Here is a 142,492-nt window from a genome sequence, read left to right on the forward strand (position 1 = left end):
GCTCTATTTATAATAACTCTATTGGCTAAAAGAAATAGTGAATTCCTAAGTGTGATATCTTAATACGAGTGAAAATCTTGGAATTAAACATACCTTAAACTAAAGTTGATATATGAATATATTGTAAATGTATAGAAAAGGCTACGAGGAATATTTCTATCATAAGATTTATTTTAAAAGAATAGTCCTGAAATAACTGAGCAAAGGGGTAAAAACTGTGTAGGGCGTAGCCAGAGCTACACATACAAATGGGAGGAGCTAAGAGGTTTACTTGTGAATTCAAAGCATACCATTATCTAAACTTGTAGCCTTACTGAAATTTATATTGATATTTTTAATAGCTAATTGATCGTTCTTTGTCTTGTTTTCATGCGATAAGAAATAGTAATTAGAAAACTGATGCCAAGCTTAGTCTGTAAAAACATTAATTTTCTCTCTCATAACAACTATATTAGCCACTCCATATCATCTGTTTTCGGTTTTAAAATTTAGTTTTTTAATTAATGTGCAGGGGTTTTCTAAAAGCATTTCATCTTTTAGGATCTGTCAGTTTTGTTCCTGGCTAATTGTGCTTCACAAGCACACAAGCACTGCACATATTTGGACCATTATATATTAATTATGCCTATTGTTACTGTTCTACTAATTCGGGAATAGTTATATATAGTGAAGTTAAATATTTCCATGACAGCCAATCTTACAACTTATCAGGCTAAACTAACACGGCAGTCATAAAGAACAAAATATGCTGAATAGGACTTATAAGAGCTGAATAATATCAGACTTATGTGATGTCAAGCTTTGAAAGTATGAAGTTTGTGTAATTTCATCACAAAAAACAAAAACAAAAACAACAAAAACAACAAAAACAAAAACAAAAAAAACAAAAAACAAAAACAAAACAAAAACAAAACAAAAACAAAACAAAAAAAAAAAAAAAAGAAGCAAAAAACGAATGGTTCCCTAGATACGTTATAGGATCTGCCTAATATATATATATATATATATATATATTTTTAAACAAGGCATTTTGACAATTTTTGTGCTGCATGATAATTATTTCAGCTAAACCTTTTTTAAAATTATTATTATTTTATTCAAGGAAGTACTTATAGATTCACCCACGAAATTGTGTTCAATCAGTTCAAAGTCTCCGACTTTGATGTTATCTGTACTGATAACAGATGGCTGTTATGGATTATTACTTTAAGCAGGAAAACTGCATTGGCACAAAGTTCGCCGATTGAAAGACTCATAATTATTGTCAATGATTGGATGTGTGTATGTATTGCTACGTAAACAATCTAGAGCTGATTGCGGTACAGGGTCTGTAAATGGCAGTGGTGCGATACCATATGTCTGAAAAGAGTAGAAGTAATTCAGAGGGACCACTCATAGATTTTCGATGATTAAAAGCAATGTTTTCTTTCCAGAATGATTACGGTTTCTTTGATCGATGTCTTCTGGATGGATATCGACTTCTCTTTAGAGGGAAGATATTTCAACTTTAGACACTTAAATTTTGCTCAATTATTGTTAGTGATCTTTGTTTTATTGTAAAGGGAAGAAAAGTTCGAGAGGTAGGTATCAGTGATAATATCCCACTATTTGCGTGTTAATTGAACTATCATCATATCCATTATTTTTCCCCTGCAATCACATAAATAATTATTTACACTATTTATAAAGGATGAATGTTTTCATTTGGAGATTATTTGAGTTGTTACCTAGTGAACTATCTTAAGGCTTATTTAAGATTTACTTCAATCATCTTTGAAGGCAAAAGAAAATATGAGTAGAATCACAAGTCTTATTATAATATCTAAAGACAATTTTATTCCATTTTATTCCATTGCTTTTTATTTTTAGTCCTTGCTTTGTGGATCACGCCGTGCTTTTCGCTGTCTGTATGAATATAAATAACCAAATAATTAGGTACTGTTCAAAGTAATAATTAGGTAGCATTAAGTATGGATTTTAAGCCTTCACGTTACGTGAAAATTTGTACGATATTTTTCACTTAACTGTAGTAGCCGAACAAGCAAGATATATAGCTTGAAATTTCCCTTGTCCTCATGCCACATCGTCAGAAATAATTTGATATCATAAAGTCGTAAAAGAGAAGAAAAATTCTTCTTTCAGAGAACCATTGCATTCAGAAAACAGACGTCGATACCAAAAACTGAGTGCTATTTTCGCCGTCAATCAGCGGTCGTAGGATCACAAAATTGACGGCCGAAGTAAACTGGTACCTAACCTCGAACTCGGTCTCAAACTCGAACTTGAGTCATAGAAAATCTTACAAAATTTGTAATTCCGAATTTTTTTGGTTTTTTTCCCCTCTAATGTTGGGTATCAAAAAGGGCTTTGTTTTAGACATTAAGACAGGTACGTTACAAATGATACTTATTCATTTGTCCCACGATTGAGGGTCGTTTGTAGAGGACCGCGACGTTTCGACTTCAAACTGCTAAAAAAACTTTTTAAAAAAGTTATCATCATATTTTATTTATCAAAACTGTTTTGATTGGCAAAATACTATGACAGTTTCTATATATCTTCTTATATCTCTTCAAAACGAACGATGCTCCCCATTTTTATAATTTCATATAATTAAAGAAATGCTAAAAAGAAAGAAAAAAAAGGGAAGAAAAAATAAAAATAAAAAATAGAAAAACTAGAAAAAAGAGCGACACTAGCTAGCCTGAGTTTTTTTTGCGAGAAGTAGATTGTCTTTCCAGCGTTTGTTAGTTCAATACCTCTTATAAAAAAAGACCTTTGAAACACCTTATTAGCTTACAAATACATTTTAATATATATTTTCTAATCATTTTTATTTTCATTTTCCATTGTAGTTGCTTTGTTATTTGTTTTCACCACTTGATGCGGACTGGTCAAGTAGCTCAAGATAGGTGCCTGTATAATATTGGCTAGTCACAGGTTTGCATGGTGACCCCCTCTTTATTATTGTTATTTAAACTTACCTATTTTGTGTATTTATTTTGTTTTATCCAACGTCAAAATTTTAGAAAAATGACATTTGAATTATGATACGGTACATCATTATATACTAGGTACAATGTGCAAATGCATATGGTTATCTACTTTGAGTTTAGCCATCAGCTAGATTGCCTGAGAGTTCATCTTTTTTCCGGAAAAAAAAGCACAAAAACAGACGGAGAGCAGCTGTTTAAAAGAAGCCATATTGTACTGACAGAATAGATTGATAGTTCCCATTTTTCTGAAACCTCTAGAAAATTATGGGATATCATCTCTAATATTATTTTCAGAAAACCCTAGTGATAGACAACTTGAAAACAATATCAGGCATCATATCCTATAATTTTTGATATAATTTTGATATACTTGTATATATGCACAAATGGTCAAAGTTTATGCAAACCGCAGTATATATATATATATATATATATATACTATGACATGTTTGCGATATACATATATATATATATATATTAAGTAATTGACCGTATACACGTCCGACGGAACGGCGAAAACTTTGATTATCGCTCGGCCATCCAGCCAGCTTGCCTACTCTTGCCTTCGCATGTAAAAAACTGCTTCAATCGATAGGAATATAACAAAAAATTGTATTTCGAGAGCCAGGATATTAAGATAAAAGATGACGTAAACACATAAAGCCTCTACAGCCACATATCAGCCAGGGTCCAAATTAATTAAGTTTGAAGGTTGGTATAAAATATTAAAAAAAAACATCCTGGAGAGCAAATGGTAAGACCTTTCTCTTACTTTCTAAAAACACATCCGGACGCCAACCATTTTCATTGATTACATGAATCTTTTTTTTTTTTTGGTAGGATGTGCATTTTTGTTAAATAAGTTGCAGTAAAACTGTTACGAAGAATGCCTCTAACATGGCAAAATGTGTTGATCCTATTTCCATATTTGATAAGTTATGTTATTGTTTAGACTGGCCCAATGAAAGCCCAGTTTGGCTCTGCTTGTGACGTCAACATACGATGTTTCATGGTTTTCAATCGTAGTTAAGGAAATGATTTGTGGAAGCCTTCGGGACAAATGAAATATTTTCCCCACTCTTATGTGAAAATTTCTTTAAAGAAACATTAAAGTTCAAAGGCGAAAAGAGAGGACATTTGGGAAAGACATTTATACCAAGGTAAAAATACATACATTGAATTAAACTTTCTATTTATGATTTGTGGTTCACTGAGGAGAGATTTGTCATGAAAAAGAAGGCTTATAATTAAAAAATCGCTGTGTAGGTAGTCGTCTGATATCCTCATTAGATTGACTGATTAGAAAACTTTATTGCGCCTTAAAGGAACAAGTTCAAAAAGTAAAACGGTATATTGGAGTCAAACCAATCAGAACTCAAAATTGAAGTAATTGAAATCACTGGCAAGCGGCTTCGTTACTGATAAACAAGTCCATGTTTACGAGTTTTGATTCATGAAATCCTTAGCAACTGCATTTATTTTTCTTGATAATTCCTCTTCTTTTCAACGCTCTTTGATTTGCCAAGCTTGCTATGAAGTTCATTGGCAGCTCTCATATCAGGTAGTGATTAACTGAACCGAAGATCGCCTGTCTTCAGGCGACAACGACTTTGACTTGACAGAACATCGGATACAGGTCGTTCCACTAATTTTCTCCTCCTTTTTTATTTGATTCAAGCTAAGAGAAAAAGCGAAACTAGTTTCTATAGTTTGGATAGTCAAAACTAACTAACTCAGAAACATATCAGGTTTGAAAGAAGCAAAAGGAATCAAAAATGATACTGAGTTTCACTTAAAATATGGCATCAATGGTAGAACGCATTGGTGACAATCGTCATTAGCAAATTGGAGTTTTAAATAAATGAATATGCCATGTCTTTTCAGTGAAATAATTCTGCCAACTAATGTCGAGAAGTGAAATCAATAATTTAGTTGTCTGGAGCTTATTATATCATATTATATATTATTACTGAATCACACAGCATTATGTCAATCAAAAGTCATTCAAAACTAGTTATGGCTATGGCTCGCAAAAATGAATTAAATCAAAAATTCGAACAAATCGTTTTATCGTCTGCTTGCCTAAGAATCCACTGCAAACAGCTTATGAACCTTTTAAAAGATTACGTTTCCTACTCTGCATTAGAAAGAATAATTTGCCCAACCATTCAACTACTAAGACCTTCAATTATGCTGTTTTGTTTGAGTATTTTCTTTCTTTCATTCTTTCTTGCTCCTTTTTTTCGTGTTTCCTTCATTTCTATTTTTATATTAAACATAGTAGATCTGCTCCACTGCGCTTTTATTTTCTATGTTTAAATGGTGTAAGATTTCTGGCGCCGACCATACACTTAAAACTAAACCACTAGAGACTAGCTTCATATTGGCAATGAATGTGATATCATTCCTCAATACTGCTCTTCTTGAAAAAGCTTTTTTGAATAAAGGCTAAATGTTTTTAGTATATTTCAAGTGGATTTCAATATACTTTCAAACACACGATAAGAAAAGTGTGTTCTCTGATTGACCTGCGTCTTTCTATCTTGAAATGTTCTTCTTCGTTAATGCTCAAAACATCTCCCGGCGCAGTAACTCAGCAAACGAAAATAGGAAGTTACTCCACAAATGTAAAACTCAGATCTAGTCTTTTTAATTTTAATTCATGTCGAGAGAGACACTGGTTAAAGCTTAATGATTATAATGATTTCGTACAAAGAACTTGTAGCTAGCTATTTTTTGATTTAGTACTTTTCCAACTGGTTTCGTTAGGTGACATGGATCTTACATATATTTGCTTTCCACTTCTCCGTTATATGCAAACTACTGGAACGTATAAGTCTATTTTTATCTTGCGTTATCTCTTTTCCCCAAATCTCGAAACGTCACGACAAAAGCATAGATAAAGCAAAACCGTTTTAGATACCGGTTGTCACTTAGCGGCAAAGTAAAATTTTACAAACAGTGAAAGTGATGGGATTATTTGGTCTATTATCCCTGTGAATAAGCAAATGCCGTGTATTAATCCCAATGCACTTGATTTTCTTCGTTCTTGATTGGGCCGTATATATGGTAGAGCCCGCTTGAATTATAGAGTAATTTAAAGCCGGGGGAAGGGGGCGGGGGGCGAGGGGGGGGGGGGGGGGGGGGGGTGGAATTTCATATTCAACAGGGAAAAGTGGGTATGATCCCGCTTTTTCCCAAAATATTATATGTACGAAGTTAAGTTATTTAAATTCTAAACTTTAGGTCTGCGTAATCTTATTTATACTAACACGTACTCAAATCCGATGCTATAAAGAGAAGTACTTATTATTAAACACCAAGTCGTACTCCATTTCCCACGTTCCTTCTGGTCCTTTTGGCATCCTAGCTCCATTCAGCAGCAGCCACTGATCGATTCAAGTGTAACGCAAACTAATTGCTCCTGGTGAGTCTGTCTTTTTGTTGTTGTTGTCGCCGGATATTGTCGTATTTTTTAATGTCACGTACAAGGTAGCTAACAGACTGAGTTCCCAATTCATGCTGTTAGCTTCCACAGATCCGAGAATCATTTTCTAAAAAGAAATATATTGTACGTCCTTAAACTATGAAATAGTTTTCATTTGAATAATTGAAATTTCGTGTGAAAACAACACGAAACGTGCAAATTAACTTATTTAGACTGGCATGGTAATCAGTATTATAAAGATAAAAGCAGGTATCTTTTATACATTTAATTGAAGAATGTTTCATTTTGGGACAGTTTATTGATTGGTTACCCCCAGAAAGCGACTAAGCAATATGGGCTATGGGTTAGTGGTGAATAAAAGAAACAAAACCAAAACATTAAAAGAAAACATTAAAAAATACGACAATATCCGGCGACAACAACAACAAAAAGACACAACTCACCAGGAGCACTTAGTTTGCGGTACACTTGAATCGACCAATGAATATCGAAAAAAAACCAATATTATTCTTTAAGTACTTTTAATTAACAAATAGTACGGCTCGTGATTTCTATAACTTTTTTCGTGTCCTACAGTTCAGGAGTGTTTTATCAGAGAACAGAACATCGCTAAGCCTGATCTATTCGCTTTATATAATAGACTTTCACGAGAAAAATAGCGTATTTCAATTAAAAAAAAAGTTTGTTTACAAAAAGAGCGCGTGTCTGTCGTCAAACTTACGTAAACAAATTTGATCTATGCGATGATTGGCTAAAAACGCGACCTATGGCTATCTGATTGGTCCAGTTTTGAAAGGTAATGACAGCTAAGTACAGGCTGGCATACAACTGCCGGTTTATCGTATTTGTTCAACAAGAAAGGAGAATTGCTTGCAAATTTTATCTAAAAAGCCAAAGAAAACAAGCATTGCTGGAAAAAATGAACAATGCTAATGAGTTTGAAAAACGTTTTCAAAGTTCAGATCATTAAATGGACATTTAACCTGTACAAACACTCAAGAAAACCAGCTTCACTTTGAATGCACAAGGAGACGAGAGACTAAAAAATATCTTTATAATAAAAGTGGTCATCCAAGCCACTTGAAGGTCTAACCATTTGCAGATGTGATTACAAAGGCAGTTATTTTATTTTTCTGATAGTTATTTTAAGACCCTGAGCTATAAGTGAAAACTTTGTGCCACTAGTAGTAGTATTTTGTACTCGAAGTTTCGGGCTATTGGAAAACAAATTATGGTAATACAAAATTACCGGTAACTGTGCTTAAAATTCTTGGCGATGCTCGTTTGTAAACTAAGCTTAAGTTTCTTACCATAGATTTGTTCATTCGTGTTAGACTATGAAATATGTTTAAAATCATTTTTTTGACTTCTCTAACACCATCAAGGGTCAAGCAAAAAGATTCTAGTTTAGGCGAAATAAGGTCATATTGCAATAGTCACAGCACAAGCGAAAGAAAGCTGTACTCGTCGAAATGTAGTACCAATCAAATGTACTTCCAAACGACATATTTTCCTTTTTAGAGGGAAAACATATTTTTTAATAAAAAATAGATAAATATTTTAAATTTAAAATGTCAAAATGCTTTAAATTGAAAAACCGAATTCCTATGACGTCATTTCTTTGTTTAATTTTGTATAGAAAACATGATTTTGACGTCATATCTATGTTTCTATACTCTGATAAAACATAGCTCTTCAGCCAATCAGAGCGCGCGTTCGTGAAATCTATTATAAAAATAAATATATATAAAAATAAATATATATAAAAATAAATATATATAAAAATAAATATATATAAAAATAAATATATATAAAAATATATATATATATAAATAAATATATATATAAATAAATAAATACATAAACAAATAAATATATATAAATAAATAAATATATAAATAAATAAATATATAAATATATTTACTAACTAACTAAAGTAATATAAATCATATATCCTATACATATACATATACATATATATCTATATCTAATAACATATCATATAATCAATCAAATATATATATATATATATATGAATATATATATATATATAGATAAATATATACACTCGATTGCAGAAACGTTGTAGTATACATTTATACATATATCTAATTTATTCAGTATATTTAATGATATGCAAAACAGAAAAATCGCTTTATTTATTGTTTCTTTCATTCAATGACTGTCAAAATATTTTTTTCTTGTCTATTAGATCGTACAGATTATAAATCAGTTGGTTTTAAGCGTTAAAAATGGTTATTTTGCATTATGCATCTCATTAGATATTTGTATAAATATATACTACAACGTCTCTGCAATAGAGTGCATATAATAAATACGTATATATATATACAGCCATTTGCAAAAATTATGGCCGTTTCAAATATAAATACAAGTATATCGAATGTATATCAGACAGGGCGGGATATCTTTCTTGATATTTTTTTCAGAAAGCCCTAGTAATAGACAACTCGAAGGAAAAAAAAGGATATCCCATAATTTTTGATATGCTTTTGATATACTTGTTTATCATATAATTATCCATAAAATACCTATATTTTTCCTTTTCGCAAAACATATTTTTACATGTTATTTTAACATGTGAAAATATCGCTACCATGCGTATTTTTAAAAGCTATTAGTTTATAAATAAATTTTTTTATAACAATAAAAAGATTATTAAGATGATTTTAAAAATTTATAATAAACAGAATGTTACATGGACGCTTGGAGATACAAAATTGATCTTCTCTTGTTGATATCTTTTCAACACTCGAAGATAAATTTCGTATCTCCGCGCGCACATGTAATATCCTCTATATGTATATTGAAAGCGGCCATAATTTTTGCAAATGGCTGTATGTAAATATATATGTATTTTCTTTTTATAAATCACTCAACAATTTCAATTAAATTCCAAATTATACTCTGTAGATTCACAATTGAGCTGCTACTGCAACATTCGCGTAAGGCTAAGACCGCCAACATCAAAACAAAAATGGCCGATTTTCGTTTTGCTATTTTTAATGAGAACAAATATTGCAAAATCCAAAGGAAAAAAGCAAAAATTACAATACAAACAAAAGTACCAAAAAATTGATAAAAGTGCTTTACAGCTGGGATGGAGAACGTCAGAAGCAAAATGTTGAAGAGTAAAAGCCAGAAAGTTTAAAAGCAATGATGGCAAGCCTTGATTGCTATTTGAGAGAGAAAACTTATTCATATTCTATCATTAAGAATTCGAAAGCCAGTTCAATCAGTCCAAACAAGTTCTTCAGGAAAAGGCTAATTTACTACGTGAACCAGGCAAATGAAAAAGCACAAATGCAGCCAACGCAGTATCCGTAACAGAAGAAGAACAGCTATGGGAGAGAGGAAAACTTGGTTCAATCAATCCAAGAGCACTTTCCCAGACAATGTGATGGATTCTCACCCAGCATTTTGGTCTCAGAGGACGTCAAGAGCACCACTCTATGACTGTTGAAAATTGTAAAATATGTAAAGACACCGAGATGTAGAGTACATAATTTTCAATCAAAAATCCGACTAATACAGAGCCACGAGTAGTACTGCCAAAAATGTTTGCCACTGGAGGCCCAATTTGCGCACCCCGTTGCCCCTGTTTAAAGAGTATTTGAGTCGGCGTCCATGCCACTTGACCTCCGTGAAACTGGTCCATTTTACTTGGCTGTTATTGAAAACCCTAGTCAACTCACGGACTCCCTTTCGGTCCGCTACGAAGGGCTATGGTTGCGGACCGAAAGGGAGTCCGGGCCTGGACCATGAAACCCCAAACACCAGTTTGGTACAAAAAGCAAAGGCTTAGTAACATAGTTCAGATGATGAAGTCAATCATAGAAAATACTCCAGTCGCCACCCAAGGAAAAAGATTGACAAACCATTCAGCCAGGAAAACCGTTGACAAGTTAAAAGCTGCAAATGTAGAAAGGCAAACCATCATTCAGGTCACTGGCCATGCAAGCGAGCAGTCACTCCAAGATTACGATAAAGGAAACGAGCAAGAACTTACAAAGATTTCTATCCTAACATTGTAACGACCAATAACAAATTCCCGTAAAGGCACACAGTCAAGTCAGTCAATGTTCTTTTCATCCGAATGCGATACAAGATACAAGGTACGACTTCAACAGAATGACAGACAAGTCCTGCACAGAATGTAAACAATTTTCACCAGTAAAATGTCACTCGTAACGCGCTTCTAGGCTGACAAAGCATTCGCCACAGTTAATGGCGGTCCATCAAGCCCACAGCATGTCACCTACAAGGTTCAGCTCCGAGACCCGTGCTGTTCTCTGTCTTCTGTAACGATCTTTCAACTATTGCCACTCAGGACGATAAGCTATACATGTATGCAGATGATACTATTATGCTTACTACTGGTCCAACATCTGACATTGCCATTGCCAAGATGAGCTCTGTATTACAACGGAGGTCTCGCTGGTGCACAGAGAACAGACGCACAAGATGTTTGGGATTATAGTTGGATGATAAGTTGTCTTGGTCTGCGCACATAAATGATCTTACCAAATAATTTGTACAGAAGGTCAACCTACTTAAGTTACTGAGGTTTCTACCTCAGCCCGTGAGACAGGACATTTACTATAAGGTTATTCTACCAGCTGTTACGCATGGCCAACTCATCCCGGCAACTCATCTGGAGATCCTACAACAAGACGCTCATGGAGTGCCTACAGAAGAGCCATTATCGTGCAACTCGCATTATCCATGACTTGCAATGGGATACACCAAGAACCCAAGTCACGAGTCAGCTGCACTGGAAGCTACTCACATACTTCTACAAGATCAAACTTGGTATGTTTGTACACATGTGCATACTTGAGGAATATTCACACCATAACCTACACCGACTGTTTACCAGGCGAAATACAGGATATAATCTACTAAGTTCCAAAATCATCAAGCTACCTCGCCATTGCACCAACTACGGCAAGTAGTCAATAAGAGTTCAAGGCTCCAAACTAATGAAACCAGCTTCCAGATAGGACACGAACTGTTGTAAGCAAATTCACATTCAAAAAGGAACTGAAACGTACCCTATGTGCTATCCAGAATGAAATAATATGATTCTTATGCTTTGGGATCCTCACGAATACCCTACATTTCATATTCCAGCTGTGTTAACAGGGTGGCTGGTCCTTGTAGTGTAGTGGCTAACACATCGGACTAGAATAACGAAGACGTGGGTTCGAATCCTGCCAAGGGCATTTGATATTTTTCTCTTATTCTTTCTACTGCATTATATACACACCGAACGCATAATTTATCACTACTATACTATGATTCTTATGTATATATGTATATATGTAAATGATAACGTTCATAATATTGTAAATAATATTTTCAATTATTCATTTCCATGTTTTAAATCAACTTATAATCTTAATTTGTCTTTTATTTATCTCCTGAAAAAACTGTAACATGTATAATATATATCACTTCAACCATAATCAATGACAAACGACCACATCAACAGAACTGTAATATCAATATCGTGTCTAAATGAATATCACTATTATGGTGAACTTTATTGATAAAATCTCACTAAATGTATCAACATCATTGCGGGCTTAGCCTAGGCAATGTGAACAAAGTATACTACATAGTATTTATAGAGGATATTACATGGGCGCGCGGAGATACGAATTTTATCTTCGAGTGTTCAATGGATATCTCACGAGTGAGCGCAACTAACGAGTGAGATATCTAAATTGAACACGAGAAGATAAAATTCGTATCTCCAAGCGGCCATGTAATGTTCTGTTTATTATATAGATATCGATGAAACTTAAATAAAACAAAAGCTCAAAAATTCTTTATTAAAGTTGCAAGCCGACTCAACAGCCATATCTTCACGTGTGAAAGATATGGTATCTTCCACTGGTGAAAGATATCAAGTTTTCGACAAAAAAAAAATTATAAACATAATTATAAAAACAATAAATGAAAATGAAAATTTGCAATAATATATAAAATGGGCATGATACAAAAACAGAAGAAAAAACAAACAAACAAACAAACAAAAGAAAAACAAAAAAAACAAAAACAAAACAAAAACAAACAAAAAACAAAAAGCAAAAAAAAACAAACAAACAAACAAACAATCAAGCAAACAAACAACAACAACAAACAATTAAAGCTAAAATATACCAAAAGTTATCAATTGAGTATATAGTACATGAAGCTAAGATCATTTTTGAGTTCTTCAAGACTAGAATGAGTCTCTCTTAGAACTACAAACACATGAAACGTTTAACAATTTCACAATTCTGTGAAATAGTCCGTTTCTGAGAGCGTTCTATCGTTAGGCTAGCTACTTGTTGTCCAAATAACGCATTCAGTTCTTTGCTTAGATTTTCGTAGTGAGTGCCTAAGAAGTCAAAAACTACAGTTACTTGTCTAACTTTATATCCTGGATAAAAGTTCTTTATTCCTAGTTTCAGGCCGAAGTCCTTTTTTTGCTTGAATTGGGTCTTTTCTGTGATTGTTCCTGAAGTGGGGAGTCAGGATGGTGTGGTGGTAAAACGCTCGCCTATCACCTCTGAGGTCCGTTGTTCGAATCCCAGTCACCCCATGTGAGCTGAGTTGGTTGGTTCGTTCTCTTTCTGACTCCGAGAGTTTTTCCGGTTTTTCCGCCCTCCTCTCAAATCAACCCTAATTAATTCAAACTGGTTAGAGCTGTGCTCCGGGGTCGTACATGGACACTCAGTAGCGGCTGCCAGAGGCAACTTCACATGCTTTCAGTTCGACCCCGTTGAAATGCGCCACTGCTGTACTTGCGGTGGTGATAAGTGATGACAAGTTTGTTTTTTGTTTTTTTTTGCATACGGTTCCTTCTACCAAAATCCATTCCTTGTTTTTCTTGTCATTAACACTAATGTCAAGTATGTTTGCTCCGTCTTTTGGGGCTTTCTCTATGTGCCATGGGATATCCCATAGGATCTTAACATCGACATTTTCTTGACTAGGCTGTGGTGTAGATTGCTTGTACCATGGTAAAAAGTGATTAGATCGTTCATGTCCATATTTGTTAAGTAATGCGTGGTAAATTGGTCGTAACATTCTGTCGTGTCTTTGTTTGTATAACGTTTGTGCTAACTTGGAACAGCTTCCGAGGACGTGTGAAACAGTTTCCTGGTTCCTCGAGCAGATTCGAAAAGTTGGGTTGCCTATGAGTTCTTGTAGTTTGTGCATTCTGTACGTTTTTGTGTTTAACAGTTGACTAATTAGAGTGTCTACCATTATTATTATTATTCCTTTATTGCACAGCAAAATAAGAATATTACAACTCTTTTGCTGGTATACATTAACCTTCAGCTTGAGATTCTACCGGGCTTCTGAGAGCTGAAGTACTCTTCTTAAGATGTGTGCCGTGCCTAAAAGTACAGCTTTCTGTAGGTCTAAGAAGCTTATACTATCAAGTTCTAGTCTCTGAACATGATCCTTAAATTGTTTTGATATTGTTCCGAGCGATCCAATGACTATGGGAACTACCATGGTCTTCATCCTCCACAATCTTTCTATTTCTATTCTTAGGTCTTGGTACTTGTCAATCTTTTCCATTTCCTTTTGATCAATTCTATGGTCCATAGGCTCTGAGATGTCAATCAGTTTCGCCTTCTTCTTGCTCTTATCTACGACTATGATGTCCGGTCTTCTTGCTTCAATCTTCTTATCCGTGTAAACATTAAAATCCCATAGGATCTTGACCTTTTCGTTTTCCACTACTTCTAGCTCTGATTCGTGATCCCACCAATTATCTGCAGTGCACTGTATTTGGTCTTTCCTACATAGGTGCCAATGTATTGTTCTTGCCACTTTGTCATGACTGTCTTTGTACTCTCTCCCTGCCATACTTTGCATCCAGCTACAAGGTGGTCCACAGTTTCCGTATTATTATCATTATCATCATCATCATCATCATCATCATCATCATCATTATTATTATTATTATTATTATTATTATTATTATTATCATGTACATAACTGTGATATTGACATTGACACTGTCCAAGAAGCCATTAAGTCTTCTACTTAGATAACATCAGAAAAAATCTGTTAACATTTGATCAGCTACTATTTCAACTCACGCCCCATCATGTGAGCCTATAAAAATTATGTCTCAAAAACACGGTTTTTGGATCTTTTCTAAAATAATTGACTATCTAGGCAAAAAACAGAAGTGGATTCAGTTAATTTAACTATTCACAGACTGTATTATATGGTTTAGATTTCTGATCTGTTGACTTTGTTTTTTCAATTAGAGTTTGCGTATCAAATTGGTGAAATTTAGACATTTAATAGGAATGGAAAATGTCTAATGTAATACCTTTGTTTAAAAACGATGATCGTCAAATTAAAAATAATTACCGCCCTTTTTCTCTTCTTCCATCACTTTCTAAGATTTTAGAAAAGATCGTTTTTAAATATTTATACAAATTTCTTGATGATAAATGTTTCTTTTATCCTTTGCAATCGGGTTTTCGTCTGGGGGACTCTACAGTGAATCAACTGATTATATCGTTCATTCTATATGAAGCACTTGAAAATGGGAAAGAAGTTCGTATGGTGTTTTTGGATATTAGCAAGGCTTTTGATCGTGTCTGACACAAAGGTCTTATCTACAAACTTGAGGCTATTGGTATAAGAGATCCTCTTCTTAAGTGGTTTCGAAGTTATCTTGCTGATCGATATCAGCGACTTGTTATCGATGGTCAGTGCTCTGACTGGATAAATATTACTGCTGGCGTGCCACAAGCTCGGTTTTAGGACCGTTACTTTTTCTAATTTATATTAACGATATCTCAGATTCTTTGGAATCTAGATGTTTCCTGTATGCAGATGACACTTTACTTTTGGAAATAGTGGACAATCCCTCACTTTCGGCAGTGAAATTCTGGTCTGATCATTGGCAAGTGACAATGAATCCTAAAAAAACTAAATAGATTTTCTTTTCTGTTAAGAAGATCAAAACTTCTCATCTTGATCTGCATTTATCGGGAAAATTTATTGATGAGGTAGTTAACCACTAGTTAATCAACTGTAGTAGCTTTGGAGCGAGTGTATTTCTATGTCCATTATAACATGCATAGACTATTAAGGCTTATTTTAAGGCTTATTATATTATTAATAATAATGGGGTTCTTATATAGCGCATTATCACATTGTCTCAATGCGCTTTACATTGCAGTGGAGGACTTTACAGGCTGCATATTAAGGCGCTACTAGCAGCCGTGCAGCTTACAATCATGAGTGATTTATTAGAACGTTAGTGTTATACCTCCGAATTGGAATAGGCTGTTGAACCGGGAGACAATCCCCTATACTCTTACACGAATAATTCAACAGGTTCTTTTATGTCCCCCACTTACTTTAGGTTAGGAAGGGTTGGGAGACAGGGCCTACGCTCTTAAGTCCTTGTCCGAGATTATTATTATTATTATTATTATTATTATTATTATTATAGTACATTCAACAAAATTACTCGACTATGATTGGTCGAGAGGAGTACAATTATAGCGTTAATTGTACTCCGTAGGAGTACCGAATTAAGTCGCTATGGCAACACGGCCAAAACAATGTCAAAACAATTATTTTCTATCATTTTGTACTTAAAAAACATAAATATAATTTTAAAGCTGTAAGAACTAATCTTTTTTATGCATTTCAGTTGCGCGATGGACTGAAAATCGGCCGTCAAATAGACGGCGTCGCTTCACATTTTTTACTGAAATTTTGTTGAGTGAACTATAAACAAAAAATCGCACGATCTTCTCGTACAATTTGGAATTAATAGACACTCGTAATGTATTGAAAGTTCTTTAATTGCACTCGCCTAAAGGCTCGTGCAATTACAAGAACTTTCAAAACATTACTCGTGTCTGTTAATTTCCAAATTATACTCGAGATCGTGCGATTTCCTATACTTATTATTATTATTATTATTATTATTATTATTATTATTATACTATGTACTATTATTATTATACAAAGAAATAGTTGTGATTAAAACATATCAAAGCATATATTTAATCATGAGAGATGAGGCGGTAAGTCGTGTGGGATGGGCTCGGAAATCATACAAAAACATGCGTAATAGGTAAATTACGAGCCTTGTATGAAACGACTGAAGAAGAGGGCCAATGCATGGGCCTTTCATAACTTCAAGTCGCGTTAAAAATGAGCCAGCTTAACTAGAAACCGTGGTTAGCTGTTTAGAACTGCATTGGGCCTCGTCTTTTCTCTCATGTACTATTTTTTCGTGGGATTCTACCAGCTCACTAGATACACCGTGCTTACGCGACTTGAAGTTGTGAAAGGCCCATTGGCCCTCTTCTCTCGTCGTTTCATACAAGGATCGTAATTTACCCTAATATGCATGTTGTCATATATTTGATCGATGTCTGTATCCCGGCTGTATACAAATCGCGGCCAAGTCAGTGCGCATAACTGAAGAGTACGTCTCTCGTCGATGCAATTTTGTTGAGTGTATCATAAACAAACAGTCGCACGATCTTCTCGTACAATTCGGAATTTATGGATCATCTATAATCGTGATGTTTTGAAGTGTTCTCAAATGGACTCGCATCAGAAGGCTTGTCCAATTTTGAAAACTTTCAAAACATTACTCTTACCTATGAATTTCTAATTCTACTCGAGACCTTGAGATCTCCTACACTAATTTTCTTTGTTTCTCTTAATTTTTTTTGTTTTTGTTTTTTGTTTTTGTTTTTGTTATTGCAAAGTTATTGAGATTCAGTGCAAATATATATTAAATTCATTCAGCTTCATTTGTGTACTTAAACTGTACAATTCTTTAATACATCTAACTCGATTTTCTTAATCTCTAGTTAACATGAACAACAGCTCACTCGATATTATGAAAGGTGGCGCATGGCATTTAGAATTCTCTTTTGCTGAATTACTTGGCTGGATGTCATCATGCAGCATCGTGGCATTCATCGCTGTTGTTGGAAACTCGTTGGTTATTGCTGCCTTTGTAAGGGCTGTGAACCTACACTCCAGACTCAACTATTTCGTGGTTGGATTAGCAGCAGCAGATATCCTTGTAGGAGTTACTTCAATCCCAATGTGGAACTATATTCTGTACTTGACATGGAGGGGACTGGGAATATCGGTTTTGGTAACTCGTCTGTATGAAACTTTGGATGTATTTGCAGCAGTCAATTCCATTCTACATCTGATGGCGGTGAGTTCTGAGAGGCTCTACGCAACCATTAGACCATACTCCTGGAACAACAAGATGCACTCCAAGAAGATTTACTTTTGTTTTTTGGTGGTCATCTGGACCCTTTCCTCCGTCATCGCTGCATTGTTTGCAGTCCCGTTCAATAGCGCTGTTAATGAACTTCGATTCCACTTGATGAACACACTCTTCTTTTTGCCACTCGTCATCATTTGCGTTGCATACATTGGAATCTGGTTTGGAGTCAAAAGGAGAACCCATCTACGTCCAGGACATGGCAGTGAAAAATCAATCAGACTTACCCTCACTGTCTTGATTGTGATTGGTCTTTTTTTAGTTGCTTGGTTACCATTTTTTATTGTGAGGTTCATCCTGGAGGACTGCCAAAGTTACTGTGTATCATGGCGCTTGTTCTTTTTCACTAAATTTCTACACTTTAGTAATTCTGGAATTAACCCTGTAATTTATGGATTGAGGATTCCGGAATATCGAAAATTTCTGTCACAAGTCGTGCATTTGAAGTACTTGAATTTCCTTGCAAGTGCATTATTTGATCACACAAATGATTTCAGAAGACAAAGCTCTAGACTTGATACAGCTATACATGGCCCATCTAGAAGCAATTCCAAACTGATAAAGACATCGGGAGTTTAATCGAACACTGAAAGCCGTTATGCATAAGACTGCAAGCATTCTGATAAAAGTAAAAAAACTACTAACCTATTGTCTACCTTTCAGTATATTTAAAGGTAAAAAATAACTATTGATTTCCTCTCAATTCATAGTGTATTTTTTTGAGCTCAAGTTTAGCTCACTACACACTCACCCTTCCACCGGCCAGCTCACTGCAGCAAAGTGGAGAAGTCTCGTAGTTGAGAAGTCAATTAGTTCAGTTAATTCGAGTTGCTCAATCCGACGAACAGGTCATCACAGCAGTCCAGCAAAACACCACGATGGTTACTGGAACCAAGCAAAGCCACTGATGCATTCTTTGGGCTCAGTTTACAAAAAATATACGGTTGAAAATGTTTAGATTGTGATGCAGCCAAGCCCCAACAAATATTGCAAATTTGGCTTCTCCTCGGTCACTGAAAAACTTTTTTGTGAATTAAAAAGATTAAGACTTCATTTATCAACTACTTCCCTTGCATGAATTTTCCGAAAAAAGTTTTAAAAATTAAGTTTACAATACAAATTAAGCTTTTGCTCCGAACACGAGACTTGACTGATTCAAATTTAGCTCGAAAAGTATCATGCTTTCATCTTAGGGGAATCTATGATTAGATCAGATCGAAATAAAAACGGTTTTTATCGTGTAAAAATCATGTATCATGTTATAAAAGACATCGATTGTTGGGAGAGCACTCTGGTAAAAAGAGTTACGCAACTCTTACGCTACCATCGTGCTCTCCCAACTATCCGCGTGCACCATAAATAGATTTACTCACTGCTAGAGCATTTCGTTAAAAAAAATTGATTTTTTAAAATAAACAAATATTTTTTTCACGGTTTTGTTGTGTTATTAAAGAAATGACCAATGCTTAGTTGTGCGTATATCCAGTTCTGGATGCAGTTGGGAGGCTGCTTAAGCACTCAAGAAGCTAGAGTTGCACTGAGCTACGCCTCTTGCGACTCTTACGTTTCTTTCTTGCTTAACAGCCTCCCAAGTGCTTCCAGAACTGGATAAACGCTTGCTAAGCAAGGACCATTCCTTAATTTCTAAAAAAAAAGTAGTTTTGTTTGCATCCGACCGACAAATCAATATCTCTAAAATTTTATTAGGTTCTATTGATAATTTATTTTCATTTTGAATAAAATATAAAAAAGAATATACACCAATTATTCGCCATTATTGAGTTTTTCCAGCTAGTATAATTACATAAATTAAGCTTCTATTTGAGTTGTCCAGGGACATGTCCTCATAAGACTTATACTTGTTTTACTCAAGTAAGATTAATCAAATTACATTAATTAATTAAAACATTTAATTTCATAATTAAAACATATATTTCTTATTAGCCTTTTATAAGTAATGCTCCTTTGTTTGGGAAGGGTTAGCGAACTTTTACTAACGTTTACTAACAAATATTCCCTAATAGTTCATTGTATTATGCACTTAATGTCTATTCTTGAGGGAAACAATTCTATTTTCCGGCCTAAGAGTGTCCATGTTTCCCGAGGCGAAGCCAAGGAAACATCGAGACTCGAGGGAAATCAAAACTAAAATATATAATTTCCCCCGCAATAAATTGTACTTTGTCAACGCTGCTACTATTTTAGCCAACCAGGATCGAGCTACCAGATTTACAGATAGTAGGTTAACAGTGTTTGCCCAAAGAATGGGAGAGGAATATAGGTTCGATTGAGCAGACGTCCGAGGGAGGGAAGCTTTTTGACCGATACGAAAAACGGCTGCTAAGCTGACTACTTCTTTAGTGATCCCGCATTTAATATTTATCATATTTTATAATTTTGCATGTTTGGAAAAGTTCCATATTGTGGTATCTTTTCTTGATCTCTAATTACATTTGCATCGCTCTTAGCGCATTTCGAACTTGGTATGCAAGACGCAACATCCAACAAAATCTTTTTGAAATAGCTGTATATCAAATCCTGTGCTTGCTTTTCAGCGATTTGACTCTTACACCTCATACGGTACATGCACGTATTTGACTTCGTTTTATTTCTTCTTTTTTTTAAACTTCTATAACTAACCCAATCCTTCTGCTAATATTAAGTGAAGGCTAGTTTGTACCCTCTGCGTTCTAAAATCTACCACTGTGCATAACAAAAGAGTTTTTTTTTCAATGGTTAGTGTATACTTAAGGATTGTTATTACACAGGTGTGGATGGCTTTCTTGTTGAATTGCGAGTAGAGTCTCTACGAGTGAGACTGAATGTTCTCGACCGCCCATTTGAACGGGATTCCCTTCTGAGAAGACTTGTGAAAGTTTTCTTAAAACCAGGGATTTTAAGTGAATAGATAATAGGATTTATTGCTGAGTTGGAATAGTGTAAGAGCTTAGAAAACTGAACCACCTCATATGGGACTCCTTTACCTTTAGCTGGGTCATAGAAAAACAGAACGTTCATTGTAAAAAACGGTAGCCAAGTTACAATGAACACCACTATAACTATAAGTACAGTAATAGCAATCATAACTTCGCGGTCTTGCCGTCTTTTTTTACGTTGGAATCCATAACCTCCTCGCCTCTTGGCTTTTCGCCATATGCCCATGTAAGCTACACATATCACCAGGAATGAAACAACATAACATATCCACATTAATGTAAAAAAGGCTTTCTTTAGCCCAAGATTAGTCTTGCCAAAGGCTTGTGTCATGGCTAAGATTCCAGAGAACAGCCAAAAGGACACTAGAACTAATACATAGACCAACTTAGATGAGTTCCTGTGGCTAACTGGGTATAAAATGGCATAACATCTTTCAAGGCTTATTAACATCAGTTGAAAAATCGAAGCAAAGGAAGAAAAAATATCCACTGCGTCAAAGACTTTGGCAAGACCCTCTGGTATTGAAGCATTCCTTGTGTAGTGCCAGAATAAGCTGATGAAGAGAGGGACCGCAAACATCCCAATAAGTAGATCAGCTGTTGCAAGGCCTACGACAAAAAAATTCGTACGTGTGTGCAGCCCGGCGTTCCGTGCAAATGCAGTGATGACCATTGAATTGCCAAAGACAGCCATAACAGCCACAGTGCCGTATGCTGCACTCCAAGCTAAAACAGGTAATGCTGATAATGTGGTACTGTTTATCGTTTGCGCACTTGAATCAGGCGTTGTGTGGTTGGTCTGAGTGGAATTATTCATACCTGCAGAAAACCAGGAAAAGCATTTTTAGTCGTTTGTTTGATTATTTGAATTCCTTGTTAAAGAACTTTGAGTATCTGTCCGTCTGATAGTTAGTTGCTTGGTTGGTCGGCTATCGTATTTCTTTGTTTGGTCGTTAGTCAAGCCATTCTTGTTTTGGATTGGTTTGTTTGTTTGGCGGTTTCGTTGATATTTTAATCGATTGTTTGCTTGTTTTCTTGGTTTGGCAATTGGTGGGTTGGTGGGTTGGTGGGTTGGTGGGTTGGTGGGTTGGTGGGTTGGTGGGTTGGTGGGTTGGTGGGTTGGTGGGTTGGTGGGTTGGTGGGTTGGTGGGTTGGTGGGTTGGTGGGTTGGTGGGTTGGTGGGTTGGTGGGTTGGTGGGTTGGTGGGTTGGTGGGTTGGTGGGTTGGTGGGTTGGTGGGTTGGTAGGTTGGTGGGTTGGTTTTAGGAATTGTTTTCTTGTCTTGCATCAACTATTGTGTCACGCTTATTACCAAGTTAAAAAGTAAGTTAATTATCTTTTTTATATTATACATGAATAATTCCAAAAATTGTTTTTCTTTGTCCTTTAAAAGAATCTTGAGTGAAAACGTTCATTTAATTGATTGTCCCTTTAATTTCTACTTTCAAAGCCATTGTTTGGTCATAAACCACGTCGTGACTTACAAAAAGCAATAAAGATAAGGCTTTTGATATCAATATTTTCAATTTGTTTTTAAATCATTCGAAGGAAACTAGCTGATTCCTTCAAAAGCAACTAGCCAATCGATGCGAAGTTAACATGCACAACTTGTTAGCGTTAGCCCGAAATAGCGCCGGGCCCCACTGCTGGCTTGACCGTAATAGGATACTGTTTATATTTTTCTGTCCATAGAAAATCAGATCATATGTGGAACAAGTCTTGAATAAATTTGAATATGAGATAAAACGTATAGTTTAAAGATTTGATGACAAACATAAATATCTCTCAAACCTTCTAGGCTTTAGATTTTTCTCAACGTATCTAGTTTATTTATCTAATTTTCATTTGCAATAAACACTGGAAATGAAGTAAAAGCTGCTAGTTGATGGCAGAAAATGTCGTTTGATGACATTTACCGTTTGTCGAGATTATCTCTATTTTTCAAATTTCTGTTTTGCTTTTGTTTTTCCCTTGAATTACTTGGATAGGAATTTAAAATGGAATCTTTTATGTTTACGATTGTCATTTTATACATCAATCTAAAGTAAGACGAGGGGCACTCTGCAACATACAAAAATGTTAATTAAAAGCTCCATATGTTGATGTGAAAATCATAAAACTTACGATAAAATTTCCAAAAAACAGAATTTTGCTTGTACATTTGACTCCGAAATATTCTGAATGCTATAAATTACTCTTTGAAAGCCAAAAGCATAAAAATGACAGAAAAAATAACCTCAAAACAGTATTGTGCTCACTTGATCTTTCAAGCAGCTGCGAGCTGCTTGTTTGCCAAAAACTAATGAAAAATATAACCTAACCAATAGCTGTCCTCTGCTGAACTTTAGATGAGATGAGTATTTTCACTGAAATCCGTAATGACTATTTCAAGTGTATTCAAAAATATATAAAAGGTTGATAATTGGAAATTATGTTAATAATTTTATAAATTATATATATATATAAGATGTTTTGGCCTCAACTTGAACACTCTAGTCACTTACAGAATATGTAATTATACGAACGGCAAATATGTGCGTCAAACGAAAAACATAACATATAAAGAAAAAACTAGATGACTTCGTAAAGAAGAAGTTGTGTAACCATGTTCGGCCATTATTAAATGAAAAAAAACTCGGCTTTACGCAAAAACTGTGGGTTGTATTTGGTTCTCGATTGAAGGCGTGCGATTATTTGCACTGCTGAGAACAAGGTGTCAGTTTTTCTGTCATCTTAACATTTATGATATAAATAAATAAGAGTCAATCGAGCACTTCAATATTAAATATTCGGTGAAATATAAAATGAATATTCTGTAAAATTCAAATGCTGCACAGATCTTGCTAAACGTTAAATATTTGATATCAGGGATATGTACTGTTTAATAAACGAGCAGGAGTGTTTTATCGGGTATGAGGCTTTTAAAGATCATTTAAGGAACTCATTAATAATTCATGAAGGAAACACAATAGAAATCATGACCATGAAGGAGGTTTTATATCTGATATAGATTCGTCTTCATTTGCATAAACTTTAACTTGGATTTTCTCTATCAAACTTGGTTCATTTCGTAAAGAATTCGGTACAGTATGAGAACATACATCAGGAGTTTTTTAAGCCGTTTAATAAACTCGCAGATCGTGTTTTATCGGGTCTAAAACCACTCGGCTACGCCTCGTGTTTTAGACCCGATAAAACACTCCTGCTCGTTTATTAAACAGTACTTAGTCCGGTCTGACATTCGAATTCACTTAGGTAGCAAGGAACTGATACATACTATTATGCTTCGCTTGATCCAAAACGCGAAGTCTTTTTGACGGCACCCGATAACACACTAGCTATTTTTAAATGTTTGATATCTCTATATTCGAGCTTTTGATAAAAAAATGATTCTTACCATTACTGTCTCGCTTTATAGTCAGTCAGGGCCAGCGTGAATTTTACTCACTACAGCATAATAGTGGACTTCAGTATTTCTGTTATTAGAATGGTCATAGGCAAACAATCTTAAAGTAAGCATGAGGAGTCGTGTTCTTTAATTACACTATTTTAGACCAATAAGAATGCATTTCGAAAAACTTGCGTCTCATCGAAATTAAATTTGCTATTTATTAAAGTAAAGAATGATTGAAATGAGCGCATTTTTGAGGCAGAAATCCTTTAGCTTAAAGCCGGCAAAGTTGCCGAATATCTGTACGCCCCCCATCTGCAACTGACTATGATGCAAAGCCGTTTAGCTGCAATCTTTTGGTATGAACAAATAATTTCTTTCTCGCCACTAAACAATCACGATATTTTAGTCAATCTTGTCCAATAAATGCTTATTCTTCAATCTTTGATAGTTTCGTATATGTTTTAAAATCCCTATTCATTCATTCCTATTTTTAGTGCCAGTATATTGAGGGAGGTTGGTTTAAATTGACTTACATTACACCAATGTCAAAGTCCCCTGGGGTGCATCGAGTAGTAGTAATAAAATAATGATATTAGATATTTGAAAAGCGCCATTTCTGTGAGTTCAATATGGCACTTGTACAATTAAAAAAATAAACAAATAAATAAATAAAACGATAAAAAAATGTGTCGATGTCTATTTAAACACCGACGTCCTAACCTACATGGAGTAAAATATAACGAATTTATGAGGATATTGCGATTGTCGATTCTTAGCGAGCGAAAGTATTAAGTAAACTTCAGTTGTAACGTTTTGCTAATTTGAAGACTCGTTACAGACATAGCCAAGAACTACTTCATGACACACAGTCTCTTTCATCATTACTAGATGTTCTTCTTATCTTTCTTTCTTTCTTTCTTTCTTTCTAGCTTTCTTTCTTTGTATCTAGTGGGTTAAAATCTAGGATTTATCTTATATTAATGTGTCTTATCTTCCGTGGGTAAACATTTAGGTCTTTTACTCACAGAACGTACCCTTTGTATGCGCTATTGCACCGATTCTTTTTCATTCAACGGGAGAATGGGTGGGCAAAACGATGTTATCTTGGAAATCAACTTTACCCGCACTCCTGTTTTGGAAGTTTTGCGCTACACTAATAAAATGTTTGGTGGCTAAAGAAATCGGTTTGACATACTGTGTCATTCAATACCCACAGCGTCATGGAATACGTAAACCTGTCTAATTATGTATATAAGTGAGTACCCCCACCCATCCCCTCCCATGAACAAAGCATATTTTCCTTCCACAAGTCTCCCGGTAGATCATTATTATAGATCAACTGAGAAATATAGTATATTCCACGGGAAGGTTTAGACCCGCGGACAACTTCTATCCAATTCTTTTTTTTTTTTTTTTTTTTTTTTTTTTTTTTTTGGCGTAGTAAACATTGGCGTCTATTTCTGCTTTTTTTGAGACTTTAAATCATCGGCAATTAAAAAAAACCCAAATTATCAATTATTCTGGGCAAAACATACAGTCAAGCTATTAATTTAGGGAAGCCGCATTACCATAACTTTCTAAACTATTCAGTAATTGTTAGATATAATTAAAATCTTTTAAAAGCCTACCTTTAAATTGTAGATTAGTTTGAAGTTATAGAGAAAAAAATCACAACATCATAGTTCAATAATATTATATTAGTAAAACACAAGCTGCTACACAAATGACACCAATAGAGTCATTCATATATATCTCGGTAATGTGCACTATTTCATAAGAAGTTCAATGTCGGAAAGTACAATAATGATGATTGCCCCAAGATTGGATTTATTTCGCTACTTCACACACGCCTGAATAACATCCGAAACACGACTACATCAGCAACCATTCATTCGCTCATGCTTTTTATTTTCTTACATTTTTTAACGAGCCCAATCTCAATTCTTGGTTCATGGCTCGACTACTCCCTGATTGCAATCGGCAAACGCTTTATTTTGAAATCTGGAACAATTGAAGGAAACACTTTCGTAATGCCCTATCGCCATCTGTTATCATTTTGTCGGTTCTTGTTTCAAAACCTTGTGTGTGGTAATGTGTTTATGATACTCTAGGAGTTCCGATTTAAACTGCGAATAAGGAAGCGAATTCTGCGAATTGATCCGTCTTTGCCGGATGATAGATATAGTGATATAGGCGGATTTTTGGGAACCAAGGGGATATACACATTATACCGTATGTGTCCCTGCTCTATTAAAAAAAAAATGTAACAGCATAGCAAACTAGCTTACGCAGGCTCCGGTCTCTTTCTTTCTTTCTTTCTTTCTTTCTTTCTTTCTTTCTTTCTTTCTTTCTTTCTTTCTTCTTTCTTTCTTTCTTTCTTTCTTTCTTTTACTTTTTTAGCAATATCCATATTAACAGTCATTTGTCATGCTTTTTTTCAATGATACAAAATAATTATTACAACTTACAATTCAAGTCAACAGTAAAGATGTTACGAAAAGGATAAAATAAAATGGAAATGAACTTTCTATCTCAGGTGATTTATAATTTGGCATTTTGTGTCAATCGCTGTTCCAGCCAGTTTGTAGCATACTAGTTTTTAAAAAAGTAATACTTGATCTTACATGTTGTGGCATTATTATTGTGGCAAAACTGATACTTCAGGTTATGGAACTGGTTTTCTTTGAAATGTGACACTATTGCTTTTACTATAAACAAAAACTCTTTTTCTGTGTTTGCTAGAGACACAAACAAACCCTCCTATCCAGTTACAGCACAAACGCAATAAAAAAGCACAAAAGCACTGATATTTGTATATATATACACCTAACTAAAACATTCTGCAACTTTACATATATATATATATCTTTAGTTTTTCTATTGTTTCGTCTCTCGAGAATAAAAGACATATATATATATATATATATATCTGAAGTTACAGAATTTTTTTGGTTAGGTGTATATATGTATATACACTCGATTGCAGAAACGTTGTAGTATACATTAATATATTTATACGAATATCTAATGAGATGCATAATGCACTGAAATAACCATTTTCAACGCTTAAAACCAACTGATTTATATTCCGTACGATCTAATAGACAAGACAATATTTTGACAGTTATTGTATGAAAGAATAAAGCGATTTTTCTGTTTTGCATATCACTAAATATACAAACAAACAGACACTTGCGCAGTTTGCGTGACAAATTCACGCAAAACTTTTAGCAAAACTTTTGGGCCATACTTTTAGTAGGCCTTTTTAGTATTGAGAGTATTGATAGTACTTTCATTTTTTCAATTTCCTTATCGGAAATCGAAGCAAAACGATTGCCGGCAGATGCCATTTTGTTGCCGACTCAATATTCCGAGATTCAGAGGGGAATATCGTACAATATTCACCTCCAATTAACCAATGAGCGCGTGCATTCTTAGGAAGTACACAAGTTGGTATCTGCTATATACCAACTTGTGTACTTATACGTATATATATACAGCCATTTGCAAAAATTATGGCCGTTTCAAAATACATGCAAGTATATCAAAAGTATATCAGACACGACGGGATATCTTTCTTGATACTTTTTTCAGAAAGCCCTAGTGATAGACAACTCGAAACAAATATCAGGGAAGATATCCCATAATTTTTGATATGCTTTTGATATACTTGTATATATATTGGAAGCGGCCATAATTTTTGCAAATGGCTGTATATATATATATATACACTTGATTGCAAAAAGGCTGTAGTATACATTTATAAATATATCTAATGAGATGCAAGATATCAAATGAGATGCAGAACGTATATATCAGAGACGTTAAAAAGACAAGTTAAAACTTGAAGTTTAATTCACAAAATGTAGTGGTTAAGCAATCGTATTAAGCATGTTTTACGTTCTGCATCTCATTTGACAAAAAAGTCTGAGCTATTAAAAAAAAGAAAAAAACAAAAAAAGAAAGAAAGAAAAATTAGACATATAATCAAATCGGGCGTTCTAAGGAACATTAATTCCGATCTTGGATACGAAACTGAATTATATTGTGAACATATTAGATAATTCTTATTTGATAAAAAGTTGCTCGTGAATCTGTACGACGTGCATGAAATGTCTGACCGAGAAACGGAACTCAATGTTTTGTTTACACACTCAGGCCAGGATTTTGTAGTGTGTCTTTCCTGCTAATGAATTGAGTTTCGAGTTCCATGGAGTTTTATGTTACATTAACACCAACCAGAGTAAAGGATATATTTTTCAAAATTCAGTACATCTTACCGTGCTATGTTAAGCTAGATATAGACCAGGCCATTAACTATGATTAAAGAAAAAAGAAAGAAAAAAATAGCTCGTGTGTCACTCACCTTTCAAATTCAAGAAAATGCTTCAGTGATGACCCAGATTTGCGATAAAAGTTTTGCCAGAACTACAGTTAATCGAAACTTTTAAAATGCATTAACGATATAAAGGATAGAGCTTGCTGGATATAGCCTGTTCGTAGGACTTATTGTAATTAGTTCAGTGAGGAGTTTGAGGTGGAATTTGGCCCAATAGCAAACATCGAATTGGCCTGATTACGAATCAGCTGTCGCACGTCTTGCGAGCAAAAAAGGTATTTCGTGAATAAATTATTCAAATGAATCAAGTACTCATTTTCGACAATTTATAAATATGAAAATCTGAAAGAAACTATGTCAAAAAGCAAGGCAAAAACAGTAAATATGAAAAAAAACACATGATGATTATGATTTAAATTTAAATGATAATATCCGACACACAACAAGTTGCAGAATGTATCCAAAACACCGAAGATCAAATGTCTAATAGTCAGAATTTCCGCATATAAACGTTTGACTATTTCATGAATGGCAAAAGGAAAAATATCAACATTCACCTCCAAAATCAACAAACAAATACTCGAAGGCATAATTAATATTAACTTCAAAAAATATTAAATAATTTTAAATGTTGCAAAGAGTGGGGTACGTAGAATATATTACATCAAAAATAGAAGAAAAAATATTATTTAGACAAGAGGTTGTTTTTTGATATAGATAGAATTACTGAACAGATTTTCGATTAAGAACATTAAGAATGCCGAATAAATCCTTTTCATTTAGTTTCCTTGCACCTTGCTATTCATATATTCTTACACATAATTGAATTATTCTTTTTTTTTTAAGTTGAGTTGTTTATACGAATAGAGCAAGCTGCCTAAACGGAAGAAATCTGGACAATCAAGGAAATGAGAGATATTTAATCTTACTAATCGTAGCAATATTCAAATATATTATCAAATGTTATTAGAAAAATCAATGTAAAAACTGTCACTGACAATACATTAATGAAACCCAAAAACTTGAACATGAAATACACTAGACAGTTCACTTTTGCAAATGTATTATTATACATGAGTTAGAAGATGCGTGATAAACTACTAGTGCAAGTTCTGTATGAAAAAAGTTGAAATTTAGCGTGGGTGTCGGCAATCTTGTTTAATGATAGCAAATCAGATATAGGCTAATAGCTTGTTAATGTATTTAACGACCCTACTGCGCATGTCTTGAACGAAACGGATATCATTGATTCTTACATGTTTGCTCACGTTCGCTTTTCTTTTGTTTTAGATATTATGTCAGGAAACACAATAATTTCACTTTAATTTAAACTCGATGCCAGAGTGTTCAAACTAAACTACGTCTTATTTTGAGTGTTACACTACAACCCCGCCGGCCCAAAAAAGAAATTAGTTCGTTCGAGAGATTTCTCATAATCTTTTTTACATCTCCTCAGCAGGCAACTCTCACTTTATGCAAGCAGCCGTAAACAGGTTTCGGGCTTGGGGTTCCTATGCAGTATAAAATAAATTATCCGGCGAATAAAGTGAAGGAGGATGAAAGTTGTCTGTAGAAGAGGCCAATTAATGAGCCGGGGAATATTCCGCCTTTATAGGGAGGAGGTGGACTAACGATGCTGAGAATTTTAGTATGTATGGTAAAAATTCAGAAGTGGGTATTCCTCGTTATCAATTGTTTTAGGGTTTGAAATCATATGTCACACGGGTAAAATGCCTAAATATTCATGGATTTACAATATTTTGCATTGCTGGAAAAAGAATCAACGATTTTTTGCAACCTTATAAACCTTATTCCTACAGACTTTACTGCTGATTGCTGAGGCAATCGGAGTTATTTCTTTACGGAAATAAAAACTATCATAATAAGCAACGCCATCAGAAAGATTAATCAGAAAATGTATGTATTTCTTGGAAATAAAATTAAAATCTCACAGAGCCGGATCCAGAAGTTTTAGAAAGGGGTTGGTGACTATTACAAAGGTATAACAGGAATGCGAGTAAAAGAGGTGTTGTTTACTGAAGATAATACTGAGAAATTTGAGCAAAATCGGGTGATTAGCCACCCCCTTCACCGCCCCTAGATCAGTCCCTAGTCTCATTGTTATAGCAGAAGTTCCAGAAAATTACCTAATATTTGTAATAAAAATTAGTAGTGACGGATATATTTGTATATGTTCACTCAACTAAGGACTTACAAGCCTCGTTCTGGTGTTTGCCACATTTAAATTATCATAACGTCTAATGGAATTTTATGTTTTTACCTCAAACGTTCAAGCTTTGTTGAACATTCTAATCTATAATTTTAATAATTATTATTTACAGTTAATATTCGACTCTCGTTTAATAAGCAAGACTTTTGTTGTGGAGAGAATCATATGTCCATCGGAAAAAGAAAGTACGAATAAGAGATCACTGTAAATAATAAGTGCTGCTACATCAGACCGCTTGCAAAAGTCGACATCTGATCCATGCCGCCGTTGCTGAGTTATCATCCTCGGCAAAATAGCGGATCTTGACAAAGTTAGTTACTGCATTTGAATAATCATGATTCTTTCGCTACTTTTTGATTACAAATACAACATAAACACCACCAAAGTGGGGACAAGATTTCAGTCATTACATAAGGCTTGAAGACATCTCGACGTATACGGCTTAGTTTTGGAAATCTTTTCATTCCAATTGGTTGACGAAAGGCCTAATTAGTGGTATTATAATTAGTCAGGCTCTTCTTTACACTTCCGAGGTTTTACATTTCTATCTATGGGTTCCTGTTGTCTGTCTCTTGTTACTGTTGCAGAAGTCAAGACTTTTTCTAATACTCCACTTTCGAGTTCTCTGTTGCATGCTAAGCAGTGTTAAGGGTTCTCGATTTTGAAAAATATTCACGCGTTCCATTGAAGGTCCGTGAAATTTCAAAGTGTTCGTATTCACGGTTAAATCGTACCCCAGGGGGGGGGGGGGGTACTCCCCTATATTTGCTATACGGGTATGTGCCGCCCTATAGGGTATGGTTTTTCAGCTTTTGGGTCTGGGATAGGGTATCATTTTTTGACATTTTGTCTGGGATAGGGTATCATTTTAGTCTGGGATAGGGTTAACGATTTGGTCGTTTTTGTCTGGCGAATAGGCTACGCTTTCTGCCAACCAAAAACAATAAAAATGTTAGTAAATATTGATTGCAATCGATTGTAAAACCGTATTTTCCATCTTTTAGTCTGGGATAGGGTGACGTGCCATGACCGTGATACTTTATAGGATTTTGATTGGCTGATTTTTTTTCACGCGCGCAATATGATTGGTCTAAAAGTGACGTGATCTTGGCGTGACCTTGTCGTCCGCGCCGTGTTTACGCCGTGTTCCGGGTATTTTATTGGATGGAGAGTAAATTCAAGTGCAATGTGATTGGTCTGGTGTATCCCTTGCTGTGTTACGACCGTCACGGTCGTACCGTGAATTTTTCACAGTCATACGAAAACTGCACTAGCACGTGCCACCTACATCTGCTGGCCCGCATCTCCTGGCCCCACACGCATCTGGTGGTCCCTTGACCATATATAACTCGGGAACGAAGCAAGCTATGGTAACGAAAGTTGGTAGCATTGGTGAGACTTGTGTTGTCCATCATCAGACCACGTGACATGGCGTGACGTCACATATCACGTGACTTACGAACAAAAGATTTTCGCCGATTTTTGCGAAAACTCATTACAATGAATGCTATGGTAACGAAACTTGGTACGATGGGTGAGTCTTGTGTTGTCAGTCATCAGACCACGTGACATGACTTGACGTCACATATCAAGTGGGTTTTAATGCCGATTATTGCCATATTAGTTTTGACTGACGAACAATTACATGTTATCATTTCAAGCTATTTCATCAAATGAAATAACATTTATTTTATTTAACAAAATTAATATTCGCTTGCACATACCTCTGGTGTCCCCATCCTATCTACATCTGGTGGACCAGCATCTCCTGGCCCATGCACACGCATCTGGTGGCCCCTTGGCCATAACGCCTTAACGAGGTATGCTATGGTAACGAAACTTGGTAGCATTGATGAGACTTGTGCTGTCAATCATCTGACATAGCGACATGGCGTGACGTCACATGTCACGTGACTACCGAACCAAACATTTCCTCCGATTTTTGCGAATACTTATTATAATGAATCCCACGGTAACGAAACTTGTTGCATTTGGTGAAACTTGTGTTGCCAGTTATCTGACCACGTGACGTGACGTGACGTCACATATCACCTGACTTGCGAATCATACCGTTTTCGCCGACCTTCCTCGCGCCAATAGTCATTACATTGCGTCTTATGGTAAATAAGCTTTGCAGAAAGGATGACTCGTGTTGTCAATCATCTGACCACGTCACATGACTGACGTCACATATCACATGACTTACAATACAACACAATAACTTTATCAGGTTCCCAATATGGGATCATACCTAATTTACAATTACATTATAACTAATTATAATGATACATGAACAAAGAAAAAATATATAAATATAATAAGATATATAATGAAAATGAGAAATCTAATCAAAGACTAAGTACTAAGGACTAGGAGTGTAACGAACTATTGTATGTAATCATGTCATTAAACGAAGGAATATTCAGTACTTTAAAGAACCTTGAACCGACTGTTGGCATTCGTTGACAGCTTGGAAAGAGAGGGTGAATAGAACAAAATCATCAGCCAAGTAAAAGAAGATTGCAAACGGCTACCAGATGAAATGGGATGGGGAGCCGGATAGCTGGTGGAGCCGCCGGTAGTTGATTCCGATTGTACTAAGAGATTTCAAGGAAAATGTTCTCGCAAGAAGTGAAGCACCAGAAGATTTGACGACAGTTTAGTGAATAAATAGTCGAAATCAAAATTACTGAAATGGTTCCAGTCAAAAACATATTGGGTAGTTTTTACGATGCTAATTGCGATCAATCAGGCTTTGATCATGACCATTCAAACATAACCTTTCGGTCCGTCTCAAACCTGCAGTTTTATATTAAGGGACGTTTAATTTTATAAACACTTAAATTTCATTTACTGAAATCAATGAATATTCCATTTTATTGAATTTTATTAAATCTATAGCGGTATTAATAAATATTATCGATATTCTTCAGTCTAAATATATGTGTTATGAAAAAAAGAACTTCTTTCTTTAATCTCATTTTATTAAGATCACCAATCTTTCTAAATAAAAGTGAATAAAGTAAGCACCAATAAAACAATAATTTACTCTAGCTCGTTATGAGTATGACAGTAGTTTTGTTCTTCTAAGTCACGTGGTATGTGGAATGCCTTGTCACGTATTCAGATGATTGACAACACAAGTCTCACCAATGCTACCAAGTTTCGTTCGTTACCATGGTTGCTTCGTTCAGGCGTTATGGCCAAGGGGCCACCAGATGCGTGTGCATGGGTCAACGAGATGTGGACCAGCATACGTAGGTAGGATGGGATCACCAGAGGTATGTGGAAGCGAGTCCGGTTAACATAAGTTCTATGAATACTTCATGATTATATACCAAAATTGGCGATAATGTTTGGTTGTTAAGCCTCGTGGTATGTGACGTCACGCCATGTCACGTGGTCAGATGACTCCATCACATGGTTTAACCATTTCAGACCAGGTTTTGTTACCAAAGCATTTATTGTAATGAGTATTCGCAAAAATCGGCGAAAATGTTTGGTCCATAAGTCACGTGATATGTGAAGTCAAGTCATGTCGCGATGTCAGATGATTGACAACACAAGTCTCACCAATGCTACCAAGTTTCGTTACCACAGCAGGCCTCGTTGAGGCGTTATGGCCAAGGGGCCACCAGATGCGTGTGCATGGGTCCACGAGATGTGGGTCCACCAGATGTAGGTAGGATGGGGTCACCAGAGGTATGTGGAAGCGAATTTCGTTAAAATAAGTATCACTGGAAAAAATTGTCCATACATTTGGAATATTTGCTCTTTTCGGTCTCTTTCCTCTCTTTCCAAAGCAAAAGGTTGTGCTTTAAAAGAAATAAGTCTATAGCATTCATAATTAATTTGAAGTTGTTATTTTTTGGGACTATGACGTCACGTGCAAACGAAGAATAGTATGAACTTAAAAAATCGAAAATACGGTTCTAAATTTTAACAAATTCCTATGAATTATATACCAAAATGTTCAGGAAAGCGCGGGGCGTACGATTCCACTTCTGTTTTTTTGACAAGTTCTGTTTATTTCAAAGAGAGACGATATTATAGCCCGACCCCGTTTATGTCACACATTTTCTCTTGTAAAATACAACCAATACATTCAACTCAAAAAGTACGGTGTTTTTTTTTTGCAATAGAATTCAATCTAAACCATATAATACAGGTTTTTTTGCTATTTTTTGTTTGTTAGTGTTACATCGCATAGTTCCTTATATTTTTTCATGTTATAACTTTTACTTTTCGTTTTCGAGGGCCATAAGTTAGATAACTGAGAGGTTTATTATGTTACCTCGAAAAAAATAAAAAAAATAAAAATAAAAGAATAAAAGAAAGAAATAAAGTTTAAAAAAAGGTTGGTCTTCCTGTGCCTAGATCCAGCCCACAACGTCCAATGCAAGAAAACATGGCCGCCGGTTTGATGCATTGAATATGGGTAGATGGATGAACGTAAGGTTAATACTTCATAAGTACAACTCATACTTATTATATGGGATGTGTGGTTTGATATTTACCACCCAGCTAGCTATGGTATATACCCACAAAACTGGTGGAGATGCAAGAGGTATGTGATTTTATCTCAGCAACGTAACTTATCACTTGTCATGTTGAAACTCTTAACCCTGATAATTTTATTTCAGTAAAACCCGAAGATCTTTTCAAAAAGGGAGAATACATAGAAAAACTTGAAGGCTTTCTTGAAAATTTTTCAAAGGTACCTCTTAATTATAAGTTGTTGCTATTGAAAATTCCTCTTAATGTGGAAGAAAGTGTGGGGGGCATCAATAAATTTCAAAAAATTGTCATCATCAGTTTTCGTAAGAGCAGGATCTTGACATTCCCAATGAAAGATGAATTCACATTGATTCTTGCTTTTTCATAACTTTAATTTATAATTCCTTGTTCTGAAAGTTTATAATTATTCCAATTTTAAGTATAGGATCACAAAAAATCTGAGAAAACTATTTAAAACACAGGTATTTGGACTCAAGCAGTAATAGGGGAAGTACAGTAAGAGAGTGAAAGCATTTTAGTGTGCAAACAAAATTGTTATGGGATACATACTGATGAGTATGAAGTACAAAGGTTCGGAGGAAAGAGAGGAGCATAATTTATGTATAGTTCTTGCTGCCTCCCTTTTATGAATTAAATTAATTGTTGTTTCTTATCATAACCAGATGGGAAGGAAAGACCCTTTTGAACCAAGTGAGGATGAAATAAACAAGGAAAGATCAAGGAATCCCAAAAATTAATCTAGTATTGGTTAGAAGTAATACAAAAAAGCCAACATCAGATATTTGACAGAATATTTTATATATGAAAAATCAGTAATGTGCACTTAACATCCGTCTAAAAAACTTGCAATGTGGATGCGTGACAAAGTATAATAACAGCCCATTTCTAAGTGTATCATAGCCAGGCTACATTTATAAAAGCACTGGCCCTAAATATACAGTAAGAGCATTTTTGAGACGTTTTTTTCTGAACCTTTTGTTTATAAAATGGTATATCAATTTGTATTCTTCAGTTGGCTTTCAAAGACAACACTTCCCGAGAATGGCTTTTACATTTTGTACAACCAAGAGTATATTCACATGTAGCCTTGCAATGATGCACTTGATCAAGGCAGTCTGAGAAATGGATCTGTAGTGAGGGATATTGGTGATAATGCAAATTTTGCTGGAAACCCTATTCAAAGAAATCAGAGCTTGAATTAGTGCTATAATTATAAAAAAATTCATACATAAAATACTAGTTTCTTATTGGTTGATTGGGCATTGATTCTTTTCTTAATAATTACTTGCAGAGCGCACACATATTCATTGGACACAAACAGAAAATGTTTACTGTGTGTTTGATTGAAATGCAAAACTTTATAGAATTTGTACTTGCTTAACTCAAAATTATTTTTTCTCATTTTGTACAACAGAAATGTATATTTTTTTGTAATGTATTATTAATAGGAAATTAAATATCTCATTAGTTCTCAAAAAATTAATGAAAAATACCACTTGCATTTGATGAAAGTTGCTTAATGCAACTAGTGTTATACACTTGTGGTGTAAATCCACTGTCATGAAAATTATTCATGTGATAATATTTTTTTATTAATTCTTCTCAAACAGTTATTACCGATACAAATACCATAAAATCCTGGTTATACTAGTAAGACCTTGGCTTAAAATAATCCGTATGGTTTTTTTTTGATGGGTCAATAAGAGGGTATGCTCTTAATTTATGTGGGGAGGGGAATTTATAACTAGAAGGAAAAAGAGTTTGGGGTGAGAGGAAAATGGCAATGTCTATTTCTTTATTTTACTTTTCCTGCCAATATTTTATATGTAATCAATGCCGTAAAAGTGAGATTTGGACTTATGAGTTGAAGGATTATGAATGGAAGGATATTTGCCTTAGCAGATTCACTGGTTTATAATGACCAGTATTTTACAGTTCGGGCCAAGTTTTACTAATGTAAGCAAACCATAATTTTAGATTTGAAAATGAAAAAAATTTCCCTTGGAACAAAAAAAACAGGATTAGGCTGCATTAGTGGTAGCATTACTTCGGTACATGCAGGAGAATCTTGATATGCAAGGTCGAAATCAATATTTCGCTTACTTTTCCAGATTTAGTAAAAAAAATAAAATAATAGGAAAGGAGAAGTGCACGGGAAAAAATCGTTTTTTTGAAAGTTAGCAAATGCCACAGGAAGCCCGCTAACTTGCTTGACGAGTGTTCCAAACAGCGTTTCTATAGCAACATTATCACTCTCGAATGCGTTCCAAACAGTTTATTGGTTTTCTTGTTATATGGCTTTTTGATATCCCCCGTACGGCGCTTACCAAATCTTTCGATTTTTATAAACACATCATGGAAACTATTGGAAAATATAAGCTTGAGTTAGAGGATCAAAAAGAAAACGTCTTTGTCACACAACTGAGGTAAGATCACAGAAACTGTTCATTTGGGATGAAGTTTGTGAGCTTGTTCGTTTATTGACTCGATTTGAAGTAGCTGAAATATTACTTGTCCAAGAGATCTCTTATTAAGCTTTAATGTTTTGCTCGTTATCTTGAATATTATTTCTTTACAGAGAAGAGGATGAAGAAGATATCAAAGTTCGAAAATTTCCCATCGTTGAAGAGGTATATAATATTTTACGTGTTGTCCATTCGTGTATCGAACATCGTTTTTTTAATAGAGTCGTTCTGTTGAGTTACTATGATAAATGAAAACAGTTGAGTAGTGAAGTGATTTTATCCTTTCCATTTTCATGTTGGCAATATCAACTTTTTTGAGTCAAGCGATAATCGTTGTTCTTAATAGCTTTTGACGGCATTATTGCGCCAGCATTCGACTGGTTATTTTAATTCAACTATGTGCCGTTTATTTTGTAATTAAACTCTGTCGTTCAAACTTACTTCTTTGATATTTACAAATCTCTTAGAGTGACAATGAATTTTCAGTTTTGTCTTATATATCTCTCTCGGCATCCATTTTTGCTCTTTTTATGCGAGATAGACGGATTTTCCTTGCATATTATGAAACATATTTACTTATAATTATACTAATGTACAAGTGAAAAATTGTTTAAAAAAATGATTTTATACACTATACCGCTGCTTTAGCTCCATTGCTGTAAACTTCTATCGATTCCCTTTGTATCTATTTATGATACTTTCTATACACATGTATATTTTGTGCTTTGGAGAGTATGGTCTGTATTGTAACAATTATGTGTGTTTAATTTAGACATCTGGCAGGTTACTTGACACTGGTCTCAACACCTTCCAATCAACCTTACTCCTCAAAAAACAAGTTGAAGTTGAAAAAGTCCATGAAGACCTGGAGATAAAAAGAAGGCAGTTTGCTGACCGTATGGCTGCTTGTCAAATTAAGGAAGAGGAACTAAAGAAAAAACAACTACAGGTTTATATTACTTAACTTTATTTATTTAATTTGAAACATATTTCACACCCTTTAAAAATTTGATCCACTTACAGTACTACCATTATGGTTGAATTTTGACCCTTAAAAGTTTGATGTCTCATTCCCTGACTAGCATTTTAACAACCTTCAATTAGAGCAAATTAGAATTTAGCTTGATTACTTAATTAGGTTTTAGAACTCAATGAAAATACCTCTCCAATTAGCAAATTCGGAATTTAAACCCACAAACACTACAGAAGTGGGAGGCAAAAGCACAAACAGGATGTCACTATTGATATAATTTTCTGTTAGTGCATATACAGTAAAATTCCCAATTACATGCACAAATTTGTGCGATTTTACTGTTGCAACAAAAGGGGATTTTGGTGGATGTTAGAGGGATTTTATTTAACCTGTGAAAGGAAAATGACTATTTAGTTAGTACTTGTTGATAAGGCAAACAAAAGAAAACAATAGGTTTAGAGTCTACTACTACTTATTGTACATACTATGTATTTTTTCAAGGGTAAAATCACTGTAGTAAAGTATTTCCATTCAATTCACTGCATTGTGATGCCTTTAAAAAAATTTGTTTTCTAAATATGTTAAAGTTGTTTGATATGAAAATAATAAAAAATCAATCCATGACTAAAAGTTTATAATTGTAACGGTGCTTTCTCACAAGCTGCAAATCATTGTATAATTTTGTGCTGTAAAATAAAAGTGATTGAAACACTTTTATTGCTGCAACAATTATTTTTATTTAATAGATAAGAGAAAGAGTTGGAAAGTTTGAGAAGTTCATCAAAGAAAATGAGGCAAAAAGAAGGAGGGCAATACAGAAGTATCAAACAGAGCTGAAGCTTAAAGAACAAAAAGCAAGCGAGCAAGACATACTTTCTAATGAACTAGAAATTCTGAAGGCAAAGTATGTTATTGAATTATTATTTTATTTTATTATTTTGGTAAAACAAATTATATACAGCACTGTAATATGTAATTGATGTGATGCATGATCATTACCACCATGATTGTCATCATGATAATTTGATATGTGATTACAGTCAAATTAAGAAAACTTTCACCTAAAATATATGTCTGGATCATTAATTATGGTCTTCTGACCAATCACATTTGAGTCTTAATTAAAAATGAATTAATTCTCACGTACGATTGGTCAGAACATGATACTTACAGTATGTACCATTCCAGACATATTTTAGGTGTTTATGGTTTTCTTAGTTTAACTGTAAACCTGACTTGAATTTCTGACCAAATTTTGCTATAATTATAAGTCACAGTCACAACTTCTGATTAAACTAAGGAATATGGATCTTTGAAAATGGGGCTGCAGAGATAGGGGAGGGGGATGTAGCCCACCCCCCCCCCCCCCCACCCAATTTTTTCCTTTTCCAATACTAGTCTCCTATTTTGCAGTCTTTGTCCCCAATTTCTAGGTTGGTCTGCAGTCCTTGTTGAAGCTAATATATTCCAATTTATTTATTGAAACCACACATCATTTTTTTTCTAAATGTACATCAATAATTTGCATGCCACTGCAGTCTGTATACTCTCAAAAAAGTTTTTACATATTGCTCAATTGGACTTGTTTTTCATTTTTTTTAGGCAATTTTTTTATGCAATAATATTGTGGTTGATTAAAATTGCCTCAACTCTTTGATAGAAAAGCAAGATTGGAGAGAAAAATGGCCAAGTATTCTGTCTATGAAAAATTTCTCCTGAAAGTCCTTGATGTTGTTCCAGAGGGTAAGTCACAACATTTATATAATGTCTTGCTTAGTGAGTATAATTAGACGCATAACTGCGTGAACTCAGGCTTTCTTAGAGTGCGTCTGAATTAGCAATTTTTGTGAGACTTTCAAAAATTTAATTAATTTTGTCTTTTCATCTGCCTATTTAAAGATAGATTATCAAGTAATCTTTTGCCATTGTCAACAATACTAGACAATGCGTTTGACCTCCAATAACTGCATGATTTCATTATAGAATAGCAAAGTGAATAAATAACCACAGTACAACTTAAATTAAACTTTGTGGTTCTGCTTACGTAGTTCTGTTTTGCACGAACGCATTAATCGACAGCAGCTGGACGAATGGTTTTCTGCATACTTTGAATGTTCCGTCTATATACCACGTCTTTGCCTTTGACAAGTAAGTAAGTTGCTTGTCAGAAGCAAAGACAAGGTGCCGACGACCACTGGCTTTGATGTCACCCAGTAAGAAACCCTCGGGGATGTGCGGTTCCTCTTCCAGAATGAATGACAGGTCTTGTGGTTCATCTGGCCGCAATTTCTGCCGGAATAGGTTTGCTGCTAGTGCCATCTGTTTTGGTTTCGGAAGGGCAGGGCAGGGCAGGTCACCTAGGTCCTCTAGATATATAGATGTAGACCTAAACAAATAAAAAAAAGACAACGATTAATTATCATTAATTGGCAGTTTTTATCTTGAATTTTTAAATTCATTTGTTATGATATTAACCTTATTAAACTACTCACTTCTTTGTCCAGATTATTTAGAAACAAGTGACTCAATGATAATGGGAATAATGATGAGATTTAAGACACTTAGTGCAACTAATCAGACATTGGTTCAAATGTTAACAGACAGAGCTGATGAGGTATAGTAGGATTGAGATTCCTGTAATATTCTGTATGTTATTATTACATTGAAATGATTCCCTTTGCATCAAGTTTGTTTAAAGGGAAGCACGGCTGGCGTAGCAGTGTGAGCGCTTGCCTCTCATCAATGCAACCCGAGTTCGAGTCTCCCTGGGTTTGGTGTCGTATCTGAGTAGATAGTTGTTTGTTGGTTCTCTCCTGTGCTTTGAGGGTTTTCCGGCTTCTCCAGTTTTCCTCCCTCCACAAAAATCAACTCCTAAATTCCAATTCGATCACTGAATGAGGGCCACAGTTTTGTTAGCCACTGGCTATTAAGTGCTACCCTCGTGAAAAAAAAAGGATGTAAAAGTTGAACTCACAGCAATAAGCATTTGCAATGGACATTATTAATAATTACTATATTACAACCATTTGAATAGAATCTGCAGCAATAGCTGTAAAAACATGCTAAGTTGAACTAAAATGTGTCTAGTGTGTTAGCTTCAGTGTGTGAATTTCAGACACTACTAGGAGGCCCAGAGGAGGAGTGACAACACGACTTCTCTGTCTCCTTTATTCAAGGTTTCCCATATGCTTTTAGCTATATGGGGGATGGGTTACTTTTAATCATGGCATGGACTAAATGGTTGGCCACTAATATTTGTTTATTGATAGTTCTGATTTTTCCGGCCAACTCCCATCATCCCCAGCACCCCCCACACCTGTAGTTTATGACCACTCCCTAAGTGTCCAACATTTAACATGTCCCTGTTACCAGTAAGCTGTAGTATGAGACGAATAACCTGAATATGATAATGTTGCAAATAATAACAGTAGGCTGTGGTACCTGTGAAAGTATCATGCAGTGTACAAAAATAAAACAGATCCCTGTAACTATACTAGCCCAGCTGCAAGTTAAAACAAGTATATGATAACAGACTGTACTTTTGTTGTTATTTTTTCAATTTGCAGATAGAGAGTTCTCAACAAAAACTATCAGACATGAACCAATCACACACACAGAATCTTGTGGTAAGAAAAAAAGTTTTGTCGTTTCTTGTTTCAGGCCACCTGACTTATCTCCTCTCTAGAAGAACAATTTTTGTTCGCTCATTATTTAACAATTATTTGTCAAAGGCGAAGTGATTATCGGTGGAATATTTACAGGTTAATATCACCATTCAGCCTGAGGGGAATAATTGTTTTGGTATCATTTTAGATTTGAATATCATTTTAGATTTGAATATCATTTTAGATTTGAATATCATTTTAGATTTGAATATTTTTTTTAGTATTACTTCCGATCTGGAAAACTTTGGAAAAATTCATGATCACTGCTTCAGCGTTGATTGTCGTCTCAGAATCACCGGTCGTTCGACCAATCACATCTCAAGAAGCTCTGTATTGAAGTCTAGATTAATATCAAAACTAAATAATCTATCCTTTTTTGTATTGATTAAATAAATTGTACCTTTGCCTTTAGTTGATGAACAGTGAACTAGCTTGCCTCCAAGAGAAGCTTGAAGATACGATGCAGAAAAATGTTGAGCTAGAGCAACATCTTGTAAATCGAAAGGCAATCATCAGACAGCAGGTGCAGTAACTCAGTTGAAGAAAAAAAAGAAGAAGAAATTTAGGAGTGCTTACGAACACTGCCATTGTGAACCGCACTTCTTGTCACACGTCTTCACTAATGACTTCTAATATTAATGTTTTGTTATCGTGCTTTATGGGAATGCCCAATGATGACAATTATAATGGAGCTCACAGAAGCATGAAAACAGTTCTAATTCTTAGTTTTGCTGGCTCCACAGAGTGAAATCCTAGGAAGAATTAAACTGGCCATCGATAATTTAGCAGAAAAATGCCAAAAAATTGTACTCGTTCCCGTAGAAGATCAAGATTTTGATACCAAGCTTAGAATAATACAGGTAAAACACTGACATGTTTTTGATGATATCAGTGATGCACAACAATTATAGGTAATAGGACTACATACTATCCAATTTGGAAATAATTGGATGAGAAAATTCCGAGGACTGACAAAATTGGAAGAGGCCGATAGGCCGAGTCCACTTTGGCAGTCAGGAATTTTTTGGAATTATGCAGTTATTTCCAAATTGGACAGACATGTAGTCCTATTGCAGATTAATTATAGCATCCCTGAATGTGAATGTAAACGATCCAAATTAATCTTTAATTTGGACAGGAAAGTAAATTTGAAAATAATACAATAGTTGCTTATATGGGATTATAGAGTGATGATACAATTAAGTATAATAAGACAACGATCTGGAGGAAAGGTTGGAAAGAGTTTTCTTAACGGGTTTCTTAATCGTCCAACTAACCTAACCTTAGATTAGGCCTAATGTTTCCCAGTTTCAGACCACGTTTTATTCTCTTGAGGATATTTTTTTAAGTTGTATCCTTATTCAGGTTGTCTTGTCATATGTAACCATTATAAACAAAGAGATAATACTGTAGAATGGTACGTGGACTGAAATAAAATGGGAACGTATTTACGGATCTTTGATTTACACCTTCGCTCCTATCTCCACCAAAAAAAAAAAAAAAAAAAAAATTCAACATCTTCAATTCTATTTTATTTATTAAAAGCCGCTGCATAATAACAAAAAGAGACTATGAAACGTGTCAGCAGGAGCTTTCAGTTTTTTTAGTTTGCGAGCGCTGCTTCACTGACGTGGCTTTCAGTGACAACGTGAGGTCCCATAGCAGCAGGGGGGGGGACTCGCGATCGATGCCAAAGATATACGGGTTTAACTCGCGGATTTAGGAAGACGGGTACAGCAGATTTACGGGTATTTTGGTATCGCAAACGGAGGTTAAAATATTCCTTAGATATACATGGCCACCATCAACGACATTCAAAACAAAACTGTGCGCAGGCTCGGAAATCAGGTGATGGATAACTCAGACGCTGACTTTGTCTTCGCTACATTTATGGAGGGAAAGACAGACAAAACTATGAATCACAAAATGGCTGAAAAGATAATCAACAGAATGCCGGCCGGTGACTACCGTTTGGAGTTGACATTCGTAAAGTACTTAGACGGTGAGTGGATAATAGAAAAGGGTCGTAATCCTATCAGAGCGTCTGGTAAGCAGAACCTGTTCGTTTTGAATAAGCACACACGACAGGGAGCACTTGAGGGAATAGACATGCTCTTCTACGAGGTCGCTTACCCGGTTACCGTGGTCATCTACGGTGCATACGAAATTAAGAAGCCGGACGTTAAGAAGCTTAAACCAATGCGACATCCTGGTAACTGCGTTGGGAAGCTGGTTAGGGAGTTTTTCGAGGATTCCTCTCGGGGTGGTAAGCTTACGCCAAAAAGAAGAGAAGCCATCAGGAAATGGGAGCATTCTACTCGTAAAACTGGAGGAACCATCGAAAACATCAAGAAGTTGGAAACCACGTTAGGAAGGCGAATCCATGTGAAAGATATCACCGACGGCTTTATTTACCCAGGAACGCATAAATACGAAGGCAAAGGTGCTCCCATAGTCATTTACCAACACAACGCGCACGCGTGGAGGGAGTTGAGGTTCCCAAGAAAGAAGGAGACAAAGGTCTATAAGAATTCCCCATTGACAGAATTAGTTCATGAGAATTCTATTTGGTTAATGGATTCAGAAGGATGTCAATTCATGACGCAAGATGGTACTTTATACCGACCAGAAGTGGAACATCAACGCATTAAAAGCGCCTGCGAAACCCTTGGTGAGGACTTTTCAGACGAAGTGCTCAGCTCTCGCAGCTTGGACTTCTTAGCCGCGAAGAAAAGGAACGGCTGGAAACCTACCCCAAAAGAGTTCAAAGATATCTCCAAAGCTTGCGTAGAACACGGTCACGGCGGTCTTTGGAATATGGAGTACAACGAAGACGAGTACGTGTCGTTGGATATGAAACACTGTTACCCCGCCAGTTTCAAAGGCCTTGGGGATTGTAAGGAGTATTATGACCGTTACGGACATCCAGACTCCCAATTCTTTAGGGTGTCACTACCGGGTTACTACGACGCCCCAGCAACGGGGTTCATCAGACTGACCACCTGGGAGTTAGCAAAAGACTTACATCCCATAATTTACGCGTGGTATGGGAAGCACCTGCAGGAGAAAGAATGGATACCCATACCCCTACTGAAGTTCCTCGAAGAGCGCAAGCTTTTAAAATACACAGCGCATGAAGCCATACTCTGCCATAGCGCCTTTACACAATGGCTTCCAGAGCACAACCCCACAGCGCGTGTGGTCATAGGTAAATTCACACAGGGCGCAAAAGAAGGCGAAAAACACATGCAGCGACGCTTAATAACAGACGCCGGTGAGCTAAGCTTCCTCATAAAACGTGCACATGACCAAGGAACAATGGTATCCGTAGAGAAATGGGACTACTTCATAGAAGGTCAAAAAGAACAGAAATGGAATGCGCTGTGTTATTACCAAGACCATCGACCACAGTATTACCATCTGCGTGCCAGCATGCTAGCATATGCGCACATCAATCTCTTAGCAATGCTGCTACGGTTTGACAAAGAGGACATCCCACGCGTAGCCACGGATTCCTTGTATGTAAAGCCAGAAGTGTTAGAGAAGATGAAGGAATTCTACACTGCCGATGAACTCGCAGAAAGTGGCCAATGGCGCGTCAAAGACGAGGAGATAAAAGCATGGAGAGGCCGTGTAGAATATCACGGAGAACATCTTTACGGTAGCGTGGAACCAACCGGGGAGCCTCTACCTTCAGTTGCCGACCCAATCTCTTACCAACGCTTCTCTTACCTTTACGGTACGGGAGGCAGCGGTAAGACGACGCGCGTACTGCAGTTATTCCCAAAAGTAAAGGTGCTAACGCCAACGCACCGTCTGGAAAGAGAATTAACGGAGATGGGTTACGACGCTCAAACGTACCACAGCTTCTTCCGCTGGAATGGTCAAAAGTGGGTACCAGAAGCCATCCACGACATACCCCCGGTGATACTTTGGGATGAGATTTGCACCGTTCCTTTAGAAATCCTGCAGGAATTTGTAGAATTCCTCCGTGGAAAGTGTCAAGTGATATTCGCCGGAGATCCTTGCCAGCCTCCTCCAATAACCGGAGAGATGCCCCATAAATGGTTAAAAGAAATGGTAGACCACTCCGAAGAAATTAACACCGACTACCGCAGTAAGGATCAAATAAGAAACCTGAAAGCAGAACTTCGGGGCCTTAGTGACGCGGAACAAAACAAGATACTACGCAAGAGGGTACGAGCGAAGAAATACGAGGACTTCCTTCACACATGGCATCCAAAGGATTTGGTGCTAAGCAGCAAACGCGCATCACAGTCTCGCATACAGAAAGACTTGCTAAATATACACCGAGAGCGCTTCCCTACACATCCCGTACCTGTTTCTTACAAACCCCACGATACCCGAATGCAAAAAAGAGATGTCTGGGTACCTGGTACCGACATCCAACTACAAAATGCTGTAACACATGATAAAGCCTGGGTACCCATAGAAAAGGTGGAAAGAATTACCTCCCACCCAGACTGGCGCTTAGGTTACTGCATGACAGTCCACAGCGCGCAGGGGCTTACCATAAAAGAAACCTTATGGATCATAGACCAGCGGCTGTGTTGGAGCAACCTTATCTACACCGCTGTAAGCCGTGTGGAGTACGCAAAACAGTTAAAAAGAGCCTGGGGGCCACAAATGCGTTACGACCGCACCCCAGAAGACATAGCAAAGGAGAACATTGCTAAGAAACTCCTTCGCTACAAGCGGCACGACGAAGAAAAGAGCAAAGATCCCCGCTATGCGGGGATAAAGTTTGACCTATGCGTGGACGACGTCTATAAGAAAGGGGCAAGGTGTGCCAAGTGTAACATACCGCTACTATGGAGGTTTGACCCAAATGACGATCAGCAGTTCTCCGTGGATCGTATAAATAACAAACGCGGGCATTGCAGAGGCAACGTAAGACTGACATGCCTAGAGTGCAATCGGGCGCGTGGAGCAGCACTACTCTGAGTCTTTGGGAACTATGAGCAGCTCTTCCTTGACAAATCCACGACTTGGGCCATCTAGGTAATACAACACGGGCTGCCCTTCCTTGGTGACGGACTTTGAAATCTCATACGTTCCCAAAGACCAGTTAGGATCCGTGGCTCTCTTACTGCCACCTTCGAGTTCCCCCGGCTGATAGAGGTATCTGACCACTATGTCGCGGGGTAGCTTTTTTTCCTTCAGTCCGACCGCCCTCGAACTTCTGACGTAGGACTTATGTTCCACGTGTTTCTTTTTTATGGCATCCTTGGGTTTCATTCCCGTAGCCCTGGCCGCCTCGTTGTTCAAAGCCGCGACGACCTGGGGGAGCCTCTGAGTCCATTCCCTGTTGCGTTTGGAGGGATCTTCCAGCTCTTTCCAATACTGGTACCCAAAGAGGCGCTCGGCCAAGGTCTTATTAAATCTTTCGACGATGCTCTGACCCCTGTGGTACTCAGCTTCGGCTCTCCTAATTTTAGTGTCGTGATCTTTCAGGGTTTTGGTAACCACGCCCATGAACTCTGTCCCCGCATCCACTTGCAGCAGCTTAGGCCATTTCAAGACGCGCTTATAAATCCTACCTAGGGCTTCTGCGACTTCCCCAGAATCCTTGCTGGTTATGGGTTCGGCGTCCTTGTATCTGCTTGCGATATCAACTACGGTCAAAGCGTACCTATAGGTCTTTCTTCTCACCTTATCGTGCGGTAAGAAAAGCAAATCTGCCTGATGAACTTCATTAGGGGTATTTACGGTGAAGCTGGGCCTGGGAATGTACTTGGGCACGGGAAGATAAACCTGCCAGAGGGTTTGTTTTCTTAGCCAGTTCTTAGCCGTTTCGTCTGATACCCTGGCCGCGGTCGCGAGTTTCTTGATGGCCGACGCTCCTCTCCAATAGCCTTCAGGCCCATAGTAAATCCTTTTAAGTTTGTCCTCTACGCGACCCATTATATGAATAGAATCGCGCTTCGCTTGATTCAAGCGAAGGATAGGACAAGATTGATCTTACGTCCGTTAAAATCCACCGTCTTTCCGTCCACTTTGATGGTGATGTTTATGCTTTCTACCAAATTAGACAAGTCATAGCTTAAAGAAATGGGAGTGTATTCTTCTGAGTCAAATGGATTACCTTTGGGCAGAAACTTGGACATAAGAGAAGACTTTTCTCCATTGTTGTAACTATGAACCAAGTCGCAATAGACTTCGTAAGAGGATGCGACTTTCCATTTCACAGGTATGGCTGTGTTGGTAATTTCCTTGCCTGAGACACCTAGTAAAGATCCTAATGCATCAGTTTTTCCTAGGGTTACCGAGAAATTGTTAGGAAGATTATGTTTGAAGGTCATTTCGTGCGGCAATCCCGTGGTGAGAGTATAACCGTGTTTTGCTAATTCCTTAGCAAGGGTGATTGGCGTGTAATGTCCATCGGGCAGCATTACGCCTTGGTAATTGTTAGACCCCTTATGCACGGTGACCATACCATTGACTAGATTATACCAAGAATTGTACAAAGAACAACTAACCAGCCGAACCTTATGGGCTTTGATGGGGGGATTCAGATAAGTGGTAAAGTTATTTTTATCGCTTTCCAAAAAGACGATCATATATTACAGGGGACAAGTCCCCTTCGTTAGAGCAGATACGCCAAAGCTACGCATCCCGCCAGCCCTGCGACTCCTACGAAGACCAGCTCATTGTCTTTTTGTTTCTTAGAAGGCTGGTAGTAATTCTTGAACTGAGGCCTTTTTAACCCCGTCAATGCCGCGGGGTGTGCTTGCGCATAGAGCTTAAAGGCGTAGTCCGTGTTTTCGAAGTTCTTATCCGCCTGCATCTTGTCTTGGTAGTTCTTGTCCAACCAATCCCTGTAAGCTTGTCTTTTTTCATTCCAAGCCGCCACGTCTCGCTGATATTTCTCCAGCGCTAAGTCGTGTCTCTTCCTCTCAGCGGCTAATTCTCCGCTGCGATCACCTCTAACTAATCTATCCAAATATTGACCGCCATAATTAGCTCCAGTGAATGCTAAAGCTGCGATAACTCCACCTGCGACCACGCTAGCCATTATATATTAGAAAATCACAGGGATTTTCACGAGTTACGTCGTAGGTAGGTACTTTTCCTTCCGTAGGTAATCCTTTACCATGATAGCCCCGCCTACGGCAGCGGTCATCTTAGCAAAATTAGCGAAGCTCTTGCTTGGGTCTTCAGTAAAGTCTTCTTTGAGCACTTTCTTACCTACCCAACCAATACCCGCAACGATGGAAGTAATGATAGCTGCTTCTTCAACAGTTTTCAATAACGCGGTTGACATTATATTACAAAGCGAGAAGGTTATCACTCCATCACGGGTATCTTGCTTCTCTTAGGAGGCTCCTGCACGGGTGCGTGATATGTTGGCGGTACATGCACGGGTTCTACTTTTGGCTTCGTAGCCCGCCATTGTAAGTAGAGGCTGCCTGCTGCTATGATGACTCCCAACGCGCCGATGACGTACCCAGGATTAATAAGGGATTCCTCTTCTTTTTCCTCCACCTTTTCCTCCTTTTTTGCCTTGTTCTTTTTATTCATCTCCGCGAGCTTCTTTCCGGCAGCAACTCTGCCTGGAGATTTAGCCTTGGTAATCTTCTGCTCCTCTTGGGGCTGCTCTACCTTCGACTCTGGTTCACTCATTTATACTAAGGACTTGAAGGACTTGATAAGTACTTGATAAGTACTTGACTAAGTACTTAAGGACGACTTGACTAAGTACTTAAGGACGACTTGACTAAGTACTTGAGGCGACCTGGGTAATTCCCGCGAATGACTTGACTAAGTACTTGAGGCGACTTGATCAGGTACCTCAGCAAGTGCCGCCTGGAAGACCTTTTCGACTTCTCTATCCTTCTTGAAGTCCTTCCAAGATGTTCCGAAGGAACCTAGTACCTCCTTCAAGTCGACATGCTGAGCTACGTGAAGTGCCGCAGAGGCGACTGCCATTAACTTACCGCACTTCAAGGACAACCACCCACAGGTTATCTTAAGTTCTTGGGCGATGACATAGTCCTCGCTAATGTCCTTCCGCAGTTGCTCCACGTCGTCTATGGGCAGCGCAAGTCCAAGCAATTTAGTCGCAAGTCGGATAGCGGAGTCTGCTACGGCGTCCGTGGTCTTACTTGCAAGGGCGGCCTCGTACCTCTTATGGAACTTCTTAACCTCCTCTTCTGACAACTTATTAACCTGCTCATGGGTAAGTTCCTTGCCTATCATTTCTTTGCACTTCCCAGATGACACAAGGATGTTAAGTTGTTCCTTGAGGTTACTTTCGTCTAACTGCGTGGGGACTTCATCTAAGAGCTGCTCAATCTCCATATACATTAGGAATCATAGATTCCAACCGTGTAGGGAAACCTCAAAGAGAAGATCATCTTGGAATGTTGGTGCGTTTTTAAATGCCGCATGTATTCGTGTAACTGTTCCTTGGATATCTCACCGCCGTAGTCAGAAAGGATGGTTTCCAGGTCAGACTTACTTGGAGTATAAAATACTACGAGAGAGCCTATGTTTTCCCTAAAAGGCTTGGAGACGCTGGTAAGCTGCTGCGAGAGCAACCAAACGCTGATATTGTCGTGTCTGCCGCTAAAGGCGAGCTTCACTAATTCGGAGGTGCGTCTTTTTACGTCGTCCCCGCAGGCGATGTCATCCAATATGAGTAAAGTCTGTGTATCTTTAGGGAATTGTTTGTGCCAGAACTTAAGATGGCTGGATAACTCGTTAGGATCCAGTATGTCCACAAAGAAGTCGTCATCTTTCACTCCTATGCCCGTCCAGGTGCGGTTATTCACGTAGGTGGGACAAAGTAGCACGATATAGTCGAAGCGGTATCTAAAGGGTCCTAATAGCTGCTCCACGACGAACTGCGTTTTGCCGCAGCCGGTGGGTCCTACTATCAGAGCATTGCAGGGAATATGGTTCGGATCCATTATATATACGATGGACCCAGTGGACGCAGTAAGAAGGATTGCCACCGACGCAAAAGATAAAAGAGACACCATAGAAATGCAAAGGGAGGAGATCGATCGGTTAAAAGAGCGCGTGCAGGAATTGTACGATGAAATGTGCGGCCTGAAGCGCGCGGAAAGGTTTGGTGCGCTTTTGACGATGGCCGGTTGGGCAAAAGAAAGCGTGCAGGACTTTATTAAGTATCCCTTATAAGGGTTAATAAATTCTTATTATATAATGAAGTGTAAGGATTGCGACAGGGAGTTCAGTAGCAAACAGGCTTTGCAGTATCACCAAAAAAAGAAGGTATGTTTTAAAGAGGTGGATAACGTTACCACCTGTGGCACTTGCAGCCGGCAGTTTAGCAGTAAACAGGCGCTGCGATATCACGTGGAAGGAAGGGTGTGTTTGAAGTCTAAGGAAAGACGCTGTGCTGATTGTAATCGGCTCTTTAGCACGCCCCAAATGTTGCAATACCACCAAGAAAATAGGGTGTGTTTAAAGGATGTGTGTGCGCGCTGCGGGGAGCTCTTAACTGACGCATGGCATCAACATAGATGTCGTGGTAATTATGATTTGGACGTCGTATGCGAGGAGCATGGTGATATCGCTGCGAGATGTTGCCCAGCGGAAACCATAAGGAAGTTAACTCTTCGTAAGAAAGAAATAGACCAACGCTTTACGGAGTTTGATCGCGCCGAAGGTACGCGCTGGGAGAACGCAGAGTATTGGAGTGCGCCCTGTGACGCGTGTGGCGGCTTAAGGAAAGGAGATGATCATATCTGGCAGTGTTTGTGCCCGCAGCATCGTCCACGTGGTTTTAAGGAGTACTTGGATCGTTTTGATGATTGGCATGCTCAGAACATGGAGGTAAGGAAAGCCCGTAAGGATTAGTAAAGCAGGGTTTGCGCAAAGAGTCTCAAAACACACTCTTATATTTATTAATATTCTTTGATTGTTTATTAAGAAGAAAAGAAGAAACATTAATAAATATAAGAACCCCTTTTGTAGAAGGTATGCAGAACTCAATAAGAAAAGAAGAAACATTAATAAATATAAGGACCCCTTTTAAAGGTATATGCTAGCCTACGCAGCCGCCTTCTTAGGAGGATTCCTAATCGCCCTTTCAATATATGGACTGTATTACTTGCGAACTACCTGCCGACTGCATTACGCCACCGATACCCAAACCGCGTAAAAAATACACCTGCCTTCATTGCGACAGGGTATTCTCCGAAGGATCCTTTGTGGGGCATTGGTGCTCCGCGGATCCTAAAGCGCAGCGGACTTTAGCAGACGCGCTTAACTACAAAGAGGAGATGGAGTGACTCTTCTTTCAATGTCAAACTTCCATCGGCCATTTACCTTACCATGGCTGCGTAAGTGGGTGAATTCCTCGCCCTGAATTACGTACCGCACGCAATCCGGCGCCCAAAGGGAATATTCCTTGCCTTCTAAGTCTTTGAGGACTAACCGTAAACGGTCGATGTCTTCGAAGACGACGTAATTTTTTATTTCGTATGCTTTACCGTGGACAAGATCACGCCAGTGAGTCAAGCTGAGCTTCATTATACCTATGGAATATCTGTAGGTGCGTTTTCAAAGTGGCGTAGGACTTAAACCGCTTTACACAGCCCTTACAGGGAATACGAATGCCATCCGCGTAATCCATCAGGGCACGGCAGATAATGTCGTAATCGTTGCTAACCATCGTTAGGTAACCATTTACGTCAAGCTGTGAGATTTTCTTAGATTGCTTCGCGGATAAGACGCCGTTTCCTTTTGGGGTTTTCAACTCAATACACAACCCGCGGTATTTCTTATGCGCATTTAGGATTAAAAGGTCGGGTTGACCGGCTTGGTAGCCTTTTCGCCAGCAGGTTATTCGCTTGCTGTCTGAATCTTGAAGTTCGCCAAGACCCGGCGCTATGATGAAATCGGGGTAAAACCTACGTGTGTAGTCGACGACCTTCGCGTGTAGGTCGGCTTCATTTTCGATCTTGAATACTAACTTGTTTGGGCCGCCAAACCGCCTTTCTATTGCATATTTACCCGTTTTCCTTAGCGCGGGTAGGACTTCCTCAAAGACCCAATCACGAAACTCCACAGCTTTGGGTAGTTTGGAGCTAAATATCAGTTCGTACAAACCAGGTTCGGATATAAACACGGCATTTGGTTGCGTAGTAAAGGAGCGGTGATTCGCAGCCCCTTGTAGATCAACCCATTTTTTCTGGTATTTCTCAGATACGTGTGCTCTAATTGCATCTCTAGGGCGCTCATAGCCCAACGCCAAAGCCACCTCCTTTGCTTTGAAGTACAAAGTTTCGCCTTGCACTATGCATTGCAGTTTGGTGTCGTTGTTTTCAAATACGCGAAGCATTGTATATTTAAGAAATATTTTAACATTAATATGCAACGCTCTTTAGCTGATTCATTTCTACGCTCAGTTGCGCGTCAGACACGACGAAGACGTAGCAGTTTATTTTGTCGCCGTCGCTCGCACTGGTGTTTTCGGTGCGTTTGATCTCCAATGTTATGCCATCCTGCGTATTTACTAGACGGAGGCCTTGACCATGCAGGTCTTCGTCGTTAATGGTGCGCATGTCAATCCACAGCGCATACTTATCCTTAAAGAATTCCTCGGGGCTAATTTGGTCGCCAAACTTGCGCATGGCCTCTCTGTACACGTCTGCGGGCTTTATCCCCTGCGAGTAGACCTTGTTTGGAACGCCGTTTATGTTGACCCCCACGTTAGTAATGTTGGGGTTGTGGAACGCTTCGGAGTCGCGCTTACCGGCCTCGTAGGGTTTGGCAAACACCAACATTAACCCCGTGAGACTTCTTCGGGGGAGGTTAATGCTTTGGTTGATAACCTCATCCGTCTTATCCAAGAAGCTAAACGTCTTGTACATTACTACGTGGTCGTAAAGGAATGCCTTTCCGGAGCTGTATTCCATGCCAGCGCTACGGGCCAGCTCTTCGCTGTACACGGTCTCATACTGCAGCTCTAAGTTGGTAATAGAATAAGGATCAACAGCCCCGCTAATTGCGCTGTCCATTCCTCCTATGACGTTCGTAGTGTCCGCCAAGGTTACTTCAAACTGTAACTCGGATAACTGCCTGGGGTAGTACACACCATGACTCGTAATCACTTCGAAATCTAAAGGGATAACGTACTTGCTACCATAGGCGGTCTTTACCCTTGTTGCGTCTGCTACTGCGGTTGCTCCACTGGAGTCCGTAGGCGCGGGGTTAGTATCGCTGCGAAGCTTACGAAGAATAACGCTTCCAATTCCCTGCTCTATCTTTTGTGCACGGTCAAAGGCTGTTAGCCACAGATCCTTATACGTGGTGTACAAATCGTACCTATTCAAATCCAAGAGGGATTCCCCTGCGAACTTGATTCTCATCTTAGAGACGAGGTTCCTACCCACATTATTGACGGTATAGCGCTTGTCCTTGGTGCTTGGTTGTATTGCTAGGTCAAACCTTAAAGCCAAGGTACCAGGAACCAATACTAGGTTATCCGTTAGGCGGGGAACGCCTACGTACAGCGTTTCTCCAGGTTTAGCGCTAGAAGGCGTAAAGGTGACCCGGTGAAAGGTGCGTTCTGCTTTCAACCCGCCAACCTGCTTAGGTAATACGTTTGGGTTTAACTTTGAGCTTATCATATATAATGGAAGTAGAAGGAACAGACCCAGACTTCGATCCCACCACTGAGGAAGGTCAGGCTGACATTAACGACGGTGATGAAGAACCACTGCTTCCCACCCAACAAGTCGACGATTCCCTAAGGGATAGGATTGCAAAGGCCCTAAGACATCCCAAAGCACGCGAGTACACGTTTCCGCGTGAGCACATAGAGCTTCAAAACATAGGCGAGCCGGAAGCAGCCGCGCGGGAAACCGTAGAGTGGGCAACGCAAGAGCTAGAGCTGCGCTACGACAACTTTGATGCTGACGATGTAAAGCTCACGGAAAAGGGAAACAAAGTCCTCATAAGCGTCCAAGACTTAAGATTTCCCGACAAAGACCGCTGGACAAAACCGCAAAACCTCTTTGATGAGGAGGGCAACGTTAGGGGTGACGTCTCAAGATTAAAGGGCTTTCAGCGTGCCACCAGAAGCATGTTAGAGCGGCTGGAGACCTTAAATGAAAGGGTCGCGCTAGAAAAACGCGCTATCGAACTGCAAAAAACGTTAAAAGAAAGGGAGGAAGAATACGCAAAGCAAACTCAGCTAATTGTCGATGCTGAAAAAAAGTTCGGTAACGAAAGAATGATGGAAATGAGAAACCAGTTGGATAAAGCCCTGCGCGAAAGAGATAAAGCGCAAAGGGACCTGGAGGAGGCCAAAAGCTCTGGCGCCTCAGTGGAAGCGCTGCGGGAAACGTTGGAAGAAAGGGAGGAGGAATACATGAAGCAAAACCAGCGGCTTGCCGACGCGCATAGGAGGGAAGTCGAATTTAAAAATCAAGAAATAAGGGAGCTGGTAGACCAAAGAACCCAAATTCGACGCGAAAGAAATCAAACTCAAAGGGCTCTTAACCTCGCCCTGCAAGAGTTAGACTTAATTAAAGACGATACCGATAACCTGCAAACCACCATAGCCGGCTCTTTAGTGGAACGGCGACGGTTAATGGCTGAAATCAATACTAAGGAGGAACAAATCCGGCAAAGAGATCAGGCCATTGAGGACCTGGAGGGGCAAATAGAGCGGCAGCAAGAAGTAATCGAGGACCAAACTCGTACCGAAGAGGAAAGGGAAGCAGCTCAAAGGGAAGTAGAAACCCTTCAGGAAAGAGTCGCGGAATTACAGGCGCAAAAGGAAAACCTGGAAAAAGAGCTGGGGCTTACCACCAAGGAAAAGGTAAAAAGAGCCCTTTTGAAGTATGGCGTTCCACTGGCATTTGCGGTTGCTATTAGTACCGTAGTAGGGGTAATCCTTAACGCGCTTAAGGCTACGGGCGCGGGCGTAAAGAAATTAGGTAAGGGACTGACGGACTTGGGAAAAAAGATGGCAGCCGGTCTTCCTGGGCTGCTGGGTTCGGTTGTTTCCTTGGCACTTAGGGCCGGCGGTGAACTGTTGAAGTTCGTGGGGAATAACATTTGGATCTTGGTCGTCGCTATTGGAGTGGTACTCCTGAAGAAGATGAAGGGTTGATCTTATCCTTGTGTATTACTGGTGGCTTATCGTCGTCGGGCGCCCGAGGCGTCCTCGACTGGGGATAAGTAAAGATAGTATTCGCACCGCCTTGATAATGCGGAACTAGCGGTATGGCGCTCATGGTGCTAATGGGCTTATGATTCCAAGTGGCATCCGTCGGGGAATTTCTTGACGGGGCGGCATTTATCCGAAGGTAGGCAACGTCGTTGGGGAGAACTTGTAACTTCGCATATTGGCAATTAGCTATCATGTGAAAAGTTACCGGCGTTAAGTCTTCTCCGCTTCTTGGAGGGGGCTCCGACGAGAAATGGGCTGGGTTCCTATTATTATCTTTTTTTCTGTAGGGTAGTAATGGATGGTCATTCTCATCAACGATTCTAAACCCGACATTACACGAATACCCCGTCGAAATGCTAATGGTACATATTATTAATCCCAGGCCCCCAACCTTTACCCACAGCCCGGTGTCAAGCCAATGCTGTTCTAAGTAGTCCTTCTCCTCCAAAAAATGTAGAAACCAATCTTCCTTCGCGTGTGGGTTCATATATTTCAGCAAACATAGTTTGCTTCTAGAGACTCATTACCGTCAAAGTGCTAATGGTCTTGTGATTGTAGATAGTATCTCTCTGATTTTCTATACTATTTATGCAAACGCTCCCGGTGTCATCTACGCGCATTTGCAGCTTTACCTTCCCATGGCAATCGGCGACCATGTGAAAAGTCCAAACGGAATGATTTTCGGCGCTGGCTGGGTTGGGCTCTACGGAGAAATGCGCAGGCTCCCTGTTGTTTGTCTTATTTCTCATAGGCTGCAGTATGCCATTGTCATCCAGGAACCTAAAGCCCACGTTGGCATGGCTGCTCGTGCCAATGCAAATGCTGCATATTATCAACTTCTTTCCCGAGTAGTTCAAATTCACGGACATGCCCGTGACATCAACCCAAGATGCCTGGGTGTATTTTTTCTCGCCTGTGTAAGTCGTATAAACGCAATCTACCCCAGCTACGTAGGGGTTGTTCATCGCCATATATAATAGCTCAGACCAATGCTTGCAGCGGTTAAGCCGACCTTTAGTAAGTTATGGTCATATTCCTCAGGTATCGCAGGCAGGGCCTTCTTTGATGGTTTCTTAACTACGGGTAGCTTCGTTTCATGCGACTTTTTTGACTTCTCCACGAAATGGGGAATGTTCCTAAGAGTGTCAGAGTTCACGTCGTTCACCCCAAACTTCATATCCTTAGTAGCTCGTTGAAGTTTGTTGTTGTATCCTACTACAGAACCAGTATTTATAGATAAATTACTAGGCATTAACCAACAACCCGGGGCTACTGCATAGTCCAACCTTGCCTTAGAATTTTGTATAGCTAGTTGGTAACGCTGTACGCCCTTGCTAATGTCGCCCTCCAAGATCGAACTTTCGAATAAGATCAAGGCTTCGGCTCGCGTCTCTTCTGCGGCGCCCGTATTCCCCACTATGCTAGATCGGGTGTTTACCTGAGCCCCAAGGATAGAATACACGTAAGCTTCTATGCTGCGGTTCAAACGGGCAAGGCCGGCTTTGGTTAGTCCTTTACCTTCTGGGGGTATGAAATTAAAGTATTGCTTCGTTTGCTCGTCGTTGGTAATCTTAATAATCAGCGGGTTAGCCCCTGCATACTTACCACCCTCGTCTTTAAACAGAGGCCCGTCTCTAACTTCCTTAGTGGTTTTGGCATTTGGTTCAAAGAAGGTGCTACTGTCGTGAGTTTCCTTATGATACCCAGTGTTCCATCGTAGATTCAATGCATGAACTTCCCTGTTGCTTAGCTCGTGCCCACCAATCCCCCAATAAGCCCAAATATGCCCCAAGCCATTGTTAGCACCGACAGTGCATCTAAAATCCTTCCCTACAACACCAAACTCCTTACAAAGCCTGTTATAGGCTGGAACATCGTATTTATTGTCTCTTGGATAAAACGCGGCATCTCCCGGCAGCGCAATAACACCCATCTCATGCAGTATTCTTCGGACGGTAAAGTGGAAGTGAAACATAAATATCGAATTCTTCATCAACTTCGCACTTACACCGCAGCCGCTGGTGGCACACCAAACCGCAAAGTTTAGTTGCTGCGGCCAATAACGCATGTTAGGACCACTTAACCATTCATGAGATTCCTTAGCGGTGGTATGATTAATGGGAACGTTTTTGAAGATATCTCGCACCTTTAACGAAAAGGAATGGTTGTTAGAGATCCGCATGTTCAATGTCAAATCCAAACTTGGATGTTTATCAAATAAAACCGCGGGTATCGGATAAGTACCGGTACCAAGCAATAATTCCTTTGACCAACCTTGCACGGGTTTTGGATGTGTTGGTGTGGGTTTAACATAACCAGAATTCTTCAGTTGATTGTCTATCTGATCGACCAGCGTAGGTTTCAAATCCTCGTTGCTGTACATCCTAGAGCCGTTATAGTAAATCCCATCGGGTCTCCTTTCGAACTTACTAGGGTCTGCATGTGGAAACATCTTCCTAAATGCTCTCCAATTCCAGTAATCCCGGTTGTCGTGATGTGGCTGCTCCTCAATATCATTCCCAAAAGCGTCGTACATTAGTATATATAATGGATGTTATACCATCAGCACCTCAGTTGTACCCAGATGTTCCCTATACTACACCTAATGAACTAAACGCCGAAAACTTTCGTCTGAATAAAGCGAACTTAATCCTGGCTTACTTGGAAGGGCAGGCAAAACACTATGAAAAAGTTAGAAAAAAGTACGTTAGAGCCCGGAGTACGCTACATAAAATTGCGATAACTTCAGGATCCATATCTGTTGTGTTAACGGGCTCCGGCGTTGCTACTTCGCTTACTGGGCCGGGAATAATCGTTGGAGTTCCTTTGGCCGGCGTTGGGGCAGCTTGTGGTATCATTTCGGCTGTTGCTACGGGCATTATGAAAAAGCTATCCACGAAAATATCCAAGCATGACACGACAATAGCTCTATCTAGGGCTAAAGTAAATACTATTACCGATCTTGTCTCAAAGGCTTTGCGTGACAGAAAGATAGACGACGTAGAATTCTCGCTTATTCTGGCCGAAGAAGACAAATACGAGAAATTAAAGTCGGACATAAGGAATAAAAAAACAGTCGTAAAAGATCTTTCCGAGGAATCTCGCTAAAAGATCTACCAAGAAGCGAAAGAAGAGCTTCAAAGAAAGCTTGCTCAGTAAACATCTGCTTCGAAAAGAGCGTGACGGGATTCTATTTACATATCGAACGTCAGTCTAGAAATTATGCAGATTAAATATAGTATTTTTCACATACATAAGCGTCCAGATGTGTCTGGCGTTCGCTCGTGATCGTGGGACTTTGGAGCTGGGGAGGCCTAAAGTCCCGAGTTCGAGCCTCGCTGTAGACGCATTTGGACCGGTTGCTGTGAGTGGAAAAAAAAGCCTCCCCACACTCACAGCAACCGTGGGGGGAGGGGTGGAAAGTGCGATTCAACCCCGCGATGGGGGGTTTCGTGAGGAAAAGTTGGAAAAGTCAGGGGGTGTCTCGGGACGCTGTCCGGAGTTCACCCTCTGGTGGGTCGTAAGAAAGATATATGTGTATGTACTAGAGGGCCTCTGGCGCGGGATGAAATAAGCCCCGTAAGCCCAAAATGCAAAAAACCCCACTGGGGATAGCTTGGTGTTCTGCGCGATGCATTCCCCAGTGGGGTTTCTGGCAACGCCAGTTTTGCATTTTTATTTTCTCGGAATCCATCCTAACAGGGGGTGGTTGGGGTCTATTTTGTAAAATATTTCGTAAATTACGTCAGGATAATAAGGAATATCCTTATTCAGCCGACAAAACATCCACTCGGCTCTGCTCATATCAGAAACCTCAGGAATAGACTTACCGGTAATTTCAGACAAAAGATAGGGAATAGCTTTGTAATATTTCCCTAGCTTTAATTTTTTCAACGTTTTCCGTAGACTTTGTGGGGTTGGCTCTTCTAAATGGTCTATGATTTTCTTCTTTACTTCGTCGCTTAAATATATCGGATGTAAACCTTGGATATGACTCATCCAGTCCCTGAAGTATTTTAATCTCTTATATGGCGTTTTCTTACGACCTCCATTGGCGTAATATTGCTCTTTGGTAGCATTTGGTACGGCATTACGAATATTCTTACCACACTCGTAACACTGTGCTGACGTGTCATCTTCTATTTGCATTTTTTTACCACAACACCAAAAGGGTTCTGGCTTAGGTACGATAACTTTAGGTCTTAGACAAATTATGCAAAAGTCATTGGCAAACTTCCTACATTCGTGCATCGTATATTTATGAGATATTTTTAACCTCCGTTTGAGTTACAGCAGCAGTAAGGACACACCGCGGGAAATCCCGTAAATCTGCTGTACCCGTCTTCGTAAATCCGCGAGTTAAACCCGTATATCTTTGGCATCGATCGCGATTCCCCCCCCCTGCTGCTCCCATTTAGTTTAACTCGTCTAATCTCAAACACATTGACTTTTTATTAGGATCACATCAATGAGTATAACGATATAATTTGGCTGGCAAGACCAACAGAGGGCTCTCCTAGCGTAGACAATACACCTGTGACTGGTAGCCCGTCGATCTTAAAGAAGGAATCGCGTCTACCGAGGTTACGTCCACAGGAATCATCACTCAAAAGCGCGGTTCCAAGAAGAAGTGGACCAATGGAGTTACGATTTGCTGCAGATGTTAAGTCGTAAAATGAAGAAGAAATACGTATCGCAGCGATCTATCCTGATAAATGCAAATCTTGCACTGAGAGTATCGAAGTCCTAAATTTTCTCAAGTGAACCCTCGAAAGAAAGCTAGAAATGAGAAATTGTTTTGGGAAACGATTTATCTTGGAAAATATGTAACAAGTATTATAATTTAAATACAAATATGATATGCAACGAGCAGAATCATGAGGATGTTATATGACAAAAAAGATAAATTAAGGAAATGAAAGCTATATAAAGATTATCCGTAAGAAAAAATGAACCAAGAGAAGGAATATCTGGTATTCACGCTCGTAACCATCATAGGCACCATTTGATGCCATTTTTAGAATCACATTTGCCATCGTTTTTTCTGCACGTTCATACTGCGAGCAAGGGCGGATCCAGGGGGGGGGCAAGGGGGGCTGAAGCCCCCCTCCCCCCCCCCCCTTCAGCAGAAAAAAACGATGCTCAGTTTTATATTGTTTTCCGTCGTGTTGAAGGAAGAAACTCAATTAGCCCCCCTCCCTAAACTCAATTAGCCCCCCCCCCCCCCTTCCCTAAAGTTCTGGCTGGATCCGCCCTTGGAGAGTGCTCTTCGCCGTTGGCTTACGTTGTTTTTGAAAAACACGAAATCATAAGCAAACAGTTTAGAGAGCGTGCAGAAAAACAATCAATCACTCAATATTTTATTCAGTACTTATTAATATAAAACAATATTTAAATATTTACATTTGTGAGAAATATGACATATATAAAAGTACAAGCTACCTATGATAACGTAAAAGTTAGACTACTTAGATTTAAATTGTAGTAGCAATTAGGTAGATGATATATTTTTCTATTTAATACATGGTATGTGTAGATACAAAAGGATAAAATAGAAACATAATCTAAAAATAGTATCAAAGAGTGCTTATGATGGGATGTGTGATTCCTTCTCTTAGTTCATTTTCTCTTTGATTATCACATGCTAAAGAGCTTGATATCGTTTTATTCTGGTATAACGAGTGAATAAAAATATATCAGAGTTGATAAAATGAATGTAATAAGTGTAATAAAGATAAATACTTCATTTTGTCTGCCTATGCATTACCAGCTGCTCATGTTATCCATAAATTTTATATTTTTATACGTGTAATTGTATTGTATAAAATAAGAAAAGAAAAAAATCTTTAATAGTTTTGTCTGAGACTGGAAGAACTTGCAGACAATATTTGCTAAAAGTTCATATTGTCGTGACCCGTTGCTGATTGATTTCACATCGTGAAATTCAATACCAATATACCTGTATAAATGTAGCGCATGTCTTAAAAAAAGAAAAGAAAAAATGAGTGGAAAATGATTATTGAAATTTGCACACCACCCCTATTAGATTTAGCACTATATTCACTGCTACGCGCTGATCGGGACAACAGTCGCAACAGGGAAATAAGGCAATACACTGTCGCCAATCAGAGAATCTAAAGGTAACGACCAATTTAATTGATTGAAGGAAGTGACTTGACAACCAAACATTATCGCCGATTTTTGCCAAATTTATCAAATGAAATGATACTTAACGAAACTCGCTTGCACATATCATTCGTGACTCCATCGTACCCACTTCTGGTGGACCCGCATCTCGTATATCCCGCATATCTTTTGAATAGCATTTGCGAACTTCTTCAGCTGTAACTTTTGTCTATGTACTCTTTATTAGTACTTCGAGTACTAACCAAGTGCTTACACAGGCCCGTAGCTAGGATTTTTGTTGGGGGGTTGCTAATTTACAAAAAGTGGACCAACCATATACTTTATTTTTAAAAAGTCCCATAGGACGCATAGGTATAGATAAATTATTAAATAAAATTGATTTTTTTTACTTAGTTTTACGTGAAAATATCATACCAGCCAAAATCTCACTTGCTTAAAAAGCGGACCTTTAGCCCGCGTGGGGGGTGGGGGGGGGGGGGGTGGGGGGGACGGGCGAACGCACCCCCTGCACCCCCCCTAGTTACGGCCCTGTTACATAACTCAACGTCTGATCTACCACAGGCAACCCAATGATCACGTGATATCTCATACTTCCTCCCCCTCCCCTAAAGTATCCCAACAATACTCTATCACAAAGTAAAATGTATCTGTTCGTGCTTCTAAGGAGCGAAGCCATAACGTTCAGGTGGCCTTTGGTTGACCTAACACTGGGTTTACCGCTTGCGACTGCAGGCGACTGCTTTGGAGGTTCGTCGGTCGTTGCAACTTCACTTGGCAGGACATTGGATCCTACAGCACTGTCTAACAATGTTGAAGATTTCTGGACAAAGGGTGAAGTGGTAACTTCCTCTGTTATTTCTTCGTCACTACAGCCAGTGGTACCGGCAATAGCATGTACCTCATTCTTTTTATCGCTTTTACCTGACAAACATTACTTTATACTTTGCCTCTTTTTGCACACTTATGACACATTTCATATTTAAATCTGCAATAATTTGGTCTTTGGCAGATAAGTTGAATGAACACCCACACACAAAAAACGCTGACCGCTTGGTTAGGGGAACTTTGGTAGTTGTTTAATTTTGTCTTTACAGCCAAATTAGCAAAATTTGCAGCAAATGTACGTTGCTGACATGGCACCCGACACTGCCTGCACTCTCTTTAAAACAATGACGATGACTGCGAGGGCGGTTCACATTGGCGGTTTTGTTGCAGGAATGGTGCTAGTGCCCCTTGATGTATAAACACCAGTTACATCTTCTATATATGAGCCTGCACAAGGGAAGTACGTCTAACGCAGAGAAGATACGAGGAATAGTAAACGAGATGATGTGCCCAGAGGAAGAACAGGTACCTTACATACTTGGAGCCATTTTGAACGAAGTGATGTGCGGTGTAAATTGAGACGATGGTAACTATACGTACGAATACTAACCCAGCAATGACAACAATAAGTGCAAGACCTGATGAAGATCTAGAAGTTTGCCGTTAGTTTCCCTCGGTGGGGCTGAGCCAGAATGGAAGGCAAAAAAACCCTCTGCAAGCAGGGTAAGAAGTTATAAATATGAACAATTTAAATTTAATAATGGCAACTCAACATAGAGCAAACTAAATCGATATTGAAATGATCGATAAACATTTAGTTATGCATCCTCATTATTACTGGGTTGCCATGTAAAATGCCGTAGGTTTTTCTACTGGGTTGCCCGTCTTGCGAAAAGTACATTGTTGCGCAAGAATACCCATAAATGAATTTGAATGACGTGTTCATAGATTAATGGCTCATACGCTGGCTTATCAGCTGAGGCTGTAAATCCGGGTTTTGGAAGTAATATAATTGAGCGATAAAGGAAGATTGCTAGGATAGTGATTCAGATATTTATTAGTATTAATGCAGACGGGATCACCATTTAAAGTGGTCATCCGATCCACTTGCAAGTCTAACCATTTGCAAATGTAATTACAAAGACAGCACTTTCTCCTCAGTCATTTTAAGGCTCTGAGTATTGGTCTGGCCGGGACTCGAACAATGACATCTCGCACGAAATTCCGATACTCAACCAAAAATTAGCCAACCGGTTACCAGCATTAATTCGCCATACATTGTTCCAATAATTCAATTTCAAATAGGTTTCTAACGCCATTTAGGTCTTTTATAGCGACCCCTTGCAATGAGTCACGAGAAGAATTGTCTAGGGCCATAAAACAATGGATTTTGTTGCACAAGAAAAGACGGCCTATTGTTTTGTCCCCCAGAACAATTCCTCTAGGAAATCAATGCAAGGGATCATATACTCCTCACAGCACTTTGGAATGCAGCTCAATCCGAGGGACAAAACAAAACTGACAAAAGGTTCCCGTTCTCAAGGGATTGGATTTTTTTTGCCCCCCCCCCCCCCCCCAGATGCTTTGACGTAGTGTCCCGATGTCTTTTATTCAATTATGAAAGAAAACACAACTCCGCCACTTTTATTCGCGTGCCACACTTTATTCACAAATATTCAGTATTAACATTCTTTGGTAAGCAAAGGTGGATTGAACTCCCAAACGTTTTGATAACAAAAATTACGATTTAATTCATTTATCATTATACTAATGATACACAGACATAGCCAAAACTCCAGTGATTTCAATCTGGCTTCAAACAAACAGTTTTATAGCTGTTTTATAGTTTTATAGTTTCATTAGCAGCATGTTGACGACATGTATTGCACTAACAGCCGTCTGTTTTACTCGTCTAGTAATGAAAATTATAGTCGAGGTTCATCTGCGATAGCTATATGGACAGTCCCTGGCCAAATGTCCTCTTAAACCTAACGAAATCACAAGAACGAAATATGTTAGTTTCTTCCCTTCTGCTTAATCTAGAGGTAAAGACGGTCTCTAACACAGCGTAAATCTGTCGTTAAAGAACCACTTTAGTAATCAATCAAGGCATGCATAAGTCGTTATCGGAAATCGAGACTTGGATAAATATGCGTAACAGGGACGGCGGAACCGGGGGGGGGGGGGGGGGCTAAGGGGCTTTAGCCCCCCCTACTTTTTGTGAAATTTTAATACATTTTCACTACACTCAGCCCCCCCCCCCCCCCACCTTGCCATACAATGTCACTATTGAGCCCCCCCCCCCCCCCCAAATCAAAAAACTGCTCCGCCGTCCCTGCGTAAGTATATACAGTCAATTCAAAAAATGTTGTCGTCGAGCAACTCAAGTCTACGCGACTAGACCGAAAGGAACTATGGGTAGTAATCATTGAAGCCGAGTTGACTGCATAATTTTATCTGACTAGTTATGCCTGGTTTACAGCACGAACGTTCGTAGGCGAGAGGGAAGTGTTGAAGGAGACGTTTTTTTAATGCCTTTATATTTTCGAAATTGTGAACTGAATCATAACTACCTTGTTTTTCTTTCCCAAACCCAAAGACATGCATTTGATGTATTGTTTCTTGCCATTATTATCTTATTACTAGCGGGAACAATTTATTCAGAACGAATATTTAAACCGCTTCAGTGATTTTTACCCATATTTCTTTCGGTCCAGTCGCGTAGGCTTGAGCCGGTCGACGACAACGTTTTTTGAATTGACTGTATATGTGAACGCCTGATTTTCAATAGCAAGCCCTTGCCGTTACCAAAGAGAGGCAACAGATTCTACACCATTTTTAAAAGTATCCGCATCAACTACCTAGTCCAAAATGTGCTCGAATTTTCTCATTGGAGTATTATCTGTCTAGCTAATGGGGCGTTTATATATGCAGCATAAAGCGCCAGGTTCACTAGTCTAACAATGCACAGAGCAGCATACCCTAATAGACTAAATAATTAGATAATATTTGCTCACCACATGCAAAGCAGACTACGTTGTATACTCTGTTGTATTGTGCTCTCTGGGGATAGTTGTATTGATTCCTGTTGTCACTGTAGCTAGTAGTACTGCCATTATAGGTATTTGCATTGCTGTACCTATAATAATCATGTCGCCGTACTGGGGCTTGAACACGTCTCGGTTCAAACTGTATGTCTTCATGCCTAGAGACCTGTCGGCTGGTAGGTTCATGGTGCGAAGGGTGATGATCAGCTGTGCGCTGCACGTATGTCACTGGATTAGGGATAATCACTTGTAGATCTACACAATGGAATTAAATTATTAGTGTATCTATGTTAAAGCTGTCATTACTGTTGATACGAGTGGGATCCTCCTATGTAACCACATCAGCTAGATAGTGTGGCAACCAGAAATTGATCAGCTCTTAAGGGAATACAGCCACGGTCAATGACTGATCGATTGATCAAGATGTTATGCATTCCAGAATTCATAATCAAATTCTCCAGAACCCCCTGGTTACCATTTGTGCATGGTATACAGACGAGTATAGTTTTACTTTTGTTATTGGAAAAAAAAAAGCAAATAAAGGCAGAAGCCAGAAGTAAAAGAATAAATTTAACTGAAAAACAGCCAATGAAGAGGAATATGTATTTTATTTAAAAATAACAAAAACAAAACAAAACAAAACAAACAAACAAACAACAACAACAACAACAACAACAAAAACCCAGACAAGATATAAAAAAGAAACAAACCCAACGTCCACAAGTCTTTCCTGCTATCAGTCTCCTGCAAGAATCTCCAACGTGGGAGATTCAGCTAGCAGAGAACCACAAAGCGCATTAACGTCTTCAAACTATGACACTAATGCTGATTACCTCTTTGAAAAGTTTGGCTGGATAAAGCTTGAATCCAAGCGTAAATTTCAAAAACTAGTTATGATCTACAAATCACTACGTGACCTTGCTCCCGAGTATTTGCGATCCATGTTTGTAGATGGTAGCAGCGTATACGAGCTATTCTCTGAGAAACACGGAGAACAACCTAGCAATTCCTAAATCCCGCACTAACTACCTTAAAAACAGTTTTTGGTACAGTGGTGCGGTGTTATGGAACAGCCTTAATTTGCACAGTACTCATGGAAAGCAGGTGGTGTTTAATTTTTTTATAGCACATTATTTAATAGATTTAGCAGTTTTAAATTATAGTATAGATTTAGTAATAGTTTTAAGACTGATTTACTTAGTATTTCTTTGTAAAATCCTGATGAGTTTACTGTGGTTAAATAAATAAACGGACAGCGTAAGGCGTAAACAATACAATCTAGTGCCAAAACCCAGGAGTAATCTCAATACGTAAATGATTCTATTCTATTCCCTTATTGCTCTTTATCAAACATTGTCATTTATTGCTGAAACTATGAACAAACGTTCAGAAAAGTTTGCCATTCTCAAAACGATTTTGAGCGTTTTCTTACTTTGTTTGTTATGGCGTAAATAAAACGATAAATGGCAAACTAAAAACTTAATTTACGCAAAGTCAATGTGAACTACTAGTACACGAATCACATTTACGATGAATGTCGGTGTCGACAACCTTTTTAATACACAAAGTTCAGCACTTAGAAGATACATTCCCAACAATGGAGAAATACCAATTTATCAATAATGAAACTCATGTCAAGCCTGCACAGCATTTAAAGTCTTTCACTGCCAGTACTAAAAGATTGCGAACAAGTTAAAACGAGGTAGCCCGTACTATTTTAAACTTACCCTGTGCCAATCTACGATGTTACTGCCCGATTTATTTCTTGCACAACCCATGGATCAGTATTTCCATTCATTTTGGTAGATATATCGAAAATAGTCTATCCTTGTAGCTCCGATTGTGAAAACATGAGAAAAGGATGCGAAGTGAAAGAAGAAAAAAAAAGAAAAACAGAAGCAGATAAAGTCTGATAGACAATTCATCAACGCGATTTTGTACCAAGGATTTTTCAACTGTTTTGTAACAAGAAATCCCTCGACAAGTCGTTCAGGGGGCCTATCAAACTCATCTACCCTGACTGTAAGATTGAAATGATTCCAGAAAACTATCAGTTAATGATAGAATTAAGAATTAAGTGTGAGTACACTGACTTACCTATATAGTACCCCTGAAAGAAATATATCGAGCTAGGATTAGACTTAGCTTGTCGCAGGAATTACGTGCATAGCAAATTATTAATAATAAAGGTTTATTAACGACAAAGTTATTTCTTTTATTCGAACCAACAAATGTGAAATGAGTGTTTTACTTAATGAGCACTGAAATACTTTCTTCTCTTTATTCTGGTGCTCGTTTGATTTTGATCGCAGCAGTATTGCACCTTCACTAGTAAATTCTTTTCATTCTTCTATTCACGCTGATCTCTTTAATTTTTCACGAAAGGAACATGCAGAATAGAATGCTTGCAAATAAAAATTGCTCGTAGGTTTATATGAAAACGATACATATTGCACAGCAATATTTATGACAACACCTCTGGCCTGTTATCATACTAGTTAAAAGTGAGTAGTCTTTTGCAAATACGATTTAACCACTAAAGTATAGTACCAACTAAGGAGAGACTAACCTAGTCTCAAAATAGCTACTATTCAATAGATCTATATTTCCTATGTTATACTAAAAGGTCGCACGCATACTTTACTCCAAACAAACTTATATGCGGTATGAGCGTTTGGTAATATCGATGTCCAACATTAAAAAATGATATCTGTCATTTAAAAAATCGTTACTGAACTACTCTGCATGTTTCTTACAAAATATGAATTCATCCTTTTCTGCAGCATGATCGAATAAGGATAATAATCCATCTTTTCTGGGCAAATTCACCACGTGACAGTAATCTCCCTTGTCAATATTAGATAGAACATACTTAGTCAGTACTTAATTTGTAGCAGTTTCGGCCACGGTAACACATGGCTTAATTCGGCGATATAAATTGCATTTAAGAGCAGACGAATGGTTATCTAGCCTTCACCCTACCTCGTGTAGGAAAATTTGGACTCCAAAAACATTTCTTCACTTGCTTTAGTACTATGAAGCATCCTTTTTTTAGGTTTCGGATGCAAACAATCGTCAGACAAGTAGTACAGAAACTTTAATTTCTCGAGAAATGTAGTTTTGGCAATTCTTAAAATAATTATTTAATCCGAGGATGGAGCCATATAATTCACAGCTAGGCGACCATATCACAATTTCAATGACTAAAAAACTTCATCGTTGGGGTTGCAAATCGGTGGACAACTTGTATAAGGTTATATAATAGTGGTTTAGTCAACAACCACTACGAAGCAAGGCAAATAATTACCTTTGCCTTTTTCTGCCCTTTCTTGTAATAAAGCCTTCCTCCTGCTCTGGGTATCATCGTCTAATGCCTCTACCATTTTAGCAATAGCATTGTCCAGAACAATTGAGTGCACTGGTTGTGCCTGAACTGGACAGCGACAAACTGGGCAGGAGTTTCTCTTCTGTAACCACGAATATAGACAGTGCTCACAAAAAGAATGAGAGCATGCCAGAGTAGTTGCACGAATGAACAGTTCATGACAAATTATACAAGAGAATTCATCTTCCATTTCTTCCACAACGGTCTTGCGAGCAGTCTCTTGAGCTCTTCTAGTTACTTCTTGCTGATGCTTTAATTCCTCTTCTTTCTGTTGTACAATATTTTTCAACTCTTCTAAATTTGTTGCCAATTTTCTTTCATTAGCTTCCACATATTTCAGTCTTTCAACAACATCCTTGTATTCTTCGAGTTCTATCTGAAGATTCACCTGTTGCAGTTCTTTCTCGGATATAACTTGTTCTAAAGCTGCTTTCTCCTTTACAAGTCTTTCTTCAAGTTCTTTATCCTTTTGTTCCAGCTTTCTGTTGAGCTCTCTTTGCAAACTTTCTTCTACTTTTTCTTTCTCTTTTATCAAAATAGCCTTCTGAGTTGCTAACTGTTGACCCAAACATTCCTCTTTTTCTCTGAGGGTGCTTGTTAACAATTCCTTAAGACTCTTTTCGAGCTGTAACTTTTCTTTCTCAAGATCAGCTTTCTGTTCCAACAATTTGCTTTCCATAGCCTTCTCAGCCATTTCTAACTGTTTTTCTTTTTCATGCAAAGAAACTTTCAATTTTTCTATCCGTTCCTCTGCAGCTTTTATCTTATCCTCAGTGTGTGATAAATCACAATCAGAATTTCTGCTACTTCCAGGCTGTTGAACATTAGTACCACTTTCTGACAGCACCTTCCTTTGCTTAGAATCCTTGCTACAGGATGGCTGAACATCTGCTACTCTTTTCTTGACCTTGGGCATTGCATCAAATGTATATTCAAATTCAGGTGGATTTGAATCAATTGCCACACCAAACACTATTTTATCACCTATTTGAAGCTCATATGGGGTATTGCCTTGCACCTTGTTGTTATTCACAAACACTCCATTCAGACTCTGAAACAAAAGACAAGACTTGTAAGATCTGTTTATGCAGCTGAGTTGTTCTTAAAGAAAGCTTTCAATATTATCTTAGTACCATTTTAATATGCATTGGAATCAATTAAAGAAAAGCCTAAGATATCTACAAATTTATTTATTATAAGTAATACCATGGCAATGAGGGATATTAGTGATTAAATGTCCCCGAAGCTGAGGGAGGTATAGTGGAAGGCCCGAGGCCGTAGGCCAAGGGACTTTTACTAAACCTCCCGAGGCAGAGGGGACATTTTATCACTAATATCCTGAAATTACCATGGTATTAGTTTGTAATACCATGATTTCCGAGGAAATTAAAGAAAACGAATTGTCAAAAACTTAGTGAACTTGAATACTAATAAGTTGCTATCAAACTGTCTAATCCATCTATCTGATTTATCGTCTCAAGGGAGATATAAAACTTTGTACCTCATGTTTTTGTTTTATCCGTGTAAACATTGGCAAAATATTTGGCAAATTGGTAGCATACTAAGGCCTACTTAATTCTAGCCAACTAAATCAAAATTCATTGTTTAAAGAACTTTGACTGAATGATTAATCTTGGAAGCACAAGTAAGAGAGTGTTTGGTTAGCAAAATGCTAATTAAAATTTTAAATGTTTTCTTAAAACTACTTCAATGACATAATAATTTGTTTAAGAACTCTCATTGGAATGTCTTTTTGTCAACACAGAAAACACATAAATTAAGGAATAAATTTTTGCTTTACTACAACTTGACCAGAATGGCGGAAGGTCGTTTTAGCTTTTTAAAAGACGCTGAAGTCGAGAGTGTTAGAGAAACTACAGTTCCAGAGAACACTAAAAGACACGTTCAATTGGAAAAATTAAACATTTATTATTACAATCAGTAGTTCTAAATAAGACGTGTGAAAAATCAATAAAGTGGTTGAATAAACGTTAACTTCTTGCTTTTTGTTTCAAAATGGCTTTGCGCATGCGTGAAGGCTGCCCTTGCACTTAGAAAATTAGCATTTGTGTAAAACATTAGATTGTAACAAGTTGGTAATTTTAGTCCATTATAACGCATGCGCAAAGTTTTTCCTAGCGTGTAGAATCCGACTCTAAGACCAATTTCTCTATCCCACATTGAATAAAGCCTGTGACAGGGTGGTATACATCCTCATTAAAAATGCATCTGATTTCGAACTGGGTCATTTTAGACTCTGTGTCCCGATGATTACGTTACATGAGGGACAACCTCTCATGAATAACATGAGGGATATTTAGTTTCTAAATTTCCTTCATGTCATTCATGAGGGAGGGAGGGAGGTGATCATGGTATTATTACAATAATACTATTAATGTATTATTTATAGCATTATCCTAGTAAATAAAAGCTGTGAATCACTTAACACGATGGTAAGCTGCAACTTTGATGATTATAGCAAGATAATCCTAAAACACTTCCCTAGATGTTGGAAATACAGCCAGTCAATAAAGGAAAGCCAGAATTTTTTTTCGTATTGGGCAATATTCCACTCTTTCTTCCCTTTAGGCAAAAACTGTTTTAAATTTATTGACAAAATGTCTACTATGTATTTTCAGAGGTGTGTGATAAATTGGTTTCAAAATCAAGCTTTTATCAATTCTACTGCAGTTGTTAACATCACTAAGCGTATTAAAAACTTTGTATTTTTTAATGTTCATATTTTTCATATTATGATGGAGAAAATGCTAAAAAAAGATAAAGATTTCTTTGGCTTTAAATACAATTTTGGTTGAAAAGCTCATGCTACGATACTATGATAACTTCATTGAGCACACACTCAGTTTTATCTCAGTTTGCTCTCTTTTCATTAAAATACTCTTTTAAATTTTTCGTGTATTTTATTAAAAGGAAATTATATGGTTTTCTCATGCAATTTAAAATAAATTTGAAAACTGGGGTTTTTAAGAGCTCAAATTTCAATCGCATTATGGCTTAGGCAATTCTGAACACTTTGAAAACCCAGTTGTTCAAATTTATTCCAAAAATTATATCATATCTATACAAAATAATAATGTCAGCACAGAATAAAATTATAGCAGAAAAACCTGCAGACAAAGTTTGGAAATGCACTGTGATTGGCTTAAACAAAATTCAGTGCTCAGCTGGATTCAAAATGGCTGCATTTGGCTTTTGGAGAGTAACAAAATTAAATATATTTTTTCGATTTGCAGGTATTTTGCAATAGGAAGGTATTTAATTATGGTCTTTTGAATTTCACCTCATCTCTCAAACTTTTAAAAGGAAATAAAGGTTGGCAGGTTGCTCTGTCTCTCTATTTTTGTTTATTTAATTAAATAGGCCTTTTTTCATGGAGAGTAGACTTAGTAAAGTTTAACAATATGGATACCAAACAATTAATTTCAAAATAATAAAATGTTAAATGGTGTCGAGAGCATTAATGTTTTGTCAATACATTGTCACATTAGCTCATATTTAAGTTACCAGTATGAGAGATAAGGCAAAATTCAAAAGCCGATAACTTGCTCAAATTTAAGTATACTGCAAGCTTAAACTTTAACATATCAGAGCTGCACTGATGGGGCGGACTTTTGCCTATTAGTCTAGTTTCAATACCTAGTGTGAAAACAGACCATGTAGGGCATAGAGGACATAAGCTTTCATTGTATAATGTTAATTTTTGGTGACTTCTGTGTATTTATTCAGGATTGCAAATTCAGGCTTTCAGGTATAGACCAAATCATATGAATGAGCCATGGGCCCAAAAGCTCTGTCATCAACATAATTAATGGTCGAAGGAACAAGTCCAATTATGATAGTATACATGTAAATGTAATTTGATACATCCCATATCCACGGCAGGTCCTTTTGCGTACACAAGCATACAATATAGTTGTCCAAAGAAAAGTAACAGGTTTACATAATATGAATATTATATAATGCAAAGTATATAATGAACATGTATGTATACATGATACCAAACTGTTCACTGCTAACAACATAAAATTAGTGGTAATAAATGCATTAATATTATGGATTTTTCTAATCTGCTAGCTTTACATTCTTTTCGAAAGTTAAAGCCTTATTAGTATATGAGCTTCATGAGATTTTTTTATTGTCAGTGCAAAGCAACTTGAAAGGGCTAAGTGAGACATTCAGAACTTTATGAATAAAAATAAATTATTGTTAAAAGGATTTTTTATGTAAAAGACAACAAAAGTATAATTTTCTAAAAGAAAAAAAAAAAGACAAGGTTATTTAAAATATTTTTTTCCATTTATAGCAAGGAACAACAATAATTTTGTTGGCAAAATAACTAATGAATATGCAAAGTTAAGCTTATTTCTACCACATTTAATGTGAGAAAAAAAACCATTGGATTCTTAAGCTCTAAAGAAACAGTTTTTATTTAGAGGGAAAACATAATTTTGTTTCTAGCACTACTTACTAGTAAACATTTCATAAGACAATGTCTTGAAAAAATATAAGTGCCATGTTAAATATTATTGCAGCAGATAACACTCATTTTATATTGATGTACATAGTCAGAGATGAATTTGAAAAGAAAATTAGCATATTTTTTTCTTTACTTTGTACTACATTTAAAACTGCGATTTCTCCCATACCTGGTATACATCACACTAGATTTCTAACTTCCACATCAGGATTTAGCTTATAACATGTAAGCAAGGCCACGAAATTTCACTTGCATTTATGAACCATTGCAGGTACACAAACCAAACTAGCTTCCAATTGCGTTTTATGCGCTGAATATAGATCTAAAAGCTGGTCAGCTGACTAGATGTAAACAATTCGTTATGAATATTTATCAGCACAAAAACAAGGTAAAACCAGTTTGGTAGTTTTAAAGGGATTAAAATATGCTAACCCCATAGCCCGCTCCATAGACCAACTAAAACAATCTGTAGTTCCTTAAACGTTAAAAAAAAAAGCTTACAAATTATAAAAAGTTTTGTAATTATATTTGATGATTTAGAAATGAAAAAAATCGAGATACAATGTTATTCGACAAAAAAACTGTGTATTTGTTCAAATTTGAAGCAAGCGCCACGCTCCGAGTTCCAGTTCGTTAAAAAAAGTATATTAGTCCTAAACTGTGATACTGTTACTGGACTTTTACTGCTATCAATAGGTCTAGAAATGTTAAAAATCAATTAAAATGAGGAAAGTGATAGTTTTTCGACACATCTATGGACTCGCTGCCTTACCTCATGATCAACTACACTCCACTTGCCTGAAGAGCAAGAGATAGTTGCGTGTTTGCGAGATATCATCAACGGCGCGATCTTAGATTGCAAGCGAACGTTTGCTTCACCAGAAACTACAACTCTACCAAATGTAATAAGTTTGTCGGGAACTAGAAGAATAGTATTGGGGCAAACAGGATCCCCTTTCCCTCCAACTGGAACGGTTTTCCTAAGACAGTAACCTGTCGCCATCTTCTTGTACTGTTTGTTATCATCCTTACACGCATGCGTATCATATGCACTCAATCGATAATGAGCTCATTGACCAATCAAAACTTACTTAGTGCTTATATTACCGCCATATGCTAGATCCAATCACAATTAAACACAGGAAACCCAGCACAAGTAATAATAAATAACATACGTTTAAAGACACATCACTATGTATGTATTTATTTTCTTGTTTTCCCTTAAAAAGGTTAAGCACGTTTCAAATAATAATATGATTACTTTTCGAATAAGAATTATGAAAACTTTTTAATATGAGTAATTTAACGAAACTCTCAATTGGTTACCAGGCTCTCTCGTATCTTTTGTGTATTTTGACAGGAACATGCTCGAGGTGGAAACCCGATTCCTTTTTGGCGGGTTGTTTGTAATGAAGGTTTGGACTTCTTTCTAAACCACAATGACAGACAGAACAGCGCCTAGATCCCAGCTACGGTTAGAATGGGTCTACGGCTACCGTGGACATCAATGTAGGAACAATCTGTACTACACATCCAACAGCGAGATTGTGTATTTTGTTGCGGGGGTTGGAGTAGTGTACAACACGAGAGAGAATACTCAAAGGTTTTTCCTTGGCCATAACGACGATATCATAAGGTTTGCAAATTTGTGATCAGTCTTTCTAATGTTTTAAATTTGCTTATCTTCGTTTTATCTTGTCGTAGCTTTTCTGAAAACTCAAAGTGTAAAGGTGATATGAGTGGCGATGTATGTAGACTGGGTGTGTTTCTCGACTTATTAAAATGATCTTTTATATGTTCCCCACTGTTTGGGTTTGTTTTTAATTTATGTACATGTATATAGGGTAATGCTGAAAATTGTAATCAATCGTCTTAAGGATTTTGTTTTATTTTCATGAGCTTTCGATGAAACTCTTTAATAATATCAATCAGTTTTCTATATAATTTTCAATACGGCAGAGGCTATTCCATGGTAAACGTACGCCAACTTGCAATATTTCTATTCGTACGGATATTTAAATAGTGTGGGATTTTTGTTCTCCTCACTTAGAAAAAAAAAAGAATTCAATGGCAGGCAAGAACTTGGCACCCTTGGCTTCAAATGCATTACGATGCCTATCCCAACCCTGACCCTAAACTTAACCATTCAGCCATTGAGTGAGGTCAATGGGATGCTTTCCGATTTTTGTCATATTTACAGCGCTTCTAAATCACACGTGTGAAATCGTACAATTTGCCATCATGACGAATAAGGTTTTGGTGGACGTCAATCAATGCATTTCCATGACATTCCATAGGCACGTACCCTTAAAAGCTTTGTGTTTTCTGACAATGCTGGGAAACACTTTGATTGGCATCCACCAAAACTCTATTATGTCTCTAAAATTTTTTCATGTTTCTGCGCATGTAATTGAAAAGTGCTGTAAAACAGTATTTAAGTATATCGCTGTATACAGCCATTTGCAAAAATTATGGCCGTTTCAAATATAAATACAAGTATATCGAAAGTATATCAGACAGGGCGGGATATCTTTCTTGATATTTTTTTCAGAAAGCCCTAATGATAGACAACTCAAAAAATATATAATGGAGGCTATCCCATAACATTTGATATGCTTTTGATATACTTGTATACATATTGGAAGCGGCCATAATTTTTGCAAATGGCTGTATATATATATATTGTTGTTGTTGTTGTTAAATATATATATACACTCAATTGCAGAAACGTTGTAGTATACATTTATACATTTATACAAATATCTAATGAGATGCATAATGCAAAATAACCATTTTCAACTCTTAAAACCAAGTGATTTATAATCTGTATGATCTAAAAGACAGGAAAAAATATTTTGACAGTCATTCATGAAACAAACAATAAATAAAGCGATTTTTCCGTTTTGCATATCATGAAATATACTGAATATACTGAATAAATTAGATATTTCTATAAATGTATACTACAATGTTTCTGCAATCAAGTGTATATATATATATATATATAATATTTCAGATGAGTGGAATATTTAGCATATATTCTACAATAAACCTTCAAACTTTAATTATTTCTATATTTGCGTGCAGTACAATCATGTATTATCCCAACTGAATTTCATGCAATGTCTAATTCTTAATTTTTGTACTTTGTAATAACATATTACATGGCTTTTTTCCTTTTTTTCTTGCAAGTCTTGCACTCCACCCAGAGAAGATTTTTGTAGCAACTGGTCAAGTTGGTAAAGAGCCATACATATGTGTATGGGATTCTAGGACCACAGAAACTGTCTCAATCTTAAAAGATGCACATCAGAGGGGAGTTACGTGTTTGGCTTTTAATAATGCTGGAAATGTAAGTTTGTTAATCATAATTCCTTGATATAATGTACTGTACGTATGGTCAGATGATAATGTCTGAGTCAGAAGTAGGTGCAAGCCCCATAATTTTTATTTGTCACTTAACCTAGGCATATAATTAATTTGTCAATCCTTCTCACGTATAGCAGCTTGCTACCCTATTAGTTTTTCTCCATCTGTATTTAAGCTGTGTACGTAGGGCTTTTGATTGCAACAGACACCTTAATTACGTAATTAATGTCCAGTGTTGGCATGTTGATGGGTATTTTGAATTCATGACTTAATGGAAATATGTTTCTCTTGCAAAAAATTATAAAAACGTGAATATCTCCGTAAGAAATAAGTTCAAAATGCCTGAATCTTATGTTGGTTATACTGTAGCATATGCTATGACCACCAAGGTTTCAGTGATTTTAAGCTGATTCTCAAAGAGATATGAATTCCCTATTTGATGATTTTAATTTTGTTAAGGAGCCTGGGTTGACGTCATCATTTTATGATTTCCACATGAGACATTTTTTTAAAAACTCAAACCCCTTATTTTTCCTCAAATGTTTTGGAAATGAAATGCAGGAAGGTTGAACCATATAAAAAATTTAACGGTGTATGAGTGGGTGCACTCACGACGAGCTTTACTCAATTCTGAAATAGAGAGGTCCTGCTGATGTTCTACTGTTTAACAGTAGAACATCAGCAGGACTCCAAAATTTCAGAAGAATGGTTTGATTAACCAAAGTGTTATAATCTTTACTCATCCGTCAACAAACAAATAAAGTGTTTAATGTATCAAATTATAAATTACATTAGTGCTTGAGAGGGGAAATTCAAGAAGTTAATTACAAAGTTTGTTAACGTTTATTTTTTACTCCGCCCTCATATGATAAAAAAAAATTCCTGAAAAGTGCTTAAGAACGAAACTTCTAAACGATATTTGTTTGATTCAAATTCTAACAATAAATGCGACTAAGAGTTTTGTAAGCAAGACCTATTTACAGTCTGGGCGAATGAATGCACAAAAAATGATAGCCGAAATAACTATCTTAACACTGAATATAATTCTATACATAATTATAAACTATATAACTATATGATTATATAACTATATAATTCTACTGTTTAGACAGTTCATTCGCAACCTCTTGAAAACTTGGTCTTTTCGATGGGATGGAGTCTAGAGATAGAGAAATAACTGAAGGTAATGCTTCAAAATTCAGGCTTTTATAGATAGTTTCTGCCATCTTCCCAAAACTAAACATATCGCTTGCCAAGCTTTCACCTTGGCGGCCTTCGACTATCTCCGGAGCAATATGCTGATACTTCTCCTTGTATTTTTTTTGTTCTTCTCTTGAGAGAAGTTTGGCTTTTCTTGCGTTTTCGAGACGGCGACTTTTGCCAAAATCGATGACGACGGGATTATATTGGTGGTCTTTTTTTTCTAAGACAACGTTGTTTCCCTTTATGTCGTTATGCAAGTATCCGGCCTGATGGACGTCGATGATCGCCTCTGCTACTCTCCTTAATATTGCAGTCCATTGTGATTCTTGTTTAATTTTCTTAGAGTATGCAGCTTTAGCTATTGTCATGCTTGACTTGTCCCCGTGATACTGCAAAATCAGGCTATATGGCAATTGAAGGCTGCAGATGCCAAAAAGAAGAGGAAGTCCTGGATGATCACCTAGGCTTTCGATTACCTTCGCTTCATGCAATAGCTCCTCCTTTGTGGTTTCTTCTGAACCCTGCTTATGCAGCTCTTTGATGACGACATCGAGACTCCGATACTGCCCAAGGTAGCATGACCCAAATGATCCACTGCCTAAAAACTTCACCCGTACCACCTCAGAACGACGGATTTCTCGTAGATTTGCCCGGGCTTGTAAACCACCAGACGAACTTGGGAGAGTGTTTCTCGATTTCTTTCCATCTTTTGCAAGCTTTCCATAACCAGCTTGCGTACACGCGTCTTTTGATTGATTTCTGTTGGACCCTTCCTGTACTTCCAAGGTTTTCGCATGCTGTCTTACTATTTCTTCAATCCTTAATCTCCTATCTTCAACCCTCGCACGTTTCGCTTGTTCCTTCTTTTTTTCTCGCCATCTACGTTTTGCTGCTTTTCTTCGTTCCTTATGACTTTTTCCTCGTTCTTGATCCATTTCAATGTCCACGGAACTATATAAAATTGACAAGCTGGCTGCCGAAATTTCGCGTTAAGAAAGCTCGATTGAGTCTAAGCTTTAAGGAGAAACAACACGTTGATCAGGATATTTTATCGTTAAGTTTTCTAAACTCTTACTACTATGAATCCGGAAACGAACAGCGGAAATGTTGGTCATTCATCACTTTTGTAATGGTCCTTCCTTTGAATAAGCGACTGAATCATCAACAATTCCGCTGTTCAACGCATCAGTTCTACAATGTCCAAGACTTATCTTAACTCATGTTCATATTGCGACAAGCAATTCAAGAGTCGTCTAGCCTTATCAAGGCACTATATCGGCAATCATCAAAAAAAAGTTCCACCTACTGTGGACTTCTTTCTAGGCCAGAAGAAGGCAAATCTTCCGGTTGTCAAGTACCTCAAGAGGTCAGATGGCTACATCGTCTGGTTAAAGGGAGTCGTAGAGTGTTTAAACTCTGCCCACGATCCACGTGTCCCAGGTCAGTACTAAACTTTTCGCTGATTTTTTAAATAACTAGTCTTCGAGGACTCACGGAACTGGACCTACCACTTGCGATATCGTTAGGGCATGCTTCAAAATACACACAAAATGCACCTATCAATGTAAGTGGTGCTGGGGGCGGTGGGCGACAAACGCTGACTGCAGACCAGAGATATGTCAGTTAGTATTTATAATCGATTGTATTTTCCAAATTTATTTATATATAAAAAGGTCGTCATAGAATAATAAAGGAAGCATTGAATACTTCTAAACAAATTTTTGTGGTATGTGACCTTCATTTTGTTTGAACGCGGAAATCTTTTGGCGTTACAACCCGATGACAGATATTAAAAAGAACGTACATTGAAAGGAATACCAAACAATTTCAAAGTGAAAAAGAGTTACTATTGTCCCTGGCATAAACTGAGAATGGTTTCTTCCCTTCTAAGGCAGGATTTACAATCGCTTGAGGGTTTTTTTCAGCGCTGAGTTTAGTTTCTATAATCCATTTAGTATGTGACCGGCTGCCGGTCATGCCGGACACTTATAGTAACGATGATAACCTGTTACAGCGTAAATACGGTTAGTTATAATGATTAGAAATTAAGAATCCATAATTCCTAATAATAATAATAATATTACGCTGTAGCATGACCTTAAAGGCCAAATGAACTCGATCAAAAATTATGTGGTCAACATAAACCAGACCTAATTACTGCAATTCTAAAATTTCTGCCAGTTGCATGTAGGAATTTGGTTTTTCGCTGCCTCCAGTCAAAAACATATAAGGACTGAATACCAACTTCACTGACAAGCCGTTGAAGTGTTTGACTTCGCCGGCCATAGTTAACAAGTGAGTTCGCAGAAGTTTGAGAATCGCTGTAATACTTGAATCCAAGAAGCACGGGAAAGCGCTTATTCAATGATTCCTTTATTATTCTATGACGACCTTTTTATATAAAAATAAAAATATGAATAAACTTGAAAAATACAATCGACTATAAATACTAACTGACATATCTCTGGTCTGCAGTCTGCGTTTGTCGCACACCGGTGGTGGGGGTAGTACTCGGGCAGGCCGGATTTGATAGTAAACAATTGCACCTCTGTCGGAAATTTGATCAGAAATTCTTCAGTTTAGACAACAATTATTTCTTCTTTAGCCGTCTATTTTTTTCGTGTTATTTGATTACCCTGAGACATTTAATTTTCTTTAAAGAACTTTGATCAAATCTTACATTGATAAGTGCATAACGCACGCTAACATATCCTTAGAGAAGAGTCCATGCAGCTATGCATTAGTTTCTCTTGAATTCGAGCTACTTCACCAATGAGACCCTAGCCATAAATTTAGTTTACACACACTAACATTTTAATGATCCCAAACAAATTATTGTTCTTAAAGGTAAATGGTGCCACTTTAACTTCATCAACATACCAGAAAGTTACTTCTGCCACCTCCTCAAGAAGATTGGTAGCGCTCATCTCAATGCAGTAAAAGAAACCAGGCACATGAAAGCCCCAATTTGGAAACAAGCTGCCCTTAAAATGTCTTATAAGACATATGAAAAAGATGATGTTGTTAGGGCTTTGTCTGAAGCAAAAGATGTGATGCTAGTGGTGAGGAAAGCCTTCAATGGAAGTGATGAATGCTCAGAAGAACAAAGCAGTCTAACAGGAGTTGCAGCCTTACAAGCAGCCAGACTAGGAACTTTTCAAAGAGCAACAATGGTATCAGAAATGACAATAGGACCTGGTGAAGGAAGAGCTACAAGAGAGTTTGAGTTAGTCTGGTGGCCAATGTTTGACAACAGCACAAATGGGAACCTAACAATAAGAGTGCATGTTAGTAAAATTCATATTTAAATTTCATAACTGTAATTTTCACAAAATATGCAGACTCCAAAGTTCAACTAAAGGAGTTAAATGTTTTAGCTGCCATCAGTCAATGATAATCAGTCAGTACCTCTAATATTTTGGATTGCTGACAATGAAAAGCCAAATTTCAATGTGCAACTGGTTACTTCGTGGCTGTGTAATTATGAAAATCTCAGGAAGTAAAAACATATACAGTGCAAATAATCATAAAAACATATTTACAATATCCACTACAGTATTGCCATATTGTAACATCAGTTTTATTTTGAGCTGCACAAAAAATGCCATATTTACAAATAGGTTTCCAAGGAGACACCTGGAAAAATTCACCTGGGTGAATTTATCACAGATTAACAGCTATCTCTAGCCAAGTCAGTCTGCTGTCTCCAGAATTCCATTTGAAATACAACAGGAAAAAAAGTCTTCTATTTACAAAAAATGTATGGTACATATTCAGTTAGCATGTCTTTAAGTATAATAATTTCGTATAGGAATCATTTAGGCATCAATACGTGACTTATTCTACTGCCCAATAAATAATTTGTTGCATTAATTGTTTTCTTAAGAATCTTGATTCTTTAAAACTCCAAGAAAATTTTCCTGCTGCCTGGCTACCCTTTTGGATGAAGTCACGTGCAGAAAGAATAACTCCAACCCCACAACTTCCACACCCCTCACCACTGCCTTGACTTGGCATACCAAACCTCTCGAAGTCTGCTTGTGAAGACCAGAAAGCAGTTTCGAAAGACTTCATACCTGGACCCATCATTGTTTTTATGATGTTCAGACACTTAACCATATTAGCAATAACTTTTTTGTCAGGAATCATCTTTAAACCATCATCAAACAGGAGTTTCTTGTTAGATAGGTCAGCAACTGCAAGCCCCCAGTGCATACCATTCATGTGGATTGGTACAAGGATCAAACTTATTTCCCTGAATGCAGGTCCTAACTCTTTCTGGATCTGACTCTTGATGAACTCTTTGTCATCACTCTGCAACCATGTAAAGGTCTGAGAAGGAAGGTACAAGACTTGATTGGTGGCACCTGCATCTCTAATGAAATGCTTTATGATAACATCTATTGTGAAATTGTCTAAATATCTTTCACCAACTAGGGTGGTGAAAGATTTGACATCAATTGATTTACCATCAATTTGGAGAATGGTCTTCTGCAGTTTTGTATCCCACAGAAGAGATTGGATTTTATCAATTTCATCTTGGTTCAAACCATCCCATGGGTCATGAAGCCATCCCTCTTCTTGTCGTACCTCCCTCTTTAGATTGGCAATGTCACAAAATTTTTTTAGAAGATAAACACTGTGTTGAGAAAATGTTCCCAAACCACCAACTTTAACAGCTGATGCATTCTTGCATAATCTTTCTGCTTTATCAACAATTGTCTTGGGAGGTCGTAACAGCAGAGTACATGGATCTGTATCTACAAACTTTCCAGAAACTGGCACAACATCTGCATATAAACCATTGTTGGCAACCTTTGGTATCTTAAGCTTAGCCAGCTCTCTCCGAGTTACAGTGGATGTGAAGTACACTGCATGAGCATCAGACTGGACAACTGGTTCACTTTCGCTAGTAAGGTCTATAGCTACAGGTTTGGTTGCGGCTTTATTAATGTGTTGTGATTCTGATTCTGAGGGGGCTGCATCTGTTTCCAGGGCATCTGAATACTCATCATCCTCTAAATGGATTGTGTCTGCTGATTGATTTGCTTCTGTGGAGGCTGACCCTGGACAGGAATCACGGTTGCTTTCCCATTCTGCATGACGGTATGTGAAAGCCAATCTTGGGTCACTGGATGAGCTTACCTTCATGCCTTTATCCTTGATAAAAGTATAATCCATGGCATCTTCACCAAAGATTTTGGTAAACAATGAAATCATTTCATCAATCCACTCCACGTCATCTCTACTCCAGTTAACATTCTTTTTCTTCCACCCACAGCCACGAAAGTAGAACACACATTTTGCTGCAAAAAATACCAATACTCATTTACCTAGGCTACATTTTAATGTGTAAATGCTTATAATTAAGAAATTATAGTGCTAATAAATTTAATTTCTTGACATGCTTGTGAGGGTTTCCCTAGGAGTTGTTTGGAGAAACAGGGGCTAATGGAGATCATATTGGAACAGGAGCCCCTGAAAGTAGTGCAAACATTTGTATTAAATTTTACTAACAACTCAATATTGTGATGGCTACTTAATACCATTTCCACTAGAGCACTCTCTTGCTTTGATGAACTGGTACCTCAAGAAAAGCATGCTCTCTGATAACCAATGGGTTAAGATTTGAGCAGCTTCGGAGAAAAAGCAGTATGTGTTAAATTAGGTGAGCACTAAAATGACTATTTCGTATTATTCTAATTTACTTATATACCTGATTCAGTTGCTCCTCCTTTGTCATGACAAGTCGCTCTTGAGTACAAAGCCCTGTGTACTTTATGCGATGCCTCAAATCCTTGGTTGGAATATCTTCTAAAGGATCCATGCAGTCGCAACAACATGGGAGCGTGATCAATGGTCAAGTGACCATAATCCCCAGTTCCAAGAGACACACCAAACAAATGACGTAAGCAACGGCCCCACACCTTGCACTAATTAAACAACAACAATCAAATAATAATAATAAGTTTTTCATGTCATAGAATGTTATATTTCCTTGTGTGTGCAAAAATGGAGCAAGTTTGATTTTTGGCCTGTACCACAAATTATTGATGAATCATAGTGCATGAAATTGCTTTGCCATATAATAAAAAAGTTCTGTCTCCTTATGTATAAAATGGAAAGCAAATGAATTTGCATGCATCCTTTCAACTAGCTACAAAGGGTTGAAGGTTTAACACTTGAGCTGCAACAACATTGAACCAACCTTTACATCAAACACATCAATTTGTTCATCCTCCTCTCCATCAAATTCTCTTAAGGTCTCTGCGATATTTGACCATTCAAGGAAAACCTGTAAGATGATCACATGTTATAAGTCATGAATTGTTTGATTTATATTAACACAAATTATTAAAATACAACACATTAATTTATTAGAAGAAAAATAAATAAAAATTAGGGTAACCTTGCGGAAAAGGTTTATCTGTGTTGTTGCTGCAAGTTCAGCAAAACCTTCATTGTGGTTTGACTGTGAAAAGGATGCAGGATTCTTTTCCTTTCTTCTTTTCTTTTTCTTTGGGGATGTTGGTGTGATCTTGTTCTCACAGGACAGATAGTCATTTTCAAGTTTCTCCAGTTCTTTAGACCAACTTTCCTTGGTTTCCAGCAAAAACGTTTTAAGAACTACAACAAAATAAATGAATACAATATTATTCACAAAGACAACACCCATTTATAACACTCAAAAATAATTTTTGAAACTTATCAAACCTAAGACACCAGGCCAAGAACTGCACACTGCTCCCCTCCCAGGGAAAAATAAAAATAAAATTTAGTAAATTCAAAGACTTACTTTTGGTATCATTTAATGAAACGTCCTGTGTATGGGTACCAAAAGCTCTGGTAAATTTTCCTTTAACCAGGATATCCTCATTTAGGTACTGGGATAGAAATAAAAAGAAGAGGATAAAAATAAAGGAAACATCTAATATTATGCTCTGTCTCCTCCTCTTATTCTATTGGCAATATTGATAGCCATTGATATTACCTTAATAACTTCATGATAAAAAGTAATATGGTGTAAAATGACTGTACTGGCAGCATTTTTAACTCCACTGTAATACTTGGAGACCTTGTCAACTGGCAATGCCCTGGAAATGATGTCATCAATGTTATCAAGGATCTTTCTCTCGGTGGTTCCTAAAAGAAAACATAGATTTGCTTGAATACAAAATTCTTAGATCACCATAATTATACTGTAAATTTAGAGATAATCACTTGGATAAATGAACAATGAAACAGTCATTTCTCAAATTGGAAAAATGTGAAACTAAATTGTTCCATTAACATCCCTTTCAAAAACCTACAAGGAATCTCTGATCATTTTCACATATGTTTGAATATAAAAAACCCTGGAAAAATATAAACTTTGAAAATGATAACCAGTGACATGAAGCCACAACTTAATTACCAGAAAAAGAGGATACACTGATGTTGCTCTTGGTTACTGCAGTCTGCTGTCCTGGCTTGAGTTGCACCTTAATTCTATTATACTCTTGTGAAACCTCTGGCCCATAACCTGCTATTGCTTCATTGCACTCATTGAGGGTACCACATCTATATGCAAACAGGCCAAGAGAGCCTAGCAGTTGTTCTGTGTTTCTCATCTCTTGATGAAGTGAACAGAGACAAATATTGCTGAGATCCTCCTCAAGAAGAAATAGGAGGTCATCCCTGAAACCATTCCAACTGAAAAAAATTGAACCCAAGACATTCCGATGACAATTGATTTTGGTTTTTACTTGTAATATTTAGCTTCATATATTCTAACTAATATATATTTTATGGCCAGAGCCTTTGTCTGATTTGTTTAGCATTCAGAACTTTCGAAACTTATTAGGAATAAAAAAAAACATCAAAAACAGATTGATTTGTTGTTAGTAAAATCTGTGAAACTCTTTGCAGTCTTGCAGTGTTAATTGTTACCTCAACTAATATGTTATGACAGGGGTTTTTTTTACAAATTATTATAGGAGTATATTAAATAGTCAAATAGTTTTTCTTACTTTCCAATATTGGCTTTAGAAGCCAAACATTCTGTGCATACTTCATCAAAAGCTCCATTCCAGTGTTTCAAACAAGCCTACAATAAAGCAAAACTTACTAAGACTGAGAAAATGCATTAGGGGAAGATAAATCATTTTACCCGTTTTGCTGCACAAAAGATGCAAAATTCAACATCAACTCCACGGCCACCCAATACGAAGTTGGAGTCTTTCTTCTTTACCATTAACATGAGCATAGCCTTATAATCAATGGTCACTGTCAATGATAAAATAATACATATTTACATAATAATACATACAAATAAATAATACATACATTTACATAATTATCACAACAATTTCAAAAATTACCTTTGAACTTTATTTTATACATTCTACCATCAACATAGAGACCCTCTTGCTTAATTGTGTTCTTTTCTTTGTTCACCCTTTGAATTAAACTTGTCACTTCTTCCCTAATAGAGAAAAAAAAAGTAGTATGAACACCATGTATGGTAAGAGTCAATTACTGTAATTAGAGTACATAAGTATAAATGAAAATATCCGAGCACAACAAGAGTAATTATTAAACTCATTCATTATTAACCCATGTATTTCTCAATCAGAAAGTGGGTGGTTTGAATGTGCATATTCTTGATTTGTTGCAAAAGCATTATAAAGCAAGTACCTCTTTTCTTGACAGTTAGCAATTGCTAGTGGATAAACAGAAAGAGCACTTTGGCCACTGTCAGCACCATGGCTTGATATGGGCACTATTCCAACAGAAACTTGTTCTCGTCCTTATTAATAAATAAATGAATTTCTACACTAGCACCTTACTTGAGTGAGAAATGTTCAAGTTTTGTCATAAAGTTTGCATGTCTAGCTTCTGTTTCAAAGGGAAAATGCTACTATTAGTATGTGAGAATGATCACTTCTGATTGACTAATAATGTTCCGTTGCATCATTTTTTTTGGAAGTGATTGATCATTCTCATGTGCTATTGTAGTGGTTTCCCTAGACGTTAGACATACAAACTTATTAACTGAATTTGAACTGAATTATATGACAATTAACAACAACATAATTGAATTAAATAAGAGTCATTGCCAGTTAATACACCCATCAATGTTAATTCCAAGGAGGGGGTGGGGTCAGCCATGGGGTGGGGATTTTGACATTTTCTAAAAAAACACTTCAAATTCCCTACACCTGATCAAAAAATAATTGTCAAAAGCATCAAAATCCCCCACTCACAGGGTAGGTGAACATGACAAATATGTCAAAACTCCCCAACCTGGGGACATAATGAACCATTAAAATCCCCACCCTGGGGGCAAAGCTTGTAGTCGAATTCCTGTGGTTAGCCTGATTCCCCCCCAGGCTTGATATTGATAGATCCATTAAGAAAATTTGTATGCACAGTACCTGCCAGAGGTCTTCCATCAAGCTTAAGATTGAATTCAAGGGTGTCTGCATGTTCAGAACCTTGGTGTAGCCTTGATTCCCTTATAGCCCAAGCTAGAACCATTGGAAGACTTACACCATACCCTCTCAGCTCCTTAGGGACTACAGGCTGGATATCAAATGTAGTTTTTACTACATCGAACACAAGCTCTTTCTGGGCTTTCATCTCATTGCTGGTTAGCAAGATGCCTGCATCAATATTTTTCTGTTAAAGAAATAAATGAACAATTCAATCCTATGAAAAGATATACTAAACCATCTTCAACAATATATTGCATTCCAAGTGAATAAACTAAAACCTAAAAGTAAAGAAATATACATTACTCTTATAATATATCACAAACAAAACATATTGACATACCCCACTTCGACCAAGATTGAGAAAGTTTAAGACACTTTGCCATGACTTGTCTGGTAATTTAGTGGTTAACTTTACATAAAGTTGTAACCAATCTGGTACCCTCATAGCGTTGACGAACTGAGAGTGAATATCACTATCGACTATACTTGTGAAAGCATTCTTTATCCCTTGTTTTTTACCAACAACAGCGATCGCAGAAGAAACCACTTCTCTTGCAAATGATTTGTCTTCTTCAGCTGAATACAAAAAGCTGTACCCCAAACTTTTTCCAATACAGGCGGCATTATTTGTAGTCATACTCTTCATATTGTTGATGATGGCTTTTGAGGCAGTTTTTGCTTGCTTGATGCTTATTCGAGGCCCAACCACATTGAAGTCCAACTGCTCGATAACTTCGCATTGTTGCGATATGTCTTTTAGCTTTGGACGATCTGTAAGCCTTGTTGGTTCTTCTGGAGTGGAAGGGGGAGTTTCGTAGATGGGATTTCTAACAGGACTCTCGAACATAGTTTTTCCCGCCTCAGGACTTTGATCAAGATGGCTTCCCGCCATTTTTCCATGAAGAGAGATCGCGTTAATCATTTCTTTCAGAAGCAAGAATTCAGAAGACTTGAAGAACGTAGATTCACCAGGCTTTTTCCGTCTCATGTCTCTCCCAAGAATTCCAAACAAAGTAGCGACAACCACCGAGTCTTTCTTTCTGGCAGAGCCAAACCATTCTAGAGGAACTCGTCTTCCCTCGCTGCATGTTAGTTCTCTTATACGGACTTCGACTATGTCCTCGGATAATAGCTCATACCAGTCGCTAATCATAAATTCTCTTATCCTGTAGCACCAGTCGCTTGACAAGGCATACCATTTCTTCAAGGGATTGAGAGAACGTCCGATAACCTGGTTCAATTGCAGTGGACCTGGCGGTGATCGTTCTGCCGCCATGTCCACTGCTTAGAATTATTTGACTTTCGCGCGAAATCCATTTGTTTATATACGTATATTCCGTTAACCATTAACTTTTTCGTTTTCATTGTGTTTCTTATGTTCCTAAAACTTGTCGATGACATACAAAATACAGCACTGTACGAAAGTATTGACATCAACAACTGAAGACTTAATTGCATTATATACCATAGTATTGTTAACCGCTGATTGATGAGCCTGCTCCCGCTGTGCATTTCAAAGTTGAGTAAAGCTCGTCGTGAGTTGAAAAACAAAAAAATTTTTATTTCTTAATTCACCAATACAGCATATAACAAGGATTTAATGTTGAGATAAACAATGAAATGATTATCGAAGATACTCCGAAACCAACAAGATTGGTAGACTTCGTCATTCTATTGTTACACTCAGTCACTCAATTCGATAGGAATGTGGCTAGCGCATCTTAAATTCTAATAACCACAAAAATATTGGGTTGCTTGAATATTGACGACACCTAATCTAGGGGGAAGCATTTTCTATAAGTAATGTTTAATAAACGAGCAAGAGTGTTTTATCGGGTATAAAGCACGAGCCGTAGCCGAGTGGTTTTAGACCCGATAAAACACAATCTACGAGTTTATTAAACGGCTTAGTAAACTCATGATGTATGTTCTCATATTGTACAGAATTCTTTACGAAATGAATAAATATAATGCTAAATATGTGCTGCGGACATTACATAATCTCAGCACAAATAAGGCTTTTTTTTTAAATTTCCGGTATATTTTTAATACATGTATCTCATACAAGACAGTCATAATTCTCTTTTTGATTGTCAAGACCAACATTTTAGTCAATTCATTTTTTTAAAAACTAATTGCAAAACCTAGGAAAATGTGTTCTGGACTTTACTGTTGTACAGGCATTACACAAGCATAAAAATGAGAATACACCCTATATTCAAAAAACATTTTGCACATTTTTTGTTCAAAACACATCATTCAATGTTTTACTGCCTGATAAGTTAATCTTGCTTTAGAAAAAAAAATTCTCAAGCAATTGATCTTTTTTCTCACATTATGCTCAGTTTACATGGAACTGCTTAAAATTCATACCATATAAGTCTTATGTGAATATAAATGTAGCTAAAATAACATAAGAGACAAATAACATACCAGTACATTAAATGTATTTTACCCTGGGCAAGTAAAAAACCCACAAAAAAGGCCAAAAGCCTTTAAGATAAGAAGATTTTTTGTCGGAAAAGGGAGAACATGTATTTGGCATAAAAATGTACATTTATTTTAAAGTCATATTATAACTTCATTGATTGGGCTTCCTTTGGTTACACTACTGACATATCTAAATCAACGATAAACACCAAGAAACTCACTGTAATCTAAAACTGGTGATGTATCTGAATATCACTACAGTACATAGTATCTTCTTTACTACTATAATAGATCAACTTTAAACTTGAATTTTAAGGCAACAATCCAGATTGTAATAATGTCTGTGCACAACAGTATTTTAATTTCCATGTAATGTCTGCAACACATTGTTTCACACTCACAATCCCAAATTATAATCATCTTTTTTTTACATTATTAGGCAGACAATGTTAGTCCCTAACAATGTAAGAAAATACATGTATATTTGCTTACTTTAAGCAACTTTTAATATTCACAGGAATCGAGCTTTTAAAAGGATGAATCAAACATTTGGTTGTCTTTCTTTTATGTCTAAAACAAGCTTTAAAAAAGTATTTAACAGCCTTCAAGATAGAAATTTGCCTTTTTTTAATTAAGCTTATTTAATGAGGAACGTCTGAGGTACTGTTTACGTCACTTCCAACACAATAGCTACATGTATTACAAACTAAAAAATGGCATCTTTAAATTACTTTAAAAATGTAATGTCCACAATGTGTCATGGCCAATTGAATATCTCTGCAATAAAAAGAGATAGCAAAATTAAGGTATTGGCCATTATTTTTTATTTACAATTTAACATTAAAAAAATAATTACTTTTGCCTTCTTCTTCATCTCTAGCAACTTGTATCAGTTGGTCTTGAGGACTATCATATGGTTGTTGTATGGGACTGGAAAAAGGGAAAGATCTTGGCATCCACCAGAGGTCACACTGATAGGGTACGTAATAAGCTAATTAAACTTGATTATTATACAGTAATTTTTGCTATTTTGCATGATCATTCAGAAAATGACATAATGACCCTAAACGTGATCCTTGTTGAATTTTTAGAAAACCTTAATGTAAAAATTCATTTTATATTGTTCCCCTCTTGATTACAATATTTAAATCGAAAACCATTTTGAAATTTGGAAAAGGGTTAATAATGGTAATTGATGTGAGTGGAGTGCAATTTGGTCTGAAATCAAACTCGCGATTACAAAATCGCACGACCTGCGTAGCGGGAGTGCGATTCGTAATTGCAAGTTTGATTTCAGACCAAAATTGCGCAATACGAAGTTCAATTACCACTTTTTTATATCCATGCATTTTGAAATCTTTTTTGAGACGTTTTTTTCCACTCAAACCGACATATGACTTACAATCTACAAGCAGTCAATTCAAACATGCTGTCTAGAGAACTTGTTTATACTGATCAAACAATGATTCTCATTTTGAAAACCAACACTTTCAATCCAAAACTAAAATGAATTTATATAGGACTAAAAGTTACATGTATTAAGCATCATTTACTTACATTAAATAGCAAGACAACCCTGCCCAAAAGGGTTGTAATGAACTGGCTGTTGTTCATACAGCCAATGCTAACTGCTTGTATTTTACGAATCTGTTCAACATGTTAAGATCACACTTGTGCCGAGAAAACAGCAAAAATCAAAGGTTGTTTAGTCCTTTGGTTTTCCTTAAGTCACGTAGCTCAGCAAAAATCTTCTTCTTAAGAAAAACTTCTTTTAATGACTGTATATTTTCAATGTGTTTTATGCGTTATGTAAAGATTGAAAAGGAAACCACTTTCCACGATCAATCGCCAAGACGTCACATTCAAAAGATGCCGATTGTTTTCCCCACTGTTTTTGGCTGTAATATCTTCAACTTACTTAAGCAGTTACTTTACAAAGATGCTTTTGACAATTTTAAGTGCTCAGTTGGTCTTTTTAAGTCCTTTTTACAGCTTTTTAAGTCTTTTTTTACGACTTTTTACGGTAAGATCGTTTTTCAGAAAAAAGCCGTGGCTTATTTTTTTCGCAAGAAGCGGCGAGCTCAACACTCAAATGGATTACTTAATATAATTGGCTGGAAAATGACATGTCTCTCTTGTGATTGGTTCATATCAGATGATGTGCAAAATCGTGCAATTTAGAGCTCAAAATCGTGCAATTTAGGCTGAAATCACTGCTGCAGGTAACCAATCAGATTGCAGGATTTGCTTGTGATTTCAAAATGGATGTAATAAGTAGAATTATGAAATCTTTTTTAGTTTCCAATTTTCCCATGAAAAATTGGCGGGAAATGATACATACAAAACCATTAGCAAAAACAAACTTCTTCAAATTAAACTACTTTTTTGTTTGCTAACATTTTGCCATCATACTTTCAATATTAAAAGTAATAAGAATTGCCCAAAGTGTTTTTAGAATTTTGATTTTTTTTAGGAGAAATAGTTTAAAATATTTTTTATGATAATGCTAAGACTGACAATGACATCACAGATATTTTAAAATATCTCTATACCAAATAAATTAGCATTTTACTGAAGTGGCACAGCTTATATAACAGCAATAAACATTTAGAAGTTCACTTTGCTTCTTCTGGTGCTGTAAAATCGCTTTTTACATTTTTCAGTGACATCACCGCCTATGACATCATCAAAAAACTAATTCCTCAATAACTCTGATCCTAATAATCAAAAATTTATGCAAGCTGTAACATATTACATGGGGAATGTTATTGCCTTTCAAATTCTGTATTTTGTTTTAAATCAGTGCTTAAACTTTTTTAATGAAAAATGTAACATTTCATTATGACATTATAATGACATCCATTTTTGACAATGAATAAACCAAAATGATACTCTACCCTTAATCAATACACTCTGAAAATTTCATTTCATTAGATGGAATATTTTTGAAAATATGACGGATTTGTTTAAAAATGACAAATTTTATCTGATTGGTTTTGACCCCATTTGTGCCAACCGTGATTCCTTTTCGGGAAAAAAAAAAAAAGAAAAGCCAAGTCCTACTATTAAAAAGAATCTTTATGCCATCTGCAGTAATCAAATTGTGATATAATTTTTTGCCACAAAACCTAGCATTTATTTTACAAAATTTGGAATATGGAAAATGAATTTAATGAATTTTGGCTATACATTTAATATCCATATTTTATAAAACTTGAACAACAACTTAATAATATATTGTATTTCGTCTACATTTTTGACATTTATTCAACCAAGCTTCAAATTTAAGCCACACTATTAAACCTTATGATCTTAAGCAAGCACTGAAAGCCATAAGTAGGAAATTCAAGTCAATGTAAGAGAATACTCATGCAGGTTAACACATACAGTATACATGTATGAGGAGACATGCCGCTTTCAGGTTTTAAAAAAGTAATAATAGCGGAGCTTCCGCGGGAGCGGAGCACCATACTTAAGAAAAAATGGTTAACCATCAAGTTGATTTTTCATGGCTTCCAATGCTATGACTATCAATGACTAACATGTTTCTTGTGTATTTGATGTCTCCTGTGTATTCATATATAGATTGATTCACTTGAGTGATATCGACTAAATAGGCACTAAATTGCGACTATTAGTTAAATAACTATTTTGTTTTTATTTCACGTGGATTAAGTCCCATCACTCTATTGAATAAAATTAAACCAAATATTCAACTGTTTAAACTGTTCAAGCTTGTATGATTATTCAAATGAGCTTAAATTTGTGTTGCTGAGAGGTGTTAATTGTATAAGACCCTGTTTCACTTTAAAAAGCTAAAAATATTCAAACACATTTACAAATGCCAATTTACTGACAAAGAAATTCGTCATTTTGTGTTTGACATTGCATTTTGCATTATTTTCTATTTTGTCTCAGTTGTTCTTGTCAAGTTTAACTGAATGTAAACTTTGTTTTTCGAAAACTTTTATGATTCGTGAATTCCGTATCTTTCTCAAGCATGAAAACAGATGAAAACAGCTAAAATCGAATCTCAAAATCTAGTAAGTTATAAGTTTTCAAGCTTATCAAAAAGTAGTTAAGGCTTATATGAAAGGAATAAAAATAAAAATATTTTTAATTTTTTATGTAGAATTAGGATAAGAAAGCTATTTTTTAACTGATGACATAATAATATTTGGTTTTTTAACATTTATTTTCTTAATTTCATTGCGGTAAAAATACGGTTCTTCATAAACTCTTCATATGGACACAGGTAGCCCAAGCTTGGTTTCTGTGGTGTCCTGTTATAGGAAATGTATGGAGATTCATCAAAAATTTCAATAAAATCATTAAAACGTGAACTAAAGCCTCGAAATTTTACCCGATCATTGAGAAATAGCACTTCTTTCGCTCTGCGTGGTTATTTTTTGAGTTTAGCCCGTTTTAAGATTTTTTTCCCCACCAGTAAGAAATAAGAGAAGGTTGGAAACTCGAGTCCCAAAAGCGAACCATCACGGGTCTTTGAAACCTCGTATGTCTTCGAATTTTCTTTCCAGCGCCACATTTTAGTCATGACCCTTCTCTCACATCCCTATAGAACCGAGAAAGTCACATTAGAGATTAATCTTCGCGTCTTTAAGCCATGAAATTTGCCTGTATTCACATACTACCTCGCTTGTTCTGACCCGTACTTGGAGCTCACTGTACACCAGTTCAACGGATTTCTTTCGGCAACCGACCCGAGGTCACGCCGGAAGAAATACTTTTGTATCTTAGGCCGTTAAAAAATACACTCACCATAATTTCAAAGAAAGATTATAAAGTTATAAATTATAAGTTAAATACTTTTGTATCTTAGGCCGTTAAAAAATACAGTCACCATAATTTCGAAGAAAGACTATATCCAAATCCAACCCGCATTTACGATATGAAGACTTCCGGTGTGACCTCGGGTGGATTGCCGAAAGAAATCCGTTGAACTGGTGTACAGTGAGCTCCAAGCTAAATTTAAAAAAAAACCACACAGAGCGAAAGAAGTGCTATTTCTCAATGATCGGGTAAAATTTTGAGGCTTTATTTCACGTTTCAATGATTTTATTGAAATTTTTGATGAATCTCCATACATTTCTTTATAGCAGGACACCACAGAAACCAAGCTTGGGCTACCTGTGATATGGATAACCAAACATTGTCATGTAAAAGAAGTATAAGTACAGCTTTACAGCTTTTGGGGCAAATGTTTAGTCAAATATGTTTAAATAAAAATTTTTTTTTTAAAATGTAAAAGTAAGCTTATATGTTGCTCACCTTTTCTTAAGGAGTTTTCTAGTCTGTCTTATGACCTTGTCCATAAAAAGTTAGGAAATCTCCAAAATTTGGATTTTAGTGAAAGACATCTAAAGTTAAATTTCACTAAACTTGACATTTTATTTTATTTGTTTGTAGTTATCTTTCGTTTTTCAAGTAAAATTAAACAGGAATTCAAAGCGTAAGAATGTCGGCCATGCAAAACATTGTAGAAGAATTTTTCAAGACCAAAACTAGCCCCTGGGGTGGTTGGTGGGTTTGTGTACATGTGACAAAATTCCTAAGTGGGAGAGTACTAAGGTCTAAAAAACAAAGACCCTGTGTGAAGAAAACAATGTAGTGCATTTCGATTTTATTTATTCACTTCATGGTTTTCGTTATGGGGGACATTATCTTCATCTCGATGGAGAGAAAAAATTGAAGATTTTTTGCCAGATTTTATTTTCTTATAAAATCGTATCTAAATTGTGCTACCTGTGTTGTTAGGAGCTAAGCTTTTAGGCAATGCCTAAATATATATATTAGATCAAATTTTAAAAACTTACAAGTTGCTCTGATGCACTTTTACTCTTTGCCCATGGTTTCTTTTTCCTTTCCTTTATGGTTTTCTTTTTTCTTTTTCTTTATATTTTTACTCCAATCCAATTACATTTGTTTTTGGATTTTCCTATTTTTATACTTATTCTTCTAACAATCATCAAAGAACAGAGTACCAAATGACCAATATGTTACCTAACTTGATTAGCATTGCTATTTTAGGTAGCAAGTGGTTCCTAAAATTTTTATTATAATTTTCAAAATTGTTAATAATTATTAATTTGCAAATCAGAGGGCACAAATAAATTTCTATTGTGTTCTGTTCTGTTCTGTTCTGTTCTGTTCTGTTCTGTTCTGTTCTGTTCTGTTCTGTTCTGTTCTGTTCTGTTCTGTTCTGTTCTGTTCTGTTCTGTTCTGTTCTGTTCTGTTCTGTTCTGTTCTGTTCTGTTCTGTTCTTTTCTGTTCTTTTCTTTTCTTTTCTGTATGCTATCCCATCCCATCCCATCCCATCCCATCCCATCCCATGCCATGCCATGCCATCCCATGCCATCCCATGCCATGCCATGCCATCCCATGCCATGCCATATCATGCCATGCCCATCCTATCCCATGCCATGCCATGCCATCCAAATGCCATCCCATCCCATGTCATCCCATGTTATGCCATGCCATGCCATGCCATCCCATGCCATGCCATGCCATGCCATGCCATGCCATGCCATGCCATGCCATCACATGCCATGCCATGTCATGCCATCCTATTCCATGCCATGCCATGCCATGTAGTGTTTTATTGCTAGAGTAAGAAAAACAACTACTTTTCGTTTTACAATGTTTTGGGTTAACATTTGTTATAGATATTTGACATCCAGTTCAATCCTTACAATGACAGTTCAATTGTAAGCTGTGGAGTAAAGCACATAAAGTTCTGGACAATGCTTGGAAATGCCTTGAACCCAAAGAAAGGTAGGACGTTTGGTGCAACTGCTTAGGTATTTTAATTTGCACTGGCATTAGAAAGGAAAAATATATATAGAAAAAAGAAATGGTAATGAAATGAAAAACTTGTCATCGCTTATCACAACCGCAAGTACAGCAGTGGCACAGCTCAACAGGGTCGAACTGAGAGCATGAGTCACCTCTGGCAGCCACTATACAGTCCATGTATGACCCCGGAGCACAGCTCTAACCAGTTTGAATTAGCTAGGGTTGATTTGAGAGGAGGAAGGAAAAACCGGAGGACCGGAAAAACCCTTGGATTCAGAAAGAGAAACAACCAACTCAGCTCACATGCAGTGACTGGGATTTGCACCCCAGACCTCAGAGGTGAGAGGTGAGCTTTTTACCACCACGCCATCCTGACTCCCCAGTGGGCGCTATTTTCCTCAGACATTTCTGATCCCATATTCAGCAAAAACTCCAATATTTGATCATTTTCTTTAGTGCATTGGTTTGCCCAATGATTTGATCACCTCATTGGACAAATTACACTGGAAGTTGCTAACGAATTCATTTTAATAGACAATTTCTAAGATCTGCAAGTGCTTTTGTAAATATTGCAGGTGCAGACATGAAAATGAGGCATTTTGGGCAGTGTTTATAGGAAACCTTTGCAAAACATAGAGTTATAGGCAATTTCTAAAACCCTTACAGAAACTATTCATTTAAAATGAGCTATATACTGCCAGTATATTATTTTCAAAATAAAAATTTAATAATAATCCTGCTCCTGAACTAAAAGAAATTTCAAACGTTTCATCCGTTAACATAATTTCAAGGTTTGTATGTATTTTCAATAGAGGGCATGATATCTTGCCCAGAAATGCCTTTTTCAAATCCGAGCATGCAATACTTAAGGCAGCGCTCATGCATCTCAGAAAAGATCGATCCACACACTGCTCTTAGAGCTTGTGTTGCAACTTTAAAGTCTAGGCGAAGTTATTGATGAGCATTCTATGTTAAAGGTATCTTTGGCAAGGCTGGAGAAATCCAAACTAACTTGTGTCTTGCATTTGGTCCTAATGATGTCACATATTCTGGTACCTTGAGTGGTGAAATCTATAAATGGAAAGGACAAAACTTGGCTGGTTCAATACCAAGTGCACACACGGTATGCAGCAAGTTAAAAATGTTACTGCACTTGACTGTTTTCAATGCAATGCACTGACTAGGGTTAAACAGCAGTAGAGTAAGACAGTGCCAATATTGTCAATCAAATAAATTTTTTATAAAAGTAGTTACTGCATTTGACTGTTTTCAGTGCAATGCACTGACTCATTAAAGTTAATCAACCGCCAAGCGGTTGGCTCAGTTGGTTGGGCATCGGACTTTCGTGCGGGAGGTCGTGGTTCAAGTCCCGGCCGGACCAACACTCAGGGTTTTAAAATAACTGAGGAGAAAGTGCTGCCTTTGTAATTACATCTGCAAATGGTTAGACTTTCAAGTGGCTCAGAAGACCACTTTAAATGGCGGTCCTGTCTCTCCACACTCATCATTACTAACCAACATAGGAGGGACGTAAATTTAAAAAAAAATTAATTTAAAAGAACCACTGAGGACATAAAGAAACCCTGGCAGTGACCACCGGGCCTCAGTGCCTCCACTTCATACTAACCATCTCTCATGCTTGTAAATTGCACAAAAAACATCATTCACTTCTCAATGTAAAGCACCTTTAATTATATTCATATAGAAAAGGCTCTATATTAATTCATAAATCATCATCATTATCATTATCAGCAGTAGAAGACAGTGCCAATATTGTCAATCAAATACATTTCTATAAAAGTAGTTACTGCACTTGACTGTTTTCAATGCAATGTACTGACTCAATAAGTTTAATCAGCAGTAGAGGAAGACAGTGCCAATATTGTCAATCAAATACATTTCTATAAAAGTAGTATGCAATGTACATGAAAATAATATTTATTTGATTGATTATCATGGTAGTTAATTGCCAATTAACCTTTCTGGAGTTTTCCATGGTTAGGGAACTGAATTCTTTCTTTAGTACTTTCAATTTGCTTCTTTCCTTCCTTTATTTTCTTCATCATTTTTTCTTTCATAGAATCATAAAATACCTGTTTTGCTAAATATTTTCAAAAAAATAATCATGCTTTCAATTTTCCTCAAGGGAGCTGTGTTTTCTATCTATGGAGGATCTGATGGGTATGCAACTGGATCTAAAGATGGGTCATTCATTCTGTGGGACTCTGACTTCAAACCAATTGCTAAGATTGACATGGTTAATACTCTTGTGGGATATGAAGGTACTTTTTATATATTAAGCTCGCAACAGTCAAAATACATCTGTTTACTTTTAGACTTACAGGTGGTTAAGACACAATTTCATCAATGATAACTGCTGTTTCATACTCTGACATGTAGAAACTGTAAAACCTTTATAAATAAACAGTCTGAAAAAGGTTTCATTCTTACTCATGTGGTGAACTGAACAATAGTAACCTCAACTTGTATAGTGGTATAATAATATAGTTGTTTGATATTCAACATCTCAACAGGCCTGTGCGTTAGAAGTGTTTGTTGGCAGGAGGATAAGATCCTGGTTGGAACTAATGCTGGTGAAGTATTTGAAGTTATTGCATCAAATAAAGACAAACCAAGAACTATTGTTCAGGTAATATATATTAAAAAGTTATACCTTTCAAGAGGATACCTGTGCTTGTGTGTGTTTTTACTGCTACGTTATGTAATTCCCCTATGGTTCTCCAGATGATCATGATGTTCAAATACTGCTGATATCCTTGAACATCAATCAAGTTCAATAGAATATTTGCACTTATAGCTACTAATTGAATTAGGATTTGAGTGGATAAATGTAGCCGGGACTGCAAGCGCTCTCTTTCTTCCAGGATACATTATCTTACAATGCAAATCTTAATTATAATAAAATTTCAATATCAATGCAGTTTTTTCCTATGTTATCTTTTGTATGCATTATGTTATGGGTGTAACCTTCACTTTATTACTAGTGCTCTTTCTATTTTTGAATCCCATTTTGACACAACTGCTTGGTTTAAGGAGAGTCCAAGGGTCATCGGCAAATGGCTTCTTGTCACAACAGCATTTCGTTACTTAGTCTAGGCAGTCGTTAACTGCTTAATATATACTATTTAATCTCTGTCATTTCCACTACTAGGGCCATGCTGAAGGAGAACTATGGGCTCTTGCAGTCCATCCAAAGAAGGGTATCTTTGCAACAGGAAGTGATGACAAAAGTGTTAGGTAACCTTACAATCTGTTGTATGTGTAGCCACTTTTCTAATACCTTATAATCCCTCATTCTCCAAACCAATCATTTCCATCACTATTACTGTTTAATAATCTGGATAGCACCTGACAAATTGTTATTGGGTGATAGGAATGGAAATCCTTGGAGGTTGTATACTATTTGATTTCTCTACACTTTTATGTTATTCCATTTGGTCATATGCTGTTTTCTTTTAAAGTCGTAAACTCTTAGTAGCCACTTTTTAATGATAGATTGTGGAGTATGGCTGATAAGAGTTTACTTGCAAGGACTGACCTGGATCAGAAGATAAGGTCTGTTAGCTTTAGTGCAGATTCTTCACATCTTGCTGTTGGTTTGGGAGATGGCTCATTTCGTGTACTCAAAGCAAGGTTAGAGTTCAATTATAATGGATTTTTTTATTGAGTTTAAAAGTCACTAATCTGAACTGCACAATTGGCTTGAATTTTTTAACACATAAATTCCTGTGGGCCTTTTTTGTACCTTTTGCTCCCATTCTAAAGTCTAATTTACTACTAGTAGGCTAACTTATCTAAATCCCTCTAAATCAATCTTACTGTTCAAAGAGAGTCTGGAGTCTTCTAGCTGAGTTAACCTCCATAAGAAAGCCAGACAGCATCGTATTTAAGTACTCTGTCTTATGTTTAGAATTGCATGTGCATATACTTTTATGATTTTTACTTCCTTTCGTTCCTCTCTTCCTTTCCGCCCTTCCTCCTTCCTTCCTCCTGTCCCTCCCATCCCTATCTCTCTATTCTTTATTAATAGTCATCCCTTTCATTCCATTATTCTTTCTTTCTGACTTTCTTTTTTCTGAGTCATTGTAACTAAACATTATTTTCTTATTCTGAAATAATTCCAGAGATCTTTCCGAGATTACTCATATCAGAGATCGTCGAGAAGTCATCCATGAGATGAAGTACTCCCCTGATGGTCAATACCTGGCAGTTGGATCCAATGATAATTTTGTAGACATCTATGCAGTAGCTCAGAAGTACAAGAAGGTCGGAGAATGTAAAGGGAGCTCTAGCTTTATAACTCATTTGGACTGGTCTGAAGATAGCAAGTACTTGCAGACCAATTCTGGTGCTGCTGAACGACTCTTCTATCGTATGCCAAGTAAGCCTTGTTTTAGTCAAATTCTTTTAAGTCTGAGTATAGTAGTAGAGGGGTCCTCTCTTGTTTTTCCTGAAATAAAATAAGAAAATAAACGGCTGGTGCTTCGTGTACGCGGCATAAAAAACGCCGTCCTTTTTTGGTTGGACGTTCGGTTGTGATAGTATTTTAAACATATACTCTACCTTTGTCAGATGGTAAACGCATTACGAATAAAGATGAGATCAAGACAATCCACTGGGCCTCATGGACATGTGTACTTGGCACAGAGGTTAACGGTATCTGGGGTAAATATACCGACACCAATGACGTTAACGCCACTGATGCAGCCTTCAATCACAATGTCTTGGTAACGGGGGATGATTTTGGTCTTGTTAAACTCTTCAACTTTCCCTCAGTTAGAAAAGGTTGGTGTTAGTATTCGCATATAATGACTAACGATTACTAAATTTATATTTGTAATAGGCTGCCCTAGGTGAAAAAAACTGGACGAGGAAAATTCCAAGGACTGTCAAAATTGGATGGGGTCGTAGGCGGAGTTCAATTTGGCAGTCAGAGGAATCTTTTGAGTCTAATTATATTTTAATCATAATGTGGTCCTATTCATAAATTGTATTGCTACCTAGTCCTATTAATCTAATTTGGTAAAAGCTGGATTATACTTTAATTTTTAAGAACAATAGTCCCCCATTATAATTCCCTGCGCCATCTTGAAAGGTAATCGTGCCTTTGCATCGAAGCGAGACGAGCTTGCAATGATAGAGACCTTTTTTTAACACTTTGGACAATTATTTACATGTCTCTGTCTTTGCAAGCTAACCGTTCGTCTTGCTTCGATGCAAAGGCACAGCTAGCTTTCAAGAGGGTAGCATGGGTGGCGTTCGCGGCTAACGCGTCGTTTTTAACCGCTGTGAGTCCAACGGGTCGGGTCGCTGGTTCGAGCCCTGCGGTCGCCACATGTGATTTGAGTTTGTTTGATGTGTTGTTCTCTCCTGTGCTACGAGGGTTTTCTCCGGGTTTTCCGGTTTCCTCCCTCCGTAAAAATCAACATGTGAGTTGAGCGTTGTGTGCATAGAATATTAAATGTAGAGGTAGTGTGTGTGAGCGAAAATTTCCCCCAATTAGTGCGAAAGCGCTAGAACGACTAGACACTCAATAAAGTGATCTATTTTTTTTAAGATGGCGCGGGGAACCTTGAAGGGGACTAAGAATATAATTGGACAGTTACCTATATGGGATTAATAAGTAGCTATACAATTAATTTGTTCTTGGGGTACCAGCATACTTATAACAACAACGACAGCTAGTAGTAAACAACTTAGTAAACATTTTTTCTAGTAAACAACAAAATGGAAAATCCTGATATCTATTTTTATGTTATTCTATTGTTTTTTCAGGTGCTAAATTCCGTAAGTACGTTGGACATTCAGCGCACGTGACCAATGTTCGTTTCTCCTATGATTTTCATCGTGTTATCAGTGTGGGTGGAGGTGATCATTCAGTTTTCCAGTGGCGATTCCTTCCAGAGGGTGTTACAGGGGATGATGAAGACCTTCCTGAGCCGGTTTCTGGTTATCTAGAGTCTGATAGCGAAGACAGTGATTCAGAAGCTTCTGATATTGGGGAACTTGACAGCGATGTAGAGAATGTAAGCTATTTCTCGTTATTATCTTGTGTATTGTAATTAAGCGGTACTGCTCTTTTAGTCTTCTTCCTATCGTTTATTACGGTTTATGTTTTTCTAATAAATATTCTTGAGCGGGGGAAAGCCAAGAAACGTTTGATCTTAATTGCTTTTGAATAAAGATAGTCAACCTTTATTCCTATCATTATTTATTATTGATTCAGGAAAAACAAATTGATTACACTCGAACCATCTACAAGGAAGACCTACCGGCCTTAAAAAGAGAATTGTCAAAGAAAAGAAAGAGTAGGATTGAACCCGAGGATAATAATCCCCGCCAGAAACCACCCAATGAAGGACTGACATTGGATTTCGTCTTTGGGTAAGTTATGAAATTTGATTTATAGCAATACTTGAAGTATTATCGTCGCCTCCACCACCACCACCATCATCATCATCATCACCTCATCTTCATCACCAACATCACCAACATCACCAACATCATCACCATCATCACCATCATCATCACTATCATCACCATCACCGCCACCATCATTATCATCATCACCATCACCAACATCATCATCTTCGTCATCATCATCACCATTATCATCACCATCATAATCATCATTACTGTTTATTGTGAGCTCTGCCGTAATACATGTATATAACTATGATTGGTTGTTTATTGATCAGATATCGTGGTTATGATTGTCGCAATAACGTGTTCTACACCCAGACTGGCGAGATCGTGTATCATGTGGCAGCTCTCGGTATCGTTTACAGTCGCGACAAACACAAACAGCGATTCTATACTGGACATACTGATGATGTCTTGTGCCTGGCTATTCATCCGGCAAAGGATTTCATAGCAACTGGACAGGTAATAATGCACCTATACCCTTTTTGTTTTTTTAAGATGTGGGTTCGTTAAGGTGACTGCCTACTTTGAAAGTTCGATTCGAGCCCACGATGTGCGCGTGCGCTCAAAAACCGCTGAATCATCTACACGGTTTCACTTGGGCTAAACCCTCAAATTTTGCGCAGAACTATATTTTTTTATCAGCTTATTCGAAAAAGCTTCTAAGAAATCTAGGTTACTGTATATCTTTTTTTAAAGTTAATTTTTTTAAACACATAAAAAAATGATTTCTGTAGGAATTTTTGTTCGACTTCAGTTTTTGGGAATAAAAACATGACAAATCAATGTTATTTTTCTTTGTCTTTTTGTCAAAAATATCCACTTATTATTGTAGAATGATTTACTAGCCGGCATATTCGTGGAATAAGTTAACTGTTTTCTGATTACTTCTGATAGTACGATGTTCGCTTCAAAAACTCATGATTATCTCTAAAACAAGCTCGGGACACCCCATTTTCATATTTAGAATCAGTATTAAATTCCACTTCAAAATAAAGTAGTTTAAAAGAAAGTTTAAAGTTATTTTTCAAAAGTAGCCAGTCACCTTATATTAAGGGCATTGTTCTTTACAAATTAAGAGTGCGTTTTTTTCATGACTCTTTCAGTAATTTATCCCCACCATCCCATTCCCTGCCTACAAAATATTAACTATTGTTTCCTTAAAAATACGCCTCGATTTATCTTTGTTTAAGATAAAATTCATTAACCAAGTATTAAAACAAACAAACATTATTTAGCCTAGTCCACCTGTCATAACCCAGACGTCTTTGACTGTGTGAGGCAAGTGTTTCTGAATAGGTTTGGTCCCCCCCTTGTTTCATTGTATGGTGTTAAACTTAAATTTGGGCCTAGAACAGACAGTTACATGAAGGCAACATGCAACGAAACGGAGAACTGATTAGAATGGTATATAACGATTTGCTGGACTATTCTGTTATCGTAGGTTGGTCGGGATCCAGCTATTCACGTATGGGATGCAGAAAAAATGGAAACACTCTCCATCCTCAAAGGACAACACTCAAGGGGTGTCTGTGCCGTAGACTTCTCAGGTAATCACAATTTAATAGACTTGATTCAAAGTCGTTTTGAAAATGGTGAAGTAGGAAGATACAGAAGATGTTGTACTTTGCACGTTTTACTCTCGTCCATGCACGACTTATTCTCGGTGGGGGAATTATTGCTCGTAAAAGGGATAGAGGTATTGCAGCATCACGTGATGGCAGCCATGAAAGAAAGCACAAAAATAGATCATTTCCGTCTTGGGAAACTGAATTCTTTCTCATGTAAATCAGGTTAGACCAGATTCAAGTGTTCCTACCTTCTGTCATGGCTACCATGTCGTGATGGTGCACTAACCTCTTTATAGCCATTTATGGTATATTTAGAATAACTAATACAAAGAACAATATTGAATTATAGGTGACGGTCGAAAACTAGCTAGTGTTGGCTTGGATGATAATCATGTCATTGTTGTTTGGGATTGGAAAAAGGGAGAAAAGTTAGCAACCACGAGGTAAGATGTCACTTCCGTTTTTTTAATTTTTTAATTTATTTTTTTACTTTTTTCCTCGAGATGTTTGTAAGAACGCGCTTAACAGCAAAACGTTACTGAAATATACTGCAATAATAAAATATTTAAGAAGTGCCATGTTCAATTAATCAGTTTAATTTTTTCAGCCTTTGCTGGCGAGCGTTCTCTAAGGATTGTCTTATCCACTTGTCAAAAGAGAAATATAAAGCGCCTTTTCATAATAATGATCTTTATTGGGTGAACTAATAAAGCAGTGAGCTTATTTCCAATTAGGTCCATACATTGTGCTGCCAAGTATTATTATCTTGCTTTCACGCCTCTTTTTTAGTTACCAGCCTCCCAACACTTCCAATAACTCGAAAGTGATTTTGTACGAAAGCCGAGAAGGGCCACATAATTTCCGACTTCTACGACGTATCTCGCGTGACAATCATTTTGTATTCCCGTCTCATCCTACTTGTCAATTGCCGGTATCCCAAAAATGAGCCAGGAGCTATTCTCTAACTTCTGAAATACTGCTCGAACAATTTGATCATCAGAAGATTCATTTGTGTTGCTTGTGCTCTCGTTAGACGTAACTGCTAAATAATTCTTTTGATTGTCCGAACGGATATAAGAATTCCGTGGCATAAGGTTAAAAATCTCGGCATTGGTATAACCTAGCTCGAAGTAATTCTTTATAAGGTCTTCCCTTGCTAAGCAGCTGCCAGGCTGAAGTGCCGCTGTGTATGCTGGCAAAACACACGACGAAACTGGAATCTTCAACCCAAGGGCGGATCCAGGGGGAGGGTCGGAGGGGGCCGCGACCCCCCTGTCATTCCTGAGGTCAAATGGGCTCCCTGTGGTAAAAATGCGACTGGGATTCCATTGCCCACAAAATTTACCCCTGAGACCCCCCCTTTAAAAAAACCCTGGATCCGCCCTTGCAACCTATAGCAATATCAGAAATGGAAAGAAGATTGATACCTTTGTCATGACTAAAGTGGAGTATAAATACCTCTAAAAAAGCTGCAAACAGTTTATGATCATTTACCCAGCATGCTACTCTTCCTTTAAACTCAGAAGTTTCAAAGTCAGAAATTTAGTCAAAATAAGTCAAAAAGTAGAAGTCGGAAATTATGTGGCCCTTCTCGGCTTTCGTAGATTTTGAGTTTTTCCCCCACTTATCCAGATGCTTTTTACTACTTTTCAATGCAGAGGCCACAAAGACAAAATATTTGTCATCAAATGGAATCCAATAAACAACGAACAACTTGTCACCGCAGGCGTCAAGCACATCAAATTCTGGACTCAAACAGGTGGTGGTTTTACATCTAAGCGAGGAACTTTTGGTCATGCAGGAAAACACGACTCAATGATGTGTGTTACGTACAGTAAAAACCCTGAGGTGGTGTTCTCTGGAGGAGCGCTGGGTAAGGTGTATATCTGGCAAGGTAACGCATTACAGGGATCAATCCAGGCTCACGAAGGACCAGTGTTTGCTATTCAGACGCTGAAAAAGGTGAGAGAAATTCTTCCTTCTTTTAGCTTCTCATATTGATCGTAATGGGAGTAAACATTCGGGGGGGAAAACATTTTGCAGAGAGAAGAAAAACGAAAAACCCAGATAAAAATATCGATTTAAAAAAGATAATCCCCAAAAAATTGTATTCGCACACGATGGTGACAGTACCTTAGCAGCGAACAACACCTGTAATTTGTCTACTAACTGTTTTATTAACAAATAACTACTTATATTCCCCAGGGATTTGTAACCGGAGGTAAAGATGGCAATGTATGTCTTTGGGACGATAATTTCAGTCGATGTCTAAAGCAATATAAAGTGTCTCGCACGGGTCTTGCCCCCGGACAACCTGGAACCCTTATCGCTGATGTGCCGCCAATACGGGCCATTACACTGGGCCAGGGTCGTATCTTGGTTGGAACTAAAAACAGCGAGGTGAGAAAATTCTTCTTTGCATCAAAGATTCAAATAGAGTTTTCTTGCACAAGCCCAATAGAAAGGAATTGATACAGAATTTTCAATATCTAGGGTCTCAGCTAAGAGGACGCGCCCCTTCTGGAGCATAGGGCCTTTGGTTTCTGTAATAAGACTTGTTTTATGGGAGCGGATTACCAGCCCTCATGCCCCATACCCCAACCGGGAGGACCATTGATATCACTCTTTGTCTGGTCACAACCCTTCGACTTGTCTGACATGGGTGGCCCTACCAGGAGCACACGACTCCTGTCGGCATAGCTCTAAGGGTCTTTTCGGCACACAAACCGCCCCACCACAATAAGGTGGTGACCCGATCGTGACTGGCGGCAGTAAAAACCAAATTCCAACGAAAGACTTGCAACAACTGAGTTCGCATAATATTGAAAATATTAAAAAAAACAAGCTACGCTGCTAAAGGTGAAAAAAACCTTTCTTTATAGTCCTTCTTTCTTTCTCGCGTTGGTGACTGAATATAACCATTTAAATCATACATCATTTCCAGATTTTGGAGATCGACAAAGCAGGACCTATCCACATTATCCTTCAAGTAAGAAATGGAATGCAGGTTTCTTTGTAATTGAAGCTTTTTTTCCTTAGGTCGACAAATATTTACTATGCTTCTAAAACTTATTTCAGGGTCATTTAGAGGGGGAACTTTGGGGTTTGGCTAATCACCCTACAGATGATGTTAGTGCTACGGTAAGTGATGACTGCACCGTGAGGGTGTGGGATATGGCCAATTACCGTCTACTGAATGTACGTAAGTTCAAACAGCCAGCAAGAAGTGTGACGTTCTCTCCAGATGGGCGAGCCCTTGCTGTGGGAATGAAAGACGGTAAGCCACCCAAAATATAATCTTATCCTTATTAATTAAGCTCTGAGCTCATCGACCAACAAGATTTCTTATTTGTACCACGTGTAGTAGTTTGAAACCCCCATCAAATACGAGCACACCCATTTCAAAGTACTAGAACTTTGAAAAAATAACAAACATAACAAAAAGATGTGGTGTCAAATACTCGTCACTTTATTCTATTGGGGTTTCAAAATCCTCGTGGAATCTCGGCATTTGAAATTCCATTTGGATTTTGAAACCCCAAAAGAATACAACAACTCGTATTTGAAACATTACCTCTTATCATTAGTCCTTTCATCTCTTCTACCATCCGTTCTTTTGTCCTTACCTTACCTTTCCATTCCATTCCTTTCCTTTGTTTCCTTTCCTATCCTTTTTTTTATTTATTATTTTCTACCCTCAGGAAGCTTTAAGGTGTTGGATTCATCTACTCTGGAGGATATCGTCGAATTTCACCACAGAAAAGAGGAAATATCTGATCTTAAATTTTCACCAGGTAAGCTGTGTCAAGTGAAAAGTAAGCTAGATAGACACGACTACTTAGTATAAAAACATTGGTGTTACCAGCAAACTGACTTATAAACAGCTTGGTGACACAAGCACGACTGTAACTCAGTTGCGCTAAGTGTTTTTTTTTTTCTTTCTTTTTTTGTGAGTTTCTATGTTTTCCTTGGAACGGAATTGTTATGTTATGATAAGCACTTCATCATTGAACGCAGTGTAATTCTAGCTTTCAGTCTCCATTCTTTTGTTTTATGGTTGTTGCTTCTGTTTTTAATCCACCTTAGAAGCCTTACCTTTCAGTTTTTATACCTCGTCAATTTGAGTGTAACCTCGTGTTATTTTAATGTTTTTTTTTTTTTGCTTCTTTGATGAGATTGCGTATACTGTACCCTCTTTCTTGGCGAGGGAGGTAATAGGGCGGGGGAGTCTCTGCAACAGATGCCGCCGATTTCTTGCAAATGTGTTGGAGCAGGCGACGACAGGATATATACTGTTCTTCGTATTAATATACATGTTTGTATCTAGGTCAAGGCAAATACCTAGCTGTAGCCTCTCATGACAACTTCGTCGATATTTACAATGTCATGAATAGTAAACGAGTGGGGATCTGCAAAGGAAGTTCTAGTTACGTGACCCACGTCGACTGGGATGATAAAGGTATTCATCAAGCACCTGTTACTAACGCTGCCTTTATGTCAATCAAAACATTTTAAGTTGCTTATCAGTTGTTTAAAGTATTATGAAGTAAGTTATAGACGCGGCTATAGTGTTATCTAATCCAGTGTAAAATAGAAGGACAAAATACCCCTGTAAGTGATGTGAATATGAAAGGCACATTATATTTCGATCCCAAAAGGCGAAAAAGAAAGAAAATACCGCGCGTGCGACTATCAGGCTTTTTCAAAGAAAACTAAATAATGAACACAAAAACGATCGGACCAGCTAGGCGTTTATTCAAACACTTTAACAACAGAATGTTTTCAATATGTATTTAGTACTGAGTTTGTTTATAGGTGTATACCTGTTGCATATCCCTATGATGTTAGTAAAGTAAGCTATAATCCTTTTTATAATTAGGAAAATTATTACAAACAAACTCTGGAGCAAAAGAGCGTCTGTTCTTTGAGGCGCCTCGTGGCAACAGACAAGCAATAGTGTCAACAGAATTACAAAAGATTGATTGGTTCACATGGACTGGGGTACTGGGTGATAGTTGTGCAGGAATATGGCCCCCTCACTCTGACATTACCGATGTCAATGCTACTGATAGATCCAAAGACAACAAACTACTGGCTACTGGAGATGACTTTGGTTATGTGAAAGTCTTTGAATACCCTGTTAAGGTAATGTCCAGTCTAGTTATTCAATGGAAAAGAGAATGAATAGGTAGATTGATAGACATAGGAATGAATGGACGGACGGACGGACGGACGGACGGACGGATAAGTGAGTGAGTGAGTGAGTGAAGGAAAAAGGGGGGAATTATATAAATGATCTATGTTTGTTTTGTCCCTGATATCCTTAAGGGAAAAAATGCCAAGTTCAAGAAGTACGTCGGTCATTCTGCGCATGTCACAAATGTTCGCTGGAGCCATGATGACTGCCGTTTGGTATCTGCTGGTGGTGCTGATACCGCAGTTATGGTTTGGTCACGTGGCCGTCCTGCAGACCGAGAGGAGACTGGAGGTGACAGTGAAGATTCAGACACAGATTCTGAAGAAGAAGGTGGATATGACAGCGATGTTGAACGAGAGAAGAATATGAATTATGCAGATAAAATCTATTCAAATCCACTGCGAACAACTAAGGGTGTTAAACCTCATTTGAGGGAAGGTGCTGGAGTTGAAGAACACAGGTATGATATACGTTTAACCGAACTATACACCTGTTTTTGGAAAGCAATGACTCCAATATATCATGCCTGCATATTTCTTTGCCTTGAGTATTATTTATTTATTAACTTTTAATGTTAGAGGAGTGACAGCAATTCGAATGCAACTCGCACCAAAAGAATATCTAATTTTTTACCACAATTGTGAATTTTCTCGCTTTCGGATTGATCTAGATCCGGAGGAAATAGGATGACATACCTATAGATTACGTCAATAAATCACGCGCGTGCTTTTTTCTTTCAAATTTCCACCTTGTTTTTGTCGTAAAATTGTCAATTATGTGTGGTAAGAAAACATGCTACGGAAAACTGGAGGAAAGCGGTTTTAAAAATAACTTTGAATGAAATTCCACACTATTCAATGATTCATTTATTCTTTCTTGTATTGATTTGCAAAAATACTGAAATAATGATTATATTTCATTATATTTCAACTTTATTAATTCTATTATTATTATTTACTCTATTTTTTTAAATTGAAAATTACCCATAATGCACCCGATATATCGATATTCGTTTTATTTACGGAATTTTTAAAGCGCTGTACATATTTATATATTAATATATATACTATTTGCAATATTTTTTTGCTGTTTTAAATATACATTTATTGAATGAGTCTGTAATCGCAATGCATTCTCCATATGGCTTATGGCTTTTCAAAACGTTGTGCTGGGTGCCGTTTTCCTAGTACTCTTTTTCAAGTGTTTTTATTTTATTTATTACTTTTTGGTCTGCACGTTAGACCAGCGGTAAGCCGTGGTTCAACTGCTCCTCCTAAAGTAAGACACATGGAAAGACAAAAAGAGCAGACCAGAAAACGAAGGCAACACCCAATACAGGTATATATATATAGATATGTATTTAACAATTGAGTTCGCAGTCTGGTTGACATTGGTCAGTAGTCCAGTCGAAGCTGGCGGGTCTTATCATTTTGGTATAAACCGACTTGTTGGACAGTGAAACCCTACTGCAAGATCACCCTGCTTGCTCGTCAAGGCCAAGACAAACACCTTTGTTTTCATTTCTCAATATTGTGAATTCACTCGTCTTAAAGAAATGCTGCCTGCTTCAAGGAAAAATATGTTTCCTCTAGTTACTCTCATTTCATGCCGACGCCCTCTTTTACTGAATGAAAACTCAGTAATTTCTTCAACCTAGGGTATTTCAGTATGGGAAAAAATATCCTAGCTTTCGGTGCACTACTACCTCATACTCGTGCACCTCTATCACCCTGACCTTCCTTTATGTTATTTTTCAAGATTTTCAACCATTTTTGTAACATTTTATTATCCCTTATGATTAGCCCCAAAAGCTAGGATTAATGTTTCCATAGATTTATACCCTAGTAGGAAGAAGCCATTGTAATTGCAATAAGATTATTATCCAGAATCGCTTTTCGAAATGGCGAACGGTCCTGTAGGTCTCTAGTAGATCTTTTAATGCTGTTACTGTGGGTGTATTATGCAGTGGTTGATAGTATATCTATTGTTTTGTAGGACCTTACTCTTGAGTTCGTCCATGGCTACCGTGGTTTTGACACCAGAGATAACCTACATTACTTACCGGATGGAGATATCGTTTATCACGCGGCTGGAGCATGTATCGTATTAAGTACTGCTAACGGTGTACAGTCATTCTACCTTGAGCACACTGATGACATTATATGCCTGTCTGTCAATCAGCATCCCAAATACAAGGTATTTCTTAATTGTTAACTAAACCTTTCAATGCCCTTCGTTATTCCACGAAATAGTGCATAGACCATAGGCAATTGCGTTTGGTTATATTTCTAGAATAGTTGTATGTTTGTGAGAAAGACATTCAAAGGGGGTTTGTTTTGTTGTTGCTGCTGATAGCGATAATGCTGGTGTTAATGACGATGACGATTATGATGATGTCGGTGATGACTATTAGGATATCAGATTGTAGTTTTAGTTGTGAGTGACTTGGTACTTGAGGATGTCATGAAACTTCTGATGCCACTTATTTTTAACTTTCAGAATGTGGTTGCCACGGGTCAAATAGGTAACGACCCCTGCGTTCACGTGTGGGATGCTGAAACCAAAGACACCCTGTCAATCATTCAAGGCTTCCATGGTGTTGGTGTCTGTGCAGTGGACTTCAGCTGTAATGGTAAACTTCTGCTAACGGTTGGTCTCGAAGATTCTCATGGCGTGGCTATCTGGAAATGGACTGACGGTCAGTGTATTTCTGCTTTACTTATTCGTTTGCACATTTTCCATTATATTTTTCATCCTACTCAAGGCGTTCTTTATTATGATAATTAAGTACATACGGTCTACCAAAAAACGAGGAGAGCAGCAACAGCATTTTTAGTCGCTTTTTTTGTATTTTCCGAATCCTTTTTTCAACAAAAGTCTGTAATTTCTCTGTACAAACACTGGAAAATCTCTATTGTTTCGCTTCGAGCTCCATTTGTACTGAAAATTCAAGCAAAATATCTGCTCCTGCTCTGTTGTTTTTGATTGGTGCAAAATATCACGCCATCAGCGATTTTTTCGTTCTCATCACGTGCACTTGTTTATTTTCACGATTATTGTCACGTGCAACTTATTTCACGGTTGGGTCCCCCATTATAGTACTTTATACCTTTTTTAATACCTTGGACAATTATTCACATGTAGTCTCTATCATTGCAAGCTCACCGTTCGTCTCGCTTCCATGCAAAGGCGTGGCTACCTTTCAAGATGGCGCAGGGAACTGTGAAAGGGTCTATTGTTAAATAATATAGGTCCTCATTTTGTCCTTTTTTTCGCGGAATGATGAGTTATGTCGGGCCTGACTGCTAACAACTCATTAACTAAAGTATTTTTTCCCTTAATAGGCAGTAAACTTGCTAGTGCAGAAGGCCACACAATGCGTATTTTTGTGGCTCAGTTTCGGCCTGATTCGGACAGTCATTTTGTGACGTGTGGTGTAAAGCACGTCAAGTTTTGGACGTTGACTGGAGGGCAGCTAATTGGAAAGCGAGGTATCATTACGTCAGTGCAGAGTGGTTCAATTGAAGAACAAGCGAAGATGCAAACAATGCTGTCAGTTGCTTTTGGCGCGGTAAGTTTCATATATATTCAAATGAGACAGCTGTCGATCACGATAATGTGTTCTAACAAACTCAACGGAGTATTGCTGGACTTTCAGTGCAAGTCGTATTAGAACAAAACTTCATTGATATCTTAACATAGTTTTAAGGTAATGCAATTGCTCAATTTCTGTCGATATTTTTTTTCCAATTAGTATGTAAGCAGTTTTTTGTTTTTCATTTTTTGATAATGTTTTGCCTTATGACAGTACGCTCAATGTCTTGTCTGAGGTACGCGATCCCACCAGGAAACCGTAAAAGGAAAGTCTGTGCTTTTGATTAATCTTCGACTCTTGTGTTATGATTAGGACGACCTGACGTTCACTGGTGCTATGAATGGAGATGTTTACGTCTGGTCAGGACACAAGCTTGCTCGTGTAGTCAGTAAAGCGCACAATGGTCCCGTGTTCACTATGTACACAACACTCAAAGATGGACTTATTGTTACTGGTGGCAAGGAGAAAAAGTAAGAAACAAAACCTGATGTGATGTCTATTTTCAAGCTTGAAGTGTTCATTACTCATATTGAACCCTATTATTCTAGAACTAGGGTTAAGGATAGCATTGTGTTGATGAATTATTCATATTCTATAACACAGACTGCTTGCTAACTATCTACGGATGGTTATTGCTAGCTTGAGATCTTCACGAAAACACTCGAGAGAGGGAAGATAATTTTTAGCTTTATTATTACACATAAAATCCAGACTCGTACCCCGTCATTTCTCTTATTCGCGCTGTGGTTGATGGGAAGGATTTAGTGAGTTCGTGGTGTATCAAGGGAAAGAAGGAAGAGAATAGTGAAGCCCAGTCGCTTCTCGCTTCTTTTACTCGGGCTGTGGTTGGTGGGAGGATACTTACCTTGTAATTTAACTCACATTTATATATATATATATCAAATACTTAAGAAATAAAGATAATGGAGCTCCCATCAAGCTTTGGGACCAGGAGATGAAGCGATGCAAGCCATTCACTTTAGGGAATATTTCGGGCTATAATGTTGTCAAGTCCGTTTGTAGAGCAAAGGTAAAGAAACTGATGAGATTTCCAACCTAACACTATGATATTAATGGTATATAATAATGCAATGACATCAAAAAGGTATTATCATACACCTATTTAAGGATACCACATATTTTCAACAGGGTAAAATCTTAGTAGGCACAAAAGACAGTGAAGTTATAGAAGTTACTGAGAAGACAACATCTGCTCAGGTGATTTAGACTAATTAATAAATCTCAAATTAATTAAGATTAGTTCTTGTCTTCAAGTAGTATGCTAAAAGCTTCTATTTTTTGCTTTTACTCAGATCCTTATCCGTGGGCATGGAGAAGGAGAGATCTGGGGTCTAGCATGTCATCCTGAAAAAGAAGTATTCGCCACGGCTAGCGATGACCAAACAGTCAGGCTATGGGACATCACGAGTAAGGTAGGAATGTATACCATTCAAGTTCTTGTATTTGGTATGCACATTATAGTATCATTGCACTAGCGTTACCTATATGCCTTTTTTTACTATCGGCTTTATCTTACTGATATCCTACTTTCATCTTGTTATTTCTTTTTTTGACATTTTTTTTTATCTTGATAACTTGGCATGTTCTCGTATTGTTTTCAGACCATGGTGGCAAAGACTAACGTAGGTATGGCTGCACGATCCGCTGCATTCTCTACAGATGGTGAAATGTTAGCTGTTGGTCTAAAGAACGGTACCTTGTTGCTGATGAAGACTATTGATCTGAAGACAATCACTCAGAGACGAGACAGAAACGGCGCTATTTCTGATGTCAGGTACCTATCAAACATGTCCATTTACGAGAGGTTCCATTCAAGCCTGCAATGTTATGTTTTCGTTTAGTGTTGTTTATGGATATTGGGGTATTTGTATATAGCGGCTAGCGATAATTTGCATATTTGTGATTTCACAGAGTTTTGAGATGCTGCCGTGGTTTTGTTTCGTTGTGTTAGAGGTTTTTTTGGTTTGCAGTATTTGTTTGCTTTTGTTTGCTACAGTAGTCGTTTTCCTTTTCAATTTCGTTGTTGTTTTTACCACCAGGTTCAGCCCTGACAACAAGTACCTTGCAGTAGGTTCGGAAGACAAGTGTGTAGATCTGTATGAAATCCGCGAAGGCCAACCCCTCAAACGAGCAGGATACTGCAAGGGAATCCCAAGCTTTGTCACTCAAATGGATTTCTCAGCTGATGGTCGCTTTATTCAGGTAATTCTTGCTATAAGAGTCTTCTTTTACCTCCTCTACGGGCGAGAGAAGGAAAGGAGACTGCCGAAATCGTGTCTTTTCTTTGAAGTCGCTGTCACCCAAGATTTGAGGCTAGTCAAACTGGTTTTACTTCCGGACAAACTGGTTTACATAGGCACGACTGAACTAACGAATTAAACCGATGACCAAATCTGCGCCCACAAGCATAGTATAATGGCGACCGAAGTTAGCGAAGTTATTACAAAGGTTTTTGAAAAGCTTTTTTCCTTCTAAATCTTTCAATTTATCTAAAGCGATTATGGAGTTTATTACTGGTAGGGATACCTTCGTATCTTTACCAACAGGACATGGGAAGTCCTTAAGTTATCAACTCGCCATTTGCTTGGAGAAGGGACCAGCAGCCAACGATGGGTTTCAAGATAGAACTTTTCCTGAAAAGCCACTCTGCAGAATTCAACAGATAAATCGACTGAGCAATCAATCAAATGCTCGAGTTTTTCGTGAAGACCTTCGTAAGTTTTCAAAATGTACGTACTCTTAACCACGCCGACTTGGTAAATGCCACAACAAAGGCAAGTCGTGTCTTTTTCGCTACTTCTGCTGGTCCTCCTCCCTTTCTTCAAAGGTGTCTAAGGTGAAGATTTGTTTTCCAACTCTTTAAAGGATGCCTTTTGCGGCGTTTTTAGGGTATGTTTGCATTCTAGAATAGAAGCGTGATTGTCCCCTCATTTGTATCGCCCGCGAAATTTACCGGGAACGGAAGTAATATTTTTTTCCGAGTGGGCGTAGAAATTAATTCGTTTCTAAGCAACCGTCGCGCATACTCAAATGAAAAAAGACACAATTTCGGCAGAGTCTCCTTCCCTTCTCTCGCCCGTAGAGGAGATAAAATGAGACTCTGCTCGCAGGGTATGGAACTGAAGGTCAAATCAAATAAGTCACACTCAGTTAGGGCTAAAAGCGATTAGTAGAAAGCTACTTATGATCTATTACAAATCCTGCGCTCTTATTGGCTGTATTACTAGTGGTCTTTGGCAGAGCACTAGTAGCGGAAAATAGCGGCTTTGAAAACCAAACAACACAGCAGCATTGTTTGTATCATTCATTTTACCAATAAGTAACTTTATACATAAACAATTAAACTTCTCGCTATCATGGTCTACAAGGCATTGTTTCATAGACCATCTGTGCTGCTGAACTAATCGTTAGTCTCATCAAGAAAGAGAGGGAGTAAGTAGTGTTTAAAAAACGAGTAGGAGTGTTTTATCAGGTATAAAAGTACGAGGCGTAGCCGAGTGCTTTTAGTACCTGATAAAACACGATCTACGAATTTTTTGAACTGCTTAAAACACTCATGAACAATTTATTTGGTTTTGGTTCAACTGGAGCCACCATACACGTCACGAACATGGATTTTTATACTTCGATAGAGATTTGACGTCATGGGCATGCGCAACCAGATTCAATAGAAGCTCCCACACGTTGGATATTGCGTGCCAAGGCAAAGGCAGGCACGTTAGTCAAAGATCATTAGGGTTGACTATGACCTTGATGAAGCTCTATGTCTTCATCTAAACTTGGATGCATACTTCATCCCTGATGAAGTCATCCTCATAGTATATTCGAGTGGTCTTTATATAAAGATCACATGTGTCTTTATATAAAGACACATGTGTCTTTATATAAAATCACTTGAATACTAATGAAGAGGACTTTATCGGGTATAAAGGTTCATGCACGTGACGTGTATGGTGGCTCCAATTGGACCATAAGCTTATGAATTATTAATGAGTGTTTTAAGTAATGTTTAATAATGTCTTTCTTTTTTCAGGTTTCTACAGGTGCGTACGAACGCCTTATATTCTCTGTTCCTGACGGTAACCAACTGAAAGACACTAAACAAATCAACAGGATTACCTGGGGTACCTGGACAAGGTAAGGTCAAAAGCTACTAATACGTACGTTATTTAAAATTCATCTTTTTCGCCTTATTTTCAAAGTAGCTAATAATGTTTCCGATTTGGTGTTGAGATTTATGGCTAAATACCAATAATGAAATTTTACCACTCAGAAGAGACAGGGAGCAGTATTTTGCTGTTTCTGCTGCTAACGACGATTGTGATGATGAAAATAAGACCTAAAAGTCTATTAAAATGAATTACAAAAAGCGGCACACATTGTCGACTCCTTGCAATTACATTTTATCTTGACATCTCTTTATGGTGTGATATTTTCATAGTGTACTTGGTAACGAGGTAATCGGAGTATGGCCTCGTAATGCAGAAAAGGCTGATGTCAACTGCGCAGACTTGTGCAAAGCTGGTGCGTCATTGGCTACCGGAGATGACTTTGGTTTTGTCAAGCTCTTTGACTTTCCAGTGACGGAAAAATATGTAAGTTGATACTGCTCACCCAGTTAAAAGGAATCAGAAACTTTGTAATTGGTGCATAATCTATGCAAAGACCTTGTGTTGGCTTGCCCTGGCTGTGCTACTGCTGCCCGTTTTGTAAACTTTAAGAGAATTCAAGGTTAATGGTGATATTAGAGACGGAATCATGTTACATAAGTCTAAGCGTTTGTTGTTCAATTTTTTTCATCGTTTAGGCAACCCACAAGAAGTATGTTGGTCATTCAGCCCACGTGACTAATGTTCGTTTTACATGTGATGACCGTTATCTCATAAGTGCTGGGGGAGATGACTGCTGGTGAGTGCGAACTGAGATCACAAAATAAACTGTTCCCATCTCATTTATAACTTTCTTAACACCTTAATTGTATTTTTTGAATAAAAAGTTGTATTTTGGTTGTCATTTTATCCCAGCATATACTTGTATGAATGATTGCTTTCTCAACAACTAAAATAACAACGCTCTTATATATTTCTTATTACCTTATTTGCAGTGTCTTCGTTTGGAAGTGTATATGAAAACAATTTCTCGGTAATTCCTAGCTGGCCTGCCTGAATCATGTCACTATTGAAAATACATTAATTTGCGTTATAATTACTAGGTAGATTCAGTTTAATCTTTGAGTAGGAACCCTAAGTATAAGTAAAATGAAGTCACTGAAAGGTAGGTAGAAGCCGCCCTTTTATCATATAGCCAACTGATTTGTTTGAACGGAAGCAGTTCATTTGGCGGCAACTTCAAAGTTTTTCAGAGTTGAACCAACTTAATAGTATCAATGCGCGCCGTCAGTAAAGACCACCCGAGTACAATGTGTATGAGAATAGACAACACTCAATCGACGGAGTAGGTCAGAGAGTAAGCCAGAGACTGAGCATATGCCAACGCATTGCTTTTCGCTTTGTATTTCGTGCACGCGCGCTCTGTTTTTCCATTTATTTCTCAGACAGATTAGTCACCTTCAAAGTCGGGGTCAGTTCTGGAATAAATTCAATTATAAATACTACTATTGCTATTTAATGTCTGCAGTGAGACTGAAAGGATTACGAGTCAATAGTTTTTGGTCCTCCTTGCTATTTATTATAAGAGAATAATATTCTCCTAAGATTCTCGTACCGTCGTATTAACATAAACTTGTTTCGGTATATTTAGTGTTAATATAACTCATATATACAGTCAATTCAAAAAATGTTGTCGTCAACCAACTCAAGCCTACGCGACTGGACCGAAAGGATCTCTGGGTAGCAATCATTGAAGCCGAGTTGACTCCATAATTTTATCTGAGTAGTTTTTTGAATTGACTGTATGTATTCATGGGATTTCAAAAGTATAATTCAGTAGATCTTATTCCAAGGGAAAGAAAGAAATGAAAATGAATTGTAAAATGTCGACCAGAATAATGATATCTGTAACATCAAGAAAATGGTTTGTAGTGTATCTCATGTTCTTATTTCCCTGCCCCTGATGATGATGCTTTCGACCACCCACCTCCCACCTCCCCCCACCTCCCCCCCCCCCCCCCCCCTCCCCCCACACACACACACACCCTTCCCCCAATTAAAAAAAAGCAAAAGGTTAAAACGATTTGAAATTTCCTTTCTTTTGCAAACATTCTAAGGCCCCGTCCACGCTATGCCGGATAAATTTGAATCCGCAGCTTTCACACCGAAACCGAAAAAAAAGTTTTCCGTCCACACATGAAAACGGATAAGATGTTTCGCGTCTACACTAGTCCGATCAGAGGCGGCAAAAACACTTCATTGCACATCTGAGCATGTGCATCGAAGCTGAAATTGAGCCCGCGGTGAATTTTTAGTCTTCCCTTCATGTTCCCATGACAATCATGACGTCATCGTATTCGAAAAATTTCGGGTACGAAATGTTCTCCGTCCACACTAATACGGCTAGTAAGCGTTTCCAAATCGTTCCACCCTGGAGACCGTGTTCGAAAAAAATCGTTTTCGGTGAAGAATTGTTCCGGATTCACCCGGACTAGTGTGGACGGTAGGCCTAACCGAATTCTACTTTCACATCCCTATAATACTTTGCGTCTTTGGGGGGTAACCAGAAGGTAAAAACCTTATTTTGTTGAAGGCTGATCAGACAATGTTGACAATACCTTATTTGGTATCCAAAAATAAAATAAAGAAGTAAAAAACAGAAAAAGATAGAAGCTTGAAGACGTTTAAGGTAATAGTGTGGCATAGTGTGGACAGGGCCTAACATCTTATAACGCCACTCCGATTAACGTAACGCAAAGGAAATGCCTCTGCGCGAGAATCTGAACACTCGTGCTTTTTTAACAGTGTCCGTAGAGGTTTTGGAAAGTTTTGGAAAGTTTTGCAAATTGATAATGCCATTTTCCAGGACCTGGAAAGTTTTGAAAAAAAGGACATTTTCAAATAGGCTATGGAAGAGTTATTAATTTCGTCTCAATTTTCTGAAATTATAATTATATATTATATCTGCCTATTCATCTTATCGTATTTATTGATAACCTACCGGGGGAAAAAATGAAATTGAAAACTTTTTTATAAATACGCGAGGAATTGAACACTGTCGTGAGTGTTTTTGATTTAGCGCTCGGGGTTCCTTTGTACGCAAAAAGCGCGCGAAAAAGTTGTCTCACGGCGCGCGCATCCGCGCCGCTTTAGGTGACGCCGCGGACACGGCTCATCGACCGCACACTCCACGGCTGGAAACCGAGCTACGCCCCACGTCAATTATATATTGACCTGCCAGACGAAGTGTTTTCTCCGCGAAGAGAATCAATTGCAAACATTACAAGAGTTGTAAGCTTTTCAAGAAGAAGCGAGAAAGTTGAAGAGTAAAGAACTAGAGGTTTTGAGTAGTGAGATGAAGCGCTTGAATGATAGCCTTCAGTGACTATGTTTGACGATGTCATACCTGACAGTTCAACTTAACTCGATCTTTATAAGAGATTTAGATATTATTGCGGTTTATTATGGGTTTCGTTGTAAAGCGGTCGTTCAAAATAAACAAACCCTCACCCATATCTCAACATTGTAGTTAGTGTTGAGTCAGCAGATGTTGAAATGTTGTTGCCTAGTTGTAGGAAGTTTTACACAAGATACTGTACATACATACATACATACATACTTTATTCGTCCTCTATAAGGCTTTTCAGAATAAAGGGCCTAATTAATTACAATTAAAATAATACTATATATAATTATATAAGAAGCAAAAAGAAAAGATCAAAGAATAAAGTAAATAAATAAATAGATAAATAAATTGTACATTTAAATTACATTAAGGTTTTAGAAAATCTGAAATAAGATGTTGTTTTAATGTCCGTTTAAAGTCTTTCACGGTTGAGCTCAACTTAAGGGCAGAGTCTAGTGAATTCCACAATTTGACAGTTCTATAGTAAAATGATCTTTGTCCAGTAGTCGTTCTGCAAAGAGGTATCTGCAGCTTTTGCGAGTTTCTTGTCGTACGCTGCGTGATGCTTGATCTTGGAATAAATCGCGAGCATAAGGAATCAGGGGCACACCCAGTCATGCATTTGAATGCCATAATTGCATTACGGTAGTGTAATTGCTGTCTGACGGGTAACCATCGTAGCTCTTTAAGAATAGGCGTGACGTGATCGTACTTTCTTTTGTTGCTAATGATACGGCATGCGAAGTTCTGCACAGCTTGGACTTTGTTCAGGTTACTCTCAGTGGTATTGCTCCACACATTAGAGCAATAGTAGAGCTTGCTGAAAACTGTACGAACCTTGGTATGTTTATTGCTTTTATTTCATGGATTCCACTCATTTGTTTTCATAGTGTGGTTTTGGAAATTTAGGTCAATGGGCTTTGCAAAAGTTTTGGAAATGTTTTGGAAATTTTCACTGAGGATTCTGTACGGACCCTGTTTTAAGACGCGTGAAGCAGCATTAAACGCACGGTATATTTTATTTCAAACACTGTTACTGTGGGCTCCCTGTGCGTGTTATTCCTTTTGGTTGTTGGAGAATCTGAATACTCGTTCCTTTTTAAAGACGCGTGAAACAGCATAAATTAAACGCACAATGTATCTTATTTCAAACATTGTTGCGTGGGCTCCCTGTGTGTGTGTTATTCCTGTTGGTTGTTGGGATGTCGCTCACGCTGAAACAGCTTCTGGGCTAATTTAAGTCAGAATGCGGTATCTCACAGATCATATTGGAATTTAGCTCGGCGTTCGACGACTTTCAGAAATTATTTTGGCTCTGGTAAGAGGCGAGGATTTGTGCGTAGGAGTGAGAAAGAGGCTAGGGATACCTTTAGGGAGCGCAGAGTCGTGCAGTCGGAGTTGAGTGAGGGTTCCATCTAAGAATTGAATACACAGTGCACCAAGATTGCCGTTTATTATTATTATGACCTATATATATCTTACAATTTCAATCAATTATCTAATGTATCTAATCATAGATCAAAAGAGTAGATTGTTTACAGGCTGCCAAGTACACCTGTTTTATTTATCTTCCCCCAACAATGAATTGTATTCGAGAAAACCAGAACCAGAACAGTTCATAGAAGGAAGTTTATCATCTCAATTTGAAGACATTGCGCGGAAATTAAAATAAAACTGAACTACTGACAGAATCTGACTGAAATAGGGCGTGCTTGCAATCCCATGTAGGAATGCTTTATCGAATATTCCTTTTTATCAAAGTATAGGACCAGAGCAAGGATTGAGCATAGATGCATCTTAAATATTTCAAAACCCTCTGATAAAAACAGTTAAATGGTCCATAACCAGAGTGCGTCCATTTAGATATAAACAAATGTTATGAACTTTATCTTAATTTGTAAATAGAAGTACTTGGTCCTACTGCATGCACAACTGAATCAACAATAATGATACTAATAAATCAATCTTATAAATATAAATAAATCTTCAGTGTTTTGATTTTACAGCTTTTCTTTTCTTATGATTTCTCCTCTACTCTTTTCTTCTCTTCTCTTCTTATGTCTTTTCTCCTGCATTCACACATTCCAGCATTTCTTTAAATATACACCTATTTCAAAAACGTTGTCGGTCGGAGATCTTAAAGGCTAAAATCTGAGACCGAAATGCTCTATGGTTAATTTTAAATATGAAGGAAAGTGATAATTGTATTGTCTTGGGTTTATTACCTCATTCGGCTGCAAGGAAATTTTCGAGACACGTTAATTTTGCGATTTTCGTGATATTTTTAAAATCCCGAAATCAAAGTTACGCGAAAATAAAATGAGGTAAAAATAAGTGACCTTCAGTTATTGACAAAATAAAGAATTAATGACTATTAAAAATCAAGGGATAAAAGACCTTGGAATCCAGAAAAAAAGTAGACTGGCACCTATCCAGTGGTCCGTCATACTCAATTCAAATCCAAGGAAGTAACGCGACATTTTTTTTTTTACTTTTTGTTGTTACGTTAAATTGACATGACGCGAAAAGTTTGTGTAATAAGGTAGAAGTTCAAAACAAGTTATAACTGAGTATGCCACCACCTTTGAGCGACGACCAGATATCCGAACGACATAGCGTTTTTTTAAATAGTTGTATTAAAAACGAGAGAGGGAAGTTCACAAATGGCTTACAAAGGCTGAAAAGCTCTCGCGCTCTATATTTCTTTTTCATCTTTTCATTAATAAATAAATGCTGATGTTAACATAGGTATATACAATTCATAGAACGTGCCATCCGGCTATTATAGTCGATCAATATATCGGATAACTACATTCATTCACATGGCAATGACATTTCAACAATTTAGCTTAGCCAAGGATATGTTTGCTAGGCTTTTGCTTAGCTTTGGTCGCTTTTGCTTTTTAATTATCGTTATCATTGTTTCTGGCAGTTGCGTACTTTTTTGTTTGATACCCACTATAGTAATCAAAAGCGTACAAGCAATGAAATCCAGAGAGATAACTACTTTCGTAGCTTGTCGTTAAGTACTACCATGATTGAACTATTTATTAATACTAGTACTGTATAATTTTTGAAAAACCAAGATAAATAGGTTGTATTTTCCATGGCATGCATAATCACTGTCAAGAGTGTGGCTATGTTTACTAGGCATGCTCTTTAGAACACATTAGAATCCATATTGAAAATGAACTTTACATTTCTTGGCCCATTAGAATTATCTTTATTGGCCCATTCTAATTGGCATGTTTTTGGCTTAGGGCTATTTAATGCTGCATGCACTCATATATTTCTACTAGCCCTTTTAACAATCATATACCATGATCATCAACATACAAGGCCAAACAACAAACTCTGCCCTCTTGAACACGCGCGATCAGCGGGCGATAATGGATTTTGGCGGGCCGCAAATACGTTTGCAGCCTGCCAAAGATTCGACTCCAAAAATCTCGTACGGTCAACTTCGCCTAGTATATTGATGATGCATAATGATAACATGACTTTGGTTCAGCATATTGTTCATTTGTGGCCCTTGCAGCAACATTTGCTCCCTCGCTACGCTAGGGCGCAAATGATTCTACTCGGGCCACAAATAAACAATATGCCCTCCAAAAGTCATGTTATTGTCCTATTATTCTTGATCAGATGTTTGATTCCCGGTCAGGTTTAGTAAGCAATTGATATCTTCCTGTGTATAACTCAGACTCGGAATCAGAATATGTTATGTCTGATTCATCTTGTATAGCATCGTATCCTTCATCATAGTCACCCAACAGTTGAACTTCATCTTTACGTTTCTTCCTACAAAAGTCATCGGTGATGTTTTGGAGGCTGCGGGAAATCGACTTTGCTTTCATTTTGTATCCTTGGCAATGACAATGATCAAGGTCTGGCGTAAAGGCCTTGTTCATTTTAGATGCTTTGTGGACCTTGTATGTTTTGGAGCGAGACAGGAGATTTGAAAGATCATATCGTAAGGTTTTGAAGCAACCTTTGATGGAAGATATCATATTATCTTCATAGTCCTCCTCGTTAAAATAGCCTGGAAACGCTTTATTTTCATCATATTCAATAGCAGTATACTTTTGATACTCTCCATTCTCGTTTTCGCAATTCATCAATCCTTCTTTGATCTCGTATTTGTGCTTCTTCGGGAAAAGCCTGGTCTCCCTCAGTTTGGCAAAGCTCTTCCTCAAACGCAAATCTGCATAGTCAAGGAATACAACCAGCATTTTATATTCCTCTGGAACGATATCTTTAAAGACATGCACCTCTCGATACGCTTCGTTCAAGATTGCAAGGAACATGTTTATTAAAATGGTTGCCATCGCCGTCATGAATACAAAGAAATAAATTGGGCCCAAGATACCATTAGCTTCTTTTAAAGACTGGTAATCTGTTTCTCCGCCAACAAACATTGAGAATTGTGAACGGAAAACTTGAACGACGCTGGAGTATGAGGGAACTGTCGATCCAAATACCAGTACGGCCACTTGAGCAAATGCTAGGAACGCCACTAAGAAAACTACAGAATACGATACCAATTTCTCACCACATTTTGCCATACTTTTGGCCAGCACGCTGATGTGTTGGTTAAACTTCAGAATGCGTAATAGTTTAATGGTAATGATAAAGATAAGGATTGCCATAAGTGCACCTTCTACTTCAGACCACATCACTACGTAGTGAAAGCTTGAAGTCTTGAATGGATTCTTATGTACTTTGTTGACTAATTGCGTGGCATGGTAGCGACGGAATATGGATAGAACAATCGTTGCCATTGCAGCCAGCACTTGAGTGATTTCGACCCATGTCCAGGGACATTTGAAGTACGCCCAACGCTGCCTATAAACCTTGATCAGCTCGGCAATAACGAAATAAATAACGATAAGGATAATAACGAGTTCACATATTGCATACAACGACTGTAGTCCGTGGGATCTTGCGCCATAGAGTGACATTGTCTTAACAGAGGTATATGTGACAGCTCCGCCCATTGATGGTTTCTCATAAAGGTACGTCACGGCACTAAAGAAGCTGCTGGAAGGTTCAAACACCAAAAACTCAACGAAAATTGCTCTCGTCTTCTCATCAATCCAGGAATTTGATTGCAAGTTTTCCAAAACCCTCAAAGCAGACCCTTGGGTATATCCAAGATCAGCTATATACCCTCCTCCTCCATACAGATCTTTCTCACCCTGGAATGGCAGGTTGTGAAGATCAGTAGCCGTTCGATAGCGCCAAGGACGTGGACAAATCTTGAACAGTTCAAATTCTGAGAAAAACTTTGTTTCGTTGTCAGTTAGTGGAAACCATCCAGGCAAATTATATAAAGTCTTGTCTTCAGCTTTGAACGAATATTGGGGTACACAAGGATTGAGCGTACTTGTAAAATTGGGATAAAGATACATTACTGGGCAATCATCTGCAACGTAAAATTATTTAAACGATAAGCTTGTGATACTAAATATAAAATATGATAAACCTGGGATATCAAACAAAGATTTTTAAAAGCGCTTTGGGTTTTGGTTTCCCTCAATCTCAACAATACCATCTCTGAACACTTGAAAATTAATGTAACGTCGTCAATGAACTAACTTCTTACAAGCATTTAATTTTTGGAGCCATTAGTGGAAACTGAAGATGTTATTCCTAAGTTAAGAAATACACGCCAAGATAACAATTAGTTTCAAACCTGTGACTGCTCGCAGTTGTCTTAAACGTGGCATGCCAACCAAGTACACGACTCTATTGGAAATGAAGCCCTCCTTGTACTCGAACTCCTTGCCATTGTACCACTCTGCGTTGTAAAGCCCTGGAACGAGTGTGTTCTTGGACCAATCCCAAAAGGTATCTGAGTTTTTAACCTGTTAAAGTAAAAAAATAAAAGTTTATAGAACTAAACTTGTTCATCCGTTGGTCCGTTGGTCCGTTGGTCCGTTGGTCCGTTGGTGCGTTGGTGCGTTGGTCCGTTGGTCCGTTGGTCCGTTGGTCCGTTGGTCCGTTGGTCCGTTGGTCCGTTGGTCCGTTGGTCCGTTGGTCCGTTGGTCCGTTGGTCCGTTGGTCCGTTGGTCCGTTGGTCCGTTGGTCCGTTGGTCCGTTGGTCCGTTGGTCCGTTGGTCCGTTGGTCCGTTGGTCCGTTGGTCCGTTGGTCCGTTGGTCCGTTGGTCCGTTGGTCCGTTGGTCCGTTGGTCCGTTGGTCCGTTGGTCCGTTGGTCCGTTGGTCCGTTGGTCCGTTGGTCCGTTGGTCCGTTGGTCCGTTGGTCCGTTGGTCCGTTGGTCCGTTGGTCTGTTCGTTCGTTCGTTCGTTCGTTCGTTTGTTTTTGTCTGTCTTACCACAATAAGTGCGGAATTGTTTTGTTCTGTCAATGCCAGGAAATTTCATCAGTTTACCTTATCAAATTTCTTCAATATATTTTGTAAGCCATTTGTCATCCAGAATCTTCCAACATCACGACTTCCATAACAAATAACCATTAGCATCCAAACAAACGTGAGATAAAAGAAAAGTTCAATCAAGGTTCTAGCCATCATCAACACTCGCACTCTATATTGGCGGAACGCCTCCAATTCTTCATTCTTTGGTGACTTTGGTTCCTTGACTTCACCAGCGACTCTGGAATAATCCTTAGCAGCAAAGTCTTTTCCGGCATTTTTATCTTTAGATGCTTCTTCCTCTGGTGCTTTTCTTATAATAAATGAAAGCAATATTGCCACAATGAGAACTTTAATTGGCTGGATGAAGATGACATCTTGTGAAAAAGAGACCAAAATGGACGTAAGCCATTGGTTTGAAATCTCTCTTCCCCACATCATGCTATAAAACAGAGTAAATGCTGCAGATGACAGAGATGCGAGGATGACAAGGGTCCAAGCAATATACACAACAAAATGTGGCAATCCAGACTTCTTTTTTGCTCCATCTGCAGAAGATTCATCATCTTCGTTCGGTTTGACAGAATTTTCGTCTTTATGCCTTGCGTTCTTGAATAGCAAAACGATTAGAATGTTTATTGGAACGACGATAATGCTGCTTTGAATCCCAATTATGATTTGTTTTAGGCTGACAACAAGAGGACCAAACTTGAAAGAATCCTTAGACTCCTCTCCAAATTGATAAAACATGGCATTCGTAACCATGGCCGTCATAAGGACACACAGACAACACGTTGCTCTCTGGACTCGTGTAAATGGGCTTGTGGGAGGTCTTGTCACCACAGATACCCAAAGATGTCCATCACCGATGCCTGTCGCTGCTCTGCTGCAAAATTTGTTTTTGAATCCGTTAATCTCGCGATTAGTAGAAACATAAAGTACTCGGTCAATTTTGCCATCTTCCTTTTCAATTGCAAGCCACTTATTACAAATAAAAAAACATTTTGTGTCCGTTTGGATATCACGAACGACGATCTGCCTCAAGAACCACGCCGGATGGTCCCCTGAGTTGTCGTGCCATATTCGTATATGATTCAAATCACCCAGAGCTTTAGCTGTAGGACACATGAAGACGTTGACACTTCCTCGACCAAAGAGTTGCTTGTCACACATCGCATTATACGATAGAGATATGGTTCCCGTTTCAGCATCTTCTCCGCACAAGTTCATTGCTATGTTGGAAGTAGTCCCACATCTTCGCCATATCCCTGTGTAGACTGTGATTTCGTAGCAGTAACTGTCATCAGTTATTTGAGACACAGGAATTGCTTGCGTAATCTGAAAAGAAAAAAAAATGATGGAATTGTCACTATACGTGAAAGTGAATAACCAAGAACGGGACATCTTTAAAGCCATGGCACGAAATAATTTGCTGCATGTCATCAAGTTGCATGGCCACCGAATCGTTTGCTTTGTGAAATATTCACATTTAAAGTTAAAATTGCTGCCTTTATTACCTTTTGTTTGTCATTTCTGTCTGCTCTTCTGGCAAATACCACAGTGACGATATACAGACAAAATATAGTACATAATGTGGCCAGCACTACAAAGTTCTTGGTCTCGCCGATGCTTGTCAAACCTGCCCATACTTGATCAAAGTCTATTGGATTTGGTGCCACAAAGAAGTCACCACCAAATGAAGACAAATGACTACAGAGGCAAACCAACGAATCATTCACTACTCTACTGGACACCTGATGATTTTTAGGGGGAAAAAAAACATTTAAATTATTTTGACTCTTATCAATAACTTTTCCCTTCCTCTGCATTGTCTTCTTAAGACAATAAGCTTTAGTGCCAGGTAAATAAGGGCTAGACAGGGTTGAAATAATGTCGTTATCAACATACTCAAATTGCAAAAATTCAATAGCCATTTTAGCTTCCATAGAACTTTTCTAAGATATCGAACGTGGTGCATTCTGGTCTAGCTTCAGTACAAGGTAGTTTAGTTAAACCAGTTTTGGAACTTGTTTTATTAGCTGAGCACGCGGTGTAAACAGCCAGCCACTAGTTAAACTACACAACTCTTATAAAAATGATGTTTAAAGGTCTTGTATGAACGGGGTATTAGTTGACCTACGTACGCTAAAACATCACTTCGTGATTTTCATATGCTACTTACACGGCATCCATAGTTTGTCCACTTTTCTTTCGCTTCTGACCAATACAAGCAGGATTTGACAGATACAGATATAGTGTAGTTGATATCAGTCGTAGGGTCGTATGATGGAATCACTGCCTGTGGTGTCGGGGGAGGAGTAGTTGGCGGGTCTTTAAACTCTACACACACTGCAGACCGTTTCTGACGTCCTGCTTCTGAGCATGATCTTCTTCTTCTCGATTTAACATTGCTATCCTTTCTTCCGGGATTTCTTACACCAATGTAATAGACTCCTGGATATTTAGTCATGTTAGCAGGAACGGCAATCATATAGTTTTCCGTGCAGTTTTCCGATTTGTTGCAGTGCGAGGTATCAGGAACAGATACTTTGAAGTCATAGTTAAAAGCGGTTGGTCTTCTTCTATAGCCCACGAAAACCTCGAGTCTTTGCTGAGTCTCGGGCATAAGTATTATATGAATACCTTTGTTATTGCCTGTTATGTTCGTTGTATGGTACAGCATACTACCGTTAACACTTGGTTTGCAGAAGGTGCTAAGAGTAGGACCATCAGACTGTCCTGGTGGAGTTTTGATAAGCAGTTCTACTTCCTTTTCGAGTCCTTCGATTTTCAATTTTTTACCCGAATCGTCTTTTAGCTCTATATTTAGCACTGGAGTAGATACTTGATTGGCTGAGCTATCCCATTTAAATGGATTATTCTTTAAAATCAGTATCTGTGGAGTTATAAAAAAGAGATGCTATATAATTATATTTATGCTTTTCCACTTGTCATTTTGCAGGGGTTTTTTTAACGAAAATAAATGGTGTTGACTTGAATCGAGTGTTACTGCTCATTATTGCGTTTTCCAAAGTTGAGATGCTACATTTCCTTGTTACGTCTCTTAGATGATCTTATCTTTTACTGGAGAAAACGTGCTCCAGAGCATTAAATAGCACCAATTAACGTAAACAGAATTGCAGAATGTCACATGATGGTCAGATCGAAGAATAAAAGATGCAAAATAAAACAAATAAAAGAAAAAGAGAAAACGGACAATATGGATACAATGACGGACTATTACTTTGAACCTGGTTCGCTATCGATATATATATATATATATATAGTACTATACCTGCGTGTCTAAATGCGATGGGGTTTTGTTTTGGCTGCCAAATAGGGTTTTGCTATCTGGGAACATTACGCCCCCGCCGTCAAGGTCCAGTCTTTCTTTACCAATGTCTTCTACATCCCCTCTTCGAACGACCATTTCGATCTTTTTAGTTGTTACTCGCGCTGGCCTTTCTCCAGGACTCATGGTTGATAACAGAGTGTCACTTATAATCTCGATTAACTTCATCACTTTTTTGATTGTTTTCTTGCTGACAGCCTAGAACGAATGCAGGATAGTAACGCAATCAGCAATGGAAAATGCATTGGAATTAGAAAGGAAAAAATATATATTGATGAGTTGGGAAAAATCTAAAATTTGAATATTTGGCTTGGTACCCTATTAAAATGTCAGTTAACCTTTCGAAACGTCTGTAAGTTTGTTTACATGTAAAGTGAGGATATAAAAAAACAATCACGCGTGCCGTTTGCAGTCAGAAAGCTCGTGGGGGTTAGGCGGCAGAAGAGGAGAAAACATTCAGTAAAAAGCATGACCATGTGATCTCGCGCAAGCACTTTCGGTTACCATTAACCAATCAGAATCGTTATTGTTGCATCGCCAAAAGATTCATAATGAATTTAAAAATGTAGTCGTATTTCGAGTTAACCTTTTTAATACGTTGAAATATGACTTTACATTGAAATATTTTACGTTAGATGTACCAGAAAAGCTTCCTCTTTCCCTTTCAGCAATTAAAATTAATAAAAACAAAGAATAAATACAATAACAGTAAGCAACATCGGTGTTGTCTTAAGGTAATTCCCTCGAAAGAAATTTTGCCAATAACATTGTCCTGAAACTTTGCATGGGCATTAATTATGCTATGCATATTTAAAAACTGCATTAAAAAGGTGGGGTGTCACCATTCTCGTTTTTTCGTTAGATGCTCTTCAAAAATGTCAATTTATATTATGGGGTTTATAGTGAAATGCGATAGCAACCGGAAGCTGTAATCAAGAACCTTTATTCACAGTTAAAAGTACTTTCGTATACAAAACGTACTTATAACTCGAAGTTTACTAGATATTCTATACTATTAAATCCATCAAAGTCATTGGGTGACTATGATTCTTGAACTATTAGTGAAAAATGCAGGTATGTGCGCCTCTACGAACGTCCAAAAATTTCACATGTCAACTATTCTCATCTCATCATCAAAATATTTCAAAATCTATCCAATAAACTTTTCTTCATATTTTCATATATAATGTAGAACATCGCATTTATCAAAAATCTGAAATAAAAAATGGGGGCCACCATTCTCGTTTTTGATTTATCTTGAAAAAACATTTTAAAATAATCGAAAACTGACACTTTTCCGAGTGGAGACTGGGGCGATACAGATAAATATCGCAATTTCTCTACTCAAAAAAGAGAAAAAAGTTAAAATTGGTTTTGAGCACGTTTCTTATTTAGTTTCCGAAAGAAAAATGCCCAAACTTTGATAGTTCCATGCTTTTAGTCGCACACGCAAAAAAATGCGCAGTGCAAAGCAAGGGAATTACCTTAATTAATCAACCGCCGCCATTTTGATTACCGTGAGATACTATAAAATAGGAGCTAGACTGGGTATTAGGAACTGTTCGATTTGACAAATAATCCTTTGCGCGCTTCGGGGCGAGATCACCTGGGACGCGTAGATCGAAAAAGGGAAGCCTTTATAAGCACTCCCAGCATGATCAAATCATAATTAAATAATATACTTTGTACATGCTTTGCAGCTTCGCGACAAATGTCAAAGTTAACCTTATAAACAAAACATCGAGATCATACCTTTTCTTTTTTAGTATCATTGCTGCTGACAAAAGGAAGTTCTTCTTTATTAGAATAGGCTTCGGCAGTAAAGGCATAGGTATCCAGGATATTGCCCATGCCATGTAGGAGGTTTGTACTTGCTTCATTCACCATACGCGCGGAACCTTTCTTAACTTCAATCGAAATACCATGAAAAGCTTTTGTCATGGATTCAAGGACACTCACTGACTTTACCTAGTCAGGGGAAAAAAAGAGGAAATGATTACCAAAAAAAAAAAACCAGCTTTAAATAAGGACAAAACAAAGCAAACAAACAAAACACATTCTCTTTCCCAAAGGTGTTATCATTTCTTACTAGACATGGTGGACTAAATAAAAGGTTCTGGAAAAATTCAATCTGGAGGACCGAGATTCTAAGTATCTCTCACATGCGCATTATGACGGACCAGATAAAAACATAAATGCATTCGGACAACGTTTTAAAACTCTTGCTTTCAATGCAATTGGCTTCGGCTATCCGTGTTGTCAACTGGATACTGCAAATCAAAAGTGTATCATGCTTGGCACTCGTGTATGCTTGGCACTCGTGTATACTTGGCACTCGGAATGGCATTTGCGACTGATACACCAATCTAAAAAGTACTGTTTTCCTTTTATATTCACTAAAGTTGGACCAAGTGCAAACGTTAAGAGAGAAGGGGTAAGAGTATCCATAGCTCAAAATCGAATACGTACAGTTCATGTTTATTACTTTTATTTAATGTAAATAAAATGATCTCATCTTGATGCATTCTCTCAAAGGAATTGTAAAACATTTTACTATTAAAGTAAATAAATTGAGCTACAAAATCATCTTTGTAGTCGAGCCGATGGAAGTCGGCGCTTCTAGTAGTGAACTTAATTTTATTTCCGGTTTCAGTTTTTGTTGTTCTCTTAAGGATTAATCAGGAGGTAGGAAGTATTGAATTTTTCAAGTGTCATATTTATTTCTTCGAGCATGCGCAGCAAGAAATAATGGCTCTGTGAGCGAGATTGAACAAACGTAGCACGATAACAGAGCATAACGCAAGACAAAAGGCCTATAACCAGATGCGTCTAGCTATTCGATGTTATGTTTATCTAGAAGACATTGGATACTTTTAAAAGTGTTTACCTGAGACATCTGTGATAACTCAGTTCGGTTTTCTGTTATACCTGCTACAACTGACGCAACTTGAATTAGTTTTTTTATATCAGTAACATTTACTCTTGCCATGTGGTTGATCATGTTGTCCTTTATCTAAAGAAAAATAGAATTATCATAAGGCACCATAAAACATATATGCATCTTCGCGCAATTAAGTAATCATCAGATTAACGATAGTAGTCACAGCTATCTGATTTAGTTGTCTGATGGTTTCTGATTAGGTATTAGTATTGTAAAGTGGCTTCCTTACAGATTCCTTGATTTGTTTATCATTAGCTCGATATGATGCGCGCATGAGACACGAGTGATTGATATTTTTGCCATGACAAAATTATTAGTTACTTGTATTTGTACCGGGATCAAAAGGGATTTTAACCTCGTTTTGGAATCAGGCGCGTATAAGGCTTCCAATTTCCATTGGTTTAAACGAGTGATCTCCAATTGCGCGTCCTCTCTTGTAAGTACCAGTACCTCTACGCGTCGTGCTATTTAGCGTTACCCTCTAAACCGAGTTTTAATGTATATACAAAAAATGAACTCCTATATTCCAATTCGATCACGGAACGAGGGCCACAGGTTTGTTAGCCCCTGGCTATTAAGTGCTACCCTCGTAAAAAAGGATGTTTTTTATGTATCAAAGTCATAGAGCAAGCGCTTGGCTACTAACCTTGATCTTATCAAGCATTGTCATGTTGCTCACAGCATCACTAGACATCATTGAAAGGACTTCATTGGCCAGATTTGTAGCTTGCTTAATATTATTATTTTTCAATAGCACGCTAAGCCTACTCTTTTCTCCAACTGTGTAATGGTACAAAGTCGAGTTTTCTACCTTAATCGGGGTAACCTAAACAAGAGAAGTATTATTGTGAGTCGTCTGATCTGCACTGACATATCTTAATGGGTGGTTATCTTACAGCAGTCTTCATTTTTTTCTTTTCTTTTCTTTTCTTTTCTTTTCTTTCCTTTCCTTTCCTTTTCATTTCTTTATTGTTTTGCAAACATAGTGCAAATCATTCATGCTGTTTGTATGGAAGTTCAATATGCACGTTTTTTGTGTATTTTGGAGATACTTATAATGAGCAATTATCAATTTACTGGTTATCAGTAAATTGCATAGACGTTTCAACAATCTGACATTTTTGTTTATACAAAAATGGTTATCAAAAGTTGATAAACGGTACTCAAGTAGTGGTTTATTTATATGTTCTCGAATTATTTTAAAATTCAATATATTGAACAATTGCAAACAGAATCCCTTATATTTTACTTCATTAACCTTGTGCATTTTGACTGCACTTTGAAATCGCTCAACAGAAAAACAAAGAATAAAGAGAAACTGGGGGACGTCTTTCTTTCCGATTACTGCCTAAATAATTAATTATGACATTATTATATTATCTCCCACAGGAAAAAACTCCTAATTAAAGAAACCAGATAAAAAATAGCATGCCATATACGTCCGGAAAAACAGCCCCTTAACTTGTGATTTAAGAGAGCATGGTCTCTCGTTGATTCTATTGCTCTTCTGTTGTTCTAAGATCAAAAAAAGGCAGGTTCGGCAAATATAAGCTTTAGGATTACTTTTAGAGGTTTGCGAGTTCTTCATATCGATCCATTTGGGATATGTAAGTTTTATCCCATATCACATTTTATTACGATTATAATATATTTCCGGCTTTTTTTTCAGAATAGTTATTAGTTTAATCAGTTATAATTCTGAAGAGAAAAGTTATGATAAGTGTATGCTGCGTGGCCAAATACATATTTAAAAAGCTTGTAATATCTACTAAATCTAGAATTTCATCTTAACGAAAATAATTTTTTTTCCCTGTGCAATTTAGCTTTTTAAAAAAGGCTATCTATAAAATAAGTCGAGCGATACTCAAAATATTTTATAGGTATTTGGGTACGGTATACACTGCTGAACATAACATACCTTTTTACCAGAAGCAGAAGATGTATAAAGAGGTGTCAACCAAGGCTTACTCTGGTAATAGTATAGAGATTTACATGATAAAGATACTTCTAAACATGCATGCAAGTTATCATTTATGTATAAAAGATAGAAATAATGAAGAAGAAAACAGAACAAAAGAAAGGGTAGCCTTGCAATTGTGTCATGACCTTGAAATGCCATCATCTCAGACCTATTCAAAAAACATTGCTCAGTTTTCATATGAATAGTGAAAGTATAGTGATTGATCAAATGGAAAAAATGATAAATGTGAAATTTTATTTTAGTTTAAAATTTTTCCCATTTAATCAATGTTCATATTTTCATCATTTATAGTTCAAAATGTGCATGTTTTTGAGTAAGGCCTTTAAAAAAAATTCCCGCCTCTTTTTCACTCACCTTTACAACAATTTGCACGTCTATACCAACTCCAACTGAATCAACGATAAAAACGTTCATGGGGAGATCATAATCATTGTCAGCATATCCGACTGGCAGTTTCGTCGATACATTAGCCATGTGGCTGGATTGTAAGAGCACCTCAACTCCAGATGGCTTTGTAAATTGAAACTTGTAGGTGAGCGGTGGTTCCTCGTCTATCCATCCCGAGCAAGTGAAGTTGAAGACTGTAGTGAAAGCTTCTCCAACACGGGCATCCACGAAACATTTACCACCTCGCGGTGCTTCGTTCGCATTAAGAGTAAAATTTGACATCGCAACTGTCCCGGAATGAGATTTGGCAGTGACTTCAAGCATGTACTTCACACCAACCTTCAATATTCCTTTGGATATAGATATTCTCGAAACGTCTGCTTCTTGCTTCGTAGAGACATAGTTGATATTGGCATACTCCCAGCTGACATTGCTGCCCAAAACCTTTTTTTCTATAACTTTCCAGGTATATTTCAGATGTTCCTGGCATATGATACCCTTACAGCTGGCCTGGAGGATCATGCTTTGCTCGGGTGAATATTTTCCACAATTTTGTTTGCATCTGGAATAAAAGGAAAAAGGTTAATGTTAAATTACCTTGTACAATTTCTTTATTTTAGATTCATCCATTCCTTTTATTCATTCATTTATGGCTTTGCTACAGATATTCAGTCTCCTTTCTTGCATGTTTATTATCCAGAAAATCTGTTTGATATACTTACGAGATTTTGACCTTCATTGTTGCTACTTGATCAACTTTAACTACACTTTTTGCTATTTTTTCCCTTGAGTCTTTTATGGCAATCACAATGATTTGATACTTTAGGCCAGCTTTTATCTTATTGACAGGAAGCTTCAGGATTGGACCAGATTCGTTTATTCTTCCTATTCCAGTTCCAAAACATCCAGATTCAACAAGTTTCTCGTTAGGGCCCGGGATATGTACTAACGGGATACGCGAACGAGAAACAATATCACGAAGGCCGTGCAACTTTTCTTCTTGTCGTTTGCAAAACCACTGAAAAGTCATGCCATCACTCGATCTTATTGCGGGCTCTGGATCATACGACGATGAGGCATTCATAACTATTAAGTCGTTGTAACCCCTAGCAACAACTTTCGGACCAGTGAGGACTGCGCGCAGCGGTGTTTTTCGCACTTCAAAGAAGCCAAAGTTATAGTTAAATAGTCTCGTTTTTGGAATTCCCACTCTTTGCTCTAAGTAGTAAATACCGTACTGGAGTGTTCGTTTGCCTATTTTCAACGAGTTTTCGGATGCACCCTTTGTGATAGTTGTTCTGTTCTCAAAATAGTCACTTCCTTCAGGAAGCCTTGATATCACCCACTCAAATTCTATTGATACGTTATGAGAACAGCTTTTCGTTGACTCTAGACCAATAATTGACGTCACTGTAAAGTCCTCTGATTTGAGTGTGAGCGTTGGGTTGTCCATTTGATGCGACAAGCTCAGACTAATAGCTGGAGGTCTGCAGCCTTTCGAACCTACACAACGGGAATCAATAAAAATATCAACAAATGACTACATATTAACAATAACGATCCTAAAATAATGTACACTAACCTTGTAGATCTTGAACCAAGAAGAAATTTGGATCTAAATCCAAAGCTTTGTCATTGTTAAGAACTCGATTTGCTGTTTGAATCAAACTTTCAGCTTCCGCTTCAGCCGCACCAACCTCAAGCTGGACAATAACGCTACCAGGACTTTGTAAAAAAAATAATAATGAAAAAATAAATAAATAAATAAAACGATGATTATAAACACATAGTCATATAGTTACCATTACATGAAGTCATATTACCGCATATGCAAATATATTTAGCAATTATTCGCCGAAGGCTCAGTGAATATCGGGGAATATTTACCGAGACGCGAGTCTTCGAGCGGCGAGGCAAATATTCCCCGATATTCACTGAGCCTGAGGCGAATAATTGTTTTAGCAGCTTGTGTACAGAGTAACTTATTTTTATATACAATAATTCAATAAAAACAAAAAAACAGAAACTCATCGGAAATTGTAGCAAAACGATTGCTGGCAGATGCCATTTTGTTCTCGACTCAATATTCCGAGACTCAGAGGTGAATATCGTACAATTTTCACCTCAAACTAACCAATGAGCGCGCGCGTTCTTAGGAAGTACACAAGATGGTATACGCTAAATTATGGCCGCTTCCAATGTATATACAAGTATATCAAAAGCATATCAAAAATTATGGGATATCATCCCTGATATTTTTTTCGAGTTGTCTATCACTAGGGCTTTCCGAACAAAATATCAAGTAAGATATCCCGCCGCCGTGTCTGATATACTTTTGATAATTTTTGCAAACGGCTGTATATATATATATATATATATATATATATATACTTGATTGCAGAAACGTTGTAGTATACATTTATACAGATATCTAATTTATTCAGTATATTTAATGATATGCAAAACAGAAAAATCGCATTATTTATTGTTTGTTTCATTCAATGACTGTCAAAATATTTTTTTCTTGTCTTTTAGATCGTACAGATTATAAATCAGTTGGTTTTAAGCGTTGAAAATGGTTATTTTGCATTATGCATCTCATTAGATATTTGTATAAATGTATAAATGTATCTACAACGTTTCTGCAATCGAGTGTATATATATATATACACCGAATCGCTAAAACTTTGACACTTTAACGATATATATACATATATGTGTATCCCCCTTTTTTCTATTGTCTTACCTGGATTTTCAAGGAAAGACAATAGGAAAAAGGGGATACATACATATGTATATATATCGCTAAATTGTCAAGGTTTTAGGGATTCGGTGTGTGTATATATATATATATATATATATTTATAAAATGAATTAAATAGTACGCACGCTGTGATTGGTTGATAGCCATGTTTGCATGAGGGTATGTAAACACAGTTGTGACGTCACAACTTTCGTTTTTCCCCGGTACAAGTTCAAAAATTTACAGTTTGTTTCGAGGAAAAAAACGCCCCCAAAAATGTATTTTGAAGACGAAGTTCCAAATTTTGACTTGTGTCAGGGCCACAGGCATAACCCTATGGTCTCATGCAAGTCTTTCTGATCGTAATATCATGACAATCTCTCGTTGGTCACCGCAAAGAGAATTCCCTCAGGAGCTACAACACGGCCCAACACGTCCTTCGTCAGGACAGATTCGGTTGTTCAGCGACGTGCTTTCTCATGATTTAAATGCACCGCGCCCGAGAAGGAATACAACTATTTCAAGGAAACAGTCAGACGCTTCAAACTTTTTCCAGCGATAGCTCTTCAGCTCCACAAAATATCTTCTCGAAGAAAGAGGAAACATTTAACATCGCTGCCATGTTTTCTGGCTGTCAAATTGAGCAAAACCACGTTTCTTTCAACCGAGAATTCCAGTCACAGTGACACTCACTAATCTACTTTTGATCACTTTCGTAAAGACAATCAATTCTGAATTCTTTTATTAAGATTTCTATTTAATCTTTGAACATTTCTTTGTATTTGTTTTAAAGTTTTAGAATGATAAATGTTTAAAATAGCTAGCGATTCTTTCTCGCTTCACATTTGCTTCCTTGGCGTTTATTAAACGAAATTTAATTGGCTAACGATTGCAGTTTGTGATGTATGGAGAATTTGTATTTTGAAATGAAAATCAAACTCAAATAAAGATTTATTTTCTATCAAGTGGTAATGTTTTCCCTTAGTATTTATTTTATAAAAGCAATAGAAAACTTTTTCTCTGTGTTTACATAGCCTGATAACAACAGTCGGGGGTTGGGAGAATTGGGAGAATTCTATTGCTTAAATACACTTGATTGCAGAAAGGTTGTAGTTTACATTTATACAAATATCTAATTTATTCAGTATATTTAATGATATGCAAAACAGAAAACTCGCTTTGTTTATTATTTGTTCATTCAATGAACGTCAAAATATTTTATTCTTGTGTTTTACATCCTACAGATTATAAATCAATTGGTTTTGAGGGTTAAAAAAGTAAAATTGCAATATGCATCTCACTAGGTATTTGTATAAATGTATATATGTATACTACAACGTTTCTGCAATCAAGTATATATATATATATTTAAAAAACTCATTAATAATTCATGAAGGAAACACAATAGAAATCATGACTATGAAGGAGGTTTTATATCTGATATAGATTCGTCTTCATTTGCATAAACTTTAACTTGGATTTTCTCTATCAAACTTGGTTTATTTCGTAAAGAATTCGGTACAGTATGAGAAAATACATCAAGAGTTTTTTAAGCCGTTCAATAAACTCGCAGATCGTGTTTTATCGGGTCTAAAACCACTCGGCTACGCCTCGTGTCTCATACCCGATAAAACACTCCTGCTCGTTTATTAAACAGTACATATATATTTAAAACACTCATTAATAATTCATAAGCTTATGGTCCAATTGGAGCCACCATACACGTCACGTGCATGAACCTTTATACCCGATAAAGTCCTCTTCATTAGTATTCAAGTGATTTTATATAAAGGCACATGTGTCTTTATATAAAGACACACGTGATCTTAATATAAAGAACACTCGAATACTATGAGGATGACTTCATCAGGGATGAATTATGAATCTGATTGCGCATGCCCGTGACGTCAAATCTCTATCGAAGTATAAAAATCCATGTTCGTGACGTGTATGGTGGCTCCAGTTAAACCAAAATCTTATAAATTGTTCATGAGTGTTTTAAGCAGTTCAAAAAACTCGTAGATCGTGTTTTATCAGGTATAAAATCACTCGGCTACGCCTCGTGCTTTTATATCTGATAAAACACTCCTACTCGTTTTTTAAACACTTCATATATATATATATATATATATATATAGTATATCAAAAGTATATCAGAAATTATGGATTGTCATCGCTGATGATATTTTTTTGGGGGGGGTTGCCTATATCAGTAGGGCTTTCTGAAAAAAATATCAGAGATGGTATCCCATAATTTCTAATAACATTTTTATATACTTTTATGCATATGCAAAAGTATCATAATTTCTGCATATCGCATATCTGCATATATATAAACAAACAAACAAACAAACAGAAACTTTCAGTTTGCGACTTTTAGCAAAACTTTTAGCACAACGTTTAAGCCATACTTCGTTGCCTCTTTAGTATTGATAGGAATGGCATTTACTTTCATTTTTTCAATTCCCTCATCGGAAATTATAGCAAAACGATTGCCGGCAGATGCCATTTTGTTGGCGACTCAATATTCCGAAATTCAGAGGTGAATATCGTACAATATTCACCTCCAATTAACCAATGAGCGCGCGCGTTCTTAGGAAGTACTCATACTTACAGACACTTACAAACACTTACAAACACTTACACATATATACATATGTATATGTATATATATATTTGGGCCAATTTATTTCTAAAATTTACTAGAATTTACTTTTATAC

The 142,492-nt window shown here is 37.4% G+C and overlaps 10 protein-coding genes and 1 long non-coding RNA gene across 17 annotated transcripts in view; 5 read left to right on the forward strand and 6 right to left on the reverse strand.

The window, feature by feature from the left end:
- Positions 1-13,809: 13,809 nt before the first annotated feature.
- Positions 13,810-16,863, reverse strand: LOC148905155 (uncharacterized). The gene is made up of 4 exons (XM_089024341.1): positions 16,836-16,863; positions 16,410-16,457; positions 14,432-14,469; positions 13,810-14,253 (listed from the first exon to the last, which is right to left on the reverse strand). The coding sequence occupies exons 1-4, from the start codon at positions 16,861-16,863 to the stop codon at positions 13,810-13,812; spliced, it is 558 nt and encodes a 185-aa protein (XP_088880467.1).
- Positions 16,864-17,346: 483 nt separating this feature from the next.
- Positions 17,347-18,828, forward strand: LOC116305719 (melanocortin receptor 4-like). Its single transcript, XM_089024215.1, has one exon. It carries the CDS (start codon positions 17,363-17,365, stop codon positions 18,341-18,343), a length of 981 nt encoding a protein of 326 aa, XP_088880341.1. The 5' UTR covers positions 17,347-17,362; the 3' UTR covers positions 18,344-18,828.
- A 698-nt stretch (positions 18,829-19,526) lies between these two features.
- LOC116305720 (trace amine-associated receptor 13c-like) lies at positions 19,527-28,628 on the reverse strand. The gene is made up of 2 exons (XM_031715685.1): positions 28,460-28,628; positions 19,527-21,519 (listed from the first exon to the last, which is right to left on the reverse strand). Exon 2 carries the CDS (start codon positions 21,515-21,517, stop codon positions 20,525-20,527), a length of 993 nt encoding a protein of 330 aa, XP_031571545.1. The 5' UTR covers positions 21,518-21,519; positions 28,460-28,628; the 3' UTR covers positions 19,527-20,524.
- Positions 28,629-35,064: 6,436 nt separating this feature from the next.
- LOC148905156 (uncharacterized) lies at positions 35,065-36,433 on the forward strand. The gene is made up of 3 exons (XR_016121829.1): positions 35,065-35,229; positions 35,306-35,379; positions 35,843-36,433. It is a non-coding gene; the product is annotated as an uncharacterized LOC148905156 (long non-coding RNA).
- A 1,009-nt stretch (positions 36,434-37,442) lies between these two features.
- LOC116305718 (coiled-coil domain-containing protein 42 homolog) lies at positions 37,443-61,537 on the forward strand. The gene is made up of 10 exons (XM_089040830.1): positions 37,443-37,606; positions 37,759-37,810; positions 38,418-38,594; positions 39,365-39,522; positions 40,279-40,361; positions 41,123-41,232; positions 42,185-42,244; positions 42,696-42,806; positions 43,027-43,143; positions 60,915-61,537. Exons 1-10 carry the CDS (start codon positions 37,536-37,538, stop codon positions 61,128-61,130), a joined length of 1,155 nt encoding a protein of 384 aa, XP_088896956.1. The 5' UTR covers positions 37,443-37,535; the 3' UTR covers positions 61,131-61,537.
- Positions 61,538-65,070: 3,533 nt separating this feature from the next.
- On the reverse strand, positions 65,071-75,398 carry LOC116305605 (E3 ubiquitin-protein ligase rnf8). Its single transcript, XM_031715551.2, has 4 exons — positions 75,131-75,398; positions 69,783-70,911; positions 66,446-66,730; positions 65,071-65,416 (listed from the first exon to the last, which is right to left on the reverse strand). The coding sequence occupies exons 1-4, from the start codon at positions 75,359-75,361 to the stop codon at positions 65,367-65,369; spliced, it is 1,695 nt and encodes a 564-aa protein (XP_031571411.1). The 5' UTR covers positions 75,362-75,398; the 3' UTR covers positions 65,071-65,366.
- Positions 75,399-75,721: 323 nt separating this feature from the next.
- On the forward strand, positions 75,722-120,508 carry LOC116305603 (echinoderm microtubule-associated protein-like 6). Its single transcript, XM_031715549.2, has 38 exons — positions 75,722-75,994; positions 77,551-77,710; positions 91,717-91,815; positions 97,520-97,628; positions 98,627-98,772; positions 99,796-99,931; positions 100,184-100,299; positions 100,822-100,907; positions 101,166-101,303; positions 101,795-102,051; positions 102,243-102,455; positions 103,446-103,696; positions 103,897-104,054; positions 104,369-104,555; positions 105,538-105,643; positions 106,014-106,107; positions 107,323-107,626; positions 107,870-108,064; positions 108,609-108,653; positions 108,743-108,941; positions 109,366-109,458; positions 109,992-110,123; positions 110,544-110,809; positions 110,993-111,321; positions 112,103-112,199; positions 112,857-113,057; positions 113,361-113,559; positions 114,206-114,432; positions 114,769-114,926; positions 115,369-115,486; positions 115,606-115,674; positions 115,770-115,889; positions 116,079-116,251; positions 116,517-116,679; positions 118,511-118,614; positions 118,919-119,072; positions 119,285-119,385; positions 119,582-120,508. Exons 1-38 carry the CDS (start codon positions 75,798-75,800, stop codon positions 119,604-119,606), a joined length of 5,925 nt encoding a protein of 1,974 aa, XP_031571409.2. The 5' UTR covers positions 75,722-75,797; the 3' UTR covers positions 119,607-120,508.
- On the reverse strand, positions 78,562-79,970 carry LOC148905157 (dual specificity protein kinase shkB-like). The gene has a single exon (XM_089024059.1). The coding sequence runs from the start codon at positions 79,863-79,865 to the stop codon at positions 78,825-78,827; it is 1,041 nt and encodes a 346-aa protein (XP_088880185.1). The 5' UTR covers positions 79,866-79,970; the 3' UTR covers positions 78,562-78,824.
- On the forward strand, positions 80,127-82,405 carry LOC148905158 (uncharacterized). Its single transcript, XM_089024060.1, has 2 exons — positions 80,127-80,370; positions 81,778-82,405. Exons 1-2 carry the CDS (start codon positions 80,127-80,129, stop codon positions 82,236-82,238), a joined length of 705 nt encoding a protein of 234 aa, XP_088880186.1. The 3' UTR covers positions 82,239-82,405.
- Positions 82,489-89,930, reverse strand: LOC116302070 (uncharacterized). Of its 2 annotated transcripts, none has more exons than XM_089024057.1 (13): positions 88,747-89,930; positions 88,347-88,590; positions 87,607-87,718; positions 87,291-87,394; positions 87,080-87,195; positions 86,940-87,016; positions 86,345-86,622; positions 85,922-86,073; positions 85,727-85,814; positions 85,340-85,557; positions 85,139-85,225; positions 84,647-84,863; positions 82,489-84,236 (listed from the first exon to the last, which is right to left on the reverse strand). In XM_089024057.1, exons 1-13 carry the CDS (start codon positions 89,680-89,682, stop codon positions 82,768-82,770), a joined length of 4,098 nt encoding a protein of 1,365 aa, XP_088880183.1. In that variant the 5' UTR covers positions 89,683-89,930; the 3' UTR covers positions 82,489-82,767. The 2 variants fall into 2 exon arrangements, with proteins under 2 accessions (XP_088880183.1, XP_088880184.1); XM_089024058.1 differs by lacking the exon at positions 82,489-84,236 and adding an exon at positions 84,255-84,566.
- Positions 120,509-123,426: 2,918 nt separating the features above from the next.
- LOC116305598 (polycystin-1-like protein 2) overlaps positions 123,427-142,492 on the reverse strand; it is a 44,265-nt gene continuing 25,199 nt past the window's right edge. For 5 of the 6 annotated variants that reach the window (XM_031715544.2, XM_031715537.2, XM_031715542.2 and 2 more), the window contains 13 exons: positions 138,611-138,753; positions 137,751-138,531; positions 136,996-137,590; positions 136,579-136,629; positions 135,307-135,486; positions 134,607-134,732; positions 133,472-133,687; positions 131,663-131,917; positions 130,550-131,263; positions 129,885-130,121; positions 128,386-129,705; positions 127,688-127,859; positions 123,427-127,417 (listed from right to left, as the gene is read on the reverse strand). In XM_031715544.2, coding sequence (XP_031571404.1) covers positions 125,634-127,417; positions 127,688-127,859; positions 128,386-129,705; positions 129,885-130,121; positions 130,550-131,263; positions 131,663-131,917; positions 133,472-133,687; positions 134,607-134,732; positions 135,307-135,486; positions 136,579-136,629; positions 136,996-137,590; positions 137,751-138,531; positions 138,611-138,753 — 6,574 coding nt within the window. In that variant the 3' untranslated portion in view covers positions 123,427-125,633. The remainder of the gene's footprint in view (positions 127,418-127,687; positions 127,860-128,385; positions 129,706-129,884; positions 130,122-130,549; positions 131,264-131,662; positions 131,918-133,471; positions 133,688-134,606; positions 134,733-135,306; positions 135,487-136,578; positions 136,630-136,995; positions 137,591-137,750; positions 138,532-138,610; positions 138,754-142,492) is intronic. The other variant, XM_031715545.2, reaches the window with a different exon arrangement.

This window comes from Actinia tenebrosa, unplaced genomic scaffold (assembly GCF_029948245.1).
Source record: "Actinia tenebrosa isolate PJP-AT-01 unplaced genomic scaffold, QUT_ActTen_1.0 PGA_scaffold8__29_contigs__length_14323225, whole genome shotgun sequence".
NCBI lineage: Eukaryota > Metazoa > Cnidaria > Anthozoa > Actiniaria > Actiniidae > Actinia > Actinia tenebrosa.

Coding starts and splice junctions, on each gene's coding strand:
- LOC148905155 (XM_089024341.1), bottom strand. CDS start 16,863: ATGCATATTAGGGTAAATTACGATCCTT. Junction 16,458..16,835: donor TAGGGTAAATTACGATCCTT/GTATGAAACGAC, acceptor TAATAATAATAG/TACATAGTATAATAATAATA. Junction 14,470..16,409: donor AATAATAATAATAATAATAA/GTATAGGAAATC, acceptor TCAATATCACAG/TTATGTACATGATAATAATA.
- LOC116305719 (XM_089024215.1), top strand. CDS start 17,363: ATGAAAGGTGGCGCATGGCATTTAGAATTCTCTTTTGCTGAATTACTT.
- LOC116305720 (XM_031715685.1), bottom strand. CDS start 21,517: ATGAATAATTCCACTCAGACCAACCACACAACGCCTGATTCAAGTGCG.
- LOC116305718 (XM_089040830.1), top strand. CDS start 37,536: ATGGAAACTATTGGAAAATATAAGCTTGAGTTAGAGGATCAAAAAGAA. Junction 38,595..39,364: donor TAAAGAAAAAACAACTACAG/GTTTATATTACT, acceptor TTTATTTAATAG/ATAAGAGAAAGAGTTGGAAA. Junction 42,807..43,026: donor AGGCAATCATCAGACAGCAG/GTGCAGTAACTC, acceptor CTGGCTCCACAG/AGTGAAATCCTAGGAAGAAT.
- LOC116305605 (XM_031715551.2), bottom strand. CDS start 75,361: ATGGCGACAGGTTACTGTCTTAGGAAAACCGTTCCAGTTGGAGGGAAA. Junction 70,912..75,130: donor GGAGTGTAGTTGATCATGAG/GTAAGGCAGCGA, acceptor CTTTTGTTTCAG/AGTCTGAATGGAGTGTTTGT. Junction 66,731..69,782: donor AAGGGCAGAAAAAGGCAAAG/GTAATTATTTGC, acceptor TCCATTGTGTAG/ATCTACAAGTGATTATCCCT.
- LOC116305603 (XM_031715549.2), top strand. CDS start 75,798: ATGACAGACAGAACAGCGCCTAGATCCCAGCTACGGTTAGAATGGGTC. Junction 114,433..114,768: donor TGTCAGTTGCTTTTGGCGCG/GTAAGTTTCATA, acceptor TGTTATGATTAG/GACGACCTGACGTTCACTGG. Junction 115,675..115,769: donor AGAAGACAACATCTGCTCAG/GTGATTTAGACT, acceptor GCTTTTACTCAG/ATCCTTATCCGTGGGCATGG.
- LOC148905157 (XM_089024059.1), bottom strand. CDS start 79,865: ATGGATCAAGAACGAGGAAAAAGTCATAAGGAACGAAGAAAAGCAGCA.
- LOC148905158 (XM_089024060.1), top strand. CDS start 80,127: ATGTCCAAGACTTATCTTAACTCATGTTCATATTGCGACAAGCAATTC. Junction 80,371..81,777: donor CCACGATCCACGTGTCCCAG/GTCAGTACTAAA, acceptor TTGTTCTTAAAG/GTAAATGGTGCCACTTTAAC.
- LOC116302070 (XM_089024057.1), bottom strand. CDS start 89,682: ATGGCGGCAGAACGATCACCGCCAGGTCCACTGCAATTGAACCAGGTT. Junction 87,719..88,346: donor TGATGGAAGACCTCTGGCAG/GTACTGTGCATA, acceptor TTTATTAATAAG/GACGAGAACAAGTTTCTGTT. Junction 84,237..84,646: donor AGGAGGAGCAACTGAATCAG/GTATATAAGTAA, acceptor TATTTTTTGCAG/CAAAATGTGTGTTCTACTTT.